Source organism: Pelobates fuscus, chromosome 5 (assembly GCF_036172605.1).
Source record: "Pelobates fuscus isolate aPelFus1 chromosome 5, aPelFus1.pri, whole genome shotgun sequence".
NCBI classification, from domain to species: domain Eukaryota; kingdom Metazoa; phylum Chordata; class Amphibia; order Anura; family Pelobatidae; genus Pelobates; species Pelobates fuscus.
Window position 1 is genome coordinate 223,084,103 of NC_086321.1, and position 144,179 is coordinate 223,228,281.

The window sequence follows — 144,179 nt, forward strand, 5'->3', positions numbered from 1 at the left end:
GTGTATCTTTACACAAGGTTTTTGGGAATCCTTGTCGACATATATAAAGGTCCCCCCCCCCTCATTTATGGCCCCCACCCGCCGCTCAGGGGTGGGGGCCGGAGGGGGGAGGACAGTAGGTCCCCACCTATTATTATTTAGGGCCCCTACCCGCCATTCAGGGGTGGGGGCTGGTGGGAGGACTATAGTTCCCCTCCCACACATTTTCATTTAGGGCCCCCACCCGCCGGACAGGGGTGGTGACCTGGGAGGATTACAATAGGTCCTCCCCCTTATTTAAATTCAGGGTCCCCACCTGCCTCTCAGGGGTGGGGGCCAGACAATAGATCCCCCCTTATTGCTATTTAGGGCCCCCACCCACTGCTCATGGGTGGGTGGCCAGGGGGAGGACAATAGACCCCCCATATTGTTATTTAAGGCTCCCACATGCCGCTCCCTGGGTGGGGGCCGTGGGGGGGGGGTAGGTCCCCCCATTGTCATTTAGGGCCCACACCCACCGCTCAGGGTTGGGGGCTGAAGGGGCAATAGTTCCTTCATTCAGTTTAATAGCCGCCACTTGTGTGGCACAGGTGGGGGCTCGGGAGGGGGATACTAGTTTTTTTTTGTTTTAAACATTGAGCAGCCACAGGCTGCTCACTGTTTAATAGACATGCCCCTACTCACGTTACAGCGAGTAGGGGCCAAATTTACTAATATTAAGTAATCTTCACTTAGTATTAGTAAATTTGACTGAAAGACCAATTTAGGTCTTTCAACATTTTGGTAGATAGCTCCCTGATACTGTGGGAATTAGGGAGCTATCTACTAAGCGGCTGCAAGATGAATAGGATAGGACGAATAGGATTGGAGTTTCATTCATTCAAAGTCCGAATTGCGTCCTAACACGAATGGAGAAACTATTCTCATTCTGTTAGGATGCAATTCTGTAGTTTCGCAGGCGTTCTGTCTAAAATTACAGGACATTCGGGAAATGTGAAAGGAGGCTTTGCAGGAACACGGAGGAAAGGTGAGAATTGTGGGGAAATTACTCTGATCACCAGAAATGAAGCGCACTTTGTTCCTCCGCTGGTCATAGCTAGTCAGATGTAGGAAACCTTCATAAGACAAAGTAGTCCCTACTTTGTCTTATGTTTTAAAGAAAACTAGAGCAGGCAGGAAGAAACTAAGAACAGATCCTGAGAGAGGGAGAGAAGAGGAATCGATTGGGGAAAGGTAAGTTCGGCATGGCAGTGCCGCTTTAAGCTCTGTGTTATAATAGACACATTTTAGATTCAGTCACAGCCCATACATTCCATATATCAGGTTTAACTGGCGTTATCAACTAACAGGGTTATTTACAAAAGCAGTAATTCAAAACCAGGGATTTAGGGATTTCTTTCTAAAAACACCTTAGACACAACTGGGTGGGTAATTCCTAAATCCTGGACTGGTAGGAGTGCCTTGAGGACTGGTTTGAGAACCACTGCACTAAAGTGAGAATTCAAAATAGCTGGAATGGAAAAAATATCTAAGTCACCTATGCTTTCAGTTCAGCAACTCTGGTTTTAAATTTTAAATTCACCCCAAATGCCCTTTGAATTCACACTTTACTAAATAACCTTGACACTTAAAAAATATATATTTTTTTATCATGATTTGCACTACATGTGTCTTTTTTTTGTTTTTTCCTAAATCATATTATATCCTTAGATGCCCTTTTCACATAAGTTCTTTATCATGCTTTGTAAGACTGGTTTTAGTGTTTTTCATCTGTCATGCCACTCTGAACATCTGCACTATGGGAATTGCCTGTGGCATGTTTTGCCTAGCTGCAGAATTCCTGTGCTTATTATTCACAACAGATGGTACACGTGATTCCTCTTAAATTGAGAATATAGGACCCTTCAGTGCAGGTGGCGCTACTACTGTTTTAATTCTTACATCCGTCCAATGCATGCTTTATTATTCTGTGCACTTTAAGATTAAAGTAATAATTTGATCATTTAATTTCAAGGGCATTTTATTATATATCTTACCATTACCTATTACACCACATGTAATTTTCTAAATATGTTATATGTACCAATAAAAGTTCAGTACATGCAGCACAACAGTAGATATCCATCATAATATATATATATATATATATATATATATATATATATATATATATATATATATATATATATGTGTGTGTATACACACACACACACACACACACACACACACAGTATATAGATTGCATATGCAAAAACTATAAAAATACAAACAAGACAATGAGACCGAGACAACTTTAATATATTTTACAGCTTTTGTAAACTTGTAGACAGTAGTTTTAACACAATAAATGTTTAAAAATGAATTATATGTATAAAAATATAACATGTTGAAAGTCTCAACTGCATATTTTTCTCAATTATATAGATATATAAGAGCTACACATTTTTTATGGTGACTATGAATGAATATTAATAAATTAATCAGAGTGTATAATGTTTTAAAGAAACACTCCATGCACCCTAGGAATTTAATCTCAATTACATTGTTATGGTGTCTCAAGGTCCTGGTTACGTCTTAGTTTAAAAATAAAAACTGTTTATGAATAGCTTAACCCCAAAATGGTTTGGGCAATGTTTGTTTGCTTGTTCCTTATTCATCATCCTCAGTCGGTAGCCTTGGACTGGGCACTGGTGACAGGGTGAGAGCAGCAGCTAATGCTCTCAGCTGTGTGAAAAGGGTATGCCCCTTTCTTAAAACCACGTCTAGCTTACCAACATGGTTCATGTTAGCTAAACAAATTGAGCAAGACAATGCATTAAATGGACAGACACTCCAGTGGTGGAACTACCACTGGTGCAGCAGGTGCCTTGTCAGCGGGGCCGACACGCTGGGGTGGCCCATGAACCTAGGTCCACCCGATGGGCATTGCTAAACCGGAGTCTGGTTGGTTGCCGCGGCCCTTTAACTGCGAGATCGGGCAGTATTACCAGCAGCCTAGGAGGAAGTGAATGTCGGTCACTTTGTCCCAGAGCCCTTCCAGAGGGGGCCTCTTCAAACAAAAAGTGATGCCCTTCAGTAGTAACCAACTGCAGAACAACGAAAGGTTTGCATAACAAAATTAGGTAAAGCAAAAATTCAGAAGATTCTTTAACCTAATATTAGTATCAGAGAATATCACCATACGCATGCGGATTGAATCTGAGCCTCAGAAAGCAAAAAGAAAGGTGCAAGAACAGTGACATAAGGCATGGGGTCTAGCATGATCCTGACATCAAACCGTGCGAGGATCGAAAAATGCTACAATGAGGATCAGGTCTGGTGACCTCCAAGGAATTGGCAGATATTGCCTACAGAAGAGTAAATAGGAGAAGAGTCAATGGGCTCCAAAAAGATTTAGAGGGGAAGAGGAATTCCCCAGGAAATAGTGAATGGTGTCAAAGTCAGAAGTTGCTGAGACATAAGAAGAGTCTCAGAAAGAGACCTTGCTATGAAATAAATAAATAGACAAACCCACAATATCAGTGTGCAAATGATTTTCTAGACAATGATACAACTAACTAAATATGTATTTGTTGTACTACTGTGTGATTACTGGAGGAGATGTAAGAATAATCCTGAATAACCTGTTTTTTTTTGTTTGGTTGTTTTTTTTTTTTAGTATGTCAATAAATTTGTGAAAGGCAAACCAGTGTCAGTGAGTAAAGAAACCTTTAACACTGCATGTGAAATTTTTGAGTGGCACTGTTCAACTACAGTTAATAAAAATTACGGGATGAAAAGGTTAGTGAGAGTTGACTCTAGACATGTGCAATTCGTTTCGGTCCGAATATGAATTCGGATGAATTTCGGGCAATTCGGACATTCGGGTACTAGTTTGGGGACCCCTAGTCACCTGGGGGGGCATTTTTTAGGGCCCCCACCCGCCTCTCAGGGGTGGGGGCAGGACAATAGGTCCCCCCCCCTTTTTAGGATTTAGGGCCCCCACCCGCCGCTCAGGGGTGGGGGCCAGGGGGAGGACATTAGGTCCCCCCCTTATTTTACTGTAGGGCCCCCACCCACTGCTCAGGGGTGGGGGCCAGGGGGGAGGACATTAGGTCCCCCCCATTACTATTTAGGGCCCCCACCCACCGCTCAGGGGTGGGGGCCAGGGGGGAGGACATTAGGTCCCCCCCTTATACCAATTTAGGGCCCCCACCCGCCGCTCAGGGGTGGGGGCCAGGGGGGAGGACATTAGGCCCCCCCATATTAGTATTTAGGGCCCCCACCCACCAGGGCCAGGGGGGGAGGACAATAGGTCCCTCCATCGTTTTACTTTAGGGCCCCCTCCTGCCAGGGGGGCCTATTTTTTTTTTTTTTTAAACATTGAGCAACCACAGGCTGCTCACTGTTTACTAGAAATGCCCCTACTCGCGGTATAGTGAGTAGGGGCAAAATTTACTAATACTAAGTCATTTTTACTTAGTATTAGTAAATTTGTCTGAAAGACCAATTTAGGTCTTTCAGCCTTTTGGTAGATAACTCCCTAATACCGTGGGAATTAGGGAGTTATTTACTAAGCGGCTGCAATAGAAGTGCCGAAGTCCCGAAATTCCGAAGTTCCGAAGTGCCGAAGTTGCCGAATTTCCGAAGTGTCGAACTGCCGAATTCCCGAATTGCGAAAATTCCGAATTTCAGAATGCCGAACCGAACCGAGCCGAAAATTTTCCCCATGCACATGCCTAGTTGACGCATACAAATCTACAATACAGTTAATAATAAACGCATTACTCTCAGCTAGAAAATAGTCCGGTAGAGAGTACAGAAAGGGTTAAAGGGGTACTAACAGGGCTTAACCCTAAATCATACAAAAGATACAAAAAAAAAGGAAATGAGGGAGAAGCATCCCTAAACAGGGAACAAATCCCATCAAGACCAGTACCCTCAGTAGAGCACTATATAAAACCTTGCAAGAAAGACTGTATCTCAGACAAGGTAAAAAAAAAAAATAAGTTTTAATGATAATAAAGTATATAAAGAACTAAACACCAAGTGTCTAAGATACACCAGACTGTTAAACCTACAGATATAGAAAAATACTGAGAAATATAATTTCAGCCTAATTCCACATAACTTCAAGAGTGTAATATAAATTGATACTTTGTAATCAATTCACTCAAAGTTGCAGAGTGATTAGTACAAATTATAGCAACATAGGTAGCAAAAAGTATCAACTCATAATAATAGCTGAAATATACTCAGATTAGTCCAGATAGATGAAATCTTATATCTTGAATCTTATATGTATCTAAATACTATACAAAAATAACCTCAAAACCTATAAAACTCACTCAGACTAAGCCCTATATGTATCACACAAAGTGAGTAAATCGAAAGGACAGGAAGAGGTAGATTGATGAAAATTAAAGTAAGAAATAATGTAGTGGTATGGAGGGTTCTCACAACTCCATATAAAGTATATACATCTATCACAAAAAGCAGAGACTTAGCCGGCAAAATAGAGTCCCTGCAGGGCTGTGGGTGTTTTTCACGGTTTACAGACTGTCTTTAAGTAGCTTGTTAGAACCTAACACGCTACACCTATGCAGGGACTCTATTTTGCCGGCTGAGAATCTGCTTTTGGTGATAGATGTATATACTTTATATGGAGTTGTGAGAACCCTCCATACCACTACATTATTTCTTACTTTAATTTTCATCAATCTACTTCTTCCTGTCCTTTCGATTTACTCACTTTGTGTAATACATATAGGGCTATTTTAGTCTTTAGTGAGTTTTATAGGTTTTGAGGTTATTTTTGTATAGTATTTAGATACATATAAGATTTCATCTATCTGGACTAATCTGAGTATATTTCAGCTATTATTATGAGTTGATACTTTTTGCTACATATGTTGCTATAATTTGTACTAATCACTCTGCTACTTTGAGTGAATTGATTACAAAGTATCAATTTATATTACACTCTTGAAGTTATGTGGAATTGGGCTGACATTATATTTCTCAGTGTTTTTCTATATCTATAGGTTTAACAGTCTGGTGTATCTTAGACACTTGGTGTTTAGTTCTTTATATACTTTATTATCATTAAAACTTTATTTTTTTACCTTGTCTGAGATACAGTCTTTCTTGCAAGGTTTTATACAGTGCTCTACTGGGCGTACTGGTCTTGATGGGATTTGTTCCCTGTTTAGGGATGCTTCTCCCTCATTTCCTTATTTTTAAATCTACAATACACATATTGGCACTTTCTTTTTAAGCAGCATTGAAAGTCAAGTCAAAATAGGTTTGATTTGTGTGACAGCAGAAAATTACATATAAACCTAATGCATCAATGTCCAAAGGGACAATGAAATAAATTGCAATCCATTCTCAAGCCTCTCACTCTCACTATCTCACAGAAGCCCATTTGGTTGCATGAACTCAGACCAATATATTGTGTCAATAAACATGAATACAGATGAGTTCATCAAGGCAAGTTCAACAGTGTGGATCTCACTTTCTTATCTATCCTGACCTTGTACCAAGTTACAAAAGATATTCTAGTTCTGAGAACATGTCTGTGACAAGTGACTGATTTAAAATGAACCAAAGTAGCAGAACATTTATTATATACGTAAACTGATACATCACCAAAAAGAGGATTGTTTTAATACAGGCGAAAAGAGCAGAATGATGTATGTGATGCTTTCAAACCTTTTGAAGTTCTTGCCTCTCCTCAGAGTGGGTGTGTTCCTTGCAGCAATATTTGGTTCTACTATGTCATAGTGACAGCAGAGTAGTCTTGCATGTACATTTAAATAGCTGTTGTACCACGGGGGTGTATGAACATATGGCATGAAATATTCACAATGTAGTAACTTCTAATATAAAGAAAAAGTAAAAGACTAAAAGTGTTAATGTCTTGTTCTATTGTGCAATTGTCTCATGATGGAAACAGTGCCTTTTTCATGGCCTTTATAAATTCCCTCATCTAAGACATGCCGACCTGTGTCCTTGCTTGTATATTGCTACCACAAACGACCATTTACTTCCAAACCTTGACCTGAAGTTGACTACTTCTGCTGTTTGCTAGAAATCCAGCGCAGCTTGGGATTGCAGAGTACAGGGCCACCATACACACTAGAATTAACTAGATAGTGCTCACCACCCACTTATATAACAGGTTGTAGCAAGCTCTCTGTGCACCCTTTACTATGCAAAGTGGAACTGGCTATTAGATGTGGATCACTGGCTTAATTTTTCCTAAAAGATCGTTCTTCTTCGCAGGTGGTATATGGGCTATATTCCAGTTGATTGGGTGTATGTGGGTGTACTTTGTGTTATTTGTAATTTCTGGTGAATGGTATATGCTGATTAAATGAGAAAAAAAAAGAGCTGCCAGGAGAGAGCGAAAAATAATAACTGTATCGCTGGTGGAGTGGCAAATATCAACCAATTAGGATGGGTATTTCTAAAAATAAAACAACTTATAATAAAGTGATTAAGAGGTGAAATAAGTCACCACAACAAAAAGAAAAGAAAAACAAAATTCAAACAGAAATAATAATGAACATATTGACAAAACAATTATCCTGAGTGTATCTATAATGTCTAGAAAAAAGAAAATCACCCCTATTGATACAGACATGTATCGGCTACATTGTTTGGCAGCCACTATTAGCTAATACAATGCTGCATTTTTGTTCCCACTACATTGCTGGACTTTTTTAGTTGCACTGTCTCTAGCAAGACCATTTAGCCTGTATTACAAGCATTTTCTGATATCTTAGTATTCCTATTGCAGCACTGCACATCATGAAATACTATCTTTTTTTTCTTTCTAAAAGGGAGAGAGACGTCCCCTTATCCCTTTGTTTGGGGTTTAGATTTAGATTTTTTTCTATTCTCCTTATACCGCTGGTCTGCTACAGATTATTTTTTTTATTATTATCCTGAACTCACAAAGCTACAGCCTGTACTACCTAACCCTGTATTCATTATCCCTATATTCAGGTAGAACTACCAGATTTTCATATACAGACATTATAGCTACACTCAGGATAATTGTTTTGTAACTATGTACATTATTATTTCTGTTTGAATTTTGTTTTCCTTTTCTGTTTGTTGTGGTGACTTATTTCACCTCTTAATCGCTTTATTAGAAGTTAAGTTTATTTTTAGAAAATATTTGCCACTCCACCAGCGATACAGTTATTATTTCTCGCTCTCTCCTGGCAGTTCTCTTTTTTTCCCTCATTTATTCCATAGTGACCAGTCTTACTAGGGGCTACCCCCCGCTTCAGGAGGTTAATAATTACATTACCGTTCTTTACTCTTTTATTGTATATGCTGATTCTTTATCGCACAATATGGATGCAGTGTTTTTGATAAGTGTGTTATATGACTGAGGTAGAGTGTTTTGTAAGAACATGGATGATAAAAACACACTTGAATGGGGGCAGGGCCTAGCAGCATCAGTCATATAACACACTTGACAAACTAAAATAAATGAAATTGCAGGGGTATTTCACCCAATTTTCGGTGACAAGCTCACCTAATCTACTTACCTGTACCATGCCATCAGTTTGACAGAGTTTCAAAGGATAGCTACAAAGCACACAGCACAATTTGACCCGGAGGCCTACAGTGTAAGGTAGGGTGGAGGGGGACGGCCACTCCACCTCACTAACCTCTTTTTTTGGGCCCTGTTCTCCCCCCTTTGGACCGGTGGGAGTTATCCCAGTCCCCACTGGCGTGCCAACCTGAGACACCTGCCAACCTGTTGCTGACAAGCTGCAAGTCCTGTGCAATCGAACACCCGAGGCCCCAATTCCAAGATGGCCACCACAAGATCCTGGACCTTCCATGAGGAGCGGATCGAGCAGGCCTTTGAACGCCTATGGATGAAATTAGGGGCTACACTCACTCAAAGAGTAGAGAGCTGTGTGAAGCGGACAGGCTTCCTACGGCTGAACCCTTGTGAAACTTTCGGCCCAAAGCCTGAATTTACTCATCATGCCCTGGCCCCAAAGGCTAGGAGGCGGAGGAAGACGAAGCGATGAACACCTCACCCCAAACGGCTCACTTTTACAAGCAGCCAACACCTACCTAGGCCACAGTCCAACTGGAGACTACTCCATCTACATGGCTCACATCCTCGGGAGGTCAGGAGACCCAGGGTACATGTTTGGATCGCATTAAGCGGTCTGCCCGATGCCCCACCAGAGTGTTAAAACTTGGGGCTGGTGGGGAAACGCTGTATGGCCCTTCAGTTCTATCACCCTGCCAGGTCTACAGTATTCTTTGGTGGGCATAGGCTGAACATCTTAACTAGTATGGGGGTCCGGGGTTCCATCTCCATTCCATTGTATAGGTTTCTCGGCTCATAATGGGCAGCTGTTTATGTTAGTTGTTTTTTATGCTTGTTTTCTGCTTTCTATATTACCAATACCAATCACATGCTTTGTGGTTAACTGACCTAGCTCAACTCTCTCACTAGCTACTTGAATGCCTTTGACACACTTGTCTAAATATTATTGTTTTTCTTACAGGGAGTGCAGAATTATTAGGCAAGTTCTATTTTTGAGGATTATTTTTATTATTGAACAACAACCACGTTCTCAATGAACCCAAAAAACTCATTAATATCAAAGCTAAATATTTTTGGAAGTAGTTTTTAGTTTGTTTTTAGTTTTAGCTATTTTAGGGGGATATCTGTGTGTGCAGGTGACTATTACTGTGCATAATTATTAGGCAATTTAACAAAAAACAAATATATACCCATTTCAATTATTTATTTTTACCAGTGAAACCAATATAACATCTCAACATTCATAAATATACATTTCTGACATTCAAAAACAAAACAAAAACAAATCAGTGACCAATATAGCAAGGACAAGGACACTCAAAAGCCTGCCATCCATGGATTCTGTCAGTGTTTTGATCTGTTCACCATCAACAGTGTGTGCAGAAGCAACCACAGCCTCCCAGACACTGTTCAGAGAGGTGTACTGTTTTCCCTCCTTGTAAATCTCACATTTGATGATGGACCACAGGTTCTCAATGGGGTTCAGATCAGGTGAACAAGGAGGCCATGTCATTAGATTTTCTTCTTTTATACCCTTTCTTGCCAGCCACGCTGTGGAGTACTTGGACGCGTGTGATGGAGCATTGTCCTGCATGAAAATCATGTTTTTCTTGAAGGATGCAGACTTCTTCCTGTACCACTGCTTGAAGAAGGTGTCTTCCAGAAACTGGCAGTAGGACTGGGAGTTGAGCTTGACTCCATCCTCAACCCGAAAAGGCCCCACAAGCTCATCTTTGATGATACCAGCCCAAACCAGTACTCCACCTCCACCTTGCTGGCGTCTGAGTCGGACTGGAGCTCTCTGCCCTTTACCAATCCAGCCACGGGCCCATCCATCTGGCCCATCAAGACTCACTCTCATTTCATCAGTCCATAAAACCTTAGAAAAATCAGTCTTGAGATATTTCTTGGCCCAGTCTTGACGTTTCAGCTTGTGTGTCTTGTTCAGTGGTGGTCGTCTTTCAGCCTTTCTTACCTTGGCCATGTCTCTGAGTATTGCACACCTTGTGCTTTTGGGCACTCCAGTGATGTTGCAGCTCTGAAATATGGCCAAACTGGTGGCAAGTGGCATCTTGGCAGCTGCACGCTTGACTTTTCTCAGTTCATGGGCAGTTATTTTGCGCCTTGGTTTTTCCACACGCTTCTTGCGACCCTGTTGACTATTTTGAATGAAACGCTTGATTGTTCGATGATCACGCTTCAGAAACTTTGCAATTTTAAGAGTGCTGCATCCCTCTGCAAGATATCTCACTATTTTTGACTTTTCTGAGCCTGTCAAGTCCTTCTTTTGACCCATTTTGCCAAAGGAAAGGAAGTTGCCTAATAATTATGCACACCTGATATAGGGTGTTGATGTCATTAGACCACAACCCTTCTCATTACAGAGATGCAAATCACCTAATATGCTTAATTGGTAGTAGGCTTTCGAGCCTATACAGCTTGGAGTAAGACAACATGCATAAAGAGGATGATGTGGTCAAAATACTCATTTGCCTAATAAGTCTGCACTCCCTGTATACCAAAAATAGTGCATAATCTACACATGTCAAGTATCAATTTATCTACTACTCTTCATTTGTACAACTAATCTGATGTGCTATTGTTATCATGATTGTTAATCATTGCACTGCTAAAAATAAAGATTGACAAAAAAAATAAAAAACACACTTAGATCAAAATGCAGGGGTCATAGCCCGAAGGAGACGTCATGTCAGACAGTCATGTACGTGCAGTAGGTATAAGGCCATATAGCTATTCACCAACAGTACATTGATTAATGGTTGTGAATGCATATATTCATAAACACAGCTCTATATAACTGGATTAAAGGAACAAGTATTCCAAATGTTGTAGTGTCTTGCTACCTATTGTGGTGCCCTCCCACCTTGTGAGGGTTTGAAAGGTGAGTATTGCTTACCTTTCAGCCCTTGTCGCGCCAGTCTCCATGTAGGTGCTCTGCCTCTTTGGTTGAAATTATCAGTGTAAATTATCTCAGCCATTCTGTTTCCCCACAGGAACTTTGCTATTTGGACACAAGCGCCTCTAGTGGCTGTCTGAGTCACGGGCACTAGACGCGGTAATAGGCAACCTTCGTCACTACAGATGTTATGAACTACATCTACCTTGAAGCTTTGGCAGCATTATGGCTGTAAGAGCATCATGCGAGATGTAGTCCTCAACAACTAGGGTTCCGAAATGTTACCTACCCGTGCGCTAGTGGCATGTAAAGCCTGCAATGAAAACATTGATGTTACTGAAAAATTGTAAAGTTTTCAGTTGCAAGGTTAAAACTAGAAGGACATGGTGTCTAAAGTGTTCTTTTGCAGATATAAAAAAGAGGGGAGTATTTGGGGTTATGTCAGAAATCTATGCCACAAAAATGAGGATGTTGAGTTGAGATTGAGTTGTATATAGTGTTTTTCCTCCTTTTCTCTTAATTTTTTTTTTTTACCAGTTGTAGGTATTATAGTTTCTGTGAGTGTGAATTTGACTACTACTCTACATGAAACCATGCACATCTGTATATCTGAGATCATGTATGTGAGTGGATGTGAATTGTGACATCATAGTTCTAGGATTTTGACACTTACGTCCTGCTTGTGGTTGTTTATGCTACATTGTGAACTCGCCATTATGTGATGTCAGGCTAACAAAATTCCACACAACAAACATAGCAATTATTAAGCTAGATAACTGCAAATGATACAGAGGATCAACAGCCTTTTTGTGGTACTTAAGGACCAGCACAATTTTGAAATTGTTATTTTGGGTATGTTTGACTATAATTTCTCATATGTAGTTTAATACACACACTGTGTTATATACTGTGTTTTAACCCCTTAAGGATTTCAGAACGTTCCACGCCATTCTCCACAGACTGGACTTTATCAATGCTAGAACTGGATGGAACGTCCTATTATTTTGGTGAGCGCATGGTTAAATCCCTGCTAAACACCATGGAGACCGAGGTATCATTTAATACCTGGGGCTCCTCTCTATCAGCCATACTGGGCCAGACTGACAGATAAGCTGTATGAAGCCCTCAAATTGAGTGCTGCACATAGCCCTTTAAATGCATTTAAATCCCTGCAGATGATAATAATGCCAAATTAATAAATCCATTCTGGACAACAGTGATTGGCTGAAAGCATTGGCACCCAGAACTCACAGCTAAATCTTATCATGATGTTGATAACATGAAGGTTTTCTTCATTATCAATGTAGACAAGATGGTGGAGGTTTCTCAGCACCGCTAAGACCCTTGGTTTATATCAAATTGTTAAATGGTTTGAAATTAAACCAGGTGATGTTACCATAGGACTTTAAGCAACCTAAGCCCTACAGTGCTTATTAACGAAATTTTGTCACACAAACGTATATATAATAATAATGTAGACATCCTCAGTTACTTACCCAGGGGTGTTATGACTTCACTTTGTCATTTTCACTTGTTCTCTGCTTTCATTGTATTAATATTGTGGGGTTTGTTTGTTTTTACGCTTATGCACATATTGGAGTTTTACTGTGAATTAAACAAATTTTATGTATTTAAAGCAGAAGACCTGCCCATAGCACATTCCAAACTTATAAACAGATTGATTTAATGGGTTAATATCTCATTCAGGGCATTTTAGCAGGACAATTCATATTAGGTTGCAGAGACCTAAAGTTTGCAAAAGAAGATGTCTTTGGTACCTATATTTGTGTAATTTAAAGGCACTTTCCAAGCATTTTATTTCCAGAAGTGTAACAATGTACAAGAAACTTTTGTCTTACTAGTGGTTTGACCCTTTTATCCACCATTTAAACTGGATTGCAGAGTATAGAGAATAGAACAAAGTGATTTCAGACACTTGCTTTCTGTTTGTTGAACATTATCCAGTATAGGTTTATTTAATCACAGATGGGGTGTAATAGGGCAGGATGGCTTAAACACAATCTGCTTCATCGGATTATTGGCATAAATTCCACTCTCATCCTGCCATGTATTTCTGCCAAATCTCCTATAGTCTGCAGTGTCTGTAAACTGAGAGTGGCATTTCTTATAAGCTGCAGAATAGTCTGGAGTATCTGGACAATTCTGTAGAAAAAGACAACAAAAAAATTATATATATATTTTACATAAAAAGAAATAAGTTTTAAAATGTAAGCTTACATTTTACAATTTTAGATTTAAAAAAAATGCAATGTATATATTTAAATCAAAGTTGTGTGTGTACACAAACACACATCTTTTTCTAAATTTTCTGAAAAGGGAAAATCCTCTCCTTTCACAAATTCCCTCCATCCCCACAAATTTACACAAATCAACAATAAAGCATAAACTCTTTTCTGTTACATTACCATTTACCATTAAATCTGCATGCGCTTTGCTGTGTGATCAACTATAGAAGTTAGTAGCCACTGGTAGTTGACAAATCTGTTCTTAATTGTTGTCTTGGTGGTTGTTGTATCCCCAGTTAATCTAAATCATATACAGAGACCACAAAGCCTCCATTGATAGTTCTACTCTATTTTCTAAGGTTTCCTGTATTTTTTCATTCTTCTCTGACTCAGTAGTGCGCTATCACCTGTTAGACCTGTCCAATCCCCTGCTTTGATGTACTCTCCTGTGACATGTTCACCGGAAAAGTTTACTCACCCATGGTTAAAGAAGCATTGCACTTCACTTCATGAGTAAAACATTCATGGAAATCCTCCATCTACCCTTGATAGAGAATGAACTATCATTCACAATTGATGCATAAAAGTTATCATGGGCCATGATTCCTAGAAGCTGAAATCCAACAGCAATGGGTAAGATAAGTTGAGAATTTATGCATTAAGCATTAATGATCTTAATTATAATGTGGGCCAACTACAGATTCAACAACAATCAATATCTGGATCTTGGACTTAATGTGGTTGTAGAATGATACAAGGGTTAATTATATTATTTAATAATTGGATACATGCAGATGTGTTAGGAGAGGTTCTCCTAATAACATCGCACATAATGAGCCCATTACATAGAATATAATGCCACAGATGTGAAACTCAAAACTATATTTGCTGGAGCTGCTTGAATTCCTTAAAACGTAACAAATATTTATGTAGCCGGTGTTTTGTAGTATTTTAAATCCCTTTTATACTCAAGTATAAACGACTAATGTCAATTTTGGGCATAAAAAGAGTCCTTCATCAGCACGCATAACAGGCTGGTGATTGATGACCAATGGCAGAATGGCCCTCCTCCATGCTCCCCTAAGTCCGACTTCAGCTCAGCCTCTGTTACATCCCCCCTCCTGCATCAGGAGGTGTGACATCACCAAAGGCAGATCAAGAAGCAAGTAGAACTTGACCTCAGCATAGTATTGTAAGTAAAGTTATTGTATTATAACTTTTTTTTTTTTTTTTTTTTTTTAAAGGGGGGGTGGGGGGGAAGCATACTAGCAAGTGATATTCCATACAAAACAGTGTTTTAATAAAACACTGGAATATAAGCTAAACACTATGCTAATAACCAAAAGTCAAGCAATACTAGAACCACAGACTCTACATAACTCCTATTTACCCAGACTGGTAAAACAATAAAAACTGCATATACTTTTAGATACAGATTCTTCATAATTTGTTTTCAGTTGATTTTTTTCCCCTCCACATGTTTTCTGCTAGTATAACAAACACAGCACAGTCTGTGAATATTACACACTGTTTATTTTAGAACAAGATAAGAAACCATAACAGTGAAAGCTTATTTAATATACTATAACGATGTACTCAACTGTGGTTTTCAAGAATGCAATCATTATAGAAATATAGGGGAGATACGTCAATCCAGGATAAAATTATAACAATACATAAGTTTTGATCTTACACCATTAAAGCAGGTATTTCTGAAATTAAAGTAGATCATTCAGAAATATTAAAATAAGTTGCTACTTCATTTATATTACTACAGATACATAATAAAATATTCAGAATGCATGCTAATTTGTTTATTACATTATTCAATTTGCAACAATTTAGGAGTGTGTGCATTACTTTAAATGGTAATATTCAGTAATATGCTTGGGTTTGCATGCTGCAACCGCCATCATTGAATCCCACCAGAGATTTTTTATGGGATTCATGTCAGGTGACTGTGATGGCCATTTTAGACTTTTCTAGGATTTTTTCAGTAACCAAGCCTTGGTGGAATTTTTGGTGAGGTATGATAGGGATCGTTGGGTGGAGGTATGATTGGGATCATTGTCTTGTTGGAAGGTACAACGACGCCCAAGCTTCAGCTTCCTCACACATTTTCTCCTAGGATTTCCTGATCCTTCAATGGATCCATCTTGCCTTCCACACGCTGCAGGTTTACAGAGGATGCAAAGCAGATCCAGAGCATCACCAAGCTACCACCATGCTTAACTGTAGGCAGAGTGTTCTTTTCAGTGTATGCTTGTGATAATAATATTCCATATTTATTAAGGATGATTGATCACTATTGAGCAAATTAAACTATTATAGATAGTTAAGATGGCTGGTCTTACACTTAGTCACACTAAGAAAAACAAGATGACATTGCATAGAATGTTCTATAACATGTCTGGCCAATATCCAAAGTGGCTGACGTACTTGAAAGTAGGACTTGGTGCCAGCAATGTTTAGAAAGACTGAGTACAGGGCCATAGATTCTGAGAAAAGGTACTGTACGTGTTTGTGCCTTGTGCCTGATCAACTATAAACATTACCTAATCTGCATGACATACATGCTGGGCTGCATTGAAAAGAAAACTTGGTGGAAAAGTACAGACCATCCATCTCATTGGTAAAAAGGTATAAAAGACGGTGAAACTTGGCACTCACTTGGAGAACTACCCACCTGTAATAAGGACGCATGTTGCTGGTCTTTGCTGTTCCCAGTAGAGAGTGTCCTTCCAAGACTGACTGCCTGAGTTCCCCCAGTCATGCAGCGGAGTTACCTCCAAGTTTCTCTAATGGTGATGTATACTTAAAGGAGCACTAAAGTCAACATATAAAAGAAAGAAAGACAGGCCCCCTATCCTTCTTTTTTGCTTTTATATTAACTTCCCCTTAATAAAAAATATTGTTATAGATCAAACTTACCTCCGTTCCAGCGCCAAGATCCTCGGCATCAAAATGATGAAGTAGCAGGGCTTAGACGCTTCTCTCAGAGAAGCGTCATAACGATCTGGTGCACATGCGCAGCTTCATGTTGCACCAATCGCGTTCTTCATAGAGCGGCATTGAATGCCGCCCTGTGAATGAACACTGAGCGCTCTACCGCGCATTCGTGAGCTGAGCTGACTGACAGCTCAGCTCGCTCTCTATGCCCGTCCCCCTTCTACTGCAACCCCCCAGCCTAAAGTATATAGTATATAAACACTATATACATATATAGAGATATCTCTATATATAGTGTTTGTACACAAACACACACATTGAAAATAAATATTGTTAAACATACACACACTCTCTATTTCTATCAATCTCTTTCTACATATCTAATTCTATCTATCTATGGCTATCTAATTCTATCTAACTCTATGTATCTATATCCATCTATTTCTCTGTCACTCACTCACTCACTCTCTCACCCTCACTCACAATTACTTACGGTTTGGATCCTCCTGCTCGGTCTCCGGTCTTCTGCCTGTCAGCCCTAACCGATGTGTGTGCATTAGATCTTATCTCCCCACACTGTCGGCTTTGATTGCTGACAGGCTCTGGGGTTAACTACAGGACACAGGAGGCGCGTTCACAGTTCCTCCTGCCTACTGATATCACGTTTGATGTATTCACCAAAGCGTGAAAACGGCAAACGTGATGAATGCGAATTAGGCAGCCTTGAACTCAGTCCCTCTGGTGGCCGTCTGAGTGACTGCCACTGGAGGTGTTCCTAGATTCCAAGGTAAACACGGTTTATTCTCAGAAAATACAGTGTTTACATGAGAAAGGCTGCAGGGAGCTATTGTTCTCACCTGAACAACCTCATTAAGCTGAAGTTGTTCAGGTGACTATAGTGTCCCTTTAAGCTGATATATCTAGATATTTAAGCTGTTAGATTAACTGAATGCACACTATAGGTTAACCGGTTATATTATTGATTAAGTCCCTGTTGGACAATAAAGTTTGATGTGATTATTTACAATCAGTTTGTGTTTTCTTCTTTCTCAAATACTCAGTTCACTCATCCCGAACAGGGTTTTGGTGCCTGCCAATGAAGACCTTAGGGTAATTGATTATTGCTTTTTGATGTTGGTGCTTCATGATTTTAATGATTAGGCACAGCAATGATTCATGCTTCTTCCTCTAGACATACCCCTGATCCATTGGGCCGAAAAGTTCCAGTTTTGTTTAATTGCTCCACAGAACAAAATCCCAAAATTTCTGTGGCTTATTTATATGATTTTGAGATTGTTATATTATTTAAACCTTTCTTGTGCTTTTGGGTCACTAGTGGTGTACTTCTTGGAGTTCTGTCGTGGAAACCTTCTGCGTTTGCTACATGCCTTACTGTGCTCACTGAAACCTCAGTGTCTGTGGCCACCAAGTCTTGCAGGGTTTTTCACAACCTGCCTTCTCAGAAATCTGGTTGCAGACGATGATAGCTTCCTTTTTCTGCCTCATCCAGGTAGTGTAAGCACTGTTCTTTTAACTTGCTAATTTTGCTTCCAACGGTGTCTATAAGAATATTCAATGCCATTACTATCTTTTTGTATCCTGTTCCTTGTTTGTGAAGGGCGATGATCTCTTCTCTTAACTTTTTGGACCATTCTTTTGACTTGATACTCAACACCTGGCCAGTTTAGGTATTTTAAGTGTTCCAGCTCAAGCACACCTGGTGCAACTAATCTACCTGTTTTGCATATTTGTGCTGTTGTGAGGGATTCTGTCCAGGAGGTTGAATCATTTTGAGACTGGAGAAGTCATTACAAGTTGCATTTTCAGTTGAATTTGGGAAAACCACTTGAAGCATTTTCAATTGCTTTTGTTTTATTTGTTCATTGCAAACGGCTGAAAGTCTGCAGATTTTTACAAAAAAACTGATTTTCAAAGGGGGTTGAATAATTTCACAAGTTAGTTTGTAGTTCTGTGATACTTAAGGCTGTATAGAGACCAAACACCTTTTAGCACTGCTGCATATAAAATGCTAAGTTACATTAATACACTCTTCTAAATTGCTATATTGACAGAACATTATTGATTTAACAAATGTAATCTCTATTGTAATCTAAACATATATTTGATTAAACTTTGGGGCAGCATGTGGAAATGTAATTAAGAAAATGTAATAATGCATGATCATTAAAAAAAAATTGCTTATTAAAAATGTATGTTTATTTTTTGGATCCTTTGCCTATGAAACAAAACAGAAAATATTGAATATACTGCTTGTGTGGTCCTAATACCAAACACAAGAATAATGTTTCTTAATGCTTGCAACTAGCCTCTTTGTTTATTTTCTATTAAACAAATGCTCGGGAAAAAAAAATGTTATTAGTCTAAAGCATTGAACTCTGTGTCTTTTTTATTCATACACATATCTAGTACTGGTTAGAATTCTGATTTTCCTCCAGCACAGTCTAAATTCTACACAGCATTGATTTAACTAATGGAATTGGAAATGGAAATTCTTAGGGATACTGCCTCTAAACAGGGCTGGTGCATATATTTTTGGCTACAAAAGGCAAAAATACCTTTTGCAAAATGCGTCTTCACCTATTAATTCAAATAATTTTTTATTAAAGTTTTAGAAATGTTTCAACAAGTTATAAATGAATAGACAAACATTCTATTCGGGGTAGGGAAGGTAAGGGGAACTTGTAAGAGGGAAAGGTTATGTATCCATCCATATCAGTAGCAAACAAAATGTTGTATATAAACAATAATAAAGTTTAACAATTAGTTTTTAAAAAACATATACTTTTTTAATTTCTTCTTCCACTTTATCCCAATCACATTTTAGTTTTGTGAATGTGTGTATAGTTTTTCGTGTGCTTTATTACCCAAGTACAAATTAAAAACTTCTTTAAGTGATGGTACATTTTTGGATTTCCAATACCGTGGTAAGCATGAGGTGGCAGCAATCAGGATGTGGCCTATTCATTTTTTTTTTAAATTCTTTATTTTTGTTGTGCAGAAAGGGTTACATGAGGAGTTTGCAGCGCCACGATAGCGGGGCAATCCATGTATTTTATAACATATTATGACATTTGTATGGCGTTTAGATGACATGCACATAGTTTTTTTTAAAACGTCAAGTACATCAAGCTGGTTAAGTACGATTAGATAAACTAACATTATTTTTGCCCCTCTGGAGGCTAACGGGTCACAGGAATTAAACAAAGAAAAGTATAATTGCAGTAACTAATATAACAAGCTCAATAAGGGCAACTGTGTATATTAATATGGTGTTTAGAGTGTCAACACATACTCAATAGTAAAAGTGCATGTCCGGCTTTGGCATTAGGGTTGTAGCAGGTATGGTATGCGTTTGACGTTTGGGCAGCCTAGGTGGCTTTGGTGTGAGTAAGTTGATTCTATGTGGTGCTTTCACCCCTGCAGTGTTTGTAAGCCCTCACCAGTCTCACTGAGTGCCATGCTGCACCGGTTTTTGTTAAAGGGACACTATAGTCACCTGAACAACTTTAGTCTAATGAAGCAGCTTTGGTGTATAGAACATGCCCCTGCAGCCTCACTGCTCAATCCTCTGCCATTTAGGAGTTAAATCCCTTTGTTTATGAACCCTAGTCACACCTCCCTGCATGTGACTTGCACAGCCTTCCATAAACACTTCCTGTAAAGAGAGCCCTATTTAGGCTTTCTTTATTTCAAGTTCTGTTTAATTAAGATTTTCTTATCCCCTGCTATGTTAATAGCTTGCTAGACCCTGCAAGAGCCTCATCTATGTGATTAAAGTTCAATTTAGAGATTGAGATACAATTATTTAAGGTAAATTACATCTGTTTGAAAGTGAAACCAGTTTTTTTTTTCATGCAGGCTCTGTCAATCATAGCCAGGGGAGGTGTGGCTAGGGCTGCATAAACAGAAACAAAGTGATTTAACTCCTAAATGACAGTGAATTGAGCAGTGAAATTGCAGGGGAATGATCTATACACTAAAACTGCTTTATTTAGCTAAAGTAATTTAGGTGACTATAGTGTTCCTTTAAGTCAATGTGGTATTCGTATGGGAGTGTTAGGGGAATTACTCTGGTTGGACGTTAGTATGTACTCCACTTCCATGGAGGCCAGGGAGACTATGCCCCATTAGACTACATTGTGGTGTCTGTGGTGAAGTGTCGGTGTTGCGACAGGGTGTTGTTCTGGGTACACTCACCGGACTTGCTTGTCTAAGGTTACATATGTACTGTCTGGACTTGGGCGTGGGATGTCGGTACCTGAGGACGGTCGCTGGGAGCGGGGACAGAGCACCTCTCGAGAGGCTGTCGCCACTGTCCATGCTGCGGGTGTTGAGGTGTCGTTCAGTGGTCATGGTGATAGTAATAGTAGGGGGCAGACCGCGGGGGAGTATCCCCTGCAGGGTAATGTATCAGTCGGGCCTCTGTCGGTATGGGTTGTGTTCTTGAAGTCGTGTCAGGTATGTGACACAGCTCCTTTGCAGCTTGTGTACTCCTAGGGGTGGGAGGCTTTTAGCATGGGGTGTTAGCTCGTGCCCCATCCAGGTAGGCTGGGGGAGTGATGCTTGCGGTGTCTGGGATTCTCCTTTATGTGTGGGGGGAGGTTAGAGCGTTTAGCAGTATAATAGAACTTTGGTAACTCTTAACAGTAGAAAGTCTCTGGCCGGTAGTCCCGCTGCATAAGTCAAGTGGTGTTTGCAGCATACGAGGTCGCAGCGGCTCGTCCGGGCACAAACGGGATAGCATTCGCTGGGTCCCACCTGTGGGATGCACGGTCCGCTGCGCCAGGTCTTGTGTTTGTCATAGAATCCTGCGGGAGTCCCAGGGCATCTAGCAGCTTTGTGGCTTCCTCGAGGTTCTGGACCAGGTGTTTCTCCTCTCCCTTGCAGACCATGAGTGTGCGCTCTTTCTTCCATCTGTATTCTAGGTTATGCCGCCTGAGGAGGGAGGTGAAGGGTATGAGAGACCTCCGCCAAGCTAGGGTGCTTCCTGAGAGGTCTTGGAAGAACGTGAAGACATGGATTCAAATTTGTAGGGCGTGCGGCCTTTGGTGGCTGCCATGACTGCGGCTTTGTCCCTCATATTCTGGAAGCGAACCACCAGGTCCCTGGGTGCTGCTGCCGGGGCCCTGGTTGCTTTAGGTACCCGGAAGAATCCCTCCAGCCCCATTGTTTTCCCATGTCTCTGGGGGAGCAGAGTTTGGAATAGGCGCCTGAGGAGGTGCGGTAGTTCCGTGTCCAGGATCTCCTCCCTAACACCCCGTACCTTGACATTGGTACTGCGCCTCCTGTCTTCCATTGCGGCAAAGCGGTTGTCATGCCTCATTGCCTGTTGCTGCAGGTCCCTCACGGTTAGTTGGAGCGTGGTTATCTGCTGGGCTTGGTCGCTTGTCGTGGTCTCCAGGGCTCCCAGTCTGCCTGTCAGGCCTCGTATTTCTGCGCGGATGTTGGCCATGTCCGCCAGAATTGTGGCTTGGAGGTCTGCCAGGAGTGTCTTCAGGACCGTGGTGGTAACCGGGTCAGAGTCCGGGCAGGTTGGTGCCGGCATGTGTTTCGTCGGTCTTTCTTCCACCTCGTCGGGATAGAAGTCGTCCGACGTGTCTGAATAGGCCTCAGGGAAGGCGGCCATTTTGGGCCCCGTCGCGCCATCTGCCTGTCTGAAGAGTTCGCCTATGTTTAGGCTCGTTCTGGGCTTGTCTGGCTTCATTTTTTTTGTTTTTCGACCCATTATGGTCTGCTCGCTGCTGGCGGGTTCTGTTGATCGTTTGGGTCAGGGTTCGGGTCTCCCAGGTGGGTGATTATCAGAGAGATGTACCGGCCTATTAATATTTTATCTGTTCTATTGATGGACTCAGGGAATTGCTTGAATAATACAAGTTCTGAGGTTAATTTACTAATAGACCGAACAACTTTAACAATCAAGTCATGAATCATTTTTCAGTATCTAGTTATTTTGGGACAATTCCACCATATATGAGCCATATTTCCCATACCCCCACAATCCCTCCAACAACGGTCAGAATACACACTGTTAATATTAGGTAGTCTAGACGGAGCCAGATACCATCAATATAACATTTTGTAATAATTTTCGAAATGATCAGTACAGCAAGAAATAATTTTTAGAGCTTTAAAGAAACTGAACCATTCCTCATGCTCATATTGTGTTCCTAACTCCATCTATCATGACACCATATCTTTCAGTTTAACTTCAGGTTTTCGGTTGTAAAGATAGTAACACATAGATATTGTACCCTTTCTGTTTGGCTCATATTAAAAAGAAAATTAATAATTTTTTCCAGTGCTGATATCTCTAGTGACTTATCGTTTTTGTCAGTGTCTGATATGGTAAATAATCAACACACATTCAGATTCAGAGTCATTCATTAGTCCATATAAACAAAAAACGTGTACGGTTGGGTGGGTAAATAATATCAAACTAGTGTAGGCAAGCCACTGTCATGAGGTCATCCCCAAAACCTCTATACAAACAACCACAGAATCCTGATTAATAAATCAGAAAAAACAGGGCACCACAATCACAAAGTTCAATCTGGAGATTCCCATGGATAGGAGGGACAAATAGATGTATGAAAAATATATGTAAGAAAAATATCCACTTTATTAGTAATAAATCCAGGTAAAATAAGCAATAGCACACACAAAAATTTGCAAAATCGCAATATAATGTTAAAAAGCCAAATAAGGCACGATGGCCCCTATGGACAGCAGCTTCAGCTATACAGATGACTGTGCAGATATAACAAAGTGCCAGTGCAAAAAAAGTGTCAAAGTGCACAAAAAAGACAGATGACACTACACAACACAAAAACCAACAGTGTACCGACAAGATAAAAGTCTGCTGTACCACCAATACAGGGCTCTCGTAGCTGCTCAACGCGTTTCGTCGGTTAGACTTCTTCAGAAAGATTATTACATATATATAATTTATAACGCACATATATAATTTATAACAATATCACACTATGTTTTGTTTTTGTGTTCTCTTTTAGATTATACAGCCAATTCCCATGTTTTGTTGTTTCTTTTCCTATTTGATGTTTGTATTTGAGTCTATGTGAATGCACTTGTGCATGTCTGGATGACTACATTTGCTTTTTTGTATTTAGTGTCAATGTGAATGCATATGTGTATTGAGCGTTCGTGTGTGTCTGCAAATGCAGGGGTGTGGAATATTTAAAAAAATCTACTTGTCCAAGGGGGGTGACAGGTGACAGCGTGTGTGAGGGAGAGGGTGACAGGTTTCCTGTGTGTGTGGGAGGTGGTGAGAGGTGGCAGAGTGAAGGGGTGCCTAGTGGCAGAGTGAGGGAGGGGGTGAGTGGTGGCAGAGTGAGGGGGTGCCTAGTGGCAGAGTGAGGGAGGGCTTTAGTGGTGTTTAGTTTTGTTCCTCGATGTTGATACACTATGTCAAAGGGTTCCATGGGAAAAATCAATTGGGAACCCCTGGTCTATGCTATTACATTTTTTGTATTGCTACAGCAAAATAGATATACTTATATTTGTCCAAACCTGTATTACAAGAGCGCTACATGCTAAAAGTTTCAGAGAGTGATTTATGTATTAAAATATTAGATCAGGTTTAGATTACTTATCTATTAGTACTTACAGGTGGTGAATAATGATATGGTGCTGTATAATCAGTGCAGTATGTAGTTTCTAGATTCCTGAAAAAAAAGGGGGGGGGGACACATGGAAATAAATTTAAAAGCAACAATTCACTTACTTAGTATTAATATATTACTATAGTCCTAGCCCACTCTGAGGAAGCATTGGTCTCAGCAGCAATGGGTGGCAGTGATTGGCTGTGAGTATTAGCTGCTCACTTTTAGCCTATCCCAGTGTCCACTGCTAGTATCAATTGAAGGAAGTGTGTAATCTCTGCCTTAGCAAGATCTCCAGTGGGGCAGGCTGTGGGTGGCCAGGGACTCTCATTGAGGGTTAAAACGTTCAAAAATGGTTTAAAGGGACTCTCCAGTGCCAGGAAAACAAATCCGTTTTACTGGCACTGCAGTGCCACCCTCCCTCCCACCCCCCATCCTATGTTGCTGAAGGGGTTAAAACCCCTTCAGTGACTTGCCTAAATCCAGCGCTGAAGTCCCTCGGCGTTGGGTCAGGCTCCACCCACACTCCGGTGGAGACCTAATGCGCATGCACGGCAATGGCCGTGCGTGCATTAGACATTCCCGTAGGAAAGCATTATTTAATGCCTGGACCTTATTTCTCTCAGTTGTATATAAACTGAGGAGTGGAGCTTTGGCCCACCCTACTCTCTGAATGCTCCACCCCAGGGGGCCCATCTCTAGACATTAATTTATGTTGCATGGGGTTAAATGTCATATGCCTCTCTGAGGAAATTAGCAGAAATATGAACACCCTCACAAACAACACCATTCACTTTATCACAATATATATATTGTGCCCGGCCATGGCTTGGTTACGTGTGGTTTTATGTTTACATTTTTTAACTCTTTATGTTTTATTTACTACAATACATTTTTGATATTTTCATCTACTGCTGCTGTTATCCGTATCTCCGTGATCCATCTGTTACCAGTGGTCCATGGTCCATGGTCCATAGGTACTCATCATTAGACTGCACATTTGGGCTTGCTATACAGAGCCTGTTATGGCTCTGAAATTCGTGAGTGTAACCATTTATCATCTACTACTCACTTTATTAGTACAGTACACACTATGTTCTATGACTCTATGTTATTGTTTTTTAGGCACTGCGGAGATCTGCTTGCCATCTGTGTATACATATAAGTATAAACTTATTAACTGTACATCTGGGCCTATACATGTGGTTATTAAAAAAAAAAAGTACTGGATTTGTTTCACTGTAACAGCCTGTTTGGTACGTGTTCGGTTATTGGGATTTGTTTATTGCATGCTTACTAAGTACAAAGCAATACCTGCATATTTAAGCCTTAATGGACCACTATAGGCACCCAGACCACTTCAGCTCAATGAAGTGGTCTGGGTGCCAGGTTTTAACCCTCCAGCTGAAAACATAGCAGTTTTATAGAAACTGCTATGTTTCACTGAGGGTTATTCCAGCCTCTAGTGGCAGTCTCACTGTTTCCGCGATTCCGCTGGACGTCCATTGGAAAGCATTGAGTAATGCTTTCCTATGGGCAGTTTGAATGCGCGCGCATGCGGATCTGATGTCGGCAGGGGGAGGAGAGGTCACCAGCGCCGAGGGAGCCTGGTGCTGGAGAAAGGTAAGTGGCTGGAGGGGTTTTAACCCCTTAAGCCCTTGGGATGGGGGCCCTGAGGGTGGGGGGGGGGCCTTTAACTAATTCTGTTGTCCTGATTTCTTACATGTTCATATTCTGCAAATAACATATTGTAATAATGAGTTTTCTATTTTAGGTTATTCCTAGGTCATTTTGTATTGCCTACTTCTTACAACTCTGTATGATCTCTATTAATGCTGTATGCACTTAAAGAGTTACGCAGCTGCCCAAATACAAACTAATTGGAAATCACTTGTGCCCCAAATGACAACATGCAAATGGATGTGCCCCAAATGACAACAAGAGATCTTTTGATGTCCCTGCCGGCTCGTTCAGCTGCAGGCTCTCCACTGTGGCGCCCTCAGTGAGCCCTGGGGGAGGAGGCAAGTTAAAAAATCCAGGGGGTGGGTAAGTGCCACCTCTTACCCTCCCCTGCGGACACCCATGCCAACGATGCCCCATTTATAAATTGTGGTAGCATCTTTTCTACTACAATAGGTGTGGGTATAAAAAGATAAATGTTATTGTTATTTTTGGGGGTCTGGTGCAGATAAATAGTAATTTTTAATAGTTTCCACTGAAGCAAGTCCCATACCCACATGGGAGTGGTGGTATTTGTGACAAACACCTTGATGAATCCACATCACAAAGGATTCAGGAAGTTTTGCAGGCAAAAATAAGCCTTAAAGTCCTGTAGTATGCAATAATTTTCCATGAAAATGCCTGAAGGGAGCTATTATACTCACCAGAACAACTACATTAAGCTGTAGTTGTTCTGGTGACTATAGTGTCCCTTTAAAGCTAAATGGCCATGCTTCTCAGACTGCATTTTCTATTTCTGTGTATACATACGAATTTGCTATATTTTTTGAGTGGTGATTGGCTGATTTCCCCTATCAAAGTGTAAATGACAAACAGTGAGATAATAAGTCTAGCATATGTTGCTCACATGGGATTTTCCCAAATCAATACTAACTATAGACTTGATGACTGCAGTCTCAGCCACATCTGTAGAGTTTTTTTTTATTGCCATCTGGGAATATGTTGCAATACATTACACAATGTTCATTTTTTTTTTTTTTTTACATTTGTATCATATGTTTTAATGTCTCTCAGGCAATAATGCTTCAGAACCTGCAGTGTAAGGTCTAGACCAAGGGTAGGCAACCTTTGGCATTTCAGATGTTGTGGGATACATCTCTCACAATGCTCTTACAGCCAAAATACTGCCAAAGCACCAAGGGAGATGTAGTCCACAACAACTTGCCAAACCCCTACGTCCTGCTGTTCTTCTAGGTCCCACTCCCAGTGAGCAACATACGCCAGTTTGCTCCAAACCATAGCATTAGTTACACATGGCATTGTAGATGATGCAGATAAGGCAGATAAGGCATCTACCTGATCCAGCTTCACAAAGGGTCTCAAAGAATGAAGTACTTCATGTTGCTGGTTGTTTTACCTCAGTGTAAATATGTAAAAACACAGTAAATATCTAAAATAGTCAGTGGAATGAAAATGGTAAAGCTTTTCCAAATCAGGGGAAAAAACTACAGTAGACACCTGATATAAGTATTTAAATATTTGGAGGCCAACACCTTCTGACCACACTGATGGTACTACACTTTTGATTACTACAAAGAATGAATATGTAATTTCAAGGATGAAATGTAGAGACTGTAAAAAATAGCACGTGTCACGAGAGTTCTGAAATGATGCTGTGCATTGCTATAGGTAAATATATTATTGCATAGGGCACAGGGGAGGCACTATACCCTGGAAGTGGTTAGAAATCAAAATTGATGCATTAAATAACTAATTTCAAGGAACTTTTAAAGATTCTCTATGACAACTATGCTTCACGTTTGCTACTTTGGCCTTAAATTTCAAATTAGTTTAGAATTCTCACTTTACGCAGTATACAATTGTAAACACGTGCATATGTACCAATGCAAATAATAACATGGCTTTCAATTGTAAGGGTATATTCCACATAATCCTCGTTTTTTTGTTTTTTTTTTTAAATCAATTTTTTTTTAAATTAACAAATATTAAAAATAAAACATACTGATTCTTTAAAAAATATATAGTAATTTGACAAAAACAAAAATAACATGTACCAAAAAATAAAATAGGATATAATAAATGAGTCCCCTCCAAAAAGAATTTCTTAGAATACTTACATTTTTCCATGTTCTTTAGTATGATGTGGTAAAACTGCTCCAAAACCATGCTCAGGGTGACCAGTATGTCTGAAAACCAAGATACACACGGAATATTTGTTAATTGCCAATCATACAGACTTTAACATTTATTAATTTTGCTTCCCATAAAACATTGAAGTTGAATTATACTCCAATGAATTTTCATTTACATTTCTCTTTAAAAAACTAACATACCAGGGACCTGTGTCACTATAATTATCACTCATTTTATGCTATGTCATTGTGAGTGATTACAAAGTGTGATTACAGTACATGATGCTCATATGATTCATAAGATGAAATTGAAAAAAACACTATTTTTCTTATTTTGTTTATTTCCACATATATCAAATACAAAGTTGTTCTGACATAGGCCTCAATATAATATTTTTGGTTATGCTTTTCAATTTATTTCCTATTTTGAAAAATATAAAAAATTTAATATATTTATATCCTTTTATATTTAAAAATAACAAACATTAAACATCATTTATATAGAAATATATCAATGTATAAAAAAATATATATATGGTTTTTCAAAAATATTAAATTAGGGACATAGCCTGGTATTCAATGTAAATCCCAAATGTTACATGATTCCCAGTTTTTGCATACATACAAACAGAGAAAGTCATGGGTAGAAGAAGGGTTGGACTGGGAAAAAAATTTGGCCCAGGCATTTTTTTTTATCACAGTGGCTCACTGCGGAGGTGGGCGGGGCCCCAGAGGGGGTATTTTTTCATTACCAATGACAAGCACGTCCCCTCTCAAAGGAAGCATGTTGGTTCAGTGCCTTACCAGAGCAGTTCATGTGCAGAGACACACTGGAGAGCACTGGCATGAGAAAAAGGCCCTGTACTTGTTCTGTGCAGCACAAGCAAATGTATTAACATGCTTGCGCTGTGTTTGCTTGCATGTCTCTGCTGTCTCCAAAAGTAGGATACCAGAGGACAAAAGGGCAAGGAAAGCATATAATATATTGTGCATGTGTTTGGAGCCAGCCTAAGATTGTGTGTGTGTGTGTGTGTGTGTGTAGAGTGAGCCAACTGTGGTGTGGTGTTTTATATAAATAGGTTGGTTTAAGTTGTGTTATGTGTGTGGCTAGGGGCTATAGAGAGTGATAGAGGGTGTGTGTGTATAGAGGGCCTAGTGTGTATAGGGGATGTAGCAAGTGTATGCATAGGAGCTATTGTGTGTATATAGGAGATCTAGTGGTGTGTGTGTAAACATATATATATATAATATACACACACACAATTGTGTGTATTGTCAGAATATTTTTCACTGGCAGACATTTTGTGTTAAGATTTAAATAAAAAATCTATACTGTGAGTCACCACTTAGCAGATATGACTCCATTTTGTAACAAAATGCAAAAGCTCATACATACATTTGTGTTTCTATCTATTAGAACTCTGGAATGTGGCTAACATAAAACAGAGATAAGGTTCGTCTACAAGAATGAGCTACGCCCAGACACATATATATATTTGATCCTGATGAAAGTCCTGAGAGAGGACTGAAACGTTGATCCTAGAGCTTATGTTTTAAGTCTTGCAAAATAAAGAAGATATTTTAAACTGAAGACCGTGAGTGCTACCATCACTACTTCTTGTTATATATATATGTATATATATGTATATATATATATATATATATATATATATATATATATATATATATAGTTGCAAGAAAACGTATGTAAACCCTTTGGAATGATATGGATTTCTGCACAAATTGGTCATAAAATGTGATCTGATCATCATCTAAGTCACAACAATAGACAATCACAGTCTGCTTAAACTAATAACACACAAAGAATGAAATGTTGCCATGTTTTTATTGAACACACCATGTAAACATTCACAGTGCAGGTGGAAAAAGTATGTGAACCCCTAGACTAATGACATCTCCAAGAGCTAATTGGAGTGAGATGTCAGCCAACTGGAGTCCAATCAATGAGATGAGATTGGAGGTGTTGGTTACAGCTGCCCTGCCCTATAAAAAACACACACCAGTTCTGGGTTTGCTTTTCACAAGAAGCATTGCCTGATGTGAATAATGCCTCGCACAAAAGAGCTCTCAGAAGACCTACAATGAAGAATTGTTGACTTGCATAAAGCTGGAAAGGGTTATAAAAGTATCTCCAAAAGTCTTGCTGTTCATCAGTCCACGGTAAGACAAATTGTATATAAATGGAGAAAGTTCAGCACTGCTGCTACTCTCCCTAGGAGTAGCCGTCCTGTAAAGATGACTGCAAGAGCACAGCGCAGACTGCTCAATGAGGTGAAGAAGAATCCTAGACTGTCAGCTAAAGACTTACAAAAGTCACTGGCAAATGCCAACATCCCTGTTAGCGAATCTACAATACGTAAAACACTAAACAAGAATTGATTTCATGCGAGGATACCACAGAGGAAGCTACTGCTGTCCAAACAAAACATTGCTGCACGTTTATAGTTTGCACAAGAGCACCTGGATGTTCCACAGCAGTACTGGCAAAATATTCTGTGGACAGATGAAACCAAAGTTGAGTTGTTTGGAAGAAACACACAACACTATGTGTGGCGAAAAAGAGGCACAGTACACCAACATCAAACCTCATCCCAACTGTGAAGTATGGTGGTGGGGGCATCATGGTTTGGGGCTGCTTTGCTGTGTCAGGGCCTGGACGGATTGCTATCATGGAAGGAAAAATGAATTCCCAAGTTTATCAAGACATTTTGCAGGAGAACTTAAGGCCATCTGTCTACCAGCTGAAGCTCAACAGAAGATGGGTGTTGCAACAGGACAATGACCCAAAGCATAGAAGTAAATCAACAGAATGGCTTAAACAGAAGAAAATACGCCTTCTGAAGTGGCCCAGTCAGAGTCCTGACCTCAACCCGATTGAGATGCTGTGGCATGACCTCAAGAAAGCGATTCACACCAGACATCCCAAGAATATTGCTGAACTGAAACAGTTCTGTAAAGAGGAATGGTCAAGAATTACGTACTAACAGCATACCCAGAGCCGTGTACAGCAGTGCTTCCTGTATATCCAGCATAGTCCATCCCAATCTGTATACAGTACTGTTCATTTAGAGTTCTATGAACATAGAGTGATTGCATTACAAGAGTAAACCTTATGTTTTGTGTTCCCATGCAATCCTAACTGAAAAAACTGATCAGTGTACCTGGAGTGTACTGTGATTTAAAAATATTTTGTATATTTATGTGTATGTAATATACACATTGGTTTCCCTTTTCATTCATTTATATGGCCGTGTACAGCAATGAACATATTGGTGGTTGTTCATTGATGTGCAGAATATATATATATATATAAAAATTTTAACCTTGTGCACAGTGCACTGCTTGCCTGTGTGCAGAGCCACCCTTTGTGTATAAGGATACATTCAGTAACACGCTCAGTACTTGGTATTCTGACTGCATACCAACCTATGTGAGCTTAATGGTTTTCATGTATTTCCCTTTTAAAGCACTGCTTTAATATTCAGATTTTATTTTGCCTGTTTAATTCATTAAAGAGTTTAATATTAAGAAAATTATAGAAAAAAAAACATTTGAAGAAAAAAAATCATTTTCCGTTTTCGGGCAAGGGCATCCTGAATTTTCAGTTTCCGTTTCGGCTCAGAAGCCACCTAAATGGTGGGTTTTCACTATAGGGTCAGGAATACATGTTTGTGTTCCTGACCCTATAGTGATCCTTTAATTCTACTTTTTAAATTTAATGGGTTGATACAAGGTTCCATTGTATTAGAGAAGGTGAAAGAGAGGCCAGATACGTCAAAATCATACTTTATGGCCCACAAAGTAGTCGCTATGTCTGATAAGTCCCTTTGAAGACTATTTGATAAACGGTGCCCAATAGAATAAGACTTATGATGTCAAAGGCATTAAGAAATTCTATTAATCCCTTATACAAAGTGGTAGTTTGAATTCTGGATGAGAATTTCTTGTGGTGTTAAAACGCCACCTATCGATCAAAGTCTAAGGCAATCAATAGAAGAAGATACACTCACCTGGCTCCATTGGTCACTTTAAATTAGTGACATAAAGAAAGTTAATATAAGCGCTTCCTTAAAAATTTAAGATGGCCAGAGACAAGAGGTCACATCTAACTCTCTGTATCTTTTCCTACTAAATTCTGGAACTTTGAAAATCTAACACACTGTCTTTTCCAACTGAATCTGGAATCCTTTAATATTTAAAACTCTTGAACTTCCTATTTTCACAATTCTCTACTCAGGGCCGCGCTACCATAAAAGGCGAATTAGGCATTCGCCTGGGGCGCCGACCTGCAGGGGGCGCCCACCGGGAGGTTTCTGGGTGGGCTGCTCCTGTGGGTTGGCAGCGGGCTTCTCCTGCCTGGGGTCGGAGTGCTGGGTAAGTGGCTGTTTAGCCACCCCCCAGCGCAGCCATATCCTGTGCTCCCTCTGCCTCCCTGTTGCTGCAGTGCCGATCATTTGCTCAGGGAGAGGGGATCTGTTGAATCCCGAGCACCCGAGTAGAGCACTCTGCTTGCTGCAGGCAGGGAAAGCCAGGATGTGACCTGGTATCCTGGCTGCCCCCTGCCTGTGAACACAGGAAGCACTCTGGAGGGAGCAGGAAGCAGCCTGTGCTCACAGTGCACGGCTCTCCTGCTCCACCAAGAACAAGGACAGATACCTGCAGGCTGAAAGATGGTCCCCTTCTCCTCCAGTCACATCACTAGCACAGGTATGGCATAAGAGGAGATGGTTATTATTGTTTGTATGTTTAAAAATTGGTGTGTTAAGTTTGTTTGCTGTGTGTGTGTGTGTGTGTATGGATGTATGTATTGGCAGTCTGTGTGTGTGTGTGGATGTATGTATTACTGTGTGTACTGAATGTGTGTGTTCATAATGGACAGTTTCTTTTTTCCCCCCTAAATGTCTGCTCACTGTGTCTCTTCTTAAATGTCTCCTAGTCTGTATAGGTTTCCTAAAAACCTCAACAATCTCTCTATCCCTTTCCTAATTGCCTTCCCGGTCTGTTCCCTTTCCCTAAATGTATCACTGGTCTCTCTGCTTTCCCTTAGACACTTAGGAGTCTATTCACTAAACAGTGATTTGAAAAAAGTTGAGATGACTTTATACAACTCTTCTGTTTTGGCCTAAATGTTTCAAGTTATATTTCAACCCACTGTTTAATAAATAGACATGGAAAAGAAGAGAAATTGACAGAAGATAATTACCGGGTTATTCACTAGAGTGAAAATTGTAAGTGTAAGGGCAGAGTAGCCAAATCTGGAGAATGTTAACAGGTGTTTTGACCATAAATCAGAAGTTCAATTGTAATTCCCAACAATTCTCACTTTATTGAATAACCCTATTGGCAGGGGAGGGATGGCAGCCTTAGGCCTGGGGGGCAAAACCAGTCAAGTGGCCCATTGCGCCACCAAATCAGTTCACCATCCATGCCCACCTTTTCCTGGTTTTATAACGGATATTGATGTTATGCTAATCAGTAGCTCTTTGCCATACCCGCTCCTTCACGGCTCTGACTTTCAATGTTGTCAGAGCACAGGCTGAGAATCTCTGAGCCTGTGCTCTGACTTACTAACTGAGCGCCGGAACCACGAGGGAGAGGATATGATCTGACTGCACCTACTGCTGGTGCGCACCAGTGGACCACCAGCGAATCGTTTAAATTAAATATGCTGGTGTACCCAACTTGTGAGCTGTGTTGGCCGCCGGGTGCCTCTGTTGTCATGGCACCCTGCGTGACCGCACAGCTTGCCCACCCCAACGGCTGGCTCTGCTGACACACACTGACGTTACTACTTAGACATCCCTCAATATTAATACAGACATCAGAGTAAACACCAATAAACTGTGGAAACAGAGCTGATCCCCCAAAATTTATAAAGGTTTGCTTAGAGGATTTATTCAAGATTAAATCATGCCTCCTCCTCTCTCTCCCTCATGCGCTGCTCTGTAGGATGGGAGGAAGTGAAGAGTAATCACAGTCTCCCAGCACAACGCCACCTGTGGCTGCATGGGGAACAGCTGTTTAATGTAATGCTTGCAGGACGGCTAGCTGCCGCAGAACCTCTTTGTTTCCGTCTCTGCAAAGGGCTCCAGGCCCTGCTTGTTGTGAGTGTGAGCCACTGTAAATTAGGGGCAGAGGGCACTTGCACTGCGGTCAAGACGGGTCTGGGCAGAAGGAGAGTGCAGTGCAATCAGTGCACTCCCCTCCTGTGGGTCACCAGTACACTGGTGCACCTGCCCAGGATCAGAGCCGGTGCAAGGTTTTTGCCGCCCTAGACAAAATATAAATTTGCCGCCCCCCCCATGTGACATCACAATGCCCCACCCATATGATCTGCCATATGAACTAACGCCAGTGCTGCACACAGTGTGTGTTTACATTAAAAAGCCTGCAGGAGGGGCCGGACCGCCGAGCGGAGCGGTCGCAGGGAAGATCAGCTCCCGCACACAATGACCCTATAAAGCCCACTACTACCGATTAAAACTCATCCAACTTACCCATCACTGCGACCCTCGATGGATGGGGGTCACCGGACCGGGGAGAGGCTTGCCTGATGGGTTTTAGTCCCCCGGAGGGGAGTTCTCTGCCGCAACGGGCGGGAGCTCTCTGGGCGGTGAGTGGAGTGGACGGCCGCCGCTCCACTATCCTGCCACCCGGAACCTGATAGCCACGCTGCACCGGAACGGACCTGGCCCTGATTCCCCCCCCCCATGGACCGGGGGGGTAATCCCGGTCCGCACCCCGTGGCCGCACTCGGAGACCTCGCGGAGACGGCCTAAATCTAAGATGGCGGAGGCCGCGTGTGACAACATCGCCTCATGGCGCCTGACACAGACCGCTGATCCCCGCAGAACAGACATGAGCACCTCACAGTGAGTAGGCAGAGCGGGGCCCCTAAGAGACACCTACCCCCAGTGGCAGATGGGAGAAGGAGGGGGGAGATGCACAGCGAAAAGCGGCACCATAGATACTGCCACCTGCGCCATGCGCAGAGTTACTTCCCCTCTGCCAGAACCGAGGGCCGGGGCCCTAAACACAACGCTGCATTCCCCCCCAATCAATCATCCCACCAAACAGCATCCCATATCCAGCAGCAGCCCAAGACCAGCAACAAGCCACGGACACGCAGCAGGATGGGGAAAGGCCCATGGAGGGAGAACAACAAGCTACAGACCAAGGGGACTATGGGCGAATATGCCTCACGTGAGCAACCTAATGTCACCTCATGATGATACAATAGAGCACTGTATAACACATGCGTACCAACCGCACGGAGCATGCCTTCACGGGGATAACATACCGGGCCCACATTTAAGGACTTCCACATGCCAAGCCGAGGCCGTATATACCGGCACCAACCATCATGGACAGGTTCAGAGACGCCAACTGCTGAGTATCCACTACAGTATCTATGCCTCCCATACCATATGGGGACCACAGAGTGCTTGAGGACTGATATTGCATGTCACTGATGACCTCTTCCTTACCCTCATGACAGCAGACATGTCTCCTCATATGTACACAGCCTGGGGGAACGCGCTCACACCAAACGCTTACACAAGGCCGTATCCATGCATACAACACAGCACTATACTCGACCACTTATTGCTATGCACACATGGGAGTACCAGTCTCTGATGGCCCGGGGTGACTGATTTCAAGCGCTGACTCACTCTATACACTTACACCAAGTTCACACAAGCGACACATACTCGACTATATATCGTGACAATATAAAAAATGTGCACAGTAACTCTATGCTATGCCTCTTAACTTAACAACCTATGTATAACAATGAGTGTATGCCGTTGGGGCACTGCAAATGTAATCGCATCTGCTTATCTCTTGCACGCCAAAATAAAGAATTAAAAAAAAAAAAAAAATAAAAAGCCTGCAGGGACCAGCTATAGACACCACAACCACTTCATTAAGCTATAGTGTCCCTTTAATGTGAGGTAAATTATAGATTAGTGTCACTAATAATATACTAGATTGCCTACTTACAATTAGATGAGGATGATGATGGGCTGCAGTTTGGCTCCACTGGTCTGGTGTAAAACAGGATCTCTGGAGGCTGTTTGCAACTGTGGTCACAAAATTCAATGTTCTGGGAGAATTGGAAGCAGCTCCATTTTTTGGGGGCCTCTTACACAGCTCAAGGTCTGGGCCCCAGTGCCTGACGGTGAGTATGCCCATAAGGCCCACTCATAAGTCCACTTATATGTTCCACCCACCCATGAGTTCGCTCACAGGGAGTGGAGTGTGTAGGGGATGTGTTATGTGTTATAGTAGAGGATCTAATATGTGTGCTTATGGTATGTAGTGTATAGGGATACCAGTTTGTGCAGGTGATGCAGCGTGTATTTGTGTATATGGGATGTATTATGTGTTTCTGGTTGTGTGTAAGGGATGCATTGTGTGAATCTGTGTTTGTATGCATAAGGGATGCAAGGTGTGTGTCTGTATGTGTGTGCATTGAGTGTAAGAGATGCATTGTGTTTCTGTGTGTATGTAAGAAAAACAGTGTGTGTGTTTGCATGTGTGTGTAAGGGTTTGCATTGTATGTTTCTGTGTATGTGTGCAAATGATGCATTGTCTTTGTGTGTAAGGGTTGCATTGTGTGTGTGTGTAATGAATGCATTGTGTGTTTCTCTGTGTGTAAGGGAAGCATGTTGTGTTTCTGTGTATGTATAGGGATGCATTGTGTGTTTCTGTGTATGTATAGGGATGCATTGTGTGTGTGTGTGTGTGTGTGTGTGTGTGTGTGCGCGTAGTGTGAAAGAGCTCCCTGTCTTGCCCCCTGTCCTATAGAGCTGTCCCTTCTGTCCCTTAGAGCTCCTCCCTGCCCCTTAGTGGTCTCTCCTCTCCCCCACCCTCCCCTAGCGGTCTCTTCTCACACTCACCCACCCTCCCTGTGCTCTTCTCATCCCCCCTCCACCCTCCCTGTGTTCTTCTCACTCCTCCCTCTGTGTGTTCTCCTCACCCCCCGTGTTCTTCTTACCCCCCCCCCTCCTCCCTGTGTTCTTCTTACTTCCCCCTTGTTCTTCTTACCCCCTTGTTATTATTACTCCCCCTTCTTCTTACTCCCCCTTCTTCTTCTTCTTACTCCCCCCTTCTTCTTCTTACTCCCCCCTCTTCTTCTTACTCCCTGCTCTTCTTCTTACTCCCCCTTCTTCTTCTTACTCCCCCTTCTTCTTCTTACCCCCTTCTTCTAATTACTTCCAACTCTTGTTCTTCTTACTCCCCACTCTTTTTCTTACTCCCCCTTCTTCTTCTTACCCCCCTCTTTTTCTTATCTACCCTCCTTCTTACTGCCCCCCTCCTCTTCTTACTCCCCTCCCCTCTTCTTCCCCCCTCTTTTTCTTGTCTCCCCTCCTTCTTACACTCCCCCCTCCCCTCTTCTTACTCCCCCCTCCTCTTACTCCGCCCCTCCCCTTACTCCCCCCTCCCCTCTTATTATCCCCCCTCCCCTCTTCTTACTCCCCCCTTCTTCTTACTCTCCCTCCTCGCCTCTTCTTACTCCCCCCTCCACTTACTCCCCCCTCCCCTCTTACTCCCCTCCCCCTCCCCTCTTCTTACTCTCCCCCCTCCCCTCTTCTTACTCCCCTCTCCCCTCTTACTCCCCCCTTCTTACTCCCCTCCTCTTCTTACTCCCCTCTCCCCTCTTCTTACTCCCCTCTCCCCTCTTACTCCCCCCCTATTCTTACTCCCCCTCTCCCCTCTTCTTACCACCCTCCCTTCTTCCTACTCCCCCCTCCCCTCTTCCTACTTCCCCCTCCCCTCTTCTTACTCTCCCCCCTCCCCTCTTCTTACTCTCCCCCCTCCTCTCCTCTTACTCTCCCGTCCCCTCTTACTCCCCCCCTCCCCTTACTCTCTCCCCCCCTCTTCTTACTCTCTCCCCCTCCCCTCTTCTTACTCCCCCCTCCCCTCCCCTCCTCTTACTCCCCCCTCCCCTCCCCTCCCCTCCTATTACTCTCCCCCCCTCTTACTCCCTCCCTCCCCTTACTCTCTCCCCCCCCTCTTCTTACTCTCTCCCCCTCCCCTCTTCTTACTCCCCCCCTCCCCTCTTTTTACTCCTCCCCTCCCCTCTTCTTACTCCCCCCCTCCCCTCTTCTTACTCCCCCCTCCCCTCTTCTTACTCCCCCCTCCCCTCTTCTTACTCCCCCTCCTTACTCCCCCCCCCCTCTCCTCTTCTTACTCCCCCCCTCTTCTTACTCTCCCCCCCTCCCCTCTTCTTACTTCCCCGCTCCCTCCCCTCTTATTACTTCCCCCCTCCCTCCCCTCTTATTACTTCCCCCCTCCCTCCCCTCTTATTACTTCCCCCCTCCCTCCCCTCTTATTACTTCCCCCCTCCCTCCCCTCTTATTACTTCCCCCCTCCCTCCCCTCTTATTACTTCCCCCCTCCCCTCTTCTTCTTACCCCCTCCCCTGTAGTGTGGCCGAGCTGCTCTCCGGTCCCGGCCGGAGTGATGGGAAGGCGCACGCTCAGTGTGCACTTCCTGTCAGTCCGGCTGGTTACAGGAAACAGAAACTCAGCGCGGATCTGGAGTTTCTGTTTCCTGTAACCGGCTGGACTGAAAAGAAGGTGCACACTGAGCGTGCACCTTCCCATCACTCCGGCCGGGACCGCGGACCGGAGACCGGCTCGGCCACGCTACAAGGGAGGGGAGGGAGGGGAGAATCTGTTATGCAGCCGCCTGAGCGCTCTTTACAGAGCGCTCAGGCGGCTGCAGCATTTAAAGGGCCGGCCCGCCGCGGCCGGTCTTAATGGGATTTAGGGCGGCCTGGGGGGCAATTGCCTCCCTGCCCCCCGGCCCAGCCCGCCCCTGCCTATTGGAATAAACAGAAACAGGCTGGAGAGAATCTGTGGCATAGAGTGAGCAGATAAATCATGAACATAGACTGAAAACTTTTGGAAACAGACACAAAAGGAGAAAGCTGGGGATAAACGCTAATGAGAGAGATTGGGCACTATGGAGGAAAGGGACAGCTGATCAGACCTAATTAAAAACCAAATGGCAAAATGTATACCATTTAGAAGAATTCACCAACTCAGCAACTGTCACAGTTCAGCTGTTTTTGCTTAAACTATGCAATTCGATTTCCAATTCACTGAATTCATAGTTTAGTGAATAAACTTCTGAGAGAGTGTAGTTGCATTCAAGACGGGGCGGCAAAATGGATCTTTGCCTAGGGCGGCAAGAATCCTTGCACCGGCCCTGTCTCTACTCATATTGGCAATTTGGCATACACCACTAATGGAATACATCTCCAAGCCTAAAGAATTTCTACCAAGAAAGCTGGTAAATATGCTGGTTTTATTTAATGAAATTTAAATTAATTATTTTTCACTAAAAGCAGAAATATACCTGGATAAGGCTGGTCAAATTTCAAACCTTTGAAATTATAATTAGCTGAGGAAATATATGGTTCCCCATTCCATCTCTGTAGGTGGAATAAGTGAACCATATATTTACTGCCAAGTTTAGCATATCAAGCTATTATCCAGAGATATTGACTTATGTGAATTTAGGGATAGTTCATATTTAATCAGGAAAGTTAATCATCTGCAATGTAAATTTTTTGTTGGATTATTCATTTGAGTTACTGGATGGAAAGAAAATAGTTAAACTGATTTCTTGTGTGAAAAATATTGTATTTGTTAATTGCAATATGAAAGGTGCTTTTCCTGTGAGAATTGTAGTCAGCAGTGAGCGAGTTAACTCAATGTGATTCAAACTGACAGCAACTGTTATGGCTGACAGCTGCGCTGCTGTGAGATGCTGTGAAAAGTTCAGTGTTAAGTTGAAGGGTTCCTGTTAAAATTGCATTAATGTGGATATAACTGTTTATTGAATTCTAGAGGAAGTATTTGTAATTATGCATGTAATTAAATTAACGTATGTTGCTATTGAGCTATCTGTAATTGTGTAATAACTGCTGCCATATTGTATACTTGTGTTATACATAATTATTTGTCACAATAAATTATATTTTTATAATCATCTCTGATTAATGTGTGAAATACAAAATCTCTAATAAACACCCTCCATGGTCTATACGAGTTAAAATAGTGGGTAACTCTTTGCTTTAAATCAGCCAAGGGGAACAGTTCCAATATATCGATTTTTAACATAATAAAAAATATTAAATTCTCTTTTGATCATTTTTATAAAATATTATTTTAATATTTATCACCCCATAAATATCCTCACAGTATATGGGAACTGACGTGTAGTGGAGATCTAGTGTGTGTGTATAAGGGATGTAGCGTGTGTGTCTTGAATGTAATGTGTGTGAAGGGTGTAGTGTGTGTGTGTGGGGGCTGGTGCAGTGTGTGTCAGTGGAAGAACTAGAGGGGGCCCTGGTGCAAGATTTTTTTTTGGGCCCTTATATTCCAAGGATGGAGTAAAAAAGGTAGATTCCTGCTTTGCCATTTGGGGATTGTGGCAGAACCGGCCTCGCCACTAGGCATTGGAGAAGATGGATTGCCAGCCTCCTGCCATGTGACTATGGCCCCTGGGATGTATTGCCCTTTAAGAAACTTATTTGGGCTTATTGCATTTTGAAACACTTTTTCTGCCCCTTTGAATACATGGAAAGGTGTGCCCCTCCCCCGTTTCCTGTCTATTGTTCTCCAGCAGGCCGTTGTCCCAGGGACACTGCCTTACCAGTTGGAACTTGCTGTTTTGCCCCTCCTCTGTCTCTCATCAGTCCTTGCTATGGTTTAACCCCATGGCGATTTGACTGTGTTTGTGGGATCTGAGCGCTGTTTGGATATATTGAGCGCTCAGATCCAAGCCATCTGGGGATAGGAATGTGGGGGTTCTGTTCAGTATGATATGAGTTATGTATTTTTGTATATTTTTGCTGTTGTGAATAGAGATATTTTCTGTACCTGGAGATAGTTGGCTTACCACACCCAGTTAAGCCAATTATCTCCAGGATAGAGGACTCTGTGGAACTGGTTTGGGCTGGAAAAGCCATGCTTCAGTGGTCACAAAGGACTTTCGACCTAACTTTTGAACCACTGTACCAATTTGTATGATTTTGACATATGTGAATGTGATGTATACTTTTAAAGTTATGAATAATGTGGAAAAACTGTATTTCTCTGCCTGTGATAATTACATTAACCCATTGTGTAAGGTAATTGTATCACAGGCAGAGGGGAGGATTTTGTGTGGGAGTGTCTGAGTGTATTGTACGTGTTTATTGGTTGTTTTACAAAACCCTGTGGGTGGTACTAATGTGTAAGAATGTGTATATAAGAACAATAAACCCACAGCTCTGTCAATTCTACTTCACCCTCAATTTGGAGTGCCATCTCTTATTGGGGGAATCTGCTACAAGGGAATGCTATGCTAGTCATACTCTCTTGCTATATCACTATTAAGCTCTTGTAAGAGCTTGTTCCTGTCTTGCTCTCTGAAGGAGTCTACGGTGGTTATGGTGTCTGCTGGAGTGCTTGGAGCCCTCAGGAAGTGCTAGAAGCATCCTTCAACGGAGGTACCCAGTCGGGGTGCCCGTCGATCCGTTACAGGGATGTACCATTTGCTCACCCTTGCAGGCTTGTACTTAGTTAGCACTGAGCAGTGTTTAATTGTTTGAATGTAAACGTGTTTTTGTATGGATTATGTGTGTGTGAATGTAGGGGTGTATTAGTGTTCTGTATTGTATTGTATTGTTGTATGTTTTTATGTAATGTTACAATTTGAAAGCAGTGGGTTACTTGTGCGCAGTGTTTGCCTTTGAATGTAGGGGATTATGTAGTGTTCATGTTTGAATGCAGAGGTGTATTTGTGTGTAGTGTTGGAGTTTGAATGCTGAGATGAATACACATATACACTGCCACACAAATACTAATACTCATACACAGACACACAGTGACATATCCGGATATGCCGACACACAGATAACAGATTTCCGTGTGCCATTATGAGGAAACAAAGCTTTTTTGGGGATGTTTAACCCCTTAAGGACCAAACTTCTGGAATAAAAGGGAATCATGACGTGTCAGACATGTCATGTGTCCTTAAGGGGTTAAGAAAGAAAGAAAGAAAGAAAAACAAAACAAAAAAACAACAACTTAGATTTGACAGTCTATAGCTTCCTAAATGGTAAAGGACACTGTAAGTATTGTAACAGTGTCATCTTGTTGAAGTGGCTATTATGTCGTGAGTCCACTGGTTCTTCTATTCAATGTTAAATAGTTTTTCATGTTTAATGCTAAACAAGATTCAAATCATAGCTGTACTTCTATGCATCATGGTAAATCATTGTGTATATATAATGCTTGAATGTGGTCATGGTGAGCAGAGTATATCCTGAACATTTTCGAGAGTGGAGCGGTCTGACCTACCCAAATTTAGGCCCCTAGCTACACTCTGGAGCCACCTTTACATTCAATACGGGGCTCAAAACCAATCCAATTCATCTTTTTGCAATCAGAATCAAGTCATTTTAGCACTCACAACACCCTTGCAACCCATGGGTACACTTAATATTTTTTATTTTCTCAAGCAGTTTAAATGGCACTACTGTTTTTACTCCCCCTTTCCTTTTATTGATTATTCTTTTCCCAGTAAAATTCAATAAAAGCTGAGAGTACAACCTAATGAAATACGCTGCACACTCTACACAGTCTCAGAAGAGACCTGTTATTTCCTTAAATATGTTTTAACGTTTAGTTATATAAGAAAGGGACTATTTGTTATGTGCTGCCATGCTCATAAATAGTTACCTTGGCAGAGTTTAGTGCCAATATGTAGAGAGTGCATTATAAACTTCCTGCCAAAAACACTGGATTCTTTGAGAATATGCAGTACAGTGAGTGGACAGGACAGCTCAACACTTCCCAGCAATGAGCTTATAAGGGGAATTAAATCAATTCCCTTAGCCAATATAGTTATGAGCGTAAATAAACTAAATATAAAAAGCTTCTCAATTTCTCTTGTTCTTTTTTCCACTACAACCATGTATTATTAGGCAAAAGGACACTTTTTATATTTTAATTCTACAAAGTGGAAAGTATAACGCACATGACATGCGCACAGTCGTTATTCGGCTTGTGGCATTTTCTTCCCCATAACCCACCAATAAACACAGACACCAATTTTCTGTTGGAAAATAAAAGTCCACAGCTTTATTTAAATTTTTCCATAAACAAGATAACAAATTGGGGTCATTGCCAAATAAATTAATTTACCCCCACCCCCATCCGTACAGCATTAACCCAGACAATGACTCCATACCATAAACAATATATAACAATATAAATAACACATAAATATATAACACACGGCCTACCAAAGAGGCCCCATAATTGTAACTTTATTAACTGTAGGGGTGTACCGAGACACCCCTACACCACCAGGTTCGGAGCCACCGATGAGCTCGAACCAACAGACCACTTCCAACTCTGGCCTAATTCAACTTAAGCTTAGCCTAGCCACTTGCTAATCCACTTCCATCCCAATTACCCTAGCCCTATCCCGCCGCTGTGACAAAACGGGACCTGCTAAAAAACCTAGGGAGGGTGGGAGGGACAATTAACAGGTAAGTGCGGATTCTGAATTAAAATGGCCGTTTGCTAAAATGGCCGCTTAATATACTCGCACTTTTCCACACCCTTTTGCATGCTCCACCCTAAACCCCACCCCCGAATCTATAGCTCCACCTGCCTACTCCTTGGCTCTGTCAAGGCCCATTCCCCTGACTGCGCTGATCCATGGGCTTCATGACATGCGCACAGTCGTTATTCGGCTTGTGGCATTTTCTTCCCCATAACCCACCAATAAACACAGACACCAATTTTCTGTTGGAAAATAAAAGTCCACAGCTTTATTTACATTTTTCCATAAACAAGATAACAAATTGGGGTCATTGCCAAATAAATTAATTTACCCCCACCCCCATCCGTACAGCATTAACCCAGACAATGACCCCATACCATAAACAATATATAACAATATAAATAACACATAAATATATAACACACGGCCTACCAAAGAGGCCCCATAATTGTAACTTTATTAACTGTAGGGGTGTACCGAGACACCCCTACACCACCAGGTTCGGAGCCACCGATGAGCTCGAACCAACAGACCACTTCCAACTCTGGCCTAATTCAACTTAAGCTTAGCCTAGCCACTTGCTAATCCACTTCCATCCCAATTACCCTAGCCCTATCCCGCCACAGCCCGAGACTTGATCCCTTAATGTCTCGAGCGCCCCCCACCACACAGAAATAGGGCCCGGGAGATCCCTTCCTGAAAACCGAGGTTTAGCAAGTCACAACCTACCTCCGAAAGGTGCACCCCATCCTTACGATAATACCCAGGTAACATACCCTCTAGCTCCCAATGCCTTACCGGGACCCCGCCTGACCTCCTAACGAAAACTGACATGGCCTTATTAACCTTCCCCCGGCATCTCGACACCGCCGCTGTGTCCCTGGCGTGTCTCCAATTAAATCTAGGCACCATCTCAGACCACACTATAACCACTCCCGGCACCCGCTCCCGGATGCGATCCAAATCCCGTTTCATTCTCCTAATTAGCTCCCTCTGAGGGATAAGCCCCAAATCGTTACCTCCACCATGTATCAGTATTACGTCCGGGGAATTCCCTTCCAACAATTTACCAAAAATCACTCCACTAATGCTCTGCCAACTGAAACCACGAAAACCAAACCATTTTAACTGTACAGTGTCCTGAAGAAAGCCCAGTTGTGCTCCATTCCTCCGAACTGCGGCCCTCTTCTGCGCCCAATAAACGTAGGAGTGACCCACCAACCATACAACCCGACCTGTAAAGAAACACAAGTTATAAACTAGCAGAGCATCGACACCACAACTCAAACCCAACCAGACACCCTTTTCAAACCAACTTATCTGTTCGCACATAAGTCCTAAAGCGCGCGGACTCCCACCGACCTATCTGTTTAATCCGTTCATCCCCGAGTCCGAGCCGTGCTGCTTCCGTTGCAGCCCCTATGCGAAAGGAATGAGTCCCAAATTGCATGGGATGCAAACCCAGTAGTTGTAGCCCCATGCGGAATACCCTGACAAATTGGAAGCGCGACAGCGCAAGACCATCCTCGTGAACGAGGAAGCACCCAGAGCTTTGAGGGCGCACGCCCAAGTATTTGTGCCCACACGCTACTGGGCAGACTGCCGACCCTGGCAACGCAAACAAACTTATCGTCTTACCTCGCCCAAAGACGTCCGTCTTGGAGTGCCTCAGGCGTATCTCGACCTTGTCCTGTCCCAGCAACACATCCTCGAACCTGATCCCAGTCGCCCCGGACTTATTAGAACTGACCAGTTCGCCGATGCGAAACGCCCCAAAAAACGCCCAAACAAAAGCTACGGTAAACAAGAGCGCTTCAAACGCAGATGTGCAAACGTCATGCAGCCTGTCAACCAGGCCTTGTAGAATGTTAAACGACACAGGCCGTCTCGAGTCTACAGACCTACGTCCTTTACGAAAGCCTTTCAACACCTGCTTCACCAAAAAAGTTTTTGTAATATCCTCCTTACCCGTGAATTTAAACCAAAATGCCAGTGCTGACATGTAATGGTCAACCTTCGCGGGAGAAGCCCCTCCCGCGAATAACCGACACAACAACCACAAAAGCGTGTCCAACCTACCTGCCGGCGAATTCGCCCCTCCAGACTGCCCCATCATCTCCTCCCATTCATACCATACCTTGGTGTACGCAGTCCACGTTCCGGGCGCCAGGGAACTTCTTATAAAGCCCCCAAGCAAGACGTCCCGAGCCGCCACATCTCCGCCGGGCATGACTGACCTGTCTCCTGAGCACCCGGCGCCGCTGCCCGAAAACGTTCCCACTGCGAACGAGATAAGGCGTCAGCGATAACATTCAACAATCCCGGGACGTGTTTCGCCCTAAACACAATATTCCAAGACATGCACAGCAGCACCAAACGCCTCAACAACCATACCACAGGCAGCGAAGATGCCGAGATATTATTAATTGCCTGCACCACCGCCATGTTATCAGAATGAAAGATCACCTTCCTGTTCGCGAGCTCTTCGCCCCATAAAGATACCGCCACTACCACAGGAAAGAGTTCAAGGAAGGCCAGGTTCCTGATCAAGGCGGTGTCCTTCCACGCCTCTGGCCACTCTTCTGCGCACCATCTCCCAGCCAGGTAGGCCCCGAAACCTACGCTCCCGGAAGCGTCCGTATATAAGCCTATCGCTTCTGATGACGTCGCCTCTTCCCTAAAATATACCCGACCATTGAACTCCTGTAAGAAACACAACCAAACATCCAGATCCGCCTTCATTGCCGCGGAGACTCTGATATAATGACCTGGCAATCGCGCCCCGCAGGTTGCTCTAGCCATCTGCCTGCAAAAAACCCTCCCCATAGGGATCACTTTACAAGCAAAGTTCAAGCTCCCCAGCAGGGACTGCAACTGCCTCAAGGTCACCTTCTTCGAACCCCTGACTACCCCCACCCGCTGGCGGAGCGCTGTCAGTTTATCCAAAGGCAACCTACATTCACCCTTCACCGAATCTATTTCCAGCCCTAGGAAGCTCAAGCATACCGTCGGGCCTACCGTCTTCTCCGCCGCCAACGGGATCCCAAAGACCCGCGCCACCCATTGCAACACCCCTAGTATTTGCCCACAACGATCGGACCCTGCCGGACCTACACACAAAAAGTCGTCCAGATAGTGCACTACTGCACCCCCAGCCGACTCCAGACGCACCACCCATTCAAAGAAAGAGCTGAACTTTTCAAAGTACGAGCAAGAAATAGAGCATCCCATGGGCAAACACAGATCCACGAAAAAACCCTCATCAAAAAAACAACCCAGTAAGTGGTGACATGTCGGGTGAATAGGAAGCAACCTGAAAGCCGCCTCCACGTCCACCTTCGCCATCAACGCACCCGGCCCCGCTCTCCGTACCAACTCCACCGCATGATCGAATGACGCGTATGACACAGAGCACAGGGCCGCGTCAATGTCGTCGTTAACGGACGCCCCTTTTGGGTAAGACAAATGGTGTATCAACCGAAATTTGCCTGGTTCCTTCTTGGGGACCACCCCCAACGGAGACACCCTCAAATTCGGCAAAGGTGGGACCGCATAGGGTCCCGCCATCCTGCCAAGCCGTACCTCCGCCATCAATTTGTCCCGCACCACCCCTGGGTGATCCCGAACGGAACGTAAATTCAAACATAAAGTCCCTGACCCTGTCCCTTTAAACGGTATCTTAAACCCCTCCGTGAATCCTTCCCTCAGAAATTCCGCGTCAGCCCGATTAGCGTAGCGCTTTAGCCATGGCAGCATCTCGCCTACCCTCACCGGAGTTGCCCCCAGTGGCAGCGGCAGGAGCCGTGGCGCCACTGGGACCTCCCCCGCTAGTCGATTTGCCTCTCTTGAAGCACCTATTGACTCCATGTGTCCCGCCGCAACCGGAACACTCGTGTTTGAATCTGCACGACGAGCCCCATTTACATTGGCCCTCGTTGAAAAGCCAGCAGAAACCCTTCTTTTGTCCGGCCGGCGCCGCTCCTCCAGGTGCTGCACCGGCCGCCCCGTGAAAGGGCGCAGCCTTCTGCGCCATCATGAGCCGCATCCACAGGGGGAGATCCATCTGATCCCATCTCATGTTCGGGTTCGCTGCTAAACGTTGGCGGAACTGCTCATCGTATTTCCACCAAGCAATCCCACCATACGTCCGGTAAGCGTCCCCTATCCCGTCCAAATAGCAAAAAAGTTGTGAACAGCGATCGGGAAACTTTTCCCCGATGACGCTGGCCAGTATGCAAAAAGCCCGCAACCAGTTCGCAAACGTCTTTGGTATCTTCCGATACCTACGCTTCTTCTCTTCTTCCTCCTTCTTCGCATCCTTTTTATCCTCATCCTTTAGATCGAGGAACTCCTCCAGAGGAAGGAGAGAAAAAACCTCTACGAACTCACCCTTCCAAATCCTGTCCTTCACCTCAGACTTCAGGTGACATCCCAAGGGGCCCGCGAAAGAGACATGTACATTCTGCCGCGCCGCGTCAGAAACCTCCCTTCCTCCCACCGAACTTAAGCCTGTCTTGTCGCCTGGTTCGGGCGTGCTCCGTCCGGAGACACCACTCACCGCCCCCTTCGCCTGCCCCGGCGTCCCGGAACCTACTTCCGGAACCCATACCTTCGAAAATTGCGGTGAAGCCCCCTCCCCACCGCCCCATGAGTCTAATAATGATTTTAGGCAAGTTAACATGGAATCAGAATGTGATATGACAGGCAACTCACCGCCAGAGCCTCCGGCCGCGGAAGGCCGCGGGGTCGTTTTCCTTCCCTCCGCCGCGTGCGGCTCCGGGGTGTCCCTTTGACGCCGACTCCTTTCCGCCAGATCCCTCCGCGGGACCGCAGGTGTACCGCTCCGCGACCTGTAGGGAGAAGAACACCTGGGTAGTCTGTTCGAGTGCCCCTCTACCCGCCCTTCCTCCATACGTTCCCTATCGTCACCCCTGCGCCTCTCTCGCCTAGTAGCCAGGCCCTCTGGGCCGTAAGAACTGTCCGGCCGTCCTTGAGCGCTCCCGTCGTAGGACCCAGACTCGCAGCGCCGTTCCCCTCTCCTCCTGGCCCTGCAGACTGATCCCTGCCTACTGCACCCGTCAGTAGACGGGCTCCTTTCCCTGACACACCCTGCCCGGACTTGCCTGGCGCTTGTCCTGCGCCGTCTCTTGTATTCCATAGGCCTAGGGTTGTCTCTGTAATCATGCCGTCCCCGGGAGCAACATTTATGGCCCTCCCGTACACTCCTAGCCCCGCTGTCAGAGTGTGTGTCGTACCCCTGGGACATTCCCTCACTGTCCGCTCCACCGTCCACCGGGGAAGCGCTGCGCTGGCCCTGACAAACAGAAGCCCCTTCCGTTGTCGCCCTGACTCGGTCCTGCAGCCCTAGCTGGGTGACCTGTCCTGCTGTCCCCCCGCTGCCTTGCCTGGGCCTTGTCTCGCCCGCCTGATCAGGTCTCCCTCCGCTGGGATCCCTTGCTGTCCTCTGAGGTGGTGTCAGCCCGTCCTTCCCAATCCCCAGCGCCTTTCCTTGCCGCCCGGTATTTAAACCAGCGGCAGACTCACCGGGATGTGTCTGGGCTCTATCCACACCTCCGATATCCTCTGCGGTCCCGGTCTCCTCGGAGGCCGTCGCTACTTTCGCCGCCTTGCCGCCAGCCGTCCTGCGAGCAGCGCTCCTCGTGGTAGGCCGCGACACCGTGCCAGGCCTACTCTCCGCCCTTGCCTTACCGGCACCGCGTCGCACAGACGGGGCCGGCGGCGTTTGCGTTGGCTCCGACTGGCCAGCCTCCTTAACTGATGATCCGCTCGCATCTCTGGAAGGACTCCGTCTCCGACGCGCTGCGGGCATCACGCCCGGGCTCAGCCGCTGGGGCGGTCTCGCCCTCCGCACCGATCGCCTTTCCACAGCCGCTGGGGGGTTACCGCTGGTCCCAGGAGCCGCCAGTTGCTGCTGTAGCCAAGCCATCCCCCTGTCTCTCACTGCTGCTCTCACACCGTCCAAGATCTCTTCAAGCGAAGCCATCTGAAAGACAGAAGAAAAGAAACCCCACAACCTGCCAAAAACAATTAACAGGTAAGTGCGGATTCTGAATTAAAATGGCCGTTTGCTAAAATGGCCGCTTAATATACTCGCACTTTTCCACACCCTTTTGCATGCTCCACCCTAAACCCCACCCCCGAATCTATAGCTCCACCTGCCTACTCCTTGGCTCTGTCAAGGCCCATTCCCCTGACTGCGCTGATCCATGGGCTTCAGTAGCTAAACACAGAGCGTGCTCACTAAAAGGTTCTTTTTTCTCTTTTAAATTTTGCAATTGTTTTAGTGAGATACGTATGAGTGTTAGCAAGATTGTAATTATGACTGCAGCCAGCTGCATGTATGCATGCCTGAAAGAGTCTTTACCTCTGTGGCAAATGTGAGTAGGTGGAAGCTCTCTGGAAGCTCAGATTGCAAATCTGTAGAAGCAAATTGCAACACTTAGGCCAGGGATAGGCAACCGTCGGCGCTCCAGATGTTGTGGAATACATTCCCAAAAATGCTCTTACACCCATAATGCTGTCAAAGCATGATGGGTGGTGTAGTCCAAAACATCTGAAGTGCCGAAGCTTGCCTATGCCTGACTTAGGCCAATTGAAACTTTGAAAAGGGCTTACTGCTCATTGGGCAGAGTTTTGTGGGGGCAGGTAGTGGAGTGGGAGGAGATGAGCCAGCTGGGGAACAGGCACGTACCTGAGTGACCGATGGGCAAGGTAGTAGTAGGGAAGAAACCTATTGCCAGTCCTGATTTTGTACACCCCAGCAGATTTCCCAGCTTGAGAGAAGATGTTGGGAGTACAAGCTCAGGAGTGCTGTGCTGGAGGATGTTGCTGCTACTAACATCAGGGAAATAGCTTCTAGAGTATAGATGGGATCCAGAATTGAACACCTACATACTGTGGACATAGCCAATACATTTCAACATTATACTTCCTTGTATAAGCCAACCAACACCACAAATTTCAAACATCAACAAACAATAATATTTAGATAAATACATCCCTAAACACCCAACTCTTGAAGAAAAAGAAAGCCTAGATACTCCTTTCACATATCAGGAACTACAGAATTCAGTAAAAGCAGCGCCATGTGGCAAAAGCCCCCTAGGACTGGATGGACATTCCAATAAATACTTAAAAAAATTTCTTTCCCCAATTAGGCGTACATATGTTGAATGGATTTACCTTTAGCCCTAAGGCACTTGAAGCCACTATCACCTTAATCGCTAAACCGAACAAAGACCATTCTTTATGTGGGAACTAAAAGCCTATCTCGTTAATCAATAGTGGCATTAAAATATTTGAACACATGCTAGCTATGAGCCTTAGACAACTTTTACTGGGAATAGTCCACCCTGATCCGACTGGATTTGTCCCACATGGGGAAGCAAAAGACAACACCACCTTGAATATGTGGTGCAATTTTGGGCACCAGTTTAACCCCTTAAGGACACATGACATGTGTGACATGTCATGATTCCCTTTTATTGCAGAAGTTTGGTCCTTAAGGGGTTAAAGAAAGATATTGCACAACTAGAAAAAGTGCAGAGGGGAGTTACACAATTAGTAAGGGGGATGGAAACATTGGTTATGAGGAAAGGCAAGAAAAACTGGATTTGTGGGGTTTTTTTTTTTAGAAAAAAGGTGCCTCATAAGGGATAGCACTATATATATATATATATATATATATATATATATATATATATATATATATATATATATATATTGTCCAATGCTTGCACTCCAGTAAAATTATAAGTATAGCTCGGTGCTTGTTAGCAAAAATAATATAGAAATATGAAAAGCACTGCAGAGGGGGAAAAAATAAACTTAGCTTTATTCAGCAACTGCCACGAGTGATCAACGTTTCAGTCCTATGTCAGGACTTTCGTCAGGATACAAGTGCAATACAATTGTAACAAAATAAATAACAAAATCAATCAAATAAAGTACATTGTGTTCAGATGAGACTTACCCCTGATTCTATGTAAACCAGCTCCCTGGACGCCAAAAAAACGCGGGTAAAATTGACCCTGCTTCATGTATTCAGCAGCTGTAGTGTTGCTGCTGTGTAACCCCTGTGTTCCAGCGGTTACCAAGGAGATCGGCTGGAACGCAAGGGGGCGTTTGTTTACATGTAGTCATGGCGACCAGCCGATCGAGAATGCGATCGGCTCTAAAGGAGATGGTATAATCAAGAGCATGGGAGGAGTGAACGGAGGGAGGCAAAAGGGTGCATAATTACACAATCTAACTGTTACTGGACTTCCTAATATCAACAGTTACAAAATTTTTAGAGCACTGGGCCAACTTTGCGATTGGGTACAACCTTTATAGTAGTGATGGATTGCACCTAAACGGGAGAGGGTCTGCAGTGCTGGGGGATAGGATGGCTAGAAGGTTGGAGGAGATTTTAAACTAGTAGTAGGGGGGGAGGTTCATAGCAATTTACAAAATGGAGATAGGACAGGAAGGAAATGGGCTTTAGCACAGTATAAGGAGGGTGGAGACAAGGGAAGGGGCAAGCTTAGAAAAGAGAAGCTATGTAATGTTGATAATTCACAAAATATACAAGTGATGCATGATATTAAATGTATGCTTACTAATGCAAGGAGCCTAAATAACAAAATGGGGGAACTAGAGGCATTAGCATACACTAAACAATATGATATAATAGGCATAACTGAAACATGGTGGGATGAGACACATGACTGGGCAGTTAACTTAAATGGGTACATGCTATTTAGGAAGGATAGGAAAAACAAGAAGGGTGGTGGGGTATGTTTGTATGTCAACCATGATTTAAAGCCAAATCTTAAGCAAATGGAATGCGATGAGGAAAATGTGGAGGCTTTATGGGTAAATATCTGCTTGGGGGAAAATAAGGGAAAACAACTATTGGTTGGGATATGTTATAAACCACCTAATGTTAATATTGACGAGGAACAACAGCTGTTTGAGCAAATTGAGAAAGCTGCAAATCTGGGTAACACTTTAATTATTGGAGATTTTAATTACCCGGACATAAATTGGGACAGAGGGACTAGTAGCTCAGCAAAGGGAATTAGGTTTTTAAACTTGTTAAATGACACCTTCATGTCACAACTAGTACAAGCACCAACTAGAATGGACGCTTGTCTGGACCTGGTTTTAACAAACAACATTGATCTTTTGACCAACATTCAAGTAGGTGAGCACTTGGGAAATAGTGATCACAATATAGTGTCCTTTGAAATAAACTCAAAAAAACAAAAGCACATGGGGTATACTAAAACATATAATTTTAAAAAGGCCAATTTCAATAAGTTAAGGGAAGCTTTACAATATATTGACTGGCATAAACTCTTTAGTGAAAAGAACACTGAGGATAAATGGATCATCTTCCAACAAATATTAGAAAGGTACATTTCTCAGTATGTACCATTGGGAAATAAATATAAAAGAAACAAATTAAAACCAATGTGGCTTACTAGAAAAGTAAAACAAGAGATTAAAAATAAGAAAAGGGCATTTAAAGCATTTAAATCGGACAAATCAGATGCATCTTATAAAAGATATAAGGAAGCAAATAATGCGTGCAAAAAGGCAATTAGACTTGCTAAACTTCAAAATGAAAAAATGATAGTTAAAGAGAGCAAAACCAACCCTAAAGCATTTTTTAAGTACATAAATTCTAAAAAAAAACAAAAATGAAAGTGTAGCTACACTAAAAACTGAAACGGGGGTGTTAGTCAATGAAGACCAGGAAAAGGCAGGAATTTTAAATAACTATTTCTCCTCTGTATATATTAAGGAATATATACAGAGGAGGCAATAGATGTGCAAATGATTGCTACTAAAAACTTGCAGAATAATTGTAATTGGTTAACTCAAGACAAGGTGCTGCAGCAACTAAAGAAAGTTAATATAAACAAAGCTCCAGGGCCTGATGGTATCCATCCACGTGTACTTAAGGAACTAAGTGTAGAAATAAGTGAACCTCTGTTTTTAATCTTTCAAGATTCTTTTCTTTCAGGAAGTGTTCCGGAGGATTGGAGGAAGGCAGATGTGGTTCCTTTATTCAAAAAGGGTTCAAAATCCTTGCCTGGAAATTATAGACCTGTGAGCTTAACTTCTGTGGCTGGTAAAATATTTGAAAGGTTATTAAGGGATTATATTCAAGAATTCCTTGAGAAGAACATGGTTATCAGCAAAAATCAGCACGGTTTTATGAAGCACAGGTCGTGTCAAACTAACTTGATTGCATTCTACGAAGAAGTAAGTAAAAGTATAGATCAGGGTGTTGCAGTGGATGTGATCTATTTGGACTTTGCCAAGGCATTTGATACAGTTCCACACAGAAGATTAGTGTTCAAACTCAAGGAAATCTGTCTAGATGAAAAGGCTTGTTCTTGGGTAGAACATTGGCTTAAAAACAGAGTACAAAGAGTTGTTGTTAAATTTTCAAGCTGGACAGAGGTGGCAAGTGGTGTCCCTCAGGGGTCTGTTCTGGGACCCCTTCTATTTAACATGTTTATAAATTATCTTGAAGACAGCATTGAAAGTCATGTTTCAGTGTTTGCAGATGACACAAAACTTTGTAAAATAATACAATGTGAGCAAGATATTACTTTGCTGCAGAGGGATTTAGATAGACTGGAGGACTGGGCACTCAAATGGCAGATGAAATTTAATGTTGAAAAATGCAAAGTTGTGCACTTCGGCGTAAAGAATACACAAGCAACGTATACCCTTAATGGAAGCGAATTAGGGATAACAACACACGAAAAGGACTTGGGAATTGTTATAGACAACAAACTATGCAACAATGTGCAATGTCAATCAGCAGTGGCCAAGGCCAGTAGGGTATTGTCATGCATGAAAAAGGGCATTCATTCTCGGGACGAGAATATCATTTTGCCTCTTTATAAATCACTGGTAAGACCAAACATTGAATATGCTGTGCAATTTTGGGCACCTGTTCTAAAGAAGGATATTATGGCACTAGAAAAAGTGTAGAGGCGGGCTACAAAATTAATAAAAGGAATGGAACATATCAGCTATGAAGAAAGGTTAACAAATTTAAACCTATTTAGTTTAGAAAAACGTCGCCTGAGAGGGGATATGATAACATTATACAAATGTATTCGAGGCCAATACAAACCATTGTGTGGAAATCTATTCACAAACCGGACTTTACATAGGACACGAGGTCATGCGTTTAGACTAGAAGAAAGAAGATTTCGTCTAAGGCAAAGGAAAGGTTTTTTTACTGTAAGAACAATCAGGATGTGGAATTATCTGCCTGAAGAAGTGGTTTTATCAGAGTCCATACAGATGTTCAAACAGCTACTAGATGCATACTTGCAAAAACAGAATATTCAAGGATATCATCTTTCAATGTAGGGTAATAACTGCTTGATCCAAGGATAAATCTGACTGCCATTCTGGGGTCAAGAAGGATTTTTTTCCTAGCTTGTTGCAAAATTGGAAGTGCTTCAAACTGGGTTTTTTTTGCCTTCTTTTGGATCAACAGCAAAAAACATATGTGAGGAAGGCTGAACTTGATGGACGCAAGTCTCTTTTCAGCTATGTAACTATGTAACTATGTAACTATGTAAAATATAGAGAAACATATTGCTATGCAGACTGACAAGCGCAATCCAACATTTTAAGGGAAAAAACTATGTAGGTTTATGCATATCTATGTGCAATATTGTAACAAATGTGCTAAAGAGCATACATAGTAAGAAGAAAGTTGGCAGAAATATCAAGTCATAATGCAATATGTTATACAATAGACCATAATCACTGAAGGTGACTTAAAATAAATCTCATATGGATTCAAAAGGATTGCTATGTAGCCAATACAAATCCAAATACGGAAGAGGGCTCTGGGTATGTGATATGTCCTATGTCTAATGTCTATATATGAATGGAAGATATATTGTGAAGTATATATTAGGTTATACTGCAGAGGGTAGTGTGTGCTAATGTCCCCATGAAAATGAAATGTGGGACTACGTCTGATGCAAGCCTAATGTTTACACAGTCCTGTTGGTCAATACACAATTGTCAAATAGAACAAGATGAATGTTTTTGAGACTCCTGTATACAAAATATGAGTGAATATGAGTATAAGGGACTATTTGATGATAACAAGAGCGTGTGGGACCCAAAGTTAAGGACATACGTTCGTCAAAGAATCACGCATAATATAGCAGGGTGCATAAAAATCAAAATAAAAATATAAATCAAAAGTACGATGCCAGGGTAGTGTGTATAATTATAAAAAGATACCCAAGGTATACTTCTCATTTAAACCCTTAGGCTGCACAGTGTCCAAAGTCCTAATCCAATGTAGTTCCCTCTGTAGTAGGGTTTTCTTACGGTCACCTCCTCTTGTCAGTTGAGGGATGTGATCAATCGCTGTAAACTTCATGGATGGTAGGGGATGGCTGTTTTCCCAAAAGTGTTTTGCCACAGGCAATTCTGAGCCTTTGAGACTGGAAGAAAGGCATTTTCACATCCAGCAGAGGAAACTGTTCTTTCAGCAAGAACAAACAAGATGTGGAAATTTCTGCCTAAAGAGGTTGTCTTTTTAGATTCTATAGTCTTATTAGCTTCTATAGATAATTAAAAAAAAAAAAAAAAGGCTTGGATGCTTTTTTACAACAGAGTGTTTATAGATATAATTGATATGTATGTAAACAGGTTGTTGATCTAAGAAGAAATCTGATTGCCATTATGGAGACAAGAAGACATTTTACCTTTTTGTGGCATAATTGGAAATGGATACAATTGTTTTTATGCCTTCTTTTGGATCAACAGCATCAAAGAATTGGCTTCAGGATTGAACTTGATGGGTGTTAGTCTTTTTAAAAGCTAGATAACTATGTAAAACGATGTAAATAAATACAAATAGCCTAAGGTGTTAAACCGGTCTCCTACCTGCTAACAAAGATTAATATGTGTGCATATGTGTACAAAATCATACACCATGATGTATACAAACTGCCTGCAAAGAAGAGATGGGGGCTCTAGTGTTAATGGTGCTCTGATTGTTCCTGCATTGTAGATAATGTTCGCAGGAAGAAGTATATTTCCATTAGGTTACCTTTCAATATTAAGAGTATCAATATTGTCTTCATTTATTAACTTTGACACATCCTTGACTTCATAGTCTTTCTTTAAGTGAATCTGGGACAGGTGCTCTGCACTTGTAGTTCTCCAATCCTAGAAAAAAACAAATTAACAGGCAACGCATGAAAAATAAGCAATTTAGCACTAAATTTCTCTTTAGATTTTTACATTACTGATTTTTTTTACTCAGGTTTTGTTAAAATTAAAGCTTGCATGATTTTAGGTATTCTTGTGTAGAGATCTAAAAAACATTCATGCTTTTTTTGTAAATTCTTTATTTTTCGTTTTTGTCATGTTTCAATTAGGGGTACAGAATGAGAAAAGAAAGGGGGGGGGGTACAGTTTTAATATGGCACATCGATGAAGTACAGTTCCAAAGGCTTAGGTTCTGTCTGTATTGTGGTAAGCTCAAGATCTGTGCTATGCTTTTGTTATATTGCCGTCGTACTTATGAAATCTCGTACTATACATTTGGTTGGGTACACCTTTAGACATGGTGGTTGTGGTGAAGTTCCTTTTGGTAGGTGGGCCAATGTATTGTTCTAATACTGTTTGTGGTGGTGTTGGGGTTGTGGACTGATGGATTTCATTTGGAGATTTGGGAGGGGGGGGTTGATACTATGTGATGGGCACCCATTAGTATCTTTCTTGTGGGGAGATAGGGGGACCCGGATATTCTCGGGGTGGTTCCTCCCTCCATCTATGTTAGGAGTTGTGCTGAGTGTTTGTGGGTTATCGTTTTTTGTCATGGTAAGTTGGTTTTTGGTGTCTCGTTCTGACTGGGGTGGCGGTCACTTGATTGCGTCTCGTGCTAGTATTGAGTGCATTAGATATGTATGAGATTGGAAGTAGGGTCTGGTACGTGTTCGGTGTAGGGGGGGGAAGGGAGGCGTGTTGGGTGGGGTGGGGAAGGGAGGGATAGGAGAGGTAGGAGGCTGGAAGGTATGGGAGAAGTGGGTGTTGGGTGGAAAACGAGGAAAGCGGAGAGGTTGATGAAGTGGGAGGTAACGGTAGAGTTTTTCCCCGGGGGCAGCCGCATGCCCCTGGACCTCCCCCTAAATTCCGGATTGGCGCCTTAGGATCCAAGGATCCCAGATTTTGTGGTAGTTTTTAGTTGTGTCATGGATCAGGGCCAAGAGGTTGTCCATCTCCATGGCTTCTGTGTTTTTTTCTGAGCATTATCGTTAGCGAGGGTGTGGTTTGGCTGCCCCATTGTTCTGCGATCGTGTCTCTGGTGTCCAGGGCTAGTTTTGCCACCAGTTTGTATTGTGACCTCATGAGGGGGGCATGGGGTTTGGAGAGGAGCCATATCGAAGGGTCCATGGGTATGGAGACATCGGTCCAGAGTTGAGAGCTATGGGGGCACTCCCACCACATGTGTATATATGTACCCCTGTGTCCGCAGCCCTTCCAGCATGCATCTGTGTCAGCGTGTTCCATTTGTTTTAGTCTCAGAGGTGTGAGGTACCACTGTAGCATAGCCTTGTATGCTTGCTCCTTGTGGTGAACACATATCGTGAGTGAAGCAGTGGGGGGGCCTATGTCTCTTCCCCATGCCCGTGTGTACGAGAGCACGTCTGTTGGGGAGTTGAAGTTCAGGAGGGAGTATATAGTGGAGATCTGTCCTTGTGTACGGGTGTGTGAAGGCAGGCTTTTTAAAATTGTGTGAGTTTAGTGTTGGCTGTAATAGTGTTTTGTGGTTCGTTTAGGAAACTGTGTAATTGTAGGTATCGGAAGTGGTCAAAGGTGTTTAGTGGTATCTTCCGTGGTAGCTCTGGGAATTGTAGGAGTTGTTGGTTCTGGAAAAAGTGGAGGTATTTGATTAACCTGTTGTCCTCAAAATGCACAAAGTTTTGGGGTAACAGACCTGGGAGGAAGGACTGGGGGAATTGTTTGTTTCTCAGGACTGGTGTGAGTGGTGATGGTGTATTTACTATGGGGTGTCTTGGGATGGTTGTGTCCCATATGTGGAAGGATGTCGTCAGAGCCGGGGTCATTGGCAGAGTATTGGGCCTGTCTGATTTGGGGAGCCAGAAGAGGAGTGATGGGTGGCCCCTACCCAGTAGGTCGTGTTCGAGGTCTACCCACAGTTTTATTCCTGGCTGTGTGTGTAGGTGTTGAATTTGCGCCATTTGGGCAGCTTGGTGGTAGTGGTAGAAGTTTGAGAGGCCTAGGACCCCTGTTTTGGTGGTTTTGTACATTGTGGCCCTCTTTATCCTTGGCCTTTTACTAGACCATATAAAGCTGTCTATTTTTGTTTGGAGAGCTTTGAAATCTTGTTTGAAAATGGAGATGGGTAGGGCTTGGAAAAAGTAAAGGAACCGTGGAAGGAGGTTCATTTTTATAGAGGCTATTCTGCCTAGCCAGGATATGGACATGGGGTTCCATCTTTGGAACAGAGGTGCGTAGTTTAACCCCTTAAGGACCAAACTTCTGGAATAAAAGGGAATCATGACATGTCAGACATGTCATGTGTCCTTAAGGGGTTAATGTGCAGGGTCTGGAGAGAACTGCCAGGGGGTGTGTACCCAGGCAGTGGATGCTCTGCGAGTTATATCTGAATGGGTGTGTAAGCTGTATGTGGCCCAGAGTCGGTCGTAATATACCTAATGGGAGGGCTTCCGTTTTATCCAGATTCGGTTTATACCCCGAAAGGTTCGCATATTTCTGGAGGAGTGCAACTTTCATGCTTTTAACAACAGAGTCTTTCAAATAGTGCTATCGTTATAATGACTAACATTAAACTTCTATTAAGAATGCCAAATGAACTAAAGAGAATTTTTTTTTTTTTATGTGGAGCAATATGGGGGGAGTGGGGACATGTTTCCCTTGCCCCATCCATGGACACTTGAAGTGGGGATTATGAATATAATAAGAAGGTGAACTTTTTAAAAGTCCTTCCTTGCATCCATGATCCTCCGGTGGCTATGGGACCAAAAGCCGCTTGCCACACCCATCTATACATGTCCCTATCCCTCCTCTCTCAGATTCAACTACTCTAATTAGGTCAGAGGTACTATTTAAATATGCTTGAAACTATTTAAATTTGATTTTAAAATATTCATTTAAATCATTCCACAAGAGATAAACACAATATTAGTACTCTGCCATTCCATATACAGAAGGCAGCCTGATGGGTTCAGAGCAAGTACATGAATACATGTGGAATGAGTTTTTATAATACAATAAAATATAACAGGTTACAGTAGCAATCTATTATTTTAACAGCTTTTCTGTCTGAAGCACAGGTAATGGAACTAAATTATGTATTGTTCGGGTACCCAACAGTTGTTTTATAATTTTATCACATGAATCCCTCGGCATACTTCGACTAGCGACTGAGCACCGCGGGTCGGAACACAATGGGAGATTTCCCCGCACGGTGTGCTTCCTATCTCCCTAGTTTTGTGACTCAGATAAGGTTTCAGCAGGCTTCCCTGTACTGTAGCTTTCCCCAACCCACACTAAATATATATGTAGTTTTTCCCATACCCAGACCATCCCTTCTGGACAAAGTCGCTATGACTCCAAAATTTTATATGACTGTGTATACCTACCTGGCCAGAACTGCATAAGGGCGTTGAACGGAGCCTGCAGGTGTTCTGGGACCCATTGCCAAAATATTTATGCTAGCTGATGAAGCCCTTTCTCTTTTTATTTTATTATAATCTTTTTTTTTTATACAACAAAAAACATATATATATATATATATATATATATATATATATATATATATATAAACAATAATGATCCTTGGCACTCACCCCTTTAGTAGTTATATGTCAATTTGCCTCGGTGCTACCCTGGATGTAATATATATTTACATTAAAGAGTAGGAGCACTCGGGTATATATATATTTTATTTATTTTTTGTAACAGTGTGCGGTCTCTAATATTTATATTCTTAGACAATACATGGTATACATATTATGCCTTTATATCTATTGCTATAATAATTTGTGTATCAAATCAAAATTTACATTACACATTAGCATCAAAATAGGCAGTCACATATTTTAACCAACCTCCACACACACATCATGACAACTAAACATAAAAAAAACATTAAAACAGACTGCTTATCTCTAAAATGCAGAGAGAGAGGGGATTGCATTTATCTAAATTTCCATAAAAAGTTGTTATGTTGAAACTTAAACTTTCAAGCTTGCTATTGTTAATCATGTCCAAGGATATGAACCATAAAGAAGAAATGATATCTGCTACAAAAATATGATGTACTTTTTAAACATTTCCATTAGATCACTTCCATATCATATTCTAAATATTTTCTTTAACTCCACCAAATATTTTACTGAGTTACCCATTCTCACTCTTAGTGATTGAGTGAGAATGGGTTTTAATTATTAATTCCCAACAGGTGTTCCAAAGAGCTGATTTCTTACTAAAATTCTGTGAACTTAACAATTGTTCCATCTTGATCTGAAATTTAAGTTGATTTATAACCTGTGACCAAAGGATAATATTCCCATTTTTCCCAATTTCTGGATATAAGGATTTTAGTAGCTAAAAATAAGTGGGTTATAATTAATTTATTCACATAGGTCATAGGAGGCCAGTTTAAGTTAAGTAAAACTACTTCTGGAGACAGTTTTAGTTTGAAGTTTAAATTCTTTAAGATAAATTGATGTATTTCTTCCCATATTTTTATGCAGTTCCACCAAATGTTAAGATATGTACCCACAGATAGACCACATCTCCAACATAAATGATCTTCTGTAGGAAACATCTTTCTGAAACTAGATGCCATCTGTTGGTTACCTTAAAATTTGATTATATTAAATTTAAAGAATGAGTAATTTTAGAAACGCTAGTCAAAGTAGACCCCCATTCTCTCATTTCTATGTTAATATTTCTTTCATAAGGGATCTGCTTAAAAATAAAGTTTTTGAAAACTGTTTTTCCAGAGGTCTTGAATTGAATAAGGTTTTATTCTATTCAACACTGACTAGTCTGGTTTTATTAAATGTGATGTAAAAAACTCTTTAGTCTTAAAAAGTTAAATAGTTCTCTAGATGGTAAATTGAATCCGCTTCTCAGTTAGGGGAAAGATTTAAGTACCCATTTTTTTTTAATTTTTTTTTTTAATAACGGAGATATCCTATTTATCCCTGCTTGTATCCACTTATTTAGATTTAGGTCACAGACTTGTTGTTCAACAAATTTCAAATCAAGATGGATTGAAATGTTGTTTTTAATCTTTAGAGTTGCTTTAATTTTATCCCACTTCTTCAACAAATGTGTTACAATTCTGTTGGGATAATTTATTTTCCCTTTCAGCTTTGTACTCCAAACCAGATCTGCTAAATGTATAACTTCCCCTGCTTTGGCCTCCATCTTGTACCACCCTTCATTGCAATTAATTGCATTCTATAAACATGCAGCAATGTCGATGCTATATAGTTATTATTAATACTAGGGTAACCAATATCTGATTTGACTGTCTTGTTTTTTTACCTTTCCATGTGTATTGCATAAAACAGTTTTGAATCATTTCTAGCCAACTATTAGGGATATTTAATGGTAACATTTGAAACAAATAATTCCATTTCGGGATGACATATGCATTCACTACATTAACTCTTCCCCAGAAAGTTCTCTAGATTTTTACGTTCTTTTAAGCATCTATTGGTATTTTGTAGAAGATTCAGAAAGTTTATCTCCATGATTCAGTTGATCTCTCTTATTAAACGGATACCTAATTAATCACTTCTACCTACAGGCACTCATACTTTTTTATAATTTCTCTTTTACTTATATTATCTAAATAGAGATCTAATATCATAGATGTATTAATATATAGCTTATAATTAGATACCACAGTGTATCTCTCTATTTCTTTCATAAGAATGGTTAGTGATCTGCTAGGATTTGTCAATGTAATTAAAATATCGTCTGCATACAGACTAATTTTTTGATCGTTATCACAAATTTTGTATCCACTAATTTCTTTATTGTTTTTTATGTTGGTAGCTAGTGGTTCAATAGAGAGTAAATATAATAATGGGGAAAGCGGGCACTCTTGGCAGGTTCCATTTCTCAATAAGAACCATGGGGAGCAAACATTCAGACCTCTTGTACGGGCTGTTGTATCTAACATATGGAGCCATAAGAGCTTTCTTTATCCAGCCATTTTATTAATTTTGGTCCCTTTCATTATTATTTTTTAATCTAAATTGGGATCTAAGACTGCATTAAAATCTCCTGCCAGTAAAATCTGTCCTGCTTTTATTTCTTCTACTTTTTCCAGTGGCAGGCGATTTATTCGGAAGATATATATTACATAAGGTATATAGTTTTTCATTTATTCTGCAAACAACCACTAAGAATATACCTTCTGGATCACTCAATTTATAGAGTATTTCAACATTTAATTTTTCTCGAAATATAGCCATCCGCATTTTTTTTTGTTTTATCTGAAGCATGAATAATGTTTGGGAATCTCATCCCACCCCAAGTTAATCTTTCAGATTGTCTCCAATGGGTTTCTTGAAGGAAACCTAAATCAATGTTTCTTTAATTAGAAGATTTGTATAATAAGGACCTTTCTGTTGATGAGTTCATCACCTGGACATTTAATGTAATCATTCTAAACATTTATTTCTCTATTCCTCCTCTCTCCCTCTTTACCGACATATTATTTGGAAAATTGAACAGAGTATTACAAATACACATAAACAAAAAAACAAACAAAAACAAAACATAAAACTAAAATCAATTAGGGATTTGAATCCCAGATTGTTCAAATGTTGTTCCCACCACATATAGAGGGTTCAGCCTTGTACTGTGTCTTTAGTAGACACTAAGTGGGTTTAATCCCAGTCAGGCAATTCTAGATTTCCATAAACTGTTCGTGTTAAAGAAAAATCTCATCTTACTATTTCCCCCTTCTTTTTTCCCTATTATATATATTGTATAATCATTGCTAATTTTTTATAAAATGAAGCCAAAGTGTCACGAGAGATAAGGGAGTAAAAGAAAAGGAAAAAACCCACAAAATATATACATTTATATCTTCATTTTGTTTAACCCCTTAAGGACCAAACTTCTGGAATAAAAGGGAATCATGACATGTCACAAATGTCATGTGTCCTTAAGGGGTTAAGTGCCTCTTATTCAAATTCTTATTAATGTTCCTAAGGATCCAATTGTAGCAATTTTCTAAAATATCTAAAATATTAGTGACTTAGTGCAATAATGAATATATAACATTACATTTACATATACATTTAGATCTTCCTTTTTATTTGTGACGCCTATTCAATCTCCTAATAATATCCCTAAGGACCCAATAGTAGCAATTTTCAAAGTGACCGAATATTAATTTGCTTAATATAATAATATGAAGATTTTTTTTATAATTTTCTTCATTTTCCCTTTATTTTCCTTTTGCCTACCTCTTGCATATACTTATGTTTTATATTTCCCTTTAGATTACAGTGCATGTGTTGATATTTCTGTGCTCATTAATACTAATATTTCCCTTTACATTATAGAAACATAGAATGTGACGACAGATAAGAACCATTCGGCCTATCTGGACGGCAGATAAGAACTCTCTAATCGGCCCATCAATAGTGTATTTATATATATTTTTATTACTTAAGTAGGGAAAAAAAACTTTTTAAATTAAATATTATATAATTATTAACTGTCTCTTCTTCCTTTTCTTTCTTCTTCTGATACTACTGACACCCCTTTGGCAGAGCCATGCCTGGTTTCCAGACCTTCTGGAGCTATCCTGGCAAAATCAACTCCTCCTTCCGACATTCCCAGATCTCCTCTCAGATCTTTAGGACCATCCACACCTCTTGGTACTGGACAATCGTCTTCAATTGGTGGATTGAACTCTTTCCGGGGTACATGGAATGTCGGAGGCCAATCGCAGACAACTAAGGACCTCCCTGGGATTCCTCAGCCTCTGGAACTCGAAGGTGCTATCTGTCTGCCTGGAATAGTATGTGCAGTTGGTGTATGGTCATTGAGCAGGGCCCTCAACCCCTCTGTTCCTGTGTGTCCAACTTGTCTGGTTACAACTACATGTCTGTTCGTTCACCCATTGTAAAGCGCTGCGGAATTTGACGGCGCTCTATAAATATCATAATAATAATAATAATATGGAACGGAATTCCGATCCCCTCACAGCCCCTGTCCCTGAATTTTCTCTCAACTTTTTGAACTTGGACATCCATTCCGATCCATTAACTTAATACGTTCAGCAATTTCGGCGGCGCATGTTCCCCTGCAGGGAACCCCGATTGGACAAGATCCCCTAGTCTGCAGACTCTTTCGCGGCCTCTGGCGCCAAAATATTCTCACCTGTGAGACGTGAAAGTTGTCCTCTGTTTTCTTCAATATTGGCCTGAAAATGCACAACTATCTGACAATTATCAGCGAAATTCACCTTGTTATTATGCCTTGTTTCATTTCGTTGGGTCTCAGACATTAGAGCTTTCGACTGCAACGGTTTCACCTTTTCCCCAGAGGGCGCTTCCATCTCCATATGTACGAAATCTAATTCATCCACTTTTTAAATAAATTTTTACGGATTTTCTGAAACTTTGCGTAGCATCTACCCTTTCCAGATATTCGGAAGTTACTTCACCTCTACGCTTTTCCCGATCTGGACAGCTTTTTATCTCTTACGTCCGTCCTCACACCCCAGTCTCTTCTACAACTCTAGCACGTTTGATCAGAAGGTATTGATTCCTCCTCTGGAGCCCATTCGGTCAAAGGAGCTGCAGCTTCAGGAGCCTTCATTTCAGGTGCTTCCCTTCAAGACATTCTCATGCGGATTGGTCACGGGAACAGACCTTTTGTCGGCTTTATTTCCGGACGACGCCCCATGCATCCTTTGCCTTATTGTCTGAGAGTTAAATCAGCAAAATATGATGCCTCCTGTTAGGTGTTAAAATTGTATATTATACGGGGGCGGAGCCTGCTTGCTAAGGAGAGCGGACGCCATCTCTCAGAGCTCCGATCAACCGCCTATAATTTCCCGAAAATAAACGGTAACGGACTTACCTCTCAGTGACACAACACCCGGCATCGGCCTCCTGAGGTCACCCTGATTAGCCCCATGCCATTTTTTCACACGCCAAAGGTCACCCGATCGAAACGAAGGTCTGCGGCCTACTATGCACCTCTTCGGGCCGTGCTCAGCGCATTCCTCAGCGACTCCCACGTAGTGAGACCTCCCAGCTCGGAGCTCCACAGACCGACAGGGCAGAGAAGCAACGAACCAGCTATAGGACGCCGCACCCAGAAGCAGATGGCTGAGGCCGCAGCAGACACCAGGGATATCGAATCCATGCTACAACAGCCGCCCCAAGCTAAAAGGGCAACGGAGACCCGCCATGATGCCTCACCCAGCCAGAGTGAGCTGTCCACCCATACCTCACAGCCCCTAGAACCGGCAATACAGGCCTCTCTGGATCTTCCCCGAGAAGGGACTGACCTGGCCACAAAGCTGGACATTCAAAACTTCCTTCATGAAATTAAACAAATGCTGAAAGCAGACATAGCAGTGGTAAAAACAGAGGTACAGGCTGTGACAGACCGAGTCCGGGTTACTGAAGAGGACATCTTGGATTTGCGCAGGGACCTTACAGCTACCCGGGAACAACTTACACAAGTCCAATCCTCCCACAAAGCGTTTAACACACAACTCACCTCTATGGAGGACAGGTACAGGAGGAATCATATTAAGATCCGCGGCATACCAGACACGGTCCCCGCAGAGGAGATACCCCAATATGTGAGACGCCTGATAGCTGCGATACTCCCTCCGAATGTGGCCAGGAAATTCACACTGGATGGGGCATACCGCCTTCCGAAACCCCAGCGGACCACGACGGCTGTCCCACGAGTCATCATAGTCCGATGTGCCACTCTACAAGACAAGGGACATTTTATGAAAGCGGTTAGGGGTAAACCACCATACCCCTTCGAGAACTCCAATCTCTCCTTTTTTCAGGATCTCACAAGAGCTATGCTCCAGTGGCGCAAGTCTCTCACCGCAGTGACAAGCCGGCTTAGAGACGCGGGTTTGGCCTACAGATGGAGCCTCTCGAAAGCCCTCCTGGTGACCCACCAAGGAACTTTATATAAACTATCATCAGCTACAGAAGCTCCAGCTTTTCTCAGCGCTTTAGGACTCCCGCCACTGTCGGCCAACGACACCCAACCACATAATCCACAATCTTGGGACCCGGCCACAGTTGTTCCTTTCGTCCCACGAAGCACCTCTGATACCCGTCGGGGAACCTGAGAGACACGCAGAGAACCCATGCATGGGACCCTAAATGTTTAAGTCTACTTGTTAGTGCCTTGCACTACTTACTATCTCTCCGCACTGATTGACCGTTAACTGTTTTTAACATAATGCCTGTTTTTCTCATAATGTTTTAATGTTTAATGATTGTTCTCAAAACCTTGCGTCCGCTGTATCCTTAAACATCCTTCAAGATTACTGTGAATCCCTCACACCCCCCCCCCCCCGCCACCCCCTTGGTCAGGGGCAACACCCGTGCTCCACCGAGCCCAGCTTGACAACCATATAAAGCATGACCTCCTACCGAGCATCTACCAGAGCAAGCATTACGACATTCCTATCTGGTTCAGATAATAACACCCCCATACAGATAATAACACCCCACACATACCATGCAACACCCATATGACATAACCCCAGGGTATATGGGTCAAATTTACACATGCACACTTCACAGCAATGGGATAAGCACCCTCCTAAACAGGGACACGGCAACTATTTGAATAAATCCCCGCTAACATTGAGCCTAAGTCCTGATGATATGCTACACCTACTTACCTGCAACCATCTAACCTGACCACATAAAGGAATCTAATGTCTTGCATTCACTAGCCTGTCCCACACAAAATGGTAGTACACTCTTTACTCACTCTTGTTATGTGGCAGAATTACTTTGCAGAGATGTATACCAAAAATTGTGCAGTTCCATCAATTGTCGTGACACTATGTAATCTAACTAGTTCTTAAAAGCCTGTACATGTTGTTGTGATAGTACATGTCTGCTTGATTGATAATCTTTGCACAGAAAAAATAAAGAAAAAACATAAATTTTACTTACCGAAAATTTCTTTTTCCTGAAGATTAGATGCAGTGCTTACACCATAGGGGATATCCAATCTGGAGGGAAAAACAGGCAGGCAAATCTCCAAACATTTTAACCCCTCCCCTAATTACCTCCTTTCCAATAAGTAGCAGCTCCTCCTGAACATCCCCAGACAATACATAAGCCAAATAGCTGCAAAATTACTTAGTTTATTAGAAAAAGGGGCGGGAATTGTAGCACTGCCTCTAATCTTCAGGAAAAAGAAATTTTCGGTAAGTAAAATTTATGTTTTTCCTTTCAGATTAGAGGCAGTGCTTACACCATAGGGATATAATAAAGCAGATCCTGAGGGCGGGTTTCAGTTCACTACTGCTTGAAGCACCCTGCGCCCAAAAGCTGCATACTCCGAGGCCAGTATGTCCCACTTGTAGTGTCCTGAGAACGTATGGAGAGAGGACCGATTAGCAGCTGAACAAATTCGAGACAGAGACGTAGCTGCACGCAGAGCCCCTGACGGCGAAACAGCTCTAGTAGAATGTTCCTTTATAGGGCCTGCAAATTCCGAGTCACTCTTAGAATAAGATAACAGAATACAATCCTTCAGTCATCTAGCCAGAGAACTCTGCGAAACCAACATACCTTTCTGTGTGCCTATGAACAAGACAAACATACCGATATCCTAACGGAAGGATTCCGTAGCTTTAGATATTGCCAAAGACCTATCGTTACGTCTAAGCAGAGAAAATTACATACCAAGGCATTAGACGGATTCCGACACAAGGTCGGCAAAACCACTTCTCGGTTGACATTGGCAACAGAAAAAACTTTAGTGATACCTGAAGGATCGAGCTTCAGAACCTCCTTGTCCTGATGAAAACCAAAAAGGGAAAATACTCCCGAAGCGCTCGGAGCTCACATACTCTTTTAGCTGACGAATAGCCATCAAAGGAAAACGGTATCCAAAGAAAACATCTTCAGGGAACTTCTTCCAATGGTTCAACAGGCGGTACTCAAAGCGCGGAAAGGACCAAATTCAGATCCCAGGGAGGAAAGGTTTCCCCAACAAAGGGCACCAAACGTGTCAGAGCTCTGAAGAACCTTGAAATCAGAAAATTCGAGGTGAAACATCTGAGGGAGAAGAAACCGATAGCAGAAACATGTAAACTAAATGAAGCAGGTTTAAGACCTTTGCCAATCTCATCTGAAGGAAGCATAGAATCCTCTGGATGGACGCGGAAACAGGTTTGACTTCAAACCTACAACATCGCTGAAACTTCCAAATCCTAACGTAGAACCTTGAAGTAGATGCCAACAAAAAAAATTTTTTATAACTTCAGGATCCAGACCTTTACACTCTAAATCTGGAGTCCAGAAACCAGGCCGTCAATCGGAATCTCCGAAGGGCCGGAAGAGGCACCATGGCGTCCTCTAGAATTACTCCTGAAAAGAGGAAGCTTCCAAAAGGTGGCCCCCGGAAAGTTCAGGAGAACCGAGAACCAACTACTTCTTGGCCACCCTGGACGGATTAGGATAATACTTACATTTCCCAGCCTTACTTTTTTGAAGTATTCTGGGAATAATCACTACTGGCGGGAAGCTATATGCCAGGTTGAACTTCCATGGTAATGACAGGGCATCTATGAAATCCGGCCTGTCTGCTGGAGTTAGGGATGCAAAACGTCTTGTCTTCCTGTTCACTCTGGGTGCCATCAGGTCTATCTCCGGAACACCGAAGCGGACTGTGCTGAACTTGAAAGTTCTGCATGACAGGGACCAAAACTGCTTGTTTCAAATGATGCCTGCTCAGGGCATCTGCCACCACATTGAACTTTCCTAAAATGTGAACTGCAGAGATTGACATCAGGTGCACTTCTGCCCACAGCATGATTATTGAACAAAGGCTTTCTAATCTTGTTGATCTCGTACCTCCCTGTATGTTCAAATACGCCACTGTCGTTCGATTGTCTGAACGAATTCGAATATGTTGAACTTTGATGAGAAACTGAAACGCCAAGAGTGCCATCCATACGGCCTTTAATTCCCTGAAGTTCGAGGAACTTCTCATATCCTTCTCTTGCCAGGACCCCTGCTTCTATACGTCTTCCAGATGGGCCCCCCAGCCCAGCGCAGAGGCGTCTGTTGATATGATAGTAAAGGACTTCATCCGGAAAGACAGACCCCAGTGGAGGAATCGAGAAAATGTCCACCACTGCAGACTTTTCAAAATTAGATCGTTAAACCTCATCAGCCTATCTAGGCCGAGTTCCTGTTGATACCAGACCTGCAGAATGTAACTTTGTAGAGGTCTCATTCTGGCTATTGCCCAAGCGACTGCCGGGATTGAGGCTGTAAACAGACCCAGCAAGCACCTGGCATCTCTGATTGAAAACATACTTTTTTCTCAGAGATTCCGGATTAACCGCTTGATCTTTTAGTATCTTCCCCTCTGGCAGGAATAACTTCATCGTGATAGAATCCAAAAATAGACCCAAGAACTGGATCCTTTGAACTGGCACTAGTTCCGATATGTTGAAATCTATTAGCCAGCCATGCTTTTCCAGCGAATTGATGGCTGTCCCCAGGTCTAACTGTAGTTGAACTTGGGACTCTGCAAAAAACAGCCAGACGTCCAAATATGGAATGACAGCGATGCCCATACTTCTTAGAAAGCTTGAACTACTACTCGAAGCTATGTGAATACTCTGGGCGCTGATGCCAGGCCGAAAGGTAGTGCTCTGAATTGGTAATGTATGGTTACCAATTGGCAGCACACCGCATCCGTAGAAAACTTTTGCTGGATGCTGCTATGGGTACATGAAGATAGGCATCTTTCAAATCCAGGGAAGCAAACCAATTTTATGGGTGCATAAGCAGAGCAGCCGACTTTACTGTTTCCATGAGGAATTTCTTTATGATAATCCGCTTTTTACGGCCTTTAGGTCTAGGATAGGTCCGAACGAACCATCTGGTTTTGGCACCAAGAAAAGTCTTGAATAGGTGCCTTGATGTCTTCCTTTAGAGGAACTTCTTCCACCACTCTTTTAGTAACAGAGTCGATACTTCTTCCTATAATCAAAGGCTCTTTCTGTTGACCTTTGAAATAGTTTCTAAGAGAGGAACTTCTAAATGAGGGAAGTGTCTCTGCGTTACGGCTTCTAACTGCTTCCCATACGACACTGGTAAAGCATTCCTTCCTTCCTTCACCTGTTTCAACAACTCATCCAGCTTTGAACCGAAAAGTCTTCCAGGTTCAAAAGATAGTTCACACAGTGAATTATCAGGTGTCGCATCTGCTGACCAACTTCTAAGCCAAAGTGCTCTTCTGGCGACTGTTGAAATACCTATATTCTTGGCCGATAATTTCAGGCTTTCTGCAGAGGCATCCACTAAAAATCAGATGCCATACTGATATTTTATAATAGCTTTAACGGGTCTTCCTTTTCTAGTTCTTCCAACCAAAGAAATATGGGCCTCGGCAACGGATGACCCCGTAATCAAAGCTTTAGCTTGAGCTGCCGAAGAGATGAACAACATCTTTAAGGAGGAGTCCCTGCGTTCAACCATGACCTCCTTGAGGCCGCTTGAAACAATTGGTAATGTAGTTTTCTTACCTATTTGAGCAATAGGAACGCCCACTACAGGGACAGTATCCAGCATACAGTCTTGTACCGCTTCTATGGAAAGAGAGAAATAAAAACTGTCTAGCCAATAAACAGCATGTGACCTGGGAATTTTCCATTCTTTTAAATCAATACCCCAATCTGTGGGTGAAAAAGAAACCTATAGGACTTTTACCCTGTTTCTTCAAGTTCAAATGCAACTGCACATCTTTAATCAATTCCCCAAATGGATTCTACTGGGAATGCAGATTCCTCATTTGATGAGGCACTGCTGAATTATCGCCATACTCAGAACCACTAGTTCCAAACTAGAATCGGAACTTCCCAAGATCTTAGGCTTTTTGTTAGCATGTATTACAAGCTGAGAATCCTGGGCAACCGAAGCCTGGATTGTCTGTAATGCTGCTGACCACATATCCACAACTGTTCGCTGCATACTTTGTTGCAACCAGCTGATAAAGTGGACATTACTGTTCTTTGTGCTTCCTCTGAAGCTTCTTTGAACACACAGAGCAAAGTTTTCTTTTTACAACCATCTGGCATAAGATGGCCACACACAGAGCACATTAAATGCTTGGCTAGATGTACATTTCCCCTTCTCAGCAACTTTATCCAAATTTTCAGGATTATATACTGGGAACAGAAAACAAACAAGGGAAAATAAAATTTTTCCCTAAAGATTCAGGCTAGAACCATTTAAATAAAAACTTAATCAGTCTTACCTTAAATGGCCCGAGAGTGTGTTGGAGGGCAGGTGAGAAACACACATTGCAAACCGTTCTGAGAGCACCTGGCAAACAGAGGTTGCTGCTGGGGACGCTCCTTTTAAGTCCTGTAACCAAACAAAAACGCCCAGTTCAAATTTGGCGCCTGAATCCAGGTTCGCATTGCGCATGTGCATAGCGCTCTGCGACTCCCTGGTGGAACGCAACGCAACCTGTGTGTGCGTTCCACCGACAGGACCTCCCAGCCGACGCACGCCTGCGTCCTTCGTCAGACCGGCACCTGGCACGGCAAGAGACGGAATAAATTCTGAGGGACCACGCCGTCCGGCGTGTTAAACTCTACTTACCCGAACATCAAGGAAGCAGAGCCTCCCGAGCCTCAGCCCTTCTCACCTGCTTCCTGGAGAACCTTCCTGCATAACCTCCCCTGCCGAAGGCAGGCAAAGAACTGGGGATGTTCAGGAGGAGCTGCTACTTATTGGAAAGGAGGTAATTAGGGGAGGGGTTAAAATGTTTGGAGATTTGCCTGCCTGTTTTTCCCTCCAGATTGGATATCCCCTATGGTGTAAGCACTGCCTCTAATCTGAAAGGAAAAATTGTATATTATACTAGCTTTAGTGTATCTATAATGTTAATTTTATTAATGACAGGAGGAGAGTATTTTCCCACCCAGAATTTTTACCCGACCCAGCTTCCTTTTGCCTTTCAGGTAAGTCTTCATGATGTACTAAGTTTACTCTTGCCATTTTAAGATTTTCTTCTTTCAACATTTTTCAGTGCATTATTGTTTAACACGGTTATCCATTGACTTATAGAGTGTTGCTATATATGGACATTGTTTACTGGTTTTCATTCCAGGTACCATGCATTTAGTAGTTCAATGCATCTGATTAATCCTTGTTTTTCGACTCTGTTCTCTCGTTTCAGTTTAAAGTTTCCTCCAGTTGCCAAGCTTGGATTCATATCCTCAGGTCTTTCATTTGTTTCCTTTGGTTATTCTGTTATCTTCATCCTGTTTGTGTCGCAGCTAGAAAGTGGAGGAGGAGCCTAGAGAACAGAGTCTTATGGAATGTTTTTTGTTTCTGATTGGTTCTGTTACTATGTTAAATGTGCTGCTGTGGAGCTTAAGCAAAGAGAGTCTTTACTCGCCTGTCATTAATAAAATTAAGATTGTAGATTATACTAGCATTAATGTATCTATAATTTTTATTGCTCCTTAGAATGATGCTGGCTTGGTGTCCATATAGAAAATATTCATGACAACATTAAAGAGACACTCTAAGTACCAAAACAACTTAAGTTTGTTGTATAGATCATAATCCTGTAGTATAACTGCTCAATTTAGCAGTTAAATTACTTTTGTTTCTGCTTATGCAGCCCTAGCCACACCTTCCCTGGTCACACCTTCACAGAGCCTTCATGTAAAAATGTTTAATTTATCTTGCATCAGAGTGTGTTTGCTTTAAAATGTATTATCTGCTGTTCTATCAAAGCAAAATATTCTTTATTCAGCAGCATTCGATTGCCATACTGATTTTTACTCGATCTGGAGGAGGAAGCACCTCTAGACACCATCATTGCAGTTTCTAAATAAAAAAAATAAAAGTTTGCGTACGCTTGGAGAATTGGTAATATATGTACCATTTTTAAAGAAAACATGAGTGAGCAGGCAAACAAAATTTCTTATGGGATTCATATTCAACTGTAGGTTTTAACAGAATGGCACAATCATAAAACAAAACATGGCAAAAAATAAATAAATAATGAAATGACCCCTGTTTAAAAGTCTGCATACCCTTAGTTCTTAATACTGTGTATTGCATCAATGACTGTTTATAGCATCAAAGACAGCGTGCAGTCTTTTGTAATAGTGGTCTCTGAGGCCCCCAATTCTTGCAGGTGGTAAAGCTGCCCATTCGTCTCGGCAAAATGCCTTCAGGTAATGCAAAGTCTTTGGTAGTCTTGTATGAACTGCATGTTTGAGATCTCCTCAGAATGGCTTGAAGATTTTAAGGTCAGGAGACTGTGATGGCCACTCCAGAACCTTCACCTTTTTCTTCTGTAACCACTGGAGTGTCAACTTTGCCTTGTGCTTAGGATAATTTTCATGCTGGAGAGTCCAAGAGCGCCCCATGCGCAGCCTTCGTGCAGAAGTATGTAAATTGTCTGCCAGTATTTTCTGATAACATGTTGCATTCATCTTGCCATCATTTTTCACAAGATTCCAAGTGCCTTTACAGCCCACTAATCCCCAAAACATCAGTGAGCCACCACCATGCTTCACTATACGCCCTCTCCAAACAAAGCGCTTATGGTTGTGTCCATCCAGTACTCTTTTTACAATTCTTGTTGAGTTTTTTTTGTTTTTTTTTGTTTTCTATTCTGTGTCTGGTTTTCTTTATGCTGGGGTTTTCTGGGTTCATTCCTGTAATCAGTCCCTGGAATTCCCAGTGTCCAGGTTTCCTTTAAATGTTTGTTTTATGTTGCCCCACCCGTTTGTTTTCTATCATTCCTTTTGTTTCAGTGTCCCTGCAGGCAGCTGCTCAAGCCTTCTGCCATTTCTTGCAGGTAAGTACTATGTGTGTTTTCTTTGGTTGGTTTAGCTTGCATTAGGCAGAGTAGGACCTGCCAGATATGGGGTACATTGGCGTTGTTGGCAGGCTTATGCAATGTATGATCATATAATGTGACTAAATCCCCATGATTTTCATATATAGTACTTAGTTATATCTTGTCTTGTTTTAGTTTGTATTCCCAGTCCATGTACAGTCCTGTCCTGCCCCTGTTTAGTTAATGTTTCCCTTATGTAATGTGTACATGTTCTGGGTTTAGCTTTCTATCCTTCTCTGGTTCTGGGTTCTACTAGTTTTGTCTTGTTTTCATGTTTGGTGCCTCTCCTAGTCTTGCCTTGTTTTCTCTTGCTGCAGAGCCTCCCTATCCAGTTCCTGCATATCTTCTAGTTCCTGAGATCCACAGTAGCTGTATAAGGGACCTGGTATGTGGCCGCACAAACGCTAGTGCTCAACACCAAGGGGCGTGTGGTTACCCTGCACCAGGCCCTGATAAATCCGCTTCCATGCTGAATACTCCCAACTTCTCATCAGGCACTCAGGGGTCCCGGTTTCCATGACAGGTTGTGACCATAAAGCTCTATTTTGGTCTTGTCATTTCAAATTACAGTGTGGCAGAAGCTGTGAGGCGTGTTAAGGTGTTGCTGGGCATATTGTAACCTGGATTTTTTGTGGCATTGGCCCAGTAAATCTCCCTCTAATGAGCTAAACAGGCGAAACGCGCATCAGGGGCGCTTCGCTCACACTAGCAATCTACCTAACAGTGTTACCAGACAGGTTAGGGATCTTTTCGTGAAGGTTACCCATAATCAGGATGAGTCTTCAATGAATTTTGGAACAGCCAGATAACACCAGGGCAATATTACCAGCACTCAGCATTCACAGGACTGTTTAGCAACTAGAGCAATATACGCTTTTCATTGAGTATACTGCCTTTCTTCTGTATAATTGGGGGGAGGCTTTGGATAACAGTTAGTACAGGGCGAAGTTTTTAACCGTATATTGAGTACTGTAGCAGATTATCTAGTGATACCTGTGTTAACCCCTTACAGCCACAGTGTGGCTAATCTTTATACTTACCCCATATTAATACTGATATGAAGGATAGTTTATGGTTTACGAATAGTACATAGGTTATGCATGGGGGGACATAGCAATATCAATATCTCCACTCAATGTGGGCTCATCACTAGATCTTAATGGCAGCCAGATTAGTATACTATTGCCGTAACATAGCACCATTGTAATACAGTGATGCTGTGACAAATATGCTAATATCATTTTAAAGTCTACTCTCTATACACAGCAATATACCAAGGCTGTGAAAAAGTAGAGTGCGAGACTGTGAAATTAATTGGGCTAATCTACACACAGTTCTGCATTTTTTACCTTGCAATACTATTTATATTACTGTCCATCTTTGATTACTAGTATTAAGGAGCTTATTATTCATTGCACCATATTACCATAGATATAGAGCTCTGACACCTTCTACCTATGTTTTGCAGATCCAGTATCTTTACGAGAATGCATTAAGGTGCCAGTCAAGCGATATGTATCTTTGTGTGTGTCATTTTTGTCTTTGTATAGTACTATTTTTATACTTTTTTTGCCTTTGGGTTATCTTGTTCTTCATAGTCCACCAATTGGACTTTTTAGCCAATTTATTAAATGTTAAGGTTTAACAAACATTCTTCACTGAACTGTATTTCAGTCATATCTGAATCTAGTTGCATCCTCTATCTTTTCTTGTTGGCCCAGTAAATGTTTCTTTCTGACAACTCTATTATGCAGCTTATTTTTCCTGTATTTCCCGTGAAGGTTTTTCTTTGCATTCCGAACAATTCTTCTGGCAGTTGCGGCTGAAATCTTTCTTGGTCTACCTGACAATTTTCCGCTTCTTAACCCCTTCATGACGGAGTCAATAGTGCACGTTCTGATCAAAACAAAACGTAAACAAAAACTGGAATTTGCGCTATATGTCTGTTCAACCATAATTCACCTCTTTCATATTAAATGCACCCACACTTATTATATATCATCTTGTTCAGGAGAAACAGGGCTTTCATTTCATATAAAATATTTATATATGAAACAATTTATTATGAATAAAATTTAAAAAAACTGTGAGAATTTTTTTTTTTTAATTTGTAGTTTCGCCTCACATTTTAGCTGTAAATGTCATAATACTGTTTTACTGCAACAAAATGCACATATTTGTAATCAGCGATGTCTCACGAGTACAACAGTACCCCCCATTAACAGGTTTTATGGTGTTTTGGAAAGTTACAGGGTCAAATATAGAACGTTCCATTTTCAAATTGAAATTTGCCAGATTAGTAATGTTACCTTTGAGACGGTGTGGTAGCCTAGGAATGAGAATTACCCCCATAATGGCATACCATTTGAAAAAGTAGACAACCCAAGGTATTGAACGTGGGGTATGTTTAGTCTTTTTTAGTAGCCACTTAGTCACAAACACTGGCCAAAGTTAGCGTTCATATTTGTTTTTGTGTGAAAAAAGCAAAAAACTAATATTTGGCCAGTGTTTGTGACTAAGTGGCTACTAAAAATGACTGGACATACCCCATTTGCAATACCTTGGGTTGTCTACTTTTGCAATTGGTATGCCATCATGGGGGTAATTCTTATTCCGGGGCTACCATACGTTCTCAAAGGCAACATAACTAATCTGGCAAATTTCAATGTCAAAAAAATGAAATGCAAGCCTTATATGTGACTCTCTAACTTTCCAAAACACCATAAAACCTGTACATGGGGGGTACTGTTATTCTCGGGAGATTTCACTAAACACAAATATTAGTGTTTTAAAACAGTAAAACATATTACAACAATAATATAGTCCATAAAAGTGCAGTTTGTTTGTAAAAAATGCAAAAAACTTCAATTTTACTTAAAATATCATCGTTGTAATACAATTTACCAGTTTTAAACACTAATATTTGAGTTCAGCGAAGTCTCCCGAGTAAAACAGTACCCCCTATATACAGGTTTTATGGTGTCTTGGAGAGTTACAGGGTCAAATATAGTGCTTGCAAATTAAATTCTCTGCACTTTCTCCCTGTGTTGTCAGGCATGTCAATCAAATTTTAATTAATCAAATGACATAATTATGTTAAAAAATTACTTAAATATACACGTAGAATTTTAATATATATGCATTTATAGGTATTTAAATTCTACGTGTATACTAATGTAATCTTTTATGTAATTATATGTATTTATCTATATATATATATATTTGCGGTTATTTGTATTTTATATATAGATAGATATATATAGAATGTCATTGTAAGTGTATTCTGTTTCCAATATATATATATTAATAACAAAATACAGTTAGAATGAAATTACATATGAATATATAATTTATTTTAAATTTTGTTTCAATATTTTATTTATTTTATTTATTTATTATTGTAATTATACGTATATATATATAATATATATATGTAGATCTATTATATATATAATATATATACATATTATATTTATGTAACGTCATTCTAAGTGTATTTTAATACTAATATATATACTAATATTAAATTAAATACATTACGTATGACGTTACATATATATAATATGTATATATATTATATATACATATATATATATATATATATATATATATATATATATATATATATATAAATACTTTTAATTTAATTTTACACATGTTTAATACTTTTTTTTTATTCTTCCTACCAGCAGGGGGACTGTCTGATAGTTCATCTACGTGAGAGCTAACAAACTCATTTGATATTTAAATTGCAATTTAAAAAGCCACAGGTGTGGGAAATGAACCTGTAATTGCCAATTTAACCTGTAAATGTCACCTTGTGTGCCTGTAACAAGGCCATTTGGGCGATTTTTGTCATCTCATTTAAAAAGGAGCCAAACAACTACATGATAATAAATGGCTTCATATGATCACTATCCTTCAGTAAAATATTTTCTTTTTGCATGATCAGTCATATTTTCAAAATCAATGCCAAAATGTCACAGTTTCGGGGGGCGGAGCTTGACAGCCAAACCAAGCGGTCGCAAAACTCTGGAGCTCCGAGGCACAAACGAAGAAAACTGGAAAAATACCTTTACAAACTACCCCTAAATCGCGACAGAGACCCCCCAGCACCCCCTTAATGCTATGGGACGCAAAACGAAAAAGCCAAACCCGGAAAAAACCGTCCCGGGACTCACTGTAGGAGACATGTGGAGACAGGCCCGAGGAGCAAGTGAGCACAACATGGCGGCGCTCCACGGAGGCTGCTCTGACTTCTCCGACGACCTCTCGGGAGAAGATTACTTACCAGCTCCCAGGGCAGGACAGCCCCAACCGACCACCGCCAACACAGACTCCGCACCAGTGACAGTGACGGTCCTCAAACAAATACTTGCGGACCACCACGACAATATACACAAGGACATCACTGCACTGAGAGGTGATCTCAAAGGGGTGACAACCCGTTTAAACAAAATGGAGGGCAGTATGGAATCCAACACCCGAGATATAGGGGAACTCAAACGCACCGTGCAAGAGCTGCAGCTCCAGCAACGCTCGCACGAACACCGCATGGCCGAGCACGAAGACGCCAGACGGCGGGACAACCTGAAAGTCAGGGGACTCCCGGAGGTGATCCCCGAAGGTGAACTACCGAAGGTCGTTCAACGCCTACTCGCACTGATCCTACCGCCAGCGCAAGCAGACCGGATACACCCCGACTACCTTTTTAGGGTCGCCAAATCACCAAAAGCACCTACTGGGGCCACCCGGGATACCATAATTGCATTCCGAAACAGAATGGACAAAACCGCAGTACTAGATGCCCTGCAAGGCAGGACGCCCCTGCAATTCGAAAACGGGGCGCTGAGCTTTTATGCCGACCTCTCTAGCAGCACCCTGGCCTGGAGACGTTCCCTTCAACCACTGACCTCACTCCTCCGCCAACAAGGCCTTAGATACCGCTGGAGACCGTCTCACACCCTCACCATCCAACAGGGATCAGTCTCCCATCAGATCCGGGACATATGCGATGCAACACCGCTTCTACACTCACTGGGCCTACCTATGGACTCCCTCAAGCAAACGGACCAGAAAAGCCCGACATCCCCACAGCACAGTTGGGACCCGACTAGTACTGTCCCATTCGTACCACAAGGACGCACACCCGACCCATACGTCGCTGTTACAACTTGAACTGTACCGGGGGCCAGATTGCCGACCTAGCGGTGCACGGCTGCAAGTTCACTGGACTTAAAACTGGACCCCCCACTGTAGTTACCAATAATTGGTCGGGTAAACGTGAGTGACCCACAGTTAATATAAATGTTGCTGGCATCTAATGAGAAGGCCCCCCTAGACTACCACGCTGGGGTCACGGGACTCACATTGCTTTTAATCCCAGTTACCAGTTCTTTTACCTATTTGATCGCACTCACCTCCGTTATTGTTCTCATTTTAACTTGCACTGCTTAAGCTGGTACCATTACCCCCACTCCCTCAGGGGACCCCCTATCATGTCTCACTGTCAGAAGTGAAGGGAGACCCGGAGGAAGAGACATGTAAGGATTTGTATGCTTTCTAACCCAGCCACCCCCCAGACCATAAAGCAGGTCTGAATGTATGTCCACAGTATTTTTACATGCAAAATACAACTGCACGACCGCCTATTACCACAACAAGTTTTTTCTTGTTCTTTATTTTTCTTCTTATTTTTATGTTTCATTTTTATTTTTAACTCAGTATGCGTACCACAAACAAATTGTTTTTTGTTGCACAACCTATTTCTACTTGGTTACTAAATTGGCTGATGACCACCCTAGAAAAGCATCTCCAATGTCCAGACAGGGCACCGGCTGACCTACACAAACAGAGACTCACAGAGACTTGAAGGCTAAACCGAGACATTGGTTGCCAGTGCCAAATTATCCTGAGCAAGGTCACAGTGCCTTACCCCACCCAGGACTTACAGCTATGTAAAAGCATGACAGTAGCCAGTTAATGTTGAGTCAGGTCAATTTGCATGCACTATTGTTTACTGGTGTTGCCACATAGTCCTGTGTTTTTCTGTCTTTGTTTTATTTAACCTTTATTTTTCGCAACCTGTTCTAGTGCACTATCTCCCCCTGCAATAAATACCGGATACAGGTCGCAGGGACAGATCACATGGCCCATAGCCAACGATACTTTCTCTTCTGCTCATATAAAAGCTGACCCTAACGTGGTTAACCTAAACCCATTAAGCACGGGTAGAGCTCACTTGTTTTAACATTGCTCCAGCCTGTGAAGCAATTGTGTAGTCTAGTGTATAGTCGACGCATTACCAGTCCTAATGTGATGCAGCTACCTTCTACCTACTACTAACCAACGACTGCTGATGGCCTAATCCTACAGTTATTCACCAGTATTGTTCATACCTAACCATAATGCTTTAGTTTAACTTCACAAGAGATATTGTATGTTACATAGATCTAGCCTAACATTACCAAATAGAGTGAATGCGGGCTAATTATGAAACTGTGCTAGCAACACCTTACTCCAGATTACTACGCATGACTAACCACTTTTATTAGTATTACGCTAAACTTGGTATTAACCGTCTGTACTGCTTAATTAATATAAAATAAGGCTTTCATTCGTAGGAGATGTTTCATTTTGTCATTATGCTCCCAAATTGTAATACATAACGTACATCCCCTCTCTTTTATTCTGTACCCCCCTTAACGCATGCCTTAATAAAAGAAAGATTGACAAAAAAAAAAAAATGTCACAGTTTCTGCCAGAGTATGCAAACATTTGAGCACAACTGCATATTTATTTATGAAACATAGTTAAAGAAATGTTGCTATTTTCAAGTTCTGTATGTCATTTTAACTGTGAATGTCATAATATTGACAATATAGTTAGCTTTTACTGCAATAAAAATACACTTATATGGATGCTGTGGTGTTCCCCGAGTACAACGATGCCCACCCATGCACAGGTTTTATGGTGTTTTGGAAAGTTACAGGATCATATAAGAGCTTGCTCATTTATGCTTTCACACATTGCAATTTGCCAGATTGGTTTGCTCGACCTGTCTTGCCTTTGATACTGTATGGCAGCCCAGAGCATCAGGGAATACCATATGCACAAGTAGACAACCCAGGGTATTCAAATGTGGTATGTCCAGTCTTTTTTAGTAGCCAGTTAGTCACAAACCCTGACCAAAGGTAATGTTTATATTTGTTTTTTTGCATTTTTCACATATAATTGCACTTTCACTGAGGATAGAATCATCATTTTACTGGGCTAAAATACTCATTTGTTTTCAGTAAAGTCTCACGACTATAGAAGTGTCCCCCATGTACAGGTATCATGGGGTTTTGTAAAGTTACAGGGTCAAATAGAGGGCTTGCCCATAGCAATCTTCATAACTGGAAATTCTGGGCCTATGTCACCTTTGAGAGAGTATTGCAGACTGATTAATAACATTTCCAACATTATGGAACATCAATTTTAAAAGTAGGCAACCCAGAGTTTTCCAAATGGTGTATTTTGAGATATTTGGTCTAGCCACTTTATCACAAATGCAGGCCCCATTTAGTCATTATACTTTTATTTGTGCTTTTCACATACATGAACTCAATTTTCAGAGGACATTTATTTCCTCTATTCTGTTGCTGTTATCCAATTTAATAATACACATTTTATAAAACATTAGCCAGAACACATCAGCCATGTTAGGACTAGAGTCTTTGACCTTTATGTATCAACAAATTCTATAATTAGTGCAATAATAAATAAAATCTGGGGGCTGGGCCTGACAGCAAAGATGGACATGTTAAGAGTTCCTGCAACAACGGACAAACGTGTGAGGCTACTGACTGACATAGTGGCATTAACGGCAAATGGTGATCGGAACCACACGCAGAAAAGCATTCTGAACACTCCGATACGCCACAGAAAATCTCAAACCGACCACGAGGCCTAACTCAGAGCAGAGCCTGAGGACTGGGGGAGACGGCCGATCCCCCATCACGGGACTCGCTGCTAAGCAGAAGCCCACCGCAGCCATGCTACCCCCCCCCCCCCCCAAGGACCGGAGGGGATCATCACGGTCCTCGCTGGGGAGGGTTACCCCCACGCCCATACCGGCACAAGCGGCGAAATCAGAAACCACACAAAGCTTACAAGACTCAGCCAAGATGGCGGCGCGGCCTAAGCACCCACGCATCGCACCACCCAAGCACACAAGAGACTTCACAGACCTGCTGCGCACTCATCTCTGGGCAAAGCTCAAAGCCCGGAGACAATCTTACCAGCTGGCGATGAGAGAGATGGCGGCGTGGATCCGCCCGACCACCCGGCGCACCCTGCTATGGTGTCACCCTCACAACTCCAGAGCGATCTCCACACAAAAAGTAGGGGCCGAATCTCCATCAAGCGGGAAATGGTGCCGGGTCCCTCAAACGCTGAAACTTAAGATCCCGTGCCACTGAAGAAGACCCAGCCAATCCCTCACTCAGCGGTCCCGGAAGCCAGCAATCAGCACAGCACAAACCCCCACATTGAGTGCCACAAAGCCCAACGCGATGCAGATAGAGATGCAGATGCACAGCCGAAGGCAGCAACCCTCGAAGCACTGGTACGCAGGGGAGACAGACACCCGTACACCTGCAGCCTCCCACTACAGGGCATAGGCTGAACAGCCTACGGGCAGGGCCGGCGCTACCTGTAAGGAGCGCCGGCCCCCCTCATGCTGCAGCCGCCCGAGCGCTCTGCAGAGAGCCTCAGGCGGCTGCAGCTTTGCCCGGGCTTTGCCCGGGCTGGTGCGTCCATGAGGGCACACCGCCCGGGCGCAGCCAGAGGAGAGGGGCTGACAGGAGGGAAGCGCTCAGCGCTCCCTCCTGTCACTCCCTCACTGTAGCGTGGCCGAGCGCTGTATGGTCTGCGGGTACAGGGAGCATCTGTCTCCTGTACCCGGCCGGATAACAGGAAGTGAACACTAAGTGTTCACTTCCTTTTAGTCCGGCCGGGTACAGGAAACAAAAGCTCCCTGTACCCGCGGACCATACAGGGCTCGGCCACGCTACAATAGAGGTAGGTGGGGGGGGCGGGGGAGAAAGAAACAGGGAAAAAGGGGAAATTGAAAGGGGAGGGGGGAATTGAAAGGGGAGGGGGGGATACATTGAAAGGGAGGGGAATTGAAATGGGAGGGGGGGATAAATTGAAAGGGGGGAATTGTAAGGGGGGAATAAATTGACAGGGAGGGTGGGGGGATAAATTGAAAGGGAGGGAATTAAAGGGGGGGAATAAATTGACAGGGAGGGTGGGGGGATAAATTGAAAGGGAGGGGGGAATAAAATGAAAGGGAGGGGGGGAAGAAATTGACAGGGCGGGGAATTGATGGGGGAGGGAGGGGGAATGAGAGTGGGGAGGGGAGAAGAGAGTGACAAGGGAGGGGGGAGAAGAGAGGGACAAGAGAGGGGGGAGAAGAGAGGGACAAGGGAGGGGGGAGAAGAGAGGGACAAGGGAGGGGGGAGAAGAGAGGGACAAGGGGGGAGAAGATAGTGACAAAGGAGGGGGGGAGAAGAGAGGGACAAGGGAGGGGGGAGAGATTGACACCCATCACACACACACACACACACACACACAATGCAACCCTTACACACAGAAAACACACAATGCATTACACACACAGACACACACACACACACAAGCAATGCAACCCTTACACACAATGCATTCCTTGCACACACAGAAACACACAATGCATTCCTTACACACACTCAATGCACCCCTTACAGACGCACACACTGCATCCCGTACATACACAGAAACATACCTTGCAGCCCTTACACATACAAACACAGATTCACACAATGCATTCCTTACACACATATCAGGACATCCCCTACACACTCCACCCCCTGTGAACAAACTCATTGGTGGAACATAAAGGTGGACCCTGAGCTGTGTAAAGGGCCCCCAAAAAATTGAGCTGCTTCCCGTTCTCCCAGAACATTGATTTTTGTGACCACAGTTACAAACAGCCTCCAGAGAGCCTGTTCTACACCAGACCAGTGGAGCCAGACTGCAGTTAGAGCCCATCATCATCCTCATCTGGTTGTAAGTCGACAATCTAGTATATTATTCATGGCACTAATCTCTAATTTACCTCACATTAAAGAAACACTATAGTCCCCAGAACCACTTCAGCTTAATGTAGTGGTTCTGGTGTCTATAGCCCTGCAGGCCTTTTAATGTAAACACGGCGGCACTGCAGCACTGGCGTTAGTTAACATGGCAGATCATATGGGTGGGGCATTGTGATGTCACATGGGGGGGGGTGGCAAAGTTTTCTTTTGCCATAGGGCGGCAAAAATCCTTGCACCGGACAGGACTGCTCGCAACATGCAAAGAGCACAGGCGGTAGCCACAATGAAAGGAGCCCCACGAACACCAAGAGGCAAGATCAGGGAGGTTTGTTTCGCTGGACCCGTTCAAATAACTGGACTTGGGATTAGCAGCGGGACAATTGTGGTAAGAGTGGGCATTTGAGTGACCCACAAATGCGGGACTCTGTCTAATATTGCCTTTATTCCACGACCCACCCGATGACACAGTCTGAAAAGCTTACTCACCACTGTGGATCCGACCAGGACCCTGCTACATAATCTTCACCCAGCCTGATTACCACGGGCATAGGCTTAGGACAGTTTTTAACCGGTCCGAGACTGTACCCAGACTAATCACTTATAATCTGTTATTCAGCTTACTGTTATTGCCTTGATAATTACGTAGTTTCAGTTTTATTTTTATTCTAACCACACGAGTATTCTGATGTTCAAGCTTAATTTTATAAACAGTGCAGGGAATCAGATATATAATGCACGCTACTAGTTGACACTCCCTGTTACCAAACGCATAACTTTCTACTTGTCGTAAACCACCACTTGGATACACACCAGCCTGAGCTGACCTCACACACCCAGGGACACCCTGTCTCTGATTATTCAAGGTCCACATACACCTACACTCAGAGCACCCGTTGCAGTTACATATTGTTTGTATTTAATCATATAATTTTGCTTAACTTAATTTTTAAGCTTGTACTCAACGCTGCAGTTAGCGCACCAGTTCAATGTATTGTTTGACTTTAATCTTATGATCTGATCTAAAATGTCAGCTATCACAGCACTCTCAAGATTGTAACCCGAGTTAAATTACACTGCCATAGCGTAACAGCCTTGCTTTCCATAATAATATTTAAAAAAATAAAACGTTATCTCAAAGCCACATATGTGACCTTCTGTGTTATTGCTATACTTATTAATGCTGTTGTGGCAACATAAGATGTTCTGTTATTCCATGCACGCAGAAAATAAAGAATTTAAAAAATAAATAAATAAAATCTACACAGGTGAAAAGCTAACCAAATGTATGCCTATACATTTGGAAATGACATAATCCATACATTAGAGGTATCTGCAATATAAAATGAATACAATATACTGAAGTGTTTGAATTTCATTCACTTCTACTAAACGTAGTTTTAAAATAAGCAAATGTGTAAGAATATCAAGAGTAGAAAACTCATTGGTTCTATTTTAACTGGCATGAAGTATTAGTACACCATCTAGTGTTCACATTGATTAGTGCAAAATACTAGATAAAGAAATATTATGCAAATGAGATTAGGCATTAAAAAGGTTAGAGTTTTGAAATTAAATACATATTGAGTAACCCTATGAGTTATATACCCATATACTTTACCATGAACATATAGAGCAAATCAACATCTATCATGACGGCTTCTCTTGCATTTCTATACATTTTCTGAACTACAAAATGAAATTAATGTCTCATAAATATGAATTCTCTTAACGCTTTTAAAAAATGGACATATTAATATTACTGACATTTATAATGATGACAGCCCAAGATTTTGTTGTGCTGTACAGATGGGGAAAATGCAGTAAAATAAACATATACAAACCCAAAAGGTAAAAAGGACCTTGCCAGTGAACTAACATCTAGCAATTAAAGTGCTTTAAAGCACCTTAACAACCATGACCTTTAGTGTTGTTATGAAACGCTGCACATACAGGAGTTTAACTTCACCACTGACAAGGTCACTGAGTCTTTATTATCCAGCGCGGAAATAGAGTTGCTCCGTGTTTTGATAAGACAAGTATAATGAGGTAAACATTTTGTATCCAGTGTGCTACATCTTTTTGATACGTTGTTTTGTAGAACATGGAATATTTTGACCAAGTTTAAATAAAGCAGGAATATTTTTTATCCTGGCCGGCCTCTCCAATATTGCTGGCGGAATGCAAAATGGATCTTCGTCCTGCGCTGCCAGAAATATATATATATATATATTTATTTTTTTTCCCTTCACCAGCAACTTTTTAATGTTACATTGACCTTCAGCCTTTCTAGAGAGATATACATGCATCTAGCTAAACTGGCTTATTAGATTTGTCAGAAAGAGACCCAATTTCAGCCTATTACATCCCTGAAGTCAACGTGTGAATGGCAAAATGGCTGGACACATCTGCTGTATTGAATATACCTTTCCCCGCATACCATCTAGATCAGGCTTCCCCAAACTCCAGCCCTCCAGATGTTGCTGAACTACAACTCCCATGATTCTCAGGCTATTTCATTCATAGAATCATAGGAGTTGTAGTTCAACAACATCTGGAGGGCAGGAGTTTGGAGTAGTCTGGTCTAGATATTGGGTACACGTCAACATTTCATGTTACCCAGAAAAGAGATTAAGATAGATTTTAAAGTGTCACTCACTCCATTTTCCATATCTCCAAGCCTTCTGTATGTAGAATGAGACAATATTTTCTTTCCCACTGGAATTGCATCTAAATCATAATCTTTAGGTTCAGCCTCACGACTTTGATGCCTGTCAGAAAAACATCTATTGTCATCACTTCAAATTTACAGCATTGCAATACATAGCATTTAGCAAGTTTTTACATAATTATACAAGATCAAGCAACATTTACAAATGGCACCTTTATACTTGCTCAATATCCAGGCCTACATTATAACTTGCAAACTAGTAAACAAATTCAAGACTGCACTTTAAAAATGAGATAATATGCCTTTTTTCAGAAATCCCCGCTGACCAGGACTAGATTTCCCATTAGGCAGAGTAGGCCCCTGTCCTGTAGTGGGTGCCTATTTTCAGAACTCATAATGTGCCGTTTTGAAGCTTCGAGGAATAAATGTATTCCTAAAGCTATATATTTTTTGTTTTTTTTGTCAATCTTTGTTTTATTAAGGCATGTGCAATGGGGTACATAACGAAGAGAGGGAAATGCAAAAGTGACATACAAGTTAGGGTTTATACATCGTTTGTTACATTTCCTGGATAGCAATGCCCAATTTTTATTTTTATGTCTATTAACGAAAACATCTTGTTCAGTAAAGTTAATATTGATGTCGAGGAACGTCGCTTCAGTATCTATATAGTGCACAATTGGTTAACTTTGCAAGCAGGCAATAGTAGAGCATCGTAATTGCTGTGCTTTGCTAGAGTATAGAGATTCAAGAGCGAGCATAGACAGGCATATCAAGAGAAAAATAACATCAGGCTATACATGCTGTCTAAAACGATTTAGCTTGAGATCATATTACTGGTTGGGGTAAGTCGCTTTAACCAAGCAGCTATGTGCATCCTACCTTTATATAGTTACATTCAGGCTGAGCAGTACTGCTATATTTTTAATATATCTGAAGTATATGTGGATTTGGAAGATCTGCTTATTTTTCAGCCCTCAGTGCACTGGTCTCCATCCTGCTGGCACACCTCCATGGCTGAGATTATCAATCTTTATAATCTTTGCCAATCCAATGTTTTCCTATCAAGCACCACATGTCCTGCAAGCCTAAATTTAAACCCCCAAAACCTAAAGTCCCTTACGTAAGCACTTGAAGCCTACACCTTACAAAACCCTTTGCTTTAAGACTAAATACCCCATGTACCCCAATAATAAATTTAACCCACCTCCAACCCTCAACTCACTAATTCTAAATATCCCTTATGCCACAACTATAACCCCTTTCAAGCTTTTAATCATCTTAACACTAAACAACCTACTGTCACGGTTCCGCAGGATTGTCGGCGTAGTCGCACAGAAACACATCGGTCATGCCGACAGAAATAATAAATACGTACCTTGCTCGCGGCAGACTCCTACCTGACCTCCTTCCATCCAGGTCCCCAGCGTGTGCGCCATTCCTAGAGACACCGTCCGCAGCAGTTCCGGCTTTAATGGGGATATAGCCTGAGCCCACATTAAAGATGGCGCTTACGTGCTTGCGACGTCACGTCATAGACATGCACGCACGTTTTGGGGTCAGAGGCCACATACAGCCAATTACAGCTTTAGGAGGGTTACTTTAACCCAAATTGCCTTTCGATCAGTGTCCGGTCGTGGATTACCTTTGCTGGTTATCCGAGAGTGTGTTCCTGCTCCATTTTGACTTCCCTGATTTCTGGTATCCTTGACTTTTGGCTTTCCCTCATCGTTGTGTCTCATTCTGTATCCCTGATCTCGGCAAGTATTTTGACTATTCTTAGGTACGTTAAGTCCAGCCATTTTAAGGTCCGGTTAGATGTTTTCCTTAGTCCTAGGTGTGATACTATTTCTGCGTGCTGGATCAACTGGTAATCCTGACACCTACATAATCTAACTCTGATGTTAACTTCTCTCAAACATTAAACCTCCTTTACCCTAACTAATTCTAACATTAGCTACAGAAAATTCTCATAGACTTTAACAGTGGCTTTCTTAGACAAATCATTTGGAATGTTTTTCCAACAATATTGAATCATTTGAAAAAACGTATTAAATCAAGGCTACAAAAAGGTCCATAGACTACAGTGGTAACTTCTGTTTATAAATCATTTGGAAAGAAACAGTGCTAAGTCATTTGGAAAGCTTATTAAATCAAGACCATAATGTGTTGCCAGCAGATAGATAAATATATATATATTTGTGTTCGGGGCATTCTCATATGATATAGAATAAGATGGTTGTAGCGATGTAGCTTTAGGAATAATCGGTTGAGGTGTGCCGAAACCGACGTATGCTGTAGGCCGGTAAAAAGTGGGCTTACATAGAGCAAATATGAACAATGGGAGTGGAGGGTGGGGCTATTTGTCTGACCCCCAAAGGTAAGTAGGGAAAGGGGGAGTCCCTTTTGTAGGTCTATAGCCCCTCCCACAACTTCAGGCCATGCCTTCCAATTTGTGTTCGGGGCATTCTCATATGTTATAGAATAAGATGGTTGTAGCGATGTAGCTTTAGGAATAATCAGTTGAGGTGTGCCGAAACCGACGTATGCTGTAGGCCGGTAAAAAGTGGGCAAAAAGAGAAATATTAATGCAAAACATTATACAGGATCATAGTGCGTTTGTTAACCATCAGTTAGACATTTTAATGAAAGCTTCCTAATTCCTGAATCGGCTGTGGTATGTAAGTCGCATAAGCCTAGGTCTCTAAGTAAGGTATGGATGGGGTAGGAGGATAGGAACCTTTGTTGTTTGGGAAGGAGAAATACGTATAGTGTTGAATGTCCGTGAGATAAAGTTTAACCGTGTTGTGCGAGAATTTTTAACTTAAGGTGGCAAAAAGAAGTGAATGCCATAAATGGTGAAACCTCAAACCAGCTATCTAAGTCATGGTCCGACATGAAACGTATTGTATAAGTGGAAACCCTGTAGCAAGCGTGTTGACTGCTGGTTGACAAGGCCAGTTTAGTCAGAGCCCGGCTATGTTGGCGAGGTTCATGTAATCCATGACCTTGACCATAAATGACCCCCTGCCATGGCGGCTGGCACAGCAGTTTACCATTACGTGTGGTTAGGTCTGCCGTGGCTTGGTTGTCTAGGGACAGCCCCTGATCAACCTGGCAGTGATTGTAGTTCCATGCGGTTGCGAGTACCAAGCAGGAGTTGGTAATTGGTGTTGTTGCGACTGTTCCTATTTCTCACGTGGTAACTTGTTGGCAAGGATGCTAAGTCAAGTTGTATGCCCAGGAATGTAACAATAGTGTCTGGGTCTTCTGTGACCTTAGGGAATACTGGGACCCCCAAGTGTTCAGACATACTAATGGCTTCCTTGAAGCTTCTAGAGGGAAAGGCGTTCCTTTTGACCAACAATAAATCATCTCGGGAGTGTATGACTGTGGGGCATCTGGATATGTTTAACCACAACCAGCAAATAGTTCTATGAATATATTTAAGATTGTGGCTGCTCTTGACCCGAAAGTTAAGCAGGAGAAGAAATATATGACTGCTGCCCATAAATGCCCTGTAAGTGCCAGTGTAGGGTGGATGATGGCAGTCTGAAATGCGTTGTGATATCAGTTTTACTTAACCAGGCTTCCCCCGCTGCTTGAGTGATAGCTGTAATGGTATGAACAATGGTGGCATACTGTAATGAAGACTCCTCGGAAGGGTATGAGGGAGTTGAGACTTGGGGTAGCCGAGGCGTGAGGTGCAGATAAGTCTATGATCAGTTACAGTGTGAGGGAAGATTCCCTGTGACAATCCCAATGGGATTGCGCCACGCGGTAAATGGTGTAGATCAGAGAGGCCCAGGTAGAAATCTTTCTGCCATTCTTGGGCCATGAGTGTATTGCTAGCTGTTGGATGCTGCTGTGATGACTGCAAGTTAGGGCATTCTAGATTTCCCCAAAAGTATATGGCAATACCTGTCCGGAAGGCCTTTAAAATCGGAGATTAGGAAATCAACTAAATGTCTGGAAGGGTGATGAGTTAGAAAGTACTGGAAATGCATAATGTTTACAGACGTGAAGTAATGTTCAGGGTACATTTATTGGGACACATGGTTTCATGTGCCCTGACGTATTGGGAACATACCTGCCACAGTCTGCATGCACTGAAACTACTTGTGCCAACATGGAAATTGTTGCAAATCTGGGATTTGCCAAAGAGAATGAGATGACCCAATTTGTCTCTGGTAGTTCTGAGGTGCTAGAGCTTGGAGCCTGAAACGTGATCGTCCGCTGTGTTGGGACAAAATTGTCGTGTGGGACTAGCAACATCCTCTCCAAGTGAAAGATGAAGATAGCCATTATTATATGAACCCACAGTGTGCTAGTACTGGCTTGCTAGCTAAAGCCGCATGGCGAAACAATGAATCCTTTGTTTTGTGACAGGTGAGGCCCTGCTAGTTGCCAAGTGGCTTGAGAGGTTCTACCTATGCAATGACGCGAGGGAATTTTGTGGCCACCAACGTAATGGCAGGATGTTGGCCTCTCGGTGACTGTAACCAGAAAAAAGGGGAGGGGAGTGACAGGTGAGGCCCTCTCTATATACCATGCGAGGCGGCTAGCTCACGATGGGTGTTTGCTTCTGAGCGTTGAGGCGGGGTGTTGGCCTCGCGGGACCACTATACGACAGGCGTAGATGCCAAGAAAGGGAAATACCTATTGGAAACCTATAGTCCCTAATTGCCAGTACGCTATCCAGGGGAAAACAGAAAATTTATGTAAATACCACATAAGCAGGTGTATATACCTGGTAGTATGATTAGATACCCTTACTGGTCGTAAGGGTTATTAATACCTGTGTCCCGGACGGGTAAAACAATGTACGAAAATTGAATATAGACATTTAAAAGCATATATCCATATGTGTGTTATGCATGTTTAATAGAGCAAAGTGCTCCCTCCCAATGTTTATTGTATGCTTGTTAATGCCCCTGTTTGAAGGAAATTAACTTGTCGGGAGTGTTATATCATCTGTGATATGGAATACAACTGTACCCGGAAACATGAGTGTAGTGAACCATGACTGGCTGCTGAATAACCTAATGTGTGAAAGTACGTAATTGGAAGGACTTATATTTTAAGCGTGCAACCATGCAAATATTCCGTAGGAGTCAGTATAAAAGCGAAAATGCTGTAGTTAGTTTGTTTGCTTATGAAGTGAAATAAAGTCTGAGAAGCCTGTAGTATACCGATTGACCAGTAGGGGTCAGCATGTAGGCAAAAATGCAGTGGTTTGTTGGTTTGTACATGAAATGCAATGATGTCTGAGAAGCCTGTAGTACACCGAATGACCGGTAGGGGTCAGTGTGTAGGCACGAATGCAGTGGTTCATTGGTCTGTACATGAAATGCAATAATATCTGAGAAGCCTGTAGTACACTGAATGACCGGTAGGGGTCAGTGTGTAGGTGAAAATTCGGTGGTTCGTTGGTTTGTACATGAAATGCAATAATGTCTGAGAAGCCTGTAGTACACCGAATGACCGGTAAGGGTCAGTGTGTAGGCTCAAATGCAGTGGTTCATTGGTTTGTACATGAAATGCAATAATGTCTGAGAAGCCTGTATTACACCGAATGACCGGTAGGGGTCAGTGTGTAGGTGAAAATTTAGTGGTTTATACATGAAAATGCAAACAACGTCTAAGAAGCCTGTAGTACACCGAAATGCCTGATAGGGGTCAGTGTGTAGGCGAAAATGCAGTAGTTAGTTGGTTTGTACATGAAATGCAATAATGTCTGAGAAGCCTGTAGTACACCAAATGACCGGTAGGGGTCAGTGTGTAGGCGCAAATGCAGTGGCTCGTTGGTTTGTACATGAAATGCAATAATATCTGAGAAGCTTGTAGTACACTGAATGACCGGTAGGGGTCAGTGTGTAGGTGAAAATGCCGTAGTTTATTGGTTTGTACATGAAAATGAAAAACGTCTAAGAAGACTGTAGTACACCGAAATGACCGATAGGGGTCAGTGTGTAGGCGAAAATGCAGTGGTTTATTGGTTTGTACATGAAAATTCAAACATCTAAGAAGCCTGTAGTACACCGAAATGACCGATAGGGGTCAGTGTGTAGGCGAAAATGCAGTAGTTAGTAGGTTTGTACATGAAATGCAATAATGTCTGAGAAGCCTGTAGTACACCGAATGACCGGTAGGGGTCAGTATGTGGGCGAAAATGCAGTGGTTCGTTGGTTTGTACATGAAATGCGATAATGTCTAAGAAGCCTGTAGTACACCCAAAGACCGGTAGGGGACAGTGTGTAGTCGAAAATGTTATTTAGTTTGTAGTTTTAACCGCACAGATGATTTTAACCCAACAGATTTTACATGAACAGCTAGGGGAGTATTAGGTAATGAAATAAACGTGCAAAACGAAAGGAAGTGAGGACCCGTGCTGTGCTGAACGCCGTGGGAACTAATCCTGGTGCGACAGGTGGGTCAACTTACGGTTTGAGAGTCCCTGAGGCACTAAATGGGATGCTGACCGGAAAGAAAGACACTGGATTCACGGAAAGCCCTGCAGCAGGATTCCTGGACACAGCTTGGAGTATGAGACCTCATGGAGCAAAGGTGAAATCAAAATGGCGTCTTGTATGACCTGGAAGTGCTATTCGTCTGACCCCCAAAGGTAAGTAGGGAAAGGGGGAGTCCCTTTTGTAGGTCTATAGCCCCTCCCACAACTTCAGGCCATGCCTTCCAATATATATATATATATATATATATATATATATGTGGTCGTATGCTTCAAGCAGAGTTATAGTAATGGTGGTTTAAGTCGGTTGTGGTGTGCCGGAACCGACGTTCGCGGAAGGCCTGTAAAAGAGGGCACACCAGGATGAATGACTTAATAAAGGGAGAAAGGGAGTGGTAGGTGGGCTGAACCAGGCAGTCTCAGCCCAGAGGAAGGGGAGGTCTGTGTATTTATAGGCCTGGAAACTCCTCCCACAATTACGGGCTTCACCGAACAGCTCAGCCTTCTCATTTGTGGTCGTATACAATAAGTCGAGTTATAGTAATGGTGGTGTAAGTCGCTTGTGGTGTGCCGGAACCGACATTCGGGTAGGCCTGTAAAAGAAGGCAAATAGTTTAACAGTTTATCACTGAATACGTGTTGACATTACATAACCAATACTTAAATGCATATCTCAATTCCCTCTCAGGTTGAGGAATATATATGGCATATGCAGATGACTCTACTGTCCCAACCATTAAATGATATGTACTGGGATATTACTAGAGGTAGTAGGAGCAGCACGTATTCTTTTAGAATTACCTGAAAATGTTAACGGCTGTATTGGAGTAACTTTAAGTGTTGTGAGCTAGTTAAAGGTTGAGGTGGCAATAAAATATGTGAACTCCGCCATGGAATCGAATGAGTATGGTTTGATGATTTGATATGCGGAAATGAGTTAATTGAAAATGGTCAGAGCCCACCGCATGAACAGGTGGCATTCGCAGAGAATGTTGTGTGTGCCAGCAATAAGATCCTGGAATGTAGGGGTTTGATAGGTAATTTGGCTACCGTGGGGAGAGTTCGGAAGAATACGAAAAATTGTGATCGAGTCCCCTCATCGGTTGCTATGTTTTGACAGCCTGGTATGGGTGTGTGAACAAAGTAGAGTTTATGTGATGCTGCCAGCCAGATCTCTTCCCAATCAACCTCATTATTGTTAGTGAGGCAGACTGACCGGTAATTCCCATGCTTCTGATTTACTAAAAGAGGGTAGGTTCAGTGTCACTATGGGAAATGTGTCACGGACCCAGTTAACTATGAAATTGGCTGTATCCCAGTGTGGGTGGCTGTATTAGTCCAGAAATGAGGGACAATGGTGGAGTGAACATGGTTTCCATGCACTGGTGGGATAGAAAGTTTTGCGACATGAACAGGACTGCTCAAGTATATTTCAAATGTTACAGCGCTATTGTTGACAGGTGAACCTGGGAGCAGGTTGAGTGGATAGGAAATGAATGAGCTCCCTTATTTAAGTTGCATGGTAAAGTTCAGAGGGCCAAGGAGAGACTGCAGATCCATATGGGAAACAGGCATCGTTGCCCAGAAAGGATTTTACCTTTCCCTGATACGCTGGACTGAACTGCAATGAAATAAAGTCTAATGTATTTCCAGAAATTAAAATTGGTGTAGGGGCCAAAGGTTGATCGAGACAGCGGCGTTCCAAATTATGTAACAGACACAAAAAGACACAGACTGCTTCAGGGTATGGCATATGTTCCATAATCATTACACTCATGTAGATAATGTACTACTGAGTGACAGTACTGACGTACAAAGAGGAACCTACAGAGAGATTATGCAACTATATCGAATAGTTTGGGCATCCCTCCCCTCCAAACATAAGACGGATGGCAAAGTAGAATGCTCAGTTCACTAAATATCGTGCAAATGCCACTGGGATCGATGCACTGGGAGCAACTTGAAAATGAAGAATATGCCATTTTCCTAGTCAGGCTGCTTCTGTAGCCCTTAAGAAATTCCATAGCCTAATGGTGGGAACTTTAAAGAACAGGTAGCTGATAATAAAATTGAGCAAATATTATTGGGATTCCCATTGATTAGGCTCATATGGTAGGTGCACCCGCAAATAAAGGGGTTGTCAGAAGGGCCCCAGCAAGAAACCAATACTTAATTCTGCCACTAACAGTAATTAAGTTGAATGAGTCTTAACTAGTATATTGGAGATTAGGACAAACCCTAATTATTATTATTATTATTATTATTATTGCCATTTATATAGTGTCAACAGATTGCGTAGCGCTTTACAATAGAGGGGGATTTCACTATAAATAGGACAATTACAAGAAAATTTACAGGAACGATAGTTTGAATTGGACCCTTCTCAAACGAGCTTACAGTCTATAGGAAGTGGGGTGTAAAACACATTCAGACAGGAAATAGCAATCAAATTAGGTGGGAGTGAAGCAGAGCTCAAGGAGAGATTAAAGTGCTGCCCTTTAGGAGAGAGCAAGAGACAGGTATGTGAAGTAGAAGTTATTCTGTGAGGCCATAAGCTTTCCTAAAGAGATGGGTTTTGAGGCACTTCTTAAACGATTGAAGACTAGGGGAGAGTCTGATAGCAGTAGGCAGGCTATTCCATAGGAAGGGAACCGCCTGCGAGAAGTCCTGCAAGCATGAGTTGGCTGTACGGGTGCCAGCAGTTGACAAGAAGGTCACAGGCAGAGCGGAGGGACCAAGAAGGGGCATACCTATGGATCTTTGTGTCAGGGTACCTGTGGTCTCTACCTCCGAAAGAGGTAGAGACTTAGCTGTTCCTCCATCCAGACGGTCTGATGGCTCCCTTCCCCGCGGTCTATCCGGTCATGCTAGGCCGGCCGCGAGGGAGTGACTGCCTTTTACAGCATCTAGGCAGGAAGTAGTCATCAGGACACTCCCCCGGAACAACCTGTCAGTCAATGGCTGCAGGACCAATCAGGACGCCTTGGAGGCGTGGTTACTGCTCTGAACAGGGTATTTAACAGAGCTTCTTTCATTAGCTCATTGCCCTGTCGTGGTTCTAGCTTGTTCTAGTCACTCAGTGCTTGTGTATTCTATTATCCCTTTTGGTTTTGACCCGGCTTGTTTACCTTACTCTGCTTATCTCTGTTACCCTTGATTCGGCTTGTCTCTCGCTTACCTGTCTTCTGTTACCCTCGACCTCGGCTTGTCTTTGACCATTCTATACTGTACTACTTACGTTAGTCCGGCCATTCTAAGGTCCGGTATACGTATCTGGCTACTGTTTGTACTCTGCGTGTTGGATCCCTGTCCCGATCCTGACACTTTGAAGAGATATAAGAGGGTCTATAATTGTTCAGTGCTTTATAGGTATGGGTTAGCACTTTGATTTGTCTACTATAGAATATAGGAAGCCAATGTAAGGACTGACAGAGGGGTGAGGTGTGAGAGGACTGACTAGAGAGGAAAATCAGTCTGGCAGCAGCATTCATTACCGACTGTAGAGGGGCAATACTTTTTTTGGGAAGACCAATTAGGAGAGGGTTACAATAATCCACGCGGGAAATTACTAGAGCATAGACAAGCTCCTTGGTAGCATCTTGTGTAAGAAAGCGGCGGATGTAGGCTATGTTTTTAAGATGGAATCTACAGGATTTGGCAACATACTGGATGTGAGGCTCAAAGGTAAGGCCAGAATCAAGTATGATGCCAAGACAGCGCGCTTGCAATGATGGACTTATGTGGATACCACTAATTTGAAGAGAGAGCGAAAGAGGAGGAAAGACAAGGATCTCAGTTTTAGAGTCATTGAGTTTTAGAAAGCAGGAGGACATCCAGTCAGAGATAGAAGAAAGGCAAGCAGTGACACGCTGCAGGACAGCAGGGGAGAGGTCCAGGGAGGAGAGATATCTGGGTGTCATCAGCGTACAGGTGGTAGTGGAATCCAAGTGAGGTAATAAGTTTGCCAAGAGAGGCAGTATAGAGAGAAAATAGAAGGGGACCAAGGACAGAGCCTTGGGCGAGTCCAACCAAGACAGGACGAGGGGAGGAGATATCATTAGAAAAGGAGACACTGAATGAGCGTTGGGAGAGATAAGAGGAAAACCACGAGTCACCAAGCGATTGAAGAGTTTGAAGAAGGAGAGAATAATCAACAGTGTCGAAGACAGCAGAGAGGTCAAGAAGAATTAGTATGGAGTAGTGGCCTTTCGATTTCGCTGCGATTTCTATTTGTGGTTGAGAAAGAGAAAGGCAGTGTGGGAAGAATTATTTCCTTAGCTGTTCAATCTTGTCGGTAAAGTAACATGCAAAGCTATCGGCTGTAAGGTTAGTTTGGTGGCCTGTTTTGCGTGGGTAAGGGCTGCGTTGTATAAACACAATATGAATCTATAATGGAGAAAGTCTGACTGAGTGCGAGACTTCCTCCAGGAGCGTTCAGCACAACCGGAGCAGCTTTGCAGTTAGCGTGTTGATTTAGTATGCCACAGTTGGGGGCGTGCCCTCCTCAAGGTGAATGTTTGGAGTTGGGCTGCAGTGTTCAAGGCAGAGGAGAGGGTAGTGTTATATGTGGAGATAGCCAGTGAGGGCCAGGAGAGGGAAGGAATGGATAGCAGTTTTGAATCAATATCAGCTGACACCTGCTGGAGGTCAACAGAATTAAGGTTCCTCCTGAGTTGAGGAGGGTTAGGCTGAGGTTGTTGGGTGAGGGGGTACTCGAGAGCAAATGATAAGAGGAGGTGATCAGAAAGAGGAAATGACGAAGTATAATGACGCCTGTGCGGAAACCTACTGTGAAACTTGTATTTAGAAACTCAACTAGAGGAGGGCAAGTGTGAGTTCCGTACGAATACGGAACAGTCAGATTGTACCATCTGTGTTCCCTAGCTTCGAACTACTGACAAGTCTCGAAGCTATGTCCTTCCAAAGGACAGGGGAACTTACTGTACAGATAAAATGTGCTGGATAGCAACTGACGGTATAACTCTGAGGGGATGGAAGTAAGGAGCATGACGTAGGGTACTACATGGAAGGGTAAGACCTCCAAAGTCAGGAGATTCCAAACGTCACTAGTGTCAACAGTTGTTTATAAGGATGAAAGGATGGCAGCCATTATTGGCTACATCCCTGTCATGCTGTCTGCGTTTCCAGCTTGGGTGCCTAGAAACCAGAGTCTATACAGCACATGACCAACATTATGTTAAAAGTACACTTGAGCACAAGCCTGACAGCATTGCAGCACCTCAGCAGGCCAGAAGCAGGCGAAGCGCAGAGGGCACAACGAGCCAGCAAACACCTACCTCTCAGCCGAGCAGAGAACTGGTCTCCAACGTAAAGAGCAGCACAGCCCTGCCGAAAACGCCGCGATACACACCTGACAGCCGGCATGCAGCGGTAGATCGGGAAGCACACAGAGGAAACTGGCGGAGCAGAGACTCACACGGAGGTTTTACCTATGTGGCCCACGGAAATAAACCTGCAGAATCTGGGGATTACACAGGCGAGAACCAGCACCACTGATGAACTGACCTCAACAACCGAACTAGAACGCGGCCGCAAGGGCCTCGAGGTGATCATCTTGCCCCCCACTGCAAAGCTGCAGTTCTGCCCAAAAACCTTTCACTCTTGCCAGCCACCTGACAAAGTAGAACTGTGGCCTGATGTGTTACAATCTGCAGATATGATATGTTAGACACCTACCAATGCTGTGCCCTCAGTCTAACTCAACTCAGCCAGTAAGCCTCTGCCAGCCACATTATTTTGCGTTGTTTTTAGTTTAAACTGTTTTAGCTTATTCTGTTTAGTGAAAGTGACCCAATCATTCCTGCAACAGGGCCCGGTCTCCCAGAGGTAATAACAGCTTGTACTTTATGTCTTCATTAGCCTATTATTACAGCCTGTAACGATGCAAACCATGTCTCAAAGTGAGGTACAATGCTTGGCTATCTCGACATGGTATAATAAGCATATTAAGCTTGTAGGTAAATGCTCGATAACTTACACTCGTCATCCTTGTAACCATGTACCTGCATTTAAGCTAAATGTCAGCTAGACGCTACACATACTAAAATACTTATACTTAGCTTGTTTTCTCTTGTTAACCACCATACAAAAAAATGTGCATTTATGTTATATGCCACAACTGTTATACTCTGTATATGTTGAAACATGCTACTGCTGTTGGGGCATGGCATGAAAGCCTGTTATACTAACTCATGCACAGAAAAATAAAGAATTTAAAAAAAAAAAAAAAAAAAGTACACTTGACCAGGCATGTGCAGAGCCCAGAAAGGGCTTAAACAATGTAAGTAGTGATGGACAGTTAAATAGGATTAATAACTGCAACAGATACATGTTAACCACATGTATAGGCATGACATAAATTTAGACAGCAACATCTAGTCATATAATTATTAAGCAATGTAGGCCTGAATACCCAGATGGCAGACACATAGAATACATATACTGAAGCTTGAAAAGGCCTGGTGAACATAAGTAACAAATGCTGATCTGTTCAAAGCAAATATTAAAAACTAAATATATGGCATAGCATTAATTCAACATTAAAATGCAGGGTGACTAAATTAATTGCATATGATGAAATTTATATGGCCAAATGAGGGCCGAATACAGTAAGCACACTCGCACACTTAGAAATACAGACACACAAACACACTCACAGACATGCACACTCAGACATCAGACACACAAAGACATACAGACACACTCACAAGTCCTCCCTTAGTCTATGAGCGGTGGGTGGAATGCCCCAAAAGACAATGGGTGGGGACCTTTTGCTTCCCCGCCCCAACCGATAAGCGACTGGTGGGGGCTAAATGAAAAAATACCTCTCTCCCCCCCAGGTGACTAGGGGACCCCAAGCCTCTAGTCACCCCCTCATCCTCCCCCCCCCAAAAAAAAAAAGCTCTACCTACCCCCTCACCCTAAAATAGTGAGAGAGGAACAATAAAACTAAATACCTGTAAATAAAAAAAATAAAAAAATACTTACCATTTGAGGTCTTTTTTCTAAAACCTTCTTTTTTCAGCCCCCCCAAAAAACAAATAAAAATCACTAATACCCGTCAAACTTATAAAATAAAATGCCTGAGTGCAAAAGAAAATACTCTGGAAAAAAAATTCCAACGCTAAAAAAAATAATCCATCTTCACCCAGTAAGGGCACCGCGCAGACTGAGCTCCGCAGGGCGCTCTGATTGGTTGGTTTAACCCCTTAAGGACACATGACATGTGTGACATGTCATGATTCCCTTTTATTCCAGAAGTTTGGTCCTTAAGGGGTTAAGCCAACCAATAAGAGTGTTCTGATAGGTAAATAGTGAGTCTTACAGGTAACCAATAAGGTAAGGCTATCACTATTTACCTATCAGTGCACACTTATTGGTTGGCTTAAACCAACCAATCAAAGCGCTCTGAGTCAAATTGCAGGGCGTGAATCAAATGGTAAGAAGTTTTTATTTTATTTATTTAGTTATTTAATTTTATTGTCTCCCCCCCAAAGGTAGGGCTTTATTTAATTTTATTTGGGTGGGAGGGGTGACTAGGGGCTTGGGTACCCCTCGTCACCATTTTAGTTTAGGGCCCCCACCCACCGCTCAATAGGTTCCACCCCCCATTGTCTTTTAGGGCCCCCACCCGCCACTCATGGGTGGGGGCCATGGGAAGGACAATAGGTCTTCCCCATTGTAATTTAGGGTCCCCACGCACTGTTCATTGGTGGGGGAGGACAATAGGTTCCCCCCCCCCCATTGTCCTTTAGGGTCCCCACCCGCTGCTCATGGGTGGGGGCCAAGGGGGACCCTATGTCCCCAGTTTAGTTGAATAGCCCCCACTCGCAGGGCTCAGGGGGACACTATGTCATCATCCCCCGCTAGTTAATAGATGCCCCACCATGGGACCATTTATTAGAGACTGCTCACGGTTTACTAGACATGCCCCTACTCGCGATATAGATTAATTATCAATAGTAAGTAATCTTGATTGGTCTTTCAGGCTCTTAGTAGATAGCTCCCTGATACTGTGGGAATTAGGGAGCCATCTACTAAGCGGTTGCAAGATGCAGCACAGATTGGAATTTCATTCGAATGAAATTTTGAACCGACCTAAAAGTACCGAATGTCATCCTAACATGAATGAACAAACTGTTCTCATTCTGTTAGGACAAAATTCAGTAGTTTCGCCGGCGTTCTGTCTAAATGACAGGACGTTCAGGAATAGTGAAAGCAGGCATTGCGAGATCACGGAGGAAAGGGTGAGTATTGTGGAAAAATTTTCTCTGACCAACTTGAGCTGGTCAGGCGTAGGAAATATACATAAGACAAAATAGTCCCTACTTTGCCTTATGTTTTAAAGAAAACTAGAGTAGACAGGAAGAAATGAAGAACAGATCCTGAGAGAGGAAGAGAAGAGGAAGCGGTTAAGGAGAGATAGGTTCGGCAAGACAGTGCCACTTTAAAATCACTTTATCTACCTATTTTTTGGGGGGCAGATGGGGCACCTTAGAATTTTGTGGCTACAGGCACCCCCACATTTAAATCCGGTCCAACCATTGACACAAAGCACTGTGCCTAGTACTGATAACAGTGTTATTGTTATACTTGATTTTCAGCATTACAGGGATCCACTGTAATGCTGGAAACAGCCAGCAGGTGTTGGATAATTACTGCTCTTTACTGTTTTAACTAGGAAATCCATTTGCTGATATTAATACTGATATTAGCAAAGGGCTACCTTAGGGTTAGGGGTAGGTTTTAAGGGAGGTTATGGGAGCGATTGCTGTTGAGTTAACCCCTTAAGGACCAAACTTCTGGAATAAAAGGGAATCATGACATGTCACACATGTCATGTGTCCTTAAGGGGTTAAGGTTTATATATAATGTTAATGTTGAGTTAGTGTTAAAGCTGTTCTAGAGTTAGCGATAGTGTAGGGTTTAGTTTAGATTAAAGGTTAGGGCAGGTATACGGTTAGAGGTAATGTAAGTGTAGGTTTATGGGTAGGGTTGGTATAGCGTTAGGGTGTGGTTGTCATAGGGTTAATTTTAAAGGGTTACATTTTAGAGTTAGGAATATTATGTTATTTATATAGCGCCAACAAATTCCGCAGCGCTTTACAGTGCGTGGACGAACAAACATGTAGTAGTAACCAGACAAGTTGGACACACAGGAGAAGAGGGGTTGAGGGCCCTGCTCAATGAGCTTACATGCTAGAGCAGGGGTGGGCAATCTTTGGCCCTCCAGATGTTTTGGACTACATCTCCCATAACACTCTTAGGGCCATAATGCTAGAAAAGCATCAAGGGAGATGTAGTCCATAACACCTGGAGGGCCAAAGATTGCCCACCCCTGTGCTAGAGGGAGTAGGGTAAAGTTACACAAACGGTAAGGATAGTATTAGACTAATGACAGTTGCAAGAAAGTCAGGAGCTATTAACAGTTTAATTGATACGCTTTTATGAAGAAGTGTGTTTTTAATGATTTTTATGAAGGAGTGGAGACTGGCAATCCTAACAATAAAGTATCCTTCTGCCTCCGCACTCTTCCCCCCAGTTTCCCCTTCATCAATGAAAGTGTTAAATAACCCTTTAAACACTTACGCGATTTAAGCGCCGAGGTCCCTAAGTGACAGCCACTAGAGGCGGTCTTAACCCTGCAATATTATTTATTTGTTTAAAAAATATTTTACCAGGAAAGATACATTGAGATTTCTCTCGTTTTCAAGTATGTCCTGGGACAATAAATCATTGCATTGTTACAATTAGGGTACAATAAAATACAAAAACAATATTAATACACAATAAATATAAAATTTAACATAGAACAGGTAGGACATATATAATCAACCATGACAGGTGCATTCTGTTTTGAGGTATGTAGAGAGGGATCTCTTAAAGGACTTTAGGCTTAGGGAAGATTTTAAATTGTGAGGGAGGTAGTTCCATAATTTCGGTGCTCTGTAGGAGAAGGAGGATCGGGCTGCTTTTTTTTGTATTGAGGTAGACTAAGTAAAGTGTTGGTACTGGATCGGAGGTTATAGGAAGTGGGAACAGCCGGGGAAAGCATTGTGTTCAGGTAGGGTGGGAGTTTCCCAGAAAAGCTCTTAAAACACAAGGCTGGAAAGATGAAGAGTGCGTCTGGATTCCAGTGACAGCCAGTTTAGTTATTTTAGCATGTCACAATGGTGGGTCCTGTAATTACATTGTAGCACAAATCGGCAGAACGAGTTATACAATGTGTTGAGTTTATTAATGTGGGATTGCGATGCAGATGCATATACTACATCCCCATAATCAATGATTGGCATCAGCATTTGCTGTACAATCTTTTCCTTTACTGAAGGGCTTAGGCAGGATTTGTTTCTATACAGGGCACCTAGTTTTGGATAAAGTTTAGATGCAAGCTTTTCTATGTGCAGGCCAAAAGATAGATTGGGGTCTAACATCATACCCAAGTATTTGAAAGAGTAGACTGCGGTCAGTGTGCCATTTGAATTTGTTTTGATGGATAGGTGGGAATTGTGTAATTTATGTAATTTAGGTACTGTTCCAAAGATCATTGTGACAGTTTTGTCAGTGTTCAGGAAGAGTTTGTTTTTTGCGATCCACTTTTCTACCTCTGCAAACTGGTCTTGGAGCACAGCCTTAAGCTGCGGTAGATCGGAATTGCTCGCATAGATTACCGTGTCATCTGCGTACATGTGTACATTTGAGGATTTGCAGACATTAGGCAGATCATTTATAAATAATGTAAATAGTAGGGGGGCCGAGAATGGAACCTTGAGGAACACCACACGTAACTGGGAGAGGGAGGGAGTCACTGTCAGAAATGTACACATATTGCGAGCGATCTGATACATACGATCGAAACCAGTTTAGCGAATAATCACCAATACCTGAGTTTTTGAGTTTGTGCAGTAGAATGTCGTGGTCTACTGTGTCAAAGGCCTTTGCAAAATCAAGGAAAATAGCTCCAGTTAGGTCTCCTTGTTCCATGCCAGCTGGATGTCATTGCAAACTTTTAAGAGGACAGTTGTAGTGGAGTGATTCTGGCGAAAGCCCGATTGATCAGGGGTCAGATAGTTTGATTGTTGGTAGTACACACATAGTTGCGTATGGACACATTTTTCTAAGATTTTTGACAATACCGGGAGCAATGATATAGGGCGATAGTTAGAAACCAAAGTAGTGTAACCACTTTTATGGATAGGCACTACTCTCGCAGTCTTCCAAAGTTTGGGTATGTATCAAGACATCAAGGATTCGTTAATTAGAGTTGCGACGGGTTTAGCAATTGCCGGCGTACTGAGCTTCAACAGCATTGCTGGGATTTGATCAGGTCCGGACTAGTTTTTCATTTTTAGATTATTAAGATGTTTTTCAATTACTCTAACAGGTAAAGGTCTAAAAATTAACTTGTCTATATTGGGACTTTGCAAATTTAGTGGGACCTGATCCACATTTGTAGTTTCAGGATGCGTGTCATGTATTAGCTTGGCAATCAAGGCAGTAGAGCATCCTACAAAATAATTGTTAAAGGCATTTGCTACATCTAAGGGAAGTTGCAGGGTTTGGTTATCCACTTTGACAGTGGAGGGTTGGGAGTGGATTGGGGGAGTTAGTAGTTTATTTATGACTTCCCAAAAGTTTCTAGGGTTTGAGATGGTGTTGTTCAGATTGTCATAGAAATATTGGGCCTTGGCCAATTTTGTCTGTTTTGTGCATATATTTCGCCATTATCTATACGCACAGTGATCATGCATAGAGCCAGTACGCTTAAACTTTGACCACAAAGAATCCCGAAACTGGTACATTTGGATGAGGTCAGCAGTGATCCACTTCATATGTGCTCCTTTTACCCTCACCTTACGCAGCGGGGCATGCAAATTCCAAATTCGTAGGAGTTCAGACTGAAAGAATTCAACAGCACAATCTAGATCTGGGATAATGTTTAACCCCTTAAGGACACATGACATGTGTGACATGTCATGATTCCCTTTTATTCCAGAAGTTTGGTCCTTAAGGGGTTAATCTGTGCCATGGGAGGTTCTTGATGTCCTTTAGAAAGGATTCAAGATTAAATTTTTTGAAGGACCTAGTTATTTTAACCTTGGGAGAGGATTTAATAGCCTTTATTTTGCGCACACAGTACACTAAACAGTGATCACTGAAAGTGTTTGGGAGAACACCGGCCTCCTGGATTCTATCAGGAGAAGTGGAGAGAATCAAATCTAGCAGGGTATGGTTATGGCTTTTAATGTTTATGCGAGTTGGGTAGGGGATTAATTGTATTAGCTGCAAAGTCTTAAACAGCGTGCAAGAACTATTATTTTTAGGATTCAGCCAATCAATATTAACCCCTTAAGGACCGGACTGTTTTTGCGATGTTGTACATTTGCGACCAGGCATCTTTTTACACTTTTGTGGTGTTTGTGTTTAGCTGTAATTTTCCGCTCTCTCATTTACTGTTCCCATACAAATTATATATTGTTTTTTTCAGGACAAAAGGGGCTTTCTTTACATACCATTATTTATATAATCTCATGTAATTTAATTTTAAAAAAAATGAAAAAATATGATGAAAAATTGAAAAAAATACATGTTTTTTGACTTTTATGTGAAAAATCTTTTACTCATCTACAAAAGCGAATGAAAAAAACTGCTAAATAGATTCAAAATTTTGTCCTGAGTTTAAAAATACCCAGTGTTTACATGCTTTTTGCTATTTTTTTTGCATGTTATAGGGCTATAAGTACAAGTAGGATATTGCGGTTTCAAAACATACATTTTTAAAATGTATCAATAGTGACATTGTAACACTATTATCTGTCATAAATCGCTGAATAACACCCCACATGTACATATTTTTTTTAAAGCAGACAACCCAGGGTATTCAATATGGGGTATGTCCAGACTTTTTTAGTAGCCACTTAGTCGCAAACACTGGCCAAAGTTAGCGATCATATTTGTTTGTGTGTGAAAAAAGTAAAAAACTAAATTGAACGCTAATTTTGGCCAGTGTTTGTGACTAAGTGGTTACTAAAAAAGACTGGACATACCCCATTTCCAATACCTTGGGTTGTCTTCTTTTGCAAATGGTATGCCATCATGGGGGTAATTCTCATTCCTGGGCTACCATACGCTCTCAAAGGCAACGTAACCAACCTGGCCATTTTCAATGTAAAAATATTTGACCCATATATTTGACCCTGTAACTTTCAAAAACGCTATAAAACCTGTACATGGGGGGTACTTTTATACTCAGGAGACTTTGCTGAACACAAATATTAGTGTTTCAAAACTGGAAAATGTATCACAACAATTATATCATCAGTAAAAGTGCTGTTTGTGTGTGAAAAATGCAAAAAAAGTCACTTTCACTGACAATATCATCGCTGTGATATGTTTTACTGTTTTGAATCACTAATATTTGTGTTCAGCAAAGTCTCCCGAGTAAAACAGTACCCCCCATGTACAGGTTTTAGGGTGTCGTAGAACGTTACAGGGTAAAATACAGTGCTAGCAAATTAAATTCTCTGCAATTTCGGCGTGGGTTGGCAGGCAGGTCCCTCAAATTGCAATTAATAAAATTACTTAATTATGTAAAAATATTACATAAATACGCACGTAGAATTTAAATATATATGCATATTTATATATTTGAAGTCTACATGTATATTTATATAATTATTTATGTAATTTTGTATATGGACATATGAATAGTTCGTATTCTTTTTATTTATTTATATATACATAGATATATATACAATTTCATTCTAAGTGTATTTTGATATAAATATATATATATTAATATCAAAATACAGTTAGAATAAAATTTCGTATAGATATATAATTTTTTTTTAAATTTGTATTATTATTTTTATTTTTTTAATTTAATTTAATTTACTTATTATTTGTATTTTATAATAATATATATATACAATATATATAGTTATTATATATATTATATATATATGTGTGTGTGTAATTTCATAATACGTGTATTTTTATATTAATATATGTACATATTAATATAAAAATAAACTTAGCATGACATTATATATATGATATATAGACATATTATATAGGTATAATATATGTCTATATATCATATATATATACACATATATAATAATATTTTTTTTTTATTCACTATAAATTTAATTTTTTTTTGATTTTACACTGGCAGGGAGACTGCCTGTCAGCACAGACAGTCCCCCTGCAGGCAGATACTTGGACACCTATTGTGACCATGTGGTCGCCCTGTTGGGCGATCACATGGCCACAGGGGTCCTAATCCGCCATGGGGAGACTGTCTGGGCTGCAGGCAGTCTCCCCACAATGGGAGCAACGCCGATCGCCGCCGGGGGAACGACGGCGATCGGGTAAGTACCTCTTAAATTTAGGACGGTTCAGGACCGTCGTCGGTCGGCAACGCAAAAATGCCGATGACGGTCCTGAACCGTCTAGCGTCGTTAAGGGGTTAAAATCTCCAAAGACCAACAGTTCACTTTTAGGGTTTTGAGCTATGGTTTCACTAAGGAGATGGGCTATGTCAGAAAGGGAATGCACAGGGGAGCTAGGTGGGCGGTAGATTCCATGGGCGTAGGAACCCAAAAAAATCTGGGGGGGATAGCATTTTTACTCGCCGGGTATATTCTTATTCCGTAAACTAGGAGTTGTTTATCCCATTGTACAGCGCTACGGAATTTGCAGTCGCTATATAAATGATTAAATAATAACAACATTAAAGGGTCACCACAGGGAAGGGGTTTTACTTACCCGGATACAGCGCCGGGATCCTCCTGATTAGAACCACCCCTACCCTTCCCATGAATATTAGAACCACCCCTACCCCTTCCATGCACAAAAGAACTCCACCTACCCCTTCCACGCACATTAACTCCCTACCCCTTCCATGCATATTAGTACCCCCCTAACCCCTTCCATGCATATTAGAACCCACTCTACCTCTTCCATTCATATTAGTACTCCCCTAACCCCTTCCAATAATTTTTCTACCTACCCCCTCCTCCCATCCATATTAGTAGCCCCCCTAAACCCTTCCAATTATTTTTCTACCTACCCCTCTCCCCTATCCTTATTAGTAGCCCCTCTAACCCTTTCCAATTATTTTTCTGCCATGTTAACTAACGCCAGTGCTGGAGTGCCTACATTAAAAGGCCTGCAGGGACAGGCTATAGACACCAGAACCACTACACTAAGCTGCAGTGCTTCTGGGGACTATAGTGTTTCTTTAATGTGAGGTAAATTAGAGATTAGTGCAACGAATAATATGCTAGATTGCCTACTTACAACCAGATGAGGATGATGATGGGCTCTAGCTGCAGTCTGGCTCCACTGGTCTGGTGTAGAACAGGCTCTCTGGAGGCTGTTTGTAACTGTGGTCACAAAAATCAATGTTCTGTGAGAACGGGAAGCAGCTCCATTTTTTGGGGGTCCTTTACACAGCTCAAGGTCTGGATCCCAGGGTCCACCTTCATGTTCCACCAATGAGTTTGTTCACAGGGGGTGGAGTGTGTAGGGGATGTCCTGATATGTGTGTAAGGAATGCATTGTGTGAATCTGTGTTTGTATGTGTAAGGGCTGCAAGGTGTGATTCTGTGTATGTACGGGATGCAGTGTGTGCGTCTGTAAGGGGTGCATTGAGTGTATGTACGGGGTGCATTGAGTGTGTAAGGTTGCATGATTGTGTGAGTGTGTGTGTGTGTGTGCACGGGGTGCATTGAGTGTGTGTAAGGATGAATTGTGTGTTTCTGTGTGTGTAAGGGTGGTATGATTGTGTGATTGTGTGTGTGTGTGTGTGTGGTGGATGTCAATCTCTCTCCCTCCCTTGTCACTCTTTCTCCCCCCCCCTCCCTGCTTCTTTCTCCCCCCCCTCCCTCCCTGCTTCTTTCTCCCCCCCCCCTCCCTCCCTGCTTCTTTCTCCCCCCCTCCCTCCCTGCTTCTTTCTCCCCCCCTCCCTCCCTGCTTCTTTCTCCCCCCCTCCCTCCCTGCTTCCTTCTCCCCCCCCTCCTTCCCTGCTTCCTTCTCCCCCCCCTCCCTCCCTGCTTCCTTCTCCCCCCCCTCCCTCCCTGCTTCCTTCTCCCCCCCTCCCTCCCTGCTTCTTTCTCCCCCCCCCCTCCCTGCTTCTTTCTCCCCCCCCTCCCTCCCTGCTTCTTTCTCCCCCCCCTCCCTCCCTGCTTCTTTCTTCCCCCCTCCCTCCCTGCTTCTTTCTCCCCCCCTCCCTCCCTGCTTCTTTCTCCCCCCCTCCCTCCCTGCTTCTTTCTCCCCCCCCTCCCTGCTTCTTTCTCCCCCCCCCCTCCCTGCTTCTTTCTCCCCCCCTCCCTGCTTCTTTCTCCCCCCCTCCCTCCCTGCTTCTTTCTCCCCCCCTCCCTGCTTCTTTCTCCCCCCCCTCCCTGCTTCTTTCTCCCCCCCTCCCTGCTTCTTTCTCCCCCCCTCCCTGCTTCTTTCTCCCCCCCTCCCTGCTTCTTTCTCCCCCCCCTCCCTGCTTCTTTCTCCCCCCTCCCTGCTTCTTTCTCCCCCCCTCCCTGCTTCTTTCTCCCCCCCCTGCTTCTTTCTCCCCCCCTCCCTGCTTCTTTCCCCCCTCCCTGCTTCTTTCCCCCCTCCCTGCTTCTTTCTCCCCCCTCCCTGCTTCTTTCCCCCCCTCCCTGTTTCTTTATTTCCCCACCCTCCCTCCCTGTTTCTTTATTTCCCCTCCCTCCCTGTTTCTTTATTCCCCCCCTTCCCCCCCCTGTTTCTTTATTTCCCCTTCCTCCCTCCCTCCCTGTTTCTTTATTTCCCCTCCCTCCCTGTTTCTTTATTCCCCCCCTCCCCCCTCCCTCCCTGTTTCTTTATTCCCCCCCTCCCTGTTTCTTTATTCCCCCCCTCTCCCTGTTTCTTTATTCCCCCCCCCTCCCCTCCCTGTTTCTTTATTTCCCCTTCCTCCCTCCCTCCCTGTTTCTTTATTCCCCCCCCCTCCCTCTTCCCCCCTTCCTGTTTCTTTCTCTCCCTCCCTCCCCTACCTATGATGTAGCGTGGCCGAGCGCTGTATAGTCCGCCGGTACAGGTAGCTTTTGTTTCCTGTACCCGGCGGACTAACAGGAAGTGCACACTCAGTGTGCACTTCCTGTTAGTCCGGCCGGGTACAGGAGACAGATGCTCCCTGTACCGGCGGACTATACAGCGCTCGGCTACGCTACAGTGAAGGAGTGACAGGAGGGAGCGCTGAGCGCTTCCCTCCTGTCAGCTCCTCTCTTCATGCTGCGCCCGGGCGGTGCGCTCTCATGGACGCACCAGCCCGGGCAAAGCTGCAGCCGCCTGAGGCTATCTGCAGAGCGCTCGGGCGGCTGCAGCATCAGGGGGGGGGCGGCGGAGCTGGGGGGGATTTCCCCATACCTGTCCCCCCCGCATGATTTGCTGGGGGGGATGCGTCCCCCCCATCCCCCCCGGTTCCTACGCCCATGGTAGATTCCTGCAACAATGATTGATTTACTGCACGGGATCTCAATTGTGCCAGAAAGGAAATCAAAGGAGGCAGGAGGACTAAGGTTTTGTAAATGAGTAAACTTTATGGAATTGTCAACATAAATAACAATGCCTCCTCCTCTCTTTGCTCTGTCATTTCTAAAACATGAATACCCCTCCCTGTATTGCAATGGCGGTGTCTGGTATTTTAGTCGTTAACCAATCTTTTACATTGCAGTGCCAATGGGATGAAGTGGTCTGGGTGCCTATATTCAGGGCCGCCATCAGGGCATGACAACCATAACGGTTGTCATGGGCCCGGCGGTCCTGGGAGCCCCGAGCCCCACATTCATTATGTGCACATATATATCTATATCTATCGATTTTCGCTATATATATGTGCACAGAGGGCCCCCTGCTACCTGTACAATGAAGAGGGGGCCCAGCAGCACACTCTGTCCTCCTTTCCAGCTGCTCTCTGTCTAACTTTCCTGCACCCTGCGGCCGCCAGAGCATTGCCACGGGTTACTATGGCAATGCTCCGCACAGCACGCAGACCTGTCTCGTGAGAGTTAGTCAGAGAGGAGCTGGAAAGGAAGACAGTGTGTGCTGCTGGGCCCCCTCTTCAATGTACCACGGCTGGCTCCCTCCACCATGCCACTGGACCAACAGGGAATGCGATCTCCCCCCCTCCCTGGCACGGTAAGAACCAGGGAGGGGGGAATAAAATTTAAATATACACAAATAATAAAAAAAAAAAAAAAAAAAAAAACTCTCCTCCCCCCTATTTTACACACACACTGAATCCTTACAAGCACACTCTGCACTACACACACACACTACATTCACTAAACACACTCTGCACTACACTCACTAAACACACTTTGCACTACACATACACTACATTCACTAAACACACTCTGCACTACACACACACTAAACACACGTTACTCTACACACACACACACTACATTCACTATACACATTTTGCTCTACACACACACACACACACTACATTCACTATACACACTACATTCACTATACACATTTTGCACTACACACACACACACACTACATTCACTATACACATTTTGCACTACACACACACTACATTCACTAAACACACTTTGCACTCACTACACACTACATTTACTAAACACACTCTGCTATGTTTACAGCAGGCAGGGTTAACCCTAGATGGACCTGGCACCCAGACCACTTCATTGAGCTGCAGTGGTCTGGGTGCCTATAGTGGTCCTTTAAGTGAAGCATTTCTAAGCTGTATATTATATTTGAGACGGTTTAGGGCGGTTATATAAGCTGTACTCTCTTTGAGCCTATTGTTCAAGGATGGTTCTGGCTCCATTCTGATATAAATAGGCGGATAGTAACTAATCACTAAGAATAAAGAACAGTATAAAGCAGACCAGCTTAGTGTGTGACTGCTTACCAGCCGGTGACATAGGTAGGTCTGCCATAGTGCATGTGATTGGAGCGCAGATACAGGGAGCCTTTGGTCTCCAATAACTCGTTGTTGGCGGCTTCATCCATTAGATACATCATGGTCAGTTCACTATGGGGTGACCCACACACACCCCGGACTGCACCGCTCTGTCACTCAGAACACAGCTTCAAACTTTACACTGCGAGTAATCCTCCGCGCATCACAAAATAGTGCCTTCAGGGAACTCCGTTGTTATTACGTCAGCCGTTTTAAACGGTCACAGAGAGGACAGAGCGCACTTTGATGGTGACGAGCGGATCGACTTGATATCACGGGAGCTCTATACTGACCGATACAGGACACCCAGCGCGCCTTCATACGGGGAGTCAGTCCGGTCACCATGGAAACGCACCACGCTAACAGGCGGAGAGCTTCCTGGATCAGTCCGCAGAGCTGCCCTGTGTCAGTGACTGAGGGAACAGGTTGCGGGGAGTGAGTGAGTGAGTTAGTGTTCGATACCATGGGAGGCTGAGCGAGTAAGAAAGTAACAATGTGGGCTAATATTGGAAATACACCTCATTTCCTGGGTATACACCGCTCAGATTGCTTGGTGAGTTGTAGTGGGATTTCAGACATCACCCACTGGCTTTGTGTTACACCATCAGATCCTGTTTGCCCTAAAGGTCTGCTTATTGTCCTGCCTTCTGGAGCTGGCATTGGGTAACAGCATCAGGAGTAGATTCATACTTTTAGTGTGCACAAATCACAGAAATAACAATTCATAAAAATCAAGGCAAAAAACTGGACCCTCCAGACCATTATACATGTTACTACTACTAAGGTACAGAATCTGAACAACTGTGCCAATTAGATGTGTTTATAGAATTGTGTGAAGACTTTTTCATTCAATTAGGAAGAGACACAGTATTTTAAATAAAAAAAAATGTATCAGTATAGTTAAAGTGAATATGTTGTTCAGATAAACAATTTACAGAAAGAAGAGAAAGGACACAACAGCCAATGGAAGAAAGTAAATAAATAAATAGATACAATCCTACATTGGGGTTGGTAAGGGTTGCAGGGTATAAGGGCATAACCCGTGGGATATAATATAGAAAAGAAGAAGGCTGACAGAAAGGGATTACAAAGCAGGTCCTCCCAATCGTCAGTCTCAATACCCCTGAATAGAATAGTCCATAGTAGTGGCTAGGAATTGCCGGTATGGAACATACATGCAAAATATGAAAAATAATAAATTTTTATTAGTCCCTTCAAGGGAAGAAAAACACGATAAGGTATAAAGTAAAGTAAAATAAATTAAATAGTGTATATACAGTGTTAAAAGTGTATATACAGTGAGCAAAAAGTGACAGAGTAGGGATCCTCTATCAAAAGGTGACCTCACAGCAAACCTTGTTATCAAGAGATATATATATAGATTGCAACAATATTTCAGACGCTATAAGTAGCTATTAATCTGTATCTAGGGAAGGACAGTGGTGTCACCCTAGTAACGTTACAAAATAGCGGAGTCGCTAGAGAGGAATGACAACGTAAACCTCCCCTCACAAGGTGTACTAAGACAATAGGGTGTAGTAATTGGAAAAAATATATGATTTAGACCGGCACCCTAAAGGCTGGCCCCAGATAATAGAGCTGATTAGCATAAGTACCTCCTTTGTACAATAGCAGACAGTGGACCCCTAATATAGATAACCCACTGGCTGTAAATAGAGGGTAGAGCTTAGCATCCCATGCAGTGGGACTGCAGTGACGAGAGCCTGCAAAAAAATTGGTGGCTCCTAATGTTCCGTCACTTAAGGCATATAGCTCAGAACGCAAAAAACATAGACTAAAGTCCTAATATAGAGTATAAGTCTAAAGGATAGAACGATGAGTAACACCCCATCAGAGAACCAAACAAATACTCAACAGGAGTTCTTGACAAAGGCGCAAGGTTAAGCGCCGAAACGCGCGTTGAGCGAATACCGGGACCATTTGGTCCGAGATTCAATTAGGGATCTCTCTATCTACTACTAGCACTATGGAAGCTTTTTACCTCTTAACGATAGGAATCGATGTCTAGTCAGCACTAGCCAGTACCGGGACCTTTGGGGTCCGAGCTTTGTTTAAACAGACGTTAGCAGTAGTTATAAGAGAATGTATGCCTCTCAAATATAGGATTCTGGGCTCAGCCAGCACTTGCCTCACTCTGCTAATATAGCACCCAGACTGCCTACCTTAGCTCCTATCATATATTTTTTAAGCAGGGAGCTCTCTTTAGCTTAGCTCGTTAATAGACCAGTCCTGTTGAGTACTTGTTTGGTCCTCTGATGGGGTGCTATTCAAATATAGGATTCTGGGCTCAGCCAGCACTTGCCTCACTCTGCTAACATAGCACCCAGACTGCCTACCTTAGCTCCTATCATATATATTGTAAGCAGGGAGCTCTCTTTAGCTTAGCTCGTTAATAGACCAGTCCTGTTGAGTATTTGTTTGGTTCTCTGATGGGGTGTTACTCATCGTTCTATCCTTTAGACTTATACTCTATATTAGGACTTTAGTCTATGTTTTTTGCGTTCTGAGCTATATGCCTTAAGTGACGGAACATTAGGAGCCACCAATTTTTTTGCAGGCTCTCGTCACTGCAGTCCCACTGCATGGGATGCTAAGCTCTACCCTCTATTTACAGCCAGTGGGTTATCTATATTAGGGGTCCACTGTCTGCTATTGTACAAAGGAGGTACTTATGCTAATCAGCTCTATTATCTGGGGCCAGCCTTTAGGGTGCCGGTCTAAATCATATATTTTTTCCAATTACTACACCCTATTGTCTTAGTACACCTTGTGAGGGGAGGTTTATGTTGTCATTCCTCTCTAGCGACTCCGCTATTTTGTAACGTTACTAGGGTGACACCACTGTCCTTCCCTAGATACAGATTAATAGCTACTTATAGCGTCTGAAATATTGTTGCAATCTATATATATATCTCTTGATAACAAGGTTTGCTGTGAGGTCACCTTTTGATAGAGGATCCCTACTCTGTCACTTTTTGCTCACTGTATATACACTTTTAACACTGTATATACACTATTTAATTTATTTTACTTTACTTTATACCTTATCGTGTTTTTCTTCCCTTGAAGGGACTAATAAAAATTTATTATTTTTCATATTTTGCATGTATGTTCCATACCGGCAATTCCTAGCCACTACTATGGACTATTCTATTCAGGGGTATTGAGACTGACGATTGGGAGGACCTGCTTTGTAATCCCTTTCTGTCAGCCTTCTTCTTTTCTAATTTACAGAAAGAAGTTCACCTGAAAATAAATGCAGCAAATTGGATTCACGGGCCATCACACATTTGGTTGCTTTGAAAAACTTGCAGATAGTTACATAGGCTGAAAAGAGACTTGCGTCCATCAAGTTCAGCCTTCCTCACATTTGTTTCTTGCTGTTGATCCAAAAGAAGGCAAAAAAAACCCAGTTTGAAGCACTTCCAATTTTGCAACAAGCTAGTAAAAAAATTCCTTCTTGACCCCCAAAATAGCAGTCAGATTTATCCTTGGATCAAGCAGTTATTACCCTACATTGAAAAGATTATATCCTTGAATATTCTGTTTTTGCAAGTATGCATCTAGTAGCTGTTTGAACATCTGTATGGACTCTGATAAAACCACTTCTTCAGGCAGAGAATTCCACAACCTTATTGTTCTTACAGTAAAAAAAAAAACCTTTCCTTTGCCTTAGACGAAATCTTCTTTCTTCCAGTCTAAACACATGACTTTGTTTCCAATGTAAAGTCCGGTTTGTGAATAGATTTCCACACAGTAAAATAAAAGTACAATAGTGACAGATTCCAAATGTAAATGATAGGTGCTACTATCACCTTAGTGGGCCACAATAACCACCAATACACAAAATATAGCAAAATATAGAAAAGGGCGAGAGCACTCAAGTAAAATGGAAAAAAAAAAAAGTAAATGGGAAAAAAAAAGATAAATAAAATATACAAAATATGCCATGCTAACACAAAGACAAGCACAGAACATCATGTGCACGGACTCAGCAAGAGATGGCAGCTCACAGGTTACCGTAAGACATCTTAGCCCCATGCTGCAGCCACCATGCTCGTTTGGACTGTCTCAATCACAAACCGGTCACGCATAGACTAAGCACGATATTACACCTTACCGACGCTAGCATAGTTAATCTAAAACTGTTAAGCGTTTATTACCCTCACTTGCCTTAATCACCTCTACTCAATTGCATGCTAGCCACAGCGTAGAAAAGCTAGAATAATGAATGCATGTCTGATGGTCTTGTTTCTGCTTCACTGTGCCTCAAGCCTGTTATATGTTTCTGGAAAATTGCGCTGCGGCATAATAGTAGAGATGCAGACCAGCGACAAGGGGCCTTCAATGTTACTCTTACCGTGCCATGATATGTCTGTTTTATCCTAACCTTGACCCCGCCTAGCAAATAATGTGATTCAAGGAAATCTTTGTGTATATACACACTTGCATCCACTCAGAACGTAGGTTTAGACCGAAATGTTTTGTTTTAGTTTAGGCTTGTTGCCCATCTACGCTACCTATTTCTTAACTGAACTATTTTTTTAATTTATTTTTTTAACATGTATGATGCCATGGCTGTCCTCTCACATATAGTGCATACCATTATCCTAAGTCTTCAACAGTATGCATACCGTACATGCACACTGTGTTATTAATTTTTATTTTACTTAGTATATTGCTTAACTGTATCTAGCAGTGAACTCAAGGGCAGGGGGCTTCCTCCTGTTATGTCTCACTGTGCTTGGCGGCCAAGAGAGTAATAACTGAGGTGTCCAGGCACAGTTATTGTTTTTCACACGTTAGTTACACTATGTAAATTGTGCCTGATAGCGGGCAGAACCTTAAACTACTGTCACCTGTTTTGCGTAGTGCGATGCTGCGTTCACTAGCTTGATAACTTGTTAATTACATCACTATGTTGTTGAGACATACATGTCGCACAACATACAAGCTACATATCCTTAACCTTAAGCATGACTAGCTTTGTTAAAGGCATATTTATTGTAGCATGTTATATAAGCGTTATCTATTAGCCTGTTAATTTTATACTATAAAAATGTGCCGACTAAACTGCCACAATGTGAAATGCTTTAAATATGCTTGTGGATGCTGTTGTGGCTCTACTTGCTTGTTGTCATCATCTGCACAAGAAAAATAAAGAATTTAAAAAAATAAATAAAAAAAACATAAAATTCTTCTTGTTATAATAAAAATAAAGTATTACATTAACATTAATTATGCATATAAAAAGCAACACTTATAACTCTACAAAAAAATAAATACTAAAATTGATAAACTCCACACATACAAAATTGATACCAGGGAGAAAAAAACTAATGTTTAACCCTCTACTTATCAGAGGGGAGTGATGTCAATTACAATTGGAGAGACCCTGTGGATATAAATAGACAATAAATACTGATCATAGAAAAGTACAAACTTATTAAAAAGACAATAAAAAACATTTTAAAAGATAGAGAAAAAGAAGAAACAAGGAGAAAAACTAGGGTAATTATTCCAATTATACATATCATGTTAAATAAATGTATTAACCTCAAAATCTACATTTAATCCCTGTGGGGCCAGGGTATCCAATTCGAACATCCACTTCATTTCCGTCCTACCCAGAATATAGTCTTTATCTCCTCCTTTCCAATGAACTTTAATTGTATCAATTCCTATAAAGTCTATACCTTTTGGGTCTCCTTTGTGGGCTTCTAAAAAGTGTTTGGATACACTGTGATTAGCATATTTTCTCTGAATATTATAGATATGCTCTCTAATTCTCAACTTTAACATACGTGAGGTCTTCCCTATATATTGGAAGCCACACTGGCAGATCAACATATAAATGACGTCTTTGCTCGCACAGGTAATGAATGACTGTATTTCATATTCTTTTTTTGTATTGGAGGATGAGAACTTATCTACCTTTATATTTTTGTTAGATCTGAAAGAACATCCTCTGCAAGCGCCGCAGTAATGAAACCCTTTACTTCCTTTTAAAAAATTACCATCCATCCTAGTCTTATCTTTATCTAAAAAGCTTCTAGTTAAAATTTGCTTAAAATTATGGGCTCCTCTAAAAATACATTTTGGATGGGTATCTAAGAAAGGGAGTATATCGGGATCTTCCTTAAGGATATGCCAATGCTTTCCTATAACTTTCCACAATGCCATATTATTGGAGCTAGAGTTAAAAATTAGGGGAATTTTCTCCTCTTTTTTTCTCTATACTTCTTTTTTGAGGATTATTATAATTTAGAAGTAACTCCCTCTCCTTCTCTACAATTTCTTGTTCTATTTGGTCTAATTGTCTTTTATCATATCCTTTATTGAGAAATTTCTGCTTTAAAATATCTGCTTGTTTAAAATATTCATTCTTATCCATACAATTTCTCTTCATCCTTAAAAATTGTCCCTTAGGTATATTGCTGAGCCATGGTTTAAAATGATAACTCTTGAGGTCAATAAAACTATTTACATCAACTGTTTTTAAAAAAGTTTAACTCTTAATTGTATTTTTGTCTATATAAATAAAAAGGTCTAAAAAATTAATTTGCTCAGCACTGATTTCATAAGACAGATTAATATTAAATACATTCTGGTTAAGAGATATAATAAAAAGCTCCAAAGTTTCTTTGCTGCCTTTCTATATAACAAAAATGTCGTCTATGTATTGTTTATATAGGACCAGATTTGTCCAATATCCTCTCTGGCGAAGACATTTTTCTTCCCAGAAGGACATAAAAAGATTGGCATAACTTGGGGCAAATCTGGTCCCCATTGTAGTACCTAGTATTTGAAGATAAAACTTATCCTCAAACCAGAAAAAAATATTTTTTTAAATAAAATCAATTCCTTTTATTAAAAAGTCAATTTGAAGATTGTCAATATCCCCTGATTTTCTTAAATAAAAATGAATCGCTTCACATCTTTTTTCGTGATCAATTATTGTATATAGACTTTTTACGTCACATGTAGCCATAATTGTAGCGGAGGTACGATATTCTCCAGGTTATCTCCGCTTATAATCTAAGTGAGACTCAGGAACAAGACAATTATAAATCCACAGGCAAGGTTTCCAGTAAGTAATACAGCAGTATCCCAACAGCAATCCCAATAACTGGACGACACACAGTTTCAGGAGCAGAACTAACAATCTTTATTCCACAGTGCCTTATAAAGCATGCTCCCATGCAAGGGAGGAGTTTTCAACAATTATTACAGTACCTAATCTGGGAATAGTAACCTCCCACCCCTCTCCTCCCCTCAGCTTACATCATAATCCCCTTTACACTGTACTCAGATTCCCCCAGTTCCTGGATGTACACCTAAACTTAGGGGTACCCCTTTAAATGGCACATCCCCTGATAGCCCTGATCTGGGTGAGTAACATATCTAAAAATCACCCAGATCGGACCAGGGGTTCGGGAAATTTATGGAAGTAATAAAAAGACCGACCGCGCTGGATGTACAGCCGAATGGGGTTCCATGCGATGGGGCCCTGCGGTCGGTCACCGTATAAGGGAACACAAGTTTCATTCCCTTAGTTTACTTGAATGATTCTACCGAACAATCGGACAAATACATTACGTGTTATTCACACAAAATTTTGTAGGACAGCCATCTGCTACAATAATAAAGTCACTGTGCCAATTAAAGTGATCTAAAATCTGTAAAAGACTCATGGTGTCCATTAAATATGCTGGACACTCAATCACTAATTTTTTTTTTTAAAACTGGTCTATATATTGAGACAGAGGGGCTAGAAGTATTCCAATTCCGGAAACTACTGGTCTGCCCGGAGGATTGGTATCATCTTTGTGTACTTTGGGTAGGACATAAATGACCGGTATTCTTGGATTCTTTGTATTTAAAAAGTCTTATTCTTTTTTTGTTAAAATGCCTGTATTATGTCCCTCATCTAAAAATTCTTTATATTTTAATCTAATATCGGGGAGTGAGTTATTCTGAAGTTCCTTATACGTTGTAGTGTCTTCAGGTTGCTTATAAATTTCTTGTAGGTATTTATCCTTTTGCCACACTACAACACTTCCCCCCCCCCGCCCTCCCTCCCCCTTATCGGCTGGTTTGATCACTACCGATTGATCATCCTTTAAGTCCTTCAATGCTTTTTTTCCCCCTTGTGTTAAGTTCTCTTGATATTTATTAATTGTCTTTATTTTTTTAATATCTTTGGAACACAGTTTCTCAAAGGTTTTCATTACATCTGATTTGCAGTTGATAGGATAAAAGGAAGATAAAAATGCTAAGTTTTAACCCAAATGTCTTGTGGTTCCCCACAGTGGTGAACTAGCAGAGCAGTGTTTAAAAGGGGTGAAAAGGAGCAATAAGGATGAAGCATTACGGTTTTTATTATGCTGTTAGTCCGCCATATCCTAATGAGACATGCGCTACGGGTTGGGTGTTAGCTGCGTTACCAAATATATCTTGCTTGCTCTAGTCTTGCCCGAAACGTTGGGATAACACACCGCATGTACAGTGTTTAGCCCACTTCAGTCAGACATACTCTTAAAGTAAACCATATGCATTAACTATAAACTGAACAAAACAATACTATTTTCACACATGTAGAGATCTCCCAACAGGATGTCTGTAAGTTCCCTTGTGTGGTTCAGTGGGGTGTGCTTAGGCGAAGACCCAAGCAGTGACCCTGAAACAAGTAAAGGTGGTGATATAAAACCCAAGATGTTAGGGGGCGGGGCCTGGCAGCCAAAATGGCCGTAGGCACTCTTTCTTACCTCCAGGACAACCGGGCACAAAATAACTGTAATATCACTTACCCACGCTGACCACATCTGTGGATTGTCTTGTACCATGTGGAAACACTACGATACCCAATTGGTGAAACTACACTGAAGATTTCAGCTGCCCGACTATGAGGTCTAGCTTGTCATGCGGACCTGTGGATGGGGGAGGCGGCCGCTCTCCCGCCATGGGGCTTGATCCTGCTACAGATTCTCCTGCAGACCGCAACCCCCCTTTGGACTGGTGGTGGATATCCCGGTCCCCACAGGGGACACCCACCTCATTGAAACAGAGGGATCTCCTGCTGAACCAACAGCACAATGCGCCCAAGATAACCGCCGTGCCACAGCTTCCACGACTCCAGGAGAGCTTGACGATCCAGAGCTGGAGGGAGAGTTTTGAGATCCGCTTCAACAAGATCTGTCAGTTGTTCTGGTAGCGTCCTCACAGCGATCTCACACCGCAGCTATGCCGGCTGGGTCCGTGCCCTTGACTGCTGTCTTGAAAAGCCAACCCCAAACTAGGCTGGGCACCCACGTGGAGGTAAGTCGTCCAAATATCCTGCAAGTTCCCAGGATCTAGGAGCACACCCAGGCCTGCGACCATACCGAGGGATGGAAGAGGGTCACTGGATATGCGGCATCGGTTCCCCACATGGCTTGGGCTTTGGAAGGTGAGGACATCTGAAGCAACGGACTCCCAGCAACCTGCCGGCTAGAAACCTGGCTACTCTCATGGCATAACACTGGGGTTAGTGATGACATCAGCAAGGAGATGAACTATCAATTGTGGTATGCCTGTGGCGTCGGATGACACCTGAAAGCCTGCTCATTCAAAGCTACTCCTGACACCAGTGCAGGAACTTGTGCTGATTACCCAGTGGAATTAACCCTTATGAGTAAAGATATCTCACTACACCTTACATTTTCTATCTGAACAAGAGCCTAATGTGTAGCACTTATGTCTGATGTGTTTGCTTTGTTTAGCCTGATTACCTACCTTGTTTAACCAGTTGCTCACTTACGTTAATCTATATTTTATTTTGACTGCCATGCTGCAATTAAACTATGTCTGATAAAGTAGCTTGTTGTTGTTGTCATGGCAGCACAAGCTTATTTTGTAACTTTATGCACAACTCAAAATAAAGAATAAAAAAAAAAAAGAAAACAAGATGCTGTCGTTATTGTGGTAATTATGTCCTTGGTTTTTACAATGAAAGGTTTTTTTGTTTGGAACTGGAATAAAGTGTGTCTTAGTGAAAGGAAAGACAGCTAACAGCTGGCAGCACAGTGTAGGTGCTAATTATACTTGCAGTTTATTAAAGCGTCTGAATCTTGTCAGCCTCTTGACCTGTCACTGTCTCTTCCATTCAGGAGATATTTTACGTCCCGCTTTAGTGGGTTCCATTGATGAAGGCGGATTAAGGCACCATTCTCGGAGCATACCTAAGCCTTCGTCTGGGGTCCAAATCACTTTTAGGCTCCCATCCCTTGTCACAAGGAGCTTTGTGGGGAAGCCCCACCTGCAGCGGATAAGGTTTGTTTTGAGGGTTTCCACCACTGTCGGAACTGCTTGCATTTGCTTAAAGTTGCTGCCGATAAGTCTGCAAAGATCTTCACTGTTGGCTAATATTCCGGTGGTTGAGGCCTGTTGCGGCTAGCCCCAAGTATAATTTCTTGATGTGATGTGATTTAATGAGCACATCTCTTGGGATTATGTCTGGCAAATTGAGGTGTTTGGGACCCGATCCTCCAGAAGCATGTCTGTTGGTATATCTGGTGCGTCTGGTGCAGTTTCCGAGGTCCAGAATATATTTTCAGAGACCGTCCACTTTGGTTTGCCAATACGCTATCAGTTTGCTGGAGAGGGCGTCGAGGGCTTGTGTCAGGTAGGTTTTAGTCATTTGTTCTCTGTTTAAAAAGCAATTTTGCGTGAGTGCAGGGCTGCTTGCCTCAGAGTCTTCTCTCTCCTTGTGACTGTGGCGTTGGGGAGGCTGTGCTCAGTTTCTGGCTGAAGAAGTTGATTTTGTCTGCTTTGGCAGCGCTCTTCTTGCCTTTATGCTGTGACATTGTTACTTGAGGTTCATGTGGGGGGCTGTAGAGCCTTTTTTTTTGCGTGCTGATCTTCAAAAATTCTTTGCTTGTGGTGCCCATGTGCCAGAGCGAAGAATTATGAGGCTATCTGGCTTGGCTGTGAGCCACCCTCCAATTGGATAAATACTTGCAAAAACATAATATACAGGCTTACAATTTGTAATTAGTGGGTCAATAGCTTCTTGATCCAAGCAGATATCTGACTGCAATACTGGGGTCAAGAAGGGATTTTTTCCTAGTTTGTTGCAAAATTGGAAGCGCTTCAGACTGGGTTTTTTGCCTTCTTTTGGATCAACAGCAAAACATATGTAAGAAAGGCTGAACTTGATGGACGCATGTCTCTTTTCAGCTATGTAACTATATAGCATATATGTACTTAGCATATTTCAAATTTAAACATAGCATACATGACCTGATATATGTGTATCAACTGTCATAGGAAAAATACGCTGAGAAACATTCTATACCAAATGTAAAACTATTTCTCCAACATGAAAGAAAGCACTTAATAGGGTGGGGGGAGAGGGCACTAATCTAACCAATCAGTGTCCTATTCCTAGGAATGCTGGAAAAGTACATTGAGCAAGCCTGACAGAGTCACACGTGCAGTTGGAAGATCACTTCACCATGCAACATTCTGAAGCAGGAAAGAGTGTCTCATCAAGCTACAGTGTTGGGTTTCTCTCTCTCTCTCTCCCTGCTGTATTAGTCCCTGCTGAGAGAATGATGAGCTTGTGGCTGCACACAAGGATTCCATGTTTCTGTCATTAAAGGAATGTTCTGACACTGAGATTTAGGGGAAAGTGGGGGATGGGCTAAATAAACTCTCCTAGCTGAGATGTGCCCAACAATGCAATCTGACCAAGTTTATAAAGGTTTATTTTATACTTTTAACCCCTTATGGACCGATGACGGTTCAGGACTGTCATCGGCATTTTTGCGTTGCCGACCGCTGATGGTCCTGAACCGTCACACCGGTCAGATGTACTTACCCTATCGCTGTAGTTCCCCCGGCGGCAATCGGCGGTGCTCCCGGTGTGGGGAGACTGCCTGCAGCCCAGGCAGTCTCTCCATGGCAGATTAGGACCCCTGGGGCCATGTGATTGCTCAACAGAGCGATCACATGGTCACAATAGGTGTCCATGTGTCTGCCTGCAGGGGGACTGCCTGTGCTGACAGGCGGTCTCCCTGCTAGCGTAAAATAAAATACAAAAATTAAAGGAACATGTTAATAAAATAATAGAATTATATATGTGTATATATGATATATAAACATACATTATATCTATATAATATATGTTTATATATCATATATATATATAATGTCATACTAAGTGTATTTTTATATTAATATATACATATATTAATATAAAAATACACTTATAATTAAATTGCACACGTGTATATATATATAATAACTATATTTGTAGTCGGGGACATAAGCCGTAAGTGTACTGATTATACCAGAGTATGAAAGTCGGTTGAGGTGTGCCGTAACCGACGTATGAGGTAGGCCTGAAATAAAAGAGGGCCCACCCAGGAATGGTTTATAGAGGGTTGTGGTGGGAGGGATGAACCCGGCTATTCCAGTGCTGAACCAGAGGGGGCCTGAGCTTTTATAGCCGGGTAACCCCTCCCACAACTACAGGCTATGCCTTACTATTTGTAGTCGGGGACATAAGCCGTAAGTGTACTGATTATACCAGAGTATGAAAGTCGGTTGAGGTGTGCCGTAACCGACGTATGAGGTAGGCCTGAAATAAAAGAGGGCAAAAAGGTTGGAGTAAACAATTCATTTTATTTATACACAGATTACATAGCAAGACCTTTGAATGCTGATCTTAGTTCTATTTCTGGTTGTGGAATGTAAGTGGTGTAAACCGCTGATTTCCACCGACCTAATCTTTTAATTATGTGAGATGGTACGCCATGACTAGAGGCTGCTGAAGCGGCTCCGATTCTGAACGAGTGACCGGAAAATCCTGTGGGATTGAGGCCGAGTCGGATGAACAGAGTTCTGACGTACTGAATGAACTTGGCCGTTGTTAAGGGTAGACCTTGGAGTGCGAGTAGTGGGGTGTTTTGATTGAGACCTGTGAGGGAGGCCAAAAAGGTGTCGAATACTGTGACCGGGCACCACTGATTGCCTGTGGGGTAGTAGCAGATCTTAGTCGGTGGGCCTACTTGGTTAGTTTTTGTGCGACCTAGGCTGAGAACATAGTGATCTGTGTTTCTCTGGAGATTTGAAATGTAGAGAGGCTGACAAGAAACACTATTGGTAGTGAATTCGTTTGGACGTAGAAACCCATAGAAAGCTAGGTATGCCGCTGTCTTGATAACCAGGTTGGTATGGGATTCGAAAGGTTTGGAGTCCAAAATATTGGAGAGTGAGCGGAACTTGGGACCGTCTATCGGTAGTCTAGACGAGGTAGTGGGTATGTCTAATCTCAGTATACCTTTTAATATGTTTTTTACGGGATAGGAAGATATGAAGGGTTTAGTACTAGGGTAGGCACTGATGATATGATGTTGTATACCCGAGAGATATAGTTTAATGGTGTTCAATGCTAATTTTAGGTTAAGGTGGCAGAAAGAAATAAAGGCGATAATGGAGTCTAAAGAATGGGTGTTGGTTAACTGATGGTCTGTTGTGAATTTGGTGTATAAGCTAAATGCTCGATTATAAGCGCGGGATGTGTTTGTGGATAGGGCTGCTCCGGCTAGGTATCTGCTGTGAGATAGCAGTCTTTCTAGTCCAGGATGAGGTCTCGGAATGGAGGGGTGCTGACCGGTCTGGAGTTGGCTGTGGGGTGTGTCTTGAAGAAAACCTGTAAGTTAAATCGAGACAATGCATCAGCGGCTATGTTGGTTTTCCCTGGGATGTGGATGCAAGTGATATGGAACTGTAGTGTCGCTGCTAACCAAGTCAGCCTTCGAATCAGTCTCATGATGGTGAGTGAGGAGGATCTACCCTTGTTTATTATGTCACAGGCTGGTTTGTTGTCGGAAAAGCATTTTACCGCTTTCCCCTGCCATAAGTGTCCCCACACTCTTGCGGCTGCCACTATTGGGTAGATCTCAAATAGAGCCGATGTACTCGGAAATGAGGGTAGACCTAGGGTTTCTACCGGCCATGAATCTCTGAACCAGTCATTGATATAGATTGCTGCAAACCCTGTGTGAGCTGCTGCATCGGTCCAGATGATGGGTGAGGAGTCTGATAAAGGTGTAATGAACATGGCTACCCCATTCCAATGAGTTAGGAACCGTAACCACATGAGTAGGTCTGCCCTTGCGTGAATATCTAGCGATATCCTGCTGGAGTCCGTATTGAGAAACAGGAGGAGGTTCAGCAATCTTGAGATAAACGCCCGACCTTGGGGAATGATTTTCATGGCGAAGTTTAACGTGCCCAGTAGGGATTGTAGGTTTGACCTGGTACACGTGTCCTTCCCCAGAAAATACTTTACCATCTCAATGATCTGCTGCACCTTCTCACGAGGGAGACTAGCCTGTAACGTAACGGTGTCTAGGTTGATACCTAAGAACGTGAGTTTTGAAGTAGGGCCTATTGTCTTAGCTTGAGACAGTGGCACCCCCAATGCTGTAAATAAGGCCAAAGTTTTCTGGAGACTAACTGGTGCGGACTGAGGTGGTTCTATCGTCAGGAAGTCATCCAGATAGTGCAGAACAGCGGGACAGTGAGTGACATTGAGGAGTAGCCAGCATAAAGTGTCGGCAAAAATGTCGAATAATTTCGGGCTACTTTTTGCTCCGAAGGTAAGGCGGGTGGCAAAGTAATATTTGTTTTCCCATTTGATGCCGTGCACGTGCCACAGGGACGGGTGAATGGGTAGGAGCTTGAAGGCGTTGGAAATATCGGTTTTTCCTAACCAGGCTCCCCCCCTGCCCTCAGAATGGATTGAATGGCATCATCTACTGTGGTATACTGCAGGGAAAACTCTTCCGAAGGTATTAACGAATTGATGCTGGGAGTAGGTAAAGAATGAGGAGCGGACAAGTCGTAGATAAGTCTTTTTTTATTGTTGGACTTGCCAGTGGCAATACCTATAGGGTTGGTGCGCTAGCTGGCGAAAGGAGGGTGAACAAAGGGGCCTATGATAAAGCCGTTAGTCAGTTCGGTCTTGAGTAGTGACTGTGTAGTGATTGGGTCAAGGATAGCTGACTGTAAGTTGGGACATTCTAGAACACCTGTGGGGAGTGTGACTAGACCCGTGTGGAAACCTTCAGTGAAGCCCTGAATGAGGAAGTCGACTAAGTGAAGGGAAGGGTGTGCCTGGAGGTAAAATGCCAGGTTGTCGATGCTAACTTCGGTTAGTCATTGTTTGGGGTACAGACGATTGGGGCACATAGTTTTTGCATGTGCCCGGAAGCAGATTGAGCAGACGTGCAGCAGTCTGCAAGAACTGAACCCACAACTTCCTGAATTGAAGTTGTTGCAGATCTGCGCTTTGCCAAGGTATATAATGGGTCTGCCCAACTTGTCCTTCAATCCTCTGTGTTCTGTAGTGGAGGAACCGAAGGTAGCCCGACTAGTGGTAGGAAGGTTAGGATCGACTGGGCACAGGTTGGTGGAGTGTGAGATAGAGGCGCATAGGGCACAGGATGGAGGCTTTTGGCCCGCGAAATGGCGGCAGAAGAGTTCAGTATCCATGTTACTCCAGTTGGTATGAGTGTTAAATTGAGTTATGGATGCTGCCGCCTTGGCCGAAAAAGATTTGTGGTAATCACAGAAGGAAAAACCCCCATACTTGTGTCCTAAGTCCACCAACTTGTGCATGTACAAGTCCAATTCCTCCCTACGGTGAGGGGAAGTGGAACAGATTACGTCACGGTAGAGGCCGAAGGCAAGGATGAATTCCGGTATGGTGAGCTTCCGGTTGAGCCTGGGATCTCTGGCTTTTAGCACAACCGAAAGATCACCGTAGCAATAAGCCTTGTTCTCTACGACATCTTGTGATGCGATTAGCAGAGAAACCAGGTTTATGTCCTTGCCTTCCAGAATGTCTTTGCGTATTGTCGGGGGTACGAAATGTGCAGGCGTGATGATGTGGGAGGATGTGCTTGGTATTGGGTTTATGGTAGTGTCATTACCGTGGGGGAGGAGGACCGGAGTGAGGATTGGTGTGGGCGAGGTGACTGTCGCCGTCTGGGGAGTTTCCAGTTTATCCAGCCTGGTGCTGATCGTGGTAATTGAGGCCAAGAGGGATGACATCAGACCCTTGATCTCATTATAGTTTTCTGAATGCCCAGGTTGGGGAGTACAAGCATTAGAAATGTAAAGTTTGTATAGTTCTGCTTTGCGGGCTGTAGCTGGATACGGGACACCCATGCGACGTAGTTCAGCCGCGAGCTTGGGGATGGTCCATGACCGGAGAGCGTATGGGCTGGCTGGTTCTAGGTTCTCGGTGGGTGTGCTTGGGCCGGCCGGAGTGGCGGGTCTGGTAGGGGTTTCAGGTATGGCCAGCTCTTCTTCTTGGTCAAGGGATTGAGACATACTAAAAAATGAAAAATAGGGTAAGAGACGGGTTTTGATACTGAGCGAAGTTGCCTGAGTCAACTGGTGCTAGCTATGCCGAGCCGGCGAAACATTATCTGTCTTATGAGGAAGGTGAGGCCCTACTAATGCCAAGTGGCGAGAGAGGCTCTATCTATGTGGAGGGCCGGTTGGACGAGGGACACCTAAATGACGTGGCGGTAACGTTGGCCTCTCTGTGACTGTAACAAGACAAAGTAAGTTGGCTGTGACTGGTGAGACCCTAGCTGACCACCAAGGGTGGTTGTTGTGAGGCTCTGTCTATGCGTTGGGCCGAGGGGCGAATACCTCCGACGAGGATGGGTGTATGCCTCCCAGGAACATTTTAATTTACAATAACTTAGCTACGGCTGTACGCCAGTTGTCACCAGTTGACTGCCCTATATATGTATATATATATATATACTGGGTCGGGGTGGAGTGATCGTCGTGCGACCGTACCTATTTGTTTGTTGTACGAGTTTCCAACGTTGGGTTTTGGAGGGATTTATAGATTATTATTATTTCCTTTCCGTCTGTGAAATAAAACATATGGTTAGGGACGCTAATTGGTTTGGGCTTGAAAATATATATATTTTTTTTTTTTTTTTTATTAGTAAAATGGTTTTACCTGTTAACGCTTTAAATAACGATGTTGATTTGGATGATAGCTTGGACGTCAGGTGGGGTAATAATCTGGGGGTAGAGTTAGAAGTTATCCTTTGTATCCTCTCTGTTAAATATCGGTTAAGGATAAAGTGCGGTGAAACTTAAATATTTACCAGTGGTAGGCTAGGAATGGGAGTCCGATGATGGCTCCGAGTATCAGGGGAGTTGTTGAACCAGGATTCGAATTGGGCCAGGAGTGAATCCTGAGGAGATGGACGTATTTGGTTTAAGTCGTGACTTTTATGTGGAGGGCATGATAAAGGACGGGACAACCCCTGACATGGGGTAAGCTAATCCTTACCGAGTGCGTAAAGACAAAAGATTAGCTTTAAATATCTAATTGTATTATTAATTAATTTTTTTATTTTTTTTTTATAAAACACCTGTGTAGGTGATAGGTAACCTCACCCGGTTTTTGGAAATGTCTGACAGGTTCAAGTAAACATTTGAACAAAACATATTACACATGAAAAACATTATGATATAATAGCCAGGAGTATAACTTAATAGTGAAATCTGGGGAAAAAGAAGGGAAAAAAAAACAAACAAACATATATACTGCTTATTTTAACATTGTGTCATAATATGTGTGGCCACCAGGGGTCGTCTGTTTTTTTTGTTTGTTTTTTTGAGAAAGTAAACGGATATAAATATATTTCGTCCACCAGGGGGCGTTGTGAGCTGACATGCGTTTTGTCAGCAAGAAATTTGCATACACTAATTGCCGGGTGGCCGGTTACCGAACCGCGTTGGAGTGTAAGGGTTTGAGGTCTGCGTGACCTGTGAAACCGGATGGTAAGGAACTGCGGTACCGAGCGGTAGGGTAAGTATAAGGAAGTAATTTGGAACAGGTGAGCCAAGTGTGCGTGGATGCCAGGCGTCTGGCTGAGGGTGGTGTGGATGAGACTCACGGTTTCTGGGCCCTGGAGTAGGTAAGTAAGTGTCCGGATTCAGCAACCGCCGTGGGTCTGGCTGGGGAGGATGGGAGTTCGTCGGGACCCCGGTAGAACGCCGGGCTGGAGCGCTTGACGCCGAGCACGGAGGGATAGTACCGAGCAGAGGGTAAGCACTTCGGACCGGAGTGGATCACGTGGGGACGAGCTCGAACCGGAAGTACAAAGGTTCCGAATGAACCCGGCTATTCCAGTGCTGAACCAGAGGGGGCCTGAGCTTTTATAGCCGGGTAACCCCTCCCACAACTACAGGCTATGCCTTACTATATATTGTGTGTATATATTATTATAAAATACAAATAATAAGTAAATTAAATTAAAAAATGTAAAAATAATAATACAAATGAAAAAAATTATATATCTATATGAAATTTTATTCTAACTATTTTGATATTAATATATATATATATTTATATCAAAATACACTTAGAATGGAATTGGATATATATCTATGTATATATAAATAAATAAAAATAATACGAAACATACATATGTCCATATAGAAAATTACATAAATAATTATATAAATATACACGTAGACTTCAAATATATAAGTATGTATATATATTTAAATTCTACATGCGTATTTATGTAATAGTTTTACATAATTAAGTAATTTTATTGATTGGCAATTTGAGGGACCTGCCTGACAACCCAGGCCGAAAGTTCAGAGAATTTAATTTGCTAGCACTGTATTTTATCCTGTAACTTTCTATTACACCCTAAAACTTGTACATGGGGGGTACTGTTTTACTCGGGAGACTTCGCTGAACAAAAAAATTAGTGATTCAAAACAGTAAAACATATCACAGCGATGATATTGTCAGTGAAAGTGACTTTTTAGAATTTTTCACACAAACAGCACTTTTACTGATGTTGTGATATGTTTTCCTGTTTTGAAACACTAATATTTGTGTTCAGCAAAGTCTCCCGAGTATAACAGTACCCCCATGTACAGGTTTTATAGCGTTTTTTAAAGTTACAGGGTCAAATATATGGGTCAAATATTTTTACATTGAAAATTGCCAGGTTGGTTATGTTGCCTTTGAGAGCGTATGGTAGCCCAAGAATGAGAATTACCCCCATGATGGCATACCATTTGCAAAAGAAGACAACCCAAGGTATTGCAAATGGGGTACCGTATATACTCGAGTATAAGCCGAGTTTTTCAGCCCATTTTTTGGGCTGAAAAACCCCAACTCGGCTTATACTCGAGTCAGAGTCTGTATTATGGCAATTTGCATTGCCATAATACAGACTGGGGGGAGAGGGGGGCTGGCAGAGCTGTACTTACCTTTCCTGCAGCTCCTGTCAGCTCTCTCCTCCTCCGCGCCGTCCGTTCAGCACCTCGGTCAGCTCCCAGTGTAAATCTCGCGAGAGCCGCGGCTCTCGCGAGATTTACACTGGGAGCTGACAGAAGAGCAGAACGGACGGCGCAGAGGAGGAGAGAGCTGACAGGAGCTGCAGGAAAGGTAAGTACAGCTCTGCCAGCCCCCCTCTCCCCCCCACTGAACTGCCACTGGACCACCAGGGAAGGAGAGCCCCCCTCCCTGCCATATATCAAGCAGGGAGGGGGGACGAAAAAAAAAAAAAAGAAATAAAATAATAAAAAAAAAAATAATAATAAAAAAAAAGGGGTATAAGGACCACTATGGGAGGGGGGGGGGTATAAGGACCACTATGGGAGGGGGGGGGGGGTATAAGGACCACTATGGGAGGGAGGGGGTGGGTTAAGGACCACTATGGGAGGGAGGGGGGTATAAGGACCGCTATGGGAGGGAGGGGGGTATAAGGACCACTATGGGAGGGAGGGGGGGGTAAGGACCACTATGGGAGGGAGGGGGGGATAAGGACCACTATGGGAGGGAGGGGGGGGATAAGGACCACTATGGGAGGGAGGGGGGGTATAAGGACCACTATGGGAGGGAGGGGGGTATAAGGACCACTATGGGAGGGAGGGGGGGTATAAGGACCACTATGGGAGGGAGGGGGGTATAAGGACCACTATGGGAGGGAGGGGGGGATAAGGACCACTATGGGAGGGAGGGAGGGGGGATAAGGACCACTATTGGAGGGAGGGGGGTATAAGGACCACTATGGGAGGGAGGGGGGGTATAAGGACCACTATGGGAGGGAGGGGGGGTATAAGGACCACTATGGGAGGGGGTGGGATAAGGACCACTATGGGAGGGAGGGGGGTATAAGGACCATTATGGGAGGGAGGGGGGGGGGTATATGGACCACTATGGGAGGGATGGGGGGGGGGATAAGGAACACTATGGGAGGGAGAAGGTGGATAAGGACCACTATGAGAGGGAGGGGGTGGGATAAGGACCACTATGGGAGGGGAGGGGGAAGTAAGGACCACTAGGGGAGGGGAGGGTAAGGACCACTAGGGGAGGGGTGAGTCAGGACCACTGGGGGGGGGGAGTGAAGGAACACGGGGGTGGGGAGGTCAGGACCACTGAGGGAGGAGGAGGGGAAGTCAGGACATATGGGGGGGGAGGGGGCGGCAAAAAATTTTTTGCCTACGGCGGCAAATATCCTTGCACCGGCCCTGCACACACTGCATTCACACACTGCATTCATGCACACACACACTGCATTCATGCACACACACACTGCATTCATGCACACACACACTGCATTCATGCACACACTGTAGCGGTACTTACCTTATCCAGGGGCCGGACGCGGTCCTCTCTTCAAGCCGCGCGCGGTCCTGCGGCTGCACGAGCCGCGCGCGGCTCGTCCGACTGTTCAGACAGGAAGGCGGGCAGTGACCGCGAGAAGCGGTCACGTGTCCCGCCTGCAGCTAAGAGCGCGCCGCGAATCTCGGGCGCGCTCTTAAAGAGACAGTGGGAGCCTAAATTGCAAAAAGGCTCCCATTGGCTCCTGTCATGCCAATCACCCCATACACTTACCTGTTGGGGGAGTGGAAGTGACAGGAGCCAATCACATTAGTTTGAAGGCTACTTATACTTACCCTTTTCCCTTAGTTCGTTGCCCTATCGTGGTTTCTGCTACAGTTCCCTTTAGTGCTTGTTGTGTTCAGTTGTGTTTCTCCGTATTTGACCTTGGCTTTGTATTCTGACTTCGTTTTCGCTTTATCCTATTCTGTACTGTTTGCCGGCTTGCTGATTCCTGTGTACCAGTCCCCGGCTAGTTTTCGTTTACGCTGTCTCTTTGTGCCCTTGACCTCGGATCGTTCCTGACTCTGTCTTATCCTATTACGTCGAGTCCGGCCACTCTAAGGTCCGGTAGACGTATCTCTCCTCTGTACTGTCTTCTGTTAGGCTGGATCCTGCGTGTAGGGGTATATACTCGTTACATTACGATAGGGCCATGGACCCCGCAGATTTAGCTCAACAGATGGCGACCCATGAGGCTAGATTTGTAGAGCAGGATCACCGTATGGATCAAATAGCTCAGGCTCTCCAGACGCTCTTAGCTAGAACCATTCCAGCAACCGCACCTAACCCTCCTGCACCCCTGCTTCCTGAAGTATCGACTATGCCTAACGCTACAGCACATTTAACGCCTCCTCCTAGGTATGGAGGGGATTCTAAGACATGCAGAGGGTTCATTAACCAAATAGAGTTTCATTTTGAAATGTATCCACGTTCATTTCCCACAGAGAGGTCTAAAGTTGGGTTCTTTATGCACCAACTTACCGACAAAGCACTTGAATGGGCAAACCCTATTTGGGAGGCTAATGGACCTATGGTGCATAACTTTCACAGTTTCCTAACAGCTTTTCGCAGAACTTTTGATACTATGAAAAGGTCTAAGAATGCCGCTAGAGCATTAATGAGGGTTAAACAGGGTTCTAGGTCTGTGGCTGATTACGCTATACAGTTTCGTACCCTTGCCTCACAGGTCGATTGGACCAATAATGGGTTAACTACGGCCTTCATGGAAGGTTTATCAGACTCTATATTGGATGAGGTAGCAGCTAAGGAGCTTCCTATTGCCTTAGAGGACCTTATTGACTACCTCATCGATATAGATAATAGGATTCGTGACAGGCTCTATACTAAGAACAGGAATAGACGTTTTGTTACACCTATTCAACCCAGAGTTAATATACCGGAGAGTGTTAAAGTATCTGAAGAGGAACCTATGCAATTAGGGGTTGCCAAACTCTCAGATACTGAGAAATTACATAGGAGAAGGGAGGGACTCTGCCTATATTGTGGTAAGAGAGACCATATGGTAAAGGAGTGTCCTCTGCTCCCGGAAAACTCTCGCACCTAAGACCTTATAGGGGACTGGCCTTGGGTGTGATTTCTAAGTCTCCTACATTGCCTCCTAACCGACTGCTTCTCCCTGTTTCTTTACATATGGGAGAGAGTTGTATGGTTGAAAACATAGACGCCCTGGTTGATTCTGGGGCAGCCGAGAACTTTATAGACTCTGGTTTTGTAAAGAGAAACAATATTCCCATCAGAGAGAAGGAGATACCCTTGGCCGTTGAGGCCATAGATGGTAGACCATTGATATCTCCTGTTGTTACTCACGAGACTGCACCGCTACACATGTACACAGGGGTTCTACACTATGAAACCATTCGGTTCCAGGTCATCACCTCTCCCTCTTCACAGTTGGTGTTAGGGTATCCATGGTTACGTGCCCACAATCCCATTTTTGACTGGGAGACAGGGCAGATAAAATCATGGAGTGAAGCCTGCCATGAGTCATGTACTATTGAAGTCACGCCTGTGAATTCTATTAACGTTCCTACTGTTCCTCCTTTATCTACGACAATACCCTCTCAGTATTTAACTTTAAAGACTGTCTTTGATAAAAGAGAGGCTGACAAATTACCGCCTCACAGACCCTACGATTGTGCTATTGATTTGTTGCCTGGTACTATACCTCCTAAGGGCAGGGTGTACCCCCTATCGGTTCAAGAAAACCGTGTCATGGAGGAGTACATTAAAGAGTCATTAGACAAGGGATTTATTAGAAGATCCTCTTCTCCGGCTGGAGCGGGGTTCTTCTTTGTATCAAAGAAAGAAGGTGATTTAAGACCTTGCATTGATTATAGAGGTCTTAACAAGATCACCATCAAAAATGCTTACCCTATACCTCTAATAACAGAATTGTTTGACAGGCTCAAACATGCTACGGTATTCACCAAATTAGATCTTAGAGGAGCATACAATTTGATACGTATTAAAAAGGACCACGAATGGAAGACAGCCTTTAACACTCGGTCAGGTCATTATGAGTATACCGTCATGCCATTTGGGCTTTGCAATGCCCCAGCAGTGTTCCAAGAATTTATTAATGATGTCTTAAGGGACTTTATTCACTCATTTGTTATTGTGTACTTGGATGACATTTTAATATATTCTACTGACATTCACGCTCATCACAGACATGTTACAACAGTTCTGAAGACCCTTCTTGCTAATGGTCTTTATTGCAAATTAGAAAAATGTCTATTCGACCAGTCCGAGGTCCAGTTTTTAGGGTATTTGATTTCCGCCGAGGGTTTTCGGATGGATCCCCAGAAGCTCGCTGCAGTCATAGAATGGCCTCTGCCGCAAGGTCTGAAAGCCATCCAGCGTTTTCTGGGTTTCTCTAATTATTATAGACGTTTTATCAAAGGTTTTTCGTCTATAGTAGCGCCTATAACTCGTATGACTAAAAAGGATGGCAATACACGTGTCTGGTCTACTGAGGCACTTCAGGCTTTTGACTTTCTTAAAACTACGTTCGCCTCTGCCCCTATTTTACAGCATCCTGTCCCCTCATTGCCATATATACTTGAGGTTGATGCTTCCGATATAGGGGTAGGTGCTGTCTTATCCCAAAGAGAGTCTCCTGACAAGCCATTGCATCCTTGTGGCTTCTTTTCTAAACAAATGGCCAAGGCAGAGAGGAATTATGATGTGGGTAATCGCGAACTCCTTGCTATCATTTTAGCACTCAAAGAATGGAGACATTTGCTAGAAGGAACTAAGGATCCTATTCTCATATTTACAGATCATAAGAACCTATCCTACCTTAGCGAAGCTAAAAGATTGTCTTCAAGGCAGGCTAGGTGGTCACTGTTCTTGTCTCATTTTAATTATATAATCACCTATAGGCCAGGTGACCGGAACACCAAAGCGGACGCTCTGTCCAGACAATTCGAGACTATTGACAAACAGGAGATTGATGTCACTCCTGTCATTCCCCCAGACAGGATAATAGCAACTACTATATTGTCTATTTCCTCGTCCCTCTTGCAGGCCATACAAGCGAAACAAGGCATGGCACCCAGCGAGAGGCCTAATGATAAATTGTTCGTTGACATTCCCGAGAGACGGGATATTCTGTCACTTTATCACGATACTAAGACTGCTGGACATCCTGGTATTTCCAAAACAGTGTCAGACGTTTCTCGGTATTTCTGGTGGGATACCTTACGTAAGGATGTTACTGACTATATAAGTGCTTGTACTACTTGTGCATGTATGAAAACCTCTCGTAGAGTTCCTTGTGGGCTGTTGCATCCGTTGCCCGTTCCCGAGAGACCTTGGTCTAATCTATCAATGGATTTTATTGTTGAATTACCCCCTTCGAATGGTAACACAGTCATCCTAATGATAGTAGATCGGTTTTCCAAAATGGCTCACTTTGTGTCTCTTCGCAAGTTGCCCACTTCCAAGGAATTGGCTCTTATCTTCGCTAGAGAAGTGTTTCGATTACATGGTATTCCCTTATCTATTGTATCCGATAGGGGTAGCCAATTTATTTCCAGGTTCTGGAAAGCCTTTTGTTCGGAGATGGGTATTTCCCTCTCATTTTCTTCCGCTTACCATCCCCAGTCTAATGGAGCTGCTGAACGTGCCAACCAGTCTCTTGAGCAGTACCTCCGTTGTTTTGTGTCTCACCATCAGGACAATTGGTCTGACCTGCTTCCTTGGGCTGAATTTGCTCGGAATAATGCCACTCATGATTCTTCCGGCAAAAGCCCTTTTTACGTTGTCTATGGCCAGCATCCCGTTGTTCTTCCGGCTGCATTCTCCTCTCAGGGCATGCCAGTTCTGGATGAGCATTTGGCTGGTTTGCGTAATACTTGGGAGCAGGTTCAGCGTTCTTTGGTGGACTCTGCTGCCCGCCAGAAGGCTCAGGCTGACAAGCATCGCAGAGCGGCTCCTTCCTATGTTGTGGGGGACAGGGTTTTGCTTTCCACACGGAATGTTCGCCTCCGGGTGCCTTCTATGAAATTGGCTCCCCGCTTCATTGGTCCTTATCGCATTATACATAAGGTTAATCCCGTTTCTTATGCCTTGGGTCTGCCTAAGAATCTGCGTATACCCAATGTATTTCACACCTCTTTGTTGAAGCCTTACGTACGCAACCGCTATACCCGGCATACTCCCCCTCCCCCTCCTGTCTCTGTGGAGGGTCATGAGGAGTTCGAAGTATCTGCTGTTATTGACTCTCGTTTTCTTAGGGGTCGGCTTCAGTACTTGGTACATTGGAAGGGTTATGGGCCTGAGGAGCGCAGTTGGATTTCTGCGGATGCTGTTCATGCTCCCCGCCTTGTACGTTCTTTCCATTCGCGTTTTCCTGCCAGGCCTGGTCCTGCCCGCCCGGAGGGCGTGTCCTCAGGGGGGGGTACTGTAGCGGTACTTACCTTATCCAGGGGCCGGACGCGGTCCTCTCTTCAAGCCGCGCGCGGTCCTGCGGCTGCACGAGCCGCGCGCGGCTCGTCCGACTGTTCAGACAGGAAGGCGGGCAGTGACCGCGAGAAGCGGTCACGTGTCCCGCCTGCAGCTAAGAGCGCGCCGCGAATCTCGGGCGCGCTCTTAAAGAGACAGTGGGAGCCTAAATTGCAAAAAGGCTCCCATTGGCTCCTGTCATGCCAATCACCCCATACACTTACCTGTTGGGGGAGTGGAAGTGACAGGAGCCAATCACATTAGTTTGAAGGCTACTTATACTTACCCTTTTCCCTTAGTTCGTTGCCCTATCGTGGTTTCTGCTACAGTTCCCTTTAGTGCTTGTTGTGTTCAGTTGTGTTTCTCCGTATTTGACCTTGGCTTTGTATTCTGACTTCGTTTTCGCTTTATCCTATTCTGTACTGTTTGCCGGCTTGCTGATTCCTGTGTACCAGTCCCCGGCTAGTTTTCGTTTACGCTGTCTCTTTGTGCCCTTGACCTCGGATCGTTCCTGACTCTGTCTTATCCTATTACGTCGAGTCCGGCCACTCTAAGGTCCGGTAGACGTATCTCTCCTCTGTACTGTCTTCTGTTAGGCTGGATCCTGCGTGTAGGGGTATATACTCGTTACACACACACACTGGACTCATACACACACGCTGCACTCATACACACACACATACGCACACACTGCATTCATTATACACACACTGTAAATAAATATTCAATTAATATATTTTTTTTAGGATCTAATTTTATTTAGAAATTTACCAGTAGCTGCTGCATTTCCCACCCTAGTCTTATACTCGAGTCAATAAGTTTTCCCAGTTTTTTGGGGTAAAATTAGGGGCCTCGGCTTATATTCGGGTCGGCTTATACTCGAGTATATACGGTACTCTGTTTTTGTTGCAAAACCTGAACTTTTAAGAACATTTCTGAGAACAAAAATTGATATATACTCTTTTGACTATAGGATTTCAAGAAAAGAATAGCAGAAACAAAATCTGTCTATAAAGATATTTAAACAGCAACTAGATGCATTCTTGCAAAAACATACTATTCAAGGATATAATTTTTCAATTGTAGGGTAATAGCTTCTTGATCTAAGGCAAATCTGACCATACTGGGGTCAAGAAAGATTTTTTTCCCCCTATTTTTTTTGCAAAATTGGAAGTGCTTTAAAAGTTTTTGTTTTTTTTGCCTTCTTTTGGATCAACTACAAAAAAACAGATGTGAGGAAGGCTGAACACGTCTCTTTTCATATGTAACTATGTAATCTGAGCATTTGTGATGGAGACCTTCATATATAGAGTGTATGCAACAAGTAAAAATACTAGTTTTGAAACGTGAATTTCATGAGGATGCACAGTGTAGCTTCAAGCATGGGTAACACAGTAAATCTGCCTGTTGTAATCATATTGTTTTCCATTCTGAGTCACACTGAAAACAAATTACTACTAATTATTGTTGAGTTTTTTCTCATAAACCATAATAGCAGTTATTATCACTGGTTCCATGGTGTAATGGTTAGCACTCTGGACTTTGAATCCAGCAATCTGAGTTCAAATCTCAGTGGAACCTGTATATTTATTACATATAAAGAAATTGCATTTACGGTTACGTCAAGACTAACAACTCAACTCTTGATACATTGGTTAAAAGGGCAAGTATCACATGACAATTTTGTTTTAAACCAGCAGGCAAAAACGTAAATATGTAAAGCGAAAGAGACCTTTAACCCCTTAAGGACTGGACTGTTTTTGCGATGTTGTACATTTGTGGTAGGCTTGACCCTGAATATATATATATGTGTATATATATATATATATATATATATATATATATATATATATATATATATATACATGGCAGAGGAGTATAGCTGATAATCTACAGAAACACAACACAATAGTATAATACTGTAAATAAACGTTGAAACTGCACAAATATAAATGGAACTCACAAGATGTAGATAGTAAAATCGCCTTAGGGTGCAACCCCTTAAGTATAGGGTATATCCAGAACTCCCTCTCAGCTGGTTGATGGTATCGCCACAATATGAAAGTCCGGATTTAGGAAATGATTAAAAATAATCTGCTTTATTTAATAGGTTTAAAAGATAAAAAAACAAATTTGGTCCAACATGTTTCGTCTAACAAAAGACTTCTTCCGGGACACAATAATAAGAACAAATTGTATATGTAACAGATCCCCTCTGGACTCATTCGCGGGATTTGTACTTTATGTGAACTGTTCATTCGTTTAAAACCACTGTACAACTGATTGCCATAGACTATAATACGAACTGTCCAAAATACCGAATTAAATACCGAACACCGGACCACCCTGATGCTTAATTGCACTTCAATTTACCTCCCCGTGCGACTAATTGAAAACCGCGAACGCTTTGTTCAAGTCCCTGGGTGGCCGCCATTTCGGGAGTTTTACACGTGGCGGCGGCCATCTTAAATACCCGAACAGCGGTGTTTTGCCGTCGAGTGTCTGGAACTAAAATCGGACACTCGACCAAGCAAACCGCTGAGACCTCCAGACTTCCAGAAATTCGTGCTGCAACTACCGAACGTCCCGCCATTCGGTAGAAAGACTAAGTTAAGTATGGGGATTCATACGAACCCCAGGAGATCCATGGATGGCAAGCAGTTCGGGACTTTTAGCGCACGAACAGAGACCGACCGCAAGGCCAAAACTTATGGAACTGTTTTCGGATACTTTACCTGTGCGGTCTGTCAACACTTTAAACCCTCATAACTCCCGAACCCCTGGTCTGATCTGGGTGATTATATGTTGCTCATCAAGAGTAGGGCTATCAGGGGATACCAAGTATGTGAGGGCACCCCAGATATTTGGGGTACATCCAGAAACTTGGGGAAAAATGTGTGTTTAATAATGATGTTAATGCTTATCTAAGGGGAGGAGATGTGTGGGATGTACCTTATGTTTTATTGGTTACTGTATAATTGTTTGTGGGTGTCTCCCTTGCAAGGGAGCATCGCATAAAAGGAGAGCATTTGCCATTAAAGCTGAGTTCTATTTCACCCTTCAAAACGTAGCTGTGTCTCGTTATTGAAAGGGAACCTGCTATATATCACTAGCTCTTCTCAGAACTCTGCCTCTCTACTCCTCCAGGGATCTAGCTGATGGGACTTCGCCTCTTCACCTCAACCAAGCACCTGGCCCAGGAAAGGACGTCTCCAACGGCAGATACCCCTCTCCACTCTGGGTAGCCGTTACAGTATATATAAAACTATCCTAACAAAAGGACAAAATAGCAGCATAACCCTTCCCTCCCCAGTCCTTCCTTATATGTGGCTGTCTTTTCTTCCTATTGGTGGTCCAGGGGACGTTGTCCTCACTGTCCAGCTCTTTCAAGGGATTCCTCAGTTGATTTTTGCGGGTGTCAGATCTGTGTGACGTTACTTCCGGGTGACGTGTGCATTCCAAATGGTGCCCATTTTGTGTTCCACCTTTGGTAATGCACAATAGCAGTCCATTGTTGGTGAAAACATAAATTGGTTCAAAGTAAGGAAGCCTACAGGGCTCAAAATACATGCAAATAGTAATGCATATAGAGATACATCCTGCATATAATGTATTTAAAGAGTTGGAAGGAAATCCAGATAGAACACAGACATGAAATGAGGCAGCACTGAAGGAGGCGGTAGCCAATTGGGTCACCGGAAAAAAGGTGGGAAAAACTTCCAGATAGGCTGCATAATACTCGCGGCAGCAGGGCCCGACTAGTAGAGTGTCAGGAAGATAATAAAGCTGCGATTAGATTGCAGTCAGCAAAAAACTCTGAACTGAAAGGGGGGTAATAATTAGAGCAGAGGGCAACAGGATAAAATGTCTGAAGAGCCAGCGGGAGTGAAACAAAAATCCTGCGGACCGACAAGGTCAGCCCTGAGAGGAGAATCTATATAATGAAGTATAAATAAAGATATAATAACAATAATTAAGAACAAAAAATACAATTGTGTTCAGCCTAAGTGATGCGTTGGATAGAGGGCCGGGGAGGACTGTCAGCCTTTGGCCTGGGGGGCAAATCCAGTCAAGTGCACTGCACCAAGAGGAGAGTAAAAACACCTTTCCCATTTGATTGAAAGGGGTGGGATGGAGGAGCAGTCACCTAAACAGACACTCAATGACAGGCAGGAGGAGGGGAATAAAAAAAAAAAATTCAAGTGTATTTCCCCCCCTTCCTGAGTCTTACCTTAGGCCAGGGATGGGTGGGCAGCAGCCAGCAGGAGCAGCAAACAGCATACAGTAGCAGCCAGTGAAGTCGGCCTCTCCTGGTGATGTCAGGAGGAGGGGGCGTGACTTCCTCTGCTCTTCTCCCAGACTCCCCAGAGGTCCTGTGAGAAGAGCAGTGAAAGTCACGCCCCCTCCTCCTGACATCATCAGGAGAGGCAGGCCGACTCCACTGGCTGCAGGAAGAGTGAGGTAAGTGGAAAAATCTCAGCCAGAGGCAGGGGATTCAGATTTTTCTTTTTTTGCTGGGTGCGGGCGGCCTGGGGGGGAAATTGCCTCCCTGCTCCCCTTCCCAGCCTGCCCCTGATAGAGGGAAACCTCCAGGGTTTGAAAAGTTGTTCCTGCATCCCCCCATGCTGACAGTGGTTGACTCTGGACTGAGTCTGCTGCCCAGCACCAATCTTTAGGTGAACAGCAAAGACAACATGCAGGAGCTGCAGAGTGAGAGGGAGATCTCCCTCTCCTGTCTCAATCACACAGTACAGAGCGATCTTTACTGTGTAAACTGAAATATCCCTTTGCTGTTTTCAGTACTCACATCAACCGAGGAAATCCCTCTGAGTTAGGGTTAGTGCTAGGGTAGGATTGGGATTGGGGTAGCATAGGGGTAAGATTAAGTGTATGATTAGACTAAGTGTAAGCATATGGTTAGGGGTTACTGGGGTTAGGGGTTTACTGATGAATACCCCCAAATTATTTAGATCCTATACATTTGAGGCATGTAACAATCAGGATTCATACGTAATTTTTTTTTCCTTAGTTGGACTTAATGTGTAAACACTATTATAAGCAAAACTGAGAATGTATTTAACATTTTATTTATACATAATTTTGTGTGTTATACATAATTAAATAAAAGCCAATTATGTCCTTTAAAAAACAATATATAATATTTCAGAATGCAGTAAAGGATTACTACAACCAAAAAACTGTGTTTCGATAATGTGAATGGCAGGACGTATTGTATCCCTTTCAGCCATTTGGAGGTTCTAATTATAATAACAGGGGAAGGCGAGGGATCTAATGTTAA

At 42.8% G+C, this 144,179-nt stretch overlaps 1 protein-coding gene and 1 non-coding gene across 3 annotated transcripts; one reads left to right on the forward strand and one right to left on the reverse strand.

The window, feature by feature from the left end:
- Positions 1-13,405: 13,405 nt before the first annotated feature.
- CFAP95 (cilia and flagella associated protein 95) lies at positions 13,406-113,517 on the reverse strand. 2 transcript variants are annotated; one of them, XM_063455052.1, is made up of 6 exons: positions 113,122-113,517; positions 87,716-87,827; positions 56,844-56,962; positions 28,119-28,187; positions 24,306-24,363; positions 13,406-13,628 (listed from the first exon to the last, which is right to left on the reverse strand). In XM_063455052.1, exons 1-6 carry the CDS (start codon positions 113,232-113,234, stop codon positions 13,446-13,448), a joined length of 654 nt encoding a protein of 217 aa, XP_063311122.1. In that variant the 5' UTR covers positions 113,235-113,517; the 3' UTR covers positions 13,406-13,445. The 2 variants fall into 2 exon arrangements, with proteins under 2 accessions (XP_063311122.1, XP_063311123.1); XM_063455053.1 differs by lacking the exon at positions 24,306-24,363.
- Positions 113,518-140,389: 26,872 nt separating this feature from the next.
- On the forward strand, positions 140,390-140,461 carry TRNAQ-UUG (transfer RNA glutamine (anticodon UUG)). The gene has a single exon. It is a non-coding gene; the product is annotated as a tRNA-Gln (tRNA).
- Positions 140,462-144,179: the final 3,718 nt, after the last annotated feature.

Excerpts from the sequence above, each read along its gene's own strand:
- CFAP95 (XM_063455052.1), bottom strand. The coding sequence starts at position 113,234 with ATGATGTATCTAATGGATGAAGCCGCCAACAACGAGTTATTGGAGACC. Across the intron at positions 87,828-113,121 it reads CCTACCTATGTCACCGGCTG|GCATCAAAGTCGTGAGGCTG; the intron begins GTAAGCAGTCAC and ends TTTTTCTGACAG. Across the intron at positions 28,188-56,843 it reads GATACTCTTAATATTGAAAG|ACATACTGGTCACCCTGAGC; the intron begins GTAACCTAATGG and ends CTTGGTTTTCAG.